The sequence below is a fragment of the Pelecanus crispus genome, chromosome 10, assembly GCF_030463565.1.
Source record: "Pelecanus crispus isolate bPelCri1 chromosome 10, bPelCri1.pri, whole genome shotgun sequence".
Classification (NCBI taxonomy): Eukaryota; Metazoa; Chordata; class Aves; order Pelecaniformes; family Pelecanidae; genus Pelecanus; species Pelecanus crispus.
The window spans coordinates 6,984,893-7,102,847 of NC_134652.1; the positions used below are offsets into that span (position 1 = coordinate 6,984,893).

The following is a 117,955-nucleotide window of genomic DNA, read 5'->3' on the forward strand; positions in this document are numbered from 1 at the left end:
TACATCTGTAGCAGGTATAAATTCACTCTTTAAACTCCATTTGGTTTACAGTTTTTCTTTGTTTTATATAATCATTGGTTACACTGTCATTTTTCCTTTCTTAATGTCTGAACTTCCATTTGCTTCTAAGATGTAAGAATTGCTAGCTACTGCAGTTGCAGTCAAGTCTTTATCTATATAACTAGAACTGATTTTACTGCTGTATTCCCAGAGCAACAACTCTGCTCCAGATGGTCCTCATTCACCTGCGATATTCTCCTGTGCATCCTTCCACTGCAACATAAGTGCCAGCCAGGGTCCCCCATGCAACAACGCTGCTCACACACCCATAAAATTTAACTGTTCCTTGGCGCTGCTGTTCCCTCCCAGGGGGCTGTATCACAGCCCATCAGCCTTACAGTAAAAGAAGTGAACCAGACACCATCAGAGCTATTTAAGCATATTCACCAGATTATTCAGTGTTGCACAGAGTTGGTAAATACAAGTGTATAACCTTCCACTCTCTGATACTTAAGATGAAAATGAGGCCAGTGGTTGTGGGTTTTTTGTTTGGTTTCTCTTTTTTTAATATATTATTTGTATTCTAGCTAACAAAGCAGAATGTAAAGCTTAGAAAATTTGGTCTTCAGAGGTTCATTTACAAAGATACAAATACTTTTGTTTTGGATAAAAAGTTTTCTTTGGTAGACTTGCTTCCCAGAACAAGATGGACTTTGATAAACTAAAGCAAGCCCAGCGGCAAGTCCCAAGATGACTACAGGGTCGCAGCACATGGCATGCAACATGTCAAGAAAAGCGTTCAGTCTTGAGAAGCCAAACAGGAAAATCTTATTGTTGTCCTCAACTATCTAACGTGCGTGTACAAGAGAAGACAGAGAGATTATTCTTCAAGATGCAGAGAGCAAAGGACAAGAGGCAACAAACACCAGCTCCACCTGGGAAATTCTAATTGAATATTAGAAAAAAATTTGCAATCACAGTAGTCAAACATTAGAATAGGGCCCGGAGAGGTGAAGGATCTCCATCCTTGAACAAAGCCCTAAGCCACTCCTGCCTTGAGCAGGGGAGTTGGCCTAAGCAACCTCTCCAGAGGTCCCTTCCAACCTATTTTCTGTGATGAAACACAAAATCTTGCGGTAAAGACCCAGTGGAGGTAAGGTATTTTTAATTCTAATAACCAAAATATATACACAATAACGTGTATTTTACATATAGAAAGAAAAAAAAAAACATACTGCATTTTGAAATTCATTTACTGCAATAAGAGAGGAAAATAGTCAGTAGTAAGGTTAAGTCACTAACATTAAGAAAAGCCACAATTGGCATGTTAGTTGAAGCCAGAGGAAAGCTACAGAAGCTCAGTATTCCGACACACGAATTCAAAGGATTTCATAACACCCAGCTCATCTCAACTTCACCACATGAAAATGGAGTCTGGATTGCAGGTCTGGACCTAGATTGTTATCTAGCACCCATAAGCTTCAGATTCCTCTATTTACATTGACTGTTTTGAGATATTAAACTGCAAGGTCAAGGTAAGTATTTTAGTTCTCACAACTGCAGCCTAGTTTTCACTAAAATTACCTTAATTACCAGACCAAAATGTTATTTTAAATTGTTCTTCATTTCAGGAGATGTGAACACTGAACTAGCTGTAACAAACTTCTAACATTTTCAAAGTCAAAGGTTCATTTTTACTTAAAAAAAAACCCACAATAAAACTCTTAACAGAGGCTTAAAAAGGTCTTTATAAAATAATCTCCGTCACACTTACAATAGTAAGAAAATGATTCTGGTTGCTAGTTTTTAGTAAATATGAACTCGTTTGTGTTATCTATATTAAAGATGGTTATAACTACAGTTCACATTTTATTTTTAAAAGGCGGACCAACAAACGTGTCAAGAAAAGCAGATTATTGCTGTTTCTCAACAAGTCCTTTTTAATAAGGATATGCCGCCTTGATAGGCAAAGCATGTTTGACAGCCAGCTCAGACAGGATAGCTGAAGGAGAGAAGCAATGATTTGCATGCCAAAAAAACCCTTCTTCGACGATCACTTTATACTTGGCATCTGTACAATTAAACTGATTTATGATCAAAATTGTGTCATTCCATCCATCTCCTGAATGACAGTGCTGATCATCTCAAAAATTTAAGTTTGCTTGAAGTGACACAAGAAGGTAGAATCTGAGCAAGTTCTGGACTGGCAGAAAAAAAGTCTGACGCTTATCCTGCCATCTGTAACTATGAAAATACTAGATGTTCTTCAAAGCGTTTTTCACCAGGTCTGTCGGAGCAACAGGTATGGCTGTGCAGAGAAAACAGAACACGTACATATGGGAAATACGAAATATATCAAGTTTTCTATTCCTGCAGTAGTACTAATAAAATTAAATATACCAACATTCAATTGCAAGAGGACTCAAAAAGATCTAAAAATCCATACACACTTTTAATCAATTTTTTAATACAATAAGCTCTTGAAATATACTTCTTGTGGACACAAATTGGCAATTACAATTACAGACAGAAAGAGCTCACAACAACTATTCACAGGATGTCCTTCGCTATACATTTCAATTAGCCACTAGATTCTTTAACTTATGGTAATAAATTATTCTACTCTAAGTAGAGATAGAAATAAAGGTGCGATAGTTTATACATCTGAGCTTTAACATGCTGGTGCATTCTCCTCCCTCACCAGGGCCCTCTCAAAAGAGCTGTAAAAATAAGAATAATTTGTAGAGAGTGTATAGTGACTTAAGCAAATCTTCTAACCAACACAGTGAAAGATACTCCTGTGAGTCTAATAAGAAGAATAAGATGCTAGTGGTGGCTATGCTTTACTAAAGGACAAAATTCTCATCTGCAAGAGTTGTTTAAAGACACCTTAGCATTTTCATTTTCCTTTCAACCAAGTTAACAAAATAAACAAGAAATTTCATTTCCTTTATCTATGTGTTACAAGTTGTCCCAAGCACTTCTTTACATTGTTTACGTGAAACCCTCTATTACTGTTTCACAAAGAACAGCTTCAGGATGATCTAGAAGAGCTAAATCAAGTCACTCATACAAAATAAAAGTAGAAGTCAAGAGGTTTTAATACCATTTGTACTATTTTATCAGTGAGTAGAAGCAAACAGATACTGGTAGCCACTCACCAGTTTTAAGTGCAATGAATTCTTCTCACATGTAATTTTAGCTAAGACAGCTGACACTACTGACTTGGCTTAGGTAAGAGTAAGTTACCAGTAGATGCCAAGAAAAACCTCCCAAGACAGAACACTACACAAGCATGCTATGCCGCAGACGCTGTGCATCAATGACCCTCTTCTTTCCTTTCAAAATTCATCCTCCGTATGATGAAGCACAGCGGCCACCTTAGTCCCTCTCCTGCTTTTAAGGACACTGTTTGGCCAACTCCCTCCATCTCTCCAAGAGAAAACAATCAGCTAATTCAGACCACAGATAAAACCAAGCATCCAGCTCCTCCCTTAGCTTGCCTCTGCTAAATTTTTTATCTGCTCCAAAATTACCACAGTCCCCAAGAAGTTAAAGGGACCTGCGCTGGCCAACAGCACCATAAAGATCACCATTCCTGAGAAGAGGCGAGCAGGCTAGTAGATCCTGCCTCTTTCCCTCTGCTGACAGCAGACACCATGAAGTTAAACTGGACAGCAAGAGGTAGCTCCGCACATCAAAGCAGGGAAGTGGTCAGGTCTCAGCATTCAAATCAATTAACATGAAAAGTATGAAGAGGGAGCCCAGAGCTACTTTTAGCATTTACTCTTTCCCTTAAGCAGCCCACAAATAAAGAGAGGCTGCTTCTTCAGATAATCTACTTCTAGATAGGTAAATGGATGTTGCTGTCATAGGCACTGCTGAATAGTCCATTACCTTCACACTGCCACCCTTCACATTTGAAGGTCTTAAAGAAAGGAAAAAAAGAAAAACCCACATGCCAACCCTACCCGACCACTGTCTAACACTGGGGGAGAATTTTCCTTTTCCCTACTGCGAGACTTACACAATAACATTTTACACAGCGTATGTAGAGACTTTTCTTCTTATGTAAAAAAGATCCTGGTCTTGTAGTGTGCAGCCTTCCCAAGACACCACTTGTCATTAAGTGCACGCAGGTGGGCCCTAACTGCCCTCCCATTTAAGCCTCTGGGATCTGAATCCTAGTCTCAAATGCTGTTCAGTCAAGCAAGCGCTGAGAGAAGTTCTGAGCAGCTCCTAATCACACAGACATCCTTGACTGTGCTTTGTTGCATGACATCCTGCTAAACCGTCCTCCAACTGCGTAGCTCTCAATGAAAAACACAATTATCCCAGTGTCTGCTGAAGCTAAGCAACAAACTCACTTCTAGCTTTGTGGTGATAAATTATCACATCCCAACCCCACCAATGAGACTGAAAGTTATTTCTGTAGCAATAGGCTTCATACGATTTCACTCTAAACATTCATAAAGAAATAAAAGCAGAGAAAAAATTCTGCAACTATGACTTGAGACTCTGCATAAGACATTGGGATAATTGATACACCACTGTCAGAGCTGTGCAGCCAAACAGTGCCTTCTTCCCATTATTTGGCCACGCTTTGAAAAATGCATTTTATCAGCTATGACATTTCATTTAAAAAAAAAAAAAAAGAAAAAAAAAAAGATGCTATCAACTGACCATCAGCAGCATTCTGTTACAAAAGACTACTAAAACCGTATGGTAAGTACTTAAAAGATATCTAGAATATTCCTCTGAAATGTCAAGTATCCCTCTTCATACTGGGTATTTACATACCTTGACATTATCAGTTCTTCTGAAAAATGGAGAAATACATCAGAAACTATCATGTTGTATGATTCCAAAAAGGCAAGGTGCATTTTTCTTCCTCCTTGCCTCTCAAAAAAGAATATAGCCTTTTCTACAACATCCAGTGATGCAAACTGGTACAACACAGGTCCTCAGTTAGGACACACACTTCTTAAAATAAAAATACCTGCAAGTATATTTCAGATCTAAGATACTCATTTACATTGTGTATTTAATTTCTTTTCAAAGTAAACCAACTTCCATGCTATATCATTTCACTTCTCCTACTGAAATTCTTAAGCTATACAAAGATAATAAAATACTGGCATATATAGAGGTCTCATTCAGTAATTTATCACTATCAATGTTCAACACCACCTCAGGAGAGAAGCAAGTTCTTCCCTGACACACACGTGCACAACTGGTCACCAATACTACAACATGCATATTACAACACTGGAACACTGTTGGTGTTCTTTCATCTACTGCACTGTAAATGAAGTTTCATCATATCCAATATCACCAAGTTTTCCTACACTTGAACAGTCACTGAACAATTGAAATGGGGGAGAAGGATGATAAAGAGAGATCATATTTTTTGACATATTCGTACTGGCAATTATTATCCCATACCAAAAGCTGTAACATCAGATATCTTTTGGGAATGAAGAGGGGGAAGAACTTGAAGACTTCCCCTGCATTTAAGTCTAGAAATTGTTTTTGCAATGTGGCTGCCTGCTTCATAATTTAAATTTCAGAGGAAAAAGGGAAAGTAAAGACTTTCAATTGCAGCTGAATTTGAGTACGTAAGTTATACTAGAACAAACTTACAAATTCATGTTTCTATACATCAATGCTGTGGCTGCTCAGGATTGATATTCATAGTCCTGTATATTTCTTTGAGGAACAGCAAGGCAGTGTCTTCAGATCCCCTATGAAGAATTTAAAAAAAAAAAAAAAAAAAGTGTTATTTTGGTATGGTCCATGTTCTAATTCTTGTAAGCCACACTTCATCCCATTCCAGCTCTCTAAAACGTTTGCCCAACTTAGTCTGCACAAAAGTTTGCCCTAGTCCTTATCTGTCAGGAACATGGCCCTACCACTACCAACTTCCTTTGAGCTACAATTCTTCATCAGTTTTGGATTATTTCTGCTATCAGCCGTAGCTTATGCATTTACCTTTTCTACTGCATTTCCCCCTACTCTGTCCTCCCTAACTTACAACGGCTGCAACTTGAAATCCTCTTCTCTATCCACTTCTTTGACGTTACTCATTTGGCTTAAGTCTCCTCAAATAATCTATCACTTTTTGTCTGCGATGGGCTCCTAAAAATGTATTCCACCAAGAATACATTCTACTTGTCAAGGCTTTCTTCCTTTACTTGCTGCACTGCATCTATCAGCCCAATGTCAAAACTCAGCCTTGCCAGTTCTATCAGCAATATTCTAATTCTTCTCTCCTAACTGGCTGGCACTTCCTTGTAAATAGACTATATTAAGTATCCATAGTCTTCCTCTTCCTTACCACTAGAAAGGAAGTTCTCAAATAATTTAAAGATTAATATAATTCAAGTGCCACGTTTCCAAGTTGGTGTTTTCCCTCCCCTTTTCAAAATCAAAGCTTCAGGCCATCTGAATTTAAATTTAACATAAACAGGCTTAATTTTCTTATTTGTCTATAAAGTGTTATTTAAACACACATAAACAATACCAATACAAAGAGTTACAACCACTGTAAAAAATCACAAAGTTGAAGAGGCAAATTTTAACAAAATTCCAAAGCTGCAGGAGTTGTTAGATAAGGGTAGCTTCCCGTGCTTTTTAAAATAAATTACCTAGGGAGACAGTAAAGGAGTTTTAGACAGTCAGAACTGTGATCCTCCAAATGTGAGGAACAGCATTTACAGAGCACCAGGACAGAGTTAAAAGCGCAAGCTAAGGGACTACAGATATTTTCCACAACTGAACAGAGAGACAGTAACCGTATTTCTTGATGGTCTCCGCTATTAAATGAGCAAGCGCACAAGCAAGCAGAAGGATCAACAAGGAAGCTTCATTCTCTCAAACACACAGATCATTTCATTTAAGGCTTTCCACACCACCCCCCTCCAAAAAAGAAAAAAAAAAAAAGAAAAGAAAAGAAAAGAAAACCCCAAACCCACCACGCTCTCATATTTGGGTCATTAATCATTGTACTTATCATCCTTACTTGAATGACAAAAAAAAGCTATGGGTAGCAAGTTTTCAAAAACCTGGCAACGATAGGCTGCTGCCTTGTGGAAAAGAACTCCCCGTTCCTTCAACGCTACCCACGAAACGGCACTGCCACCACTGGGTCACCGACTGCTCGGGGAGCCCTGCCAGAGCTCAGCGCTCAGCAGTGCTGGCACACATCAGCACCGCAGCCTCGATACTCCCTTCTCCAGCAGCTACTGATCTTTAACAATATAAGTGATACTGACTTTAATAAGATCCTTCAGGTAATGCTTTCAATTCCATATTTTAACCTCTGGAAAAATGCCTGCTTCTAAAAATTATTAGCTATTGCAAATCAAAACCTTCAAAAATAGCATAGCGCACTGCTTGTCTGGCACCTGCTGAACTCAAACCAAGAGACCAGCCACTCCTCCCTCACCAACAGCATTTTGCACAGCTCAGCAACTGATGTCCCAGCTTGTCTGTTACATGGAAAGGTGTGCTGTCGTGTTGCCAAATACAGTTTACACATCCTTTGCTCTACCATTCCACATCTGGTGCATTTTCATGTGTGCTTAATTTTATGACAGTAATAAAATGCATACAATGACATACCCAAGAAAGAAAAAAAAAAAAAAAAAAAAAAAAAGAGTAACTCATAAGCGCAAATACAACAGGTCAATAGTTACTGCTATTCCTATAAATGGAATTATATCTTTCTCCATCTGAAACATGTAAGTACTTAAAGTAAATCCAAACCCAGGTAAGGCAACTGTGTACTGCAGCTCTGACTACATGATGACACCAAACTCTGCTTCTTGTTCTGCAAGTTGTTTGTATATGAACAACCACTGTACACAAATGGTCAATCATAACCATCCAAATTTACAGGAAGATCCACTGTACCTTTTTTCTTCCTTTTACTTGTTAATCTTTGATGGAAGAGCATCAATATCCAGCAATTTCATTCCAACATGAAGAGGTAATAGAGTTTTAATACATATTGTAGTCCAATACAATTCCTTCACAAATAGTTTTAGCTGAAAAACTAGAGCTGTCAAAATGGTCCTGGAGCTCTCCTAGTTCTGAAAATGATTGTAGCTAAAGGGGTGTGTTTTGAGTGTCAAAGTTCAAGAGATCAGCATGCAATGTCTTTATTGCAAACAGGGCAATAGGTTTCTTTACTTCTTGCTAACACAGAATTCTATTTTGAAATGAGATTAGCTAATAGTGACATCTAGGTGCAACACCTTGAGACTGACACTCCCTGGACAGTCATATATACTGTTTACCTTAATACTCGAATCCTCTCAATTACGTAACACTTGAGCATCCAGAGCATAACAAATTTATTTTTACAGCATGCCAGTGTGGGAAGGCAACATCTTTCCAAATGAGAGGCCATTTCAGAATTTAAGTGATGAGGACCTCACATCCAACTTTTCCAAACGTTTCAAAGATTACAAAGACCCAGAAAACTTAGGTCTCCTAAGTCATATGCATACACATCAACCAGTGGAACAAATCCTATTCTGGTAGAATTTGTTGGTCCTTTTGCAATGTTTAACTTCTCAAATCAGCAGTAGCCTGAAAAAAATATCTCTCTGTATATAAACACAGTTATTTTTGTGAAAATGTACTTGAAGTGAAACACTAGGCCATGATTTTTGAGAGAGATCATCTAAGTTTTCATTAAAAAACACTCAAAACAGGAAACACGATTCTAGCTGTTATCATATTGGTCACAGGCAAATAACAGACCATAGGAGTAAGATAAATGGTAGGTATGTCATTACAAACATTTAAGTATAGACAGTTATATCAGAAAAGCAGTATTTATAGAATCACAAATATTTCCCCTTACCAGTAGCACAAATGACTCTGTAAAGCAAAAAGGTATTCATTGAAGCTTTCTATTGGTTTTTCTTGTAGAACATAGTCAATACGACGTCCTCCATTTAGCATGCCAACCTTCACTAAAAAGTCTTCATCTTTGGGAGGGTCTGGACTCTCAGTGATCTTTTCAGCTAAAATTAAAGAGGTTAAGATTTAAACTATTTTCAAGCACAGCCTGCCTGACTATAATGAAGAAATATCACCCATTTTCCCTGCTATAATTTCCAAGTGCTTGCAATAAGACAGTAATAACAGCCTCAACTCACTAGCATCCCACTGCATAATTCAGAAAGGTTACTGGAACTACAGACTTATTTCTTTCATAACAGTTTAAACAGAGTATGTTTGAAGAATAGCTCACATAAAGTAGTAGCTGAGCAATTTTAAAAACAAACCCCACTGTTTATACACAGATAGATCCAGTCATTCCATAAGTGAATAACCTGAAATAATATATTTTTACACCCCCCTTGCATAAAGTCAATCACTATCCTCAATTTAAACTAGGAGGAATGTCTTGTCTTTGTAAGTATAGACAAAGCCAACATTACTAAACACCAACAGATAATTCACAACTGGGAGGCCTGCCCTTGGTATCAGTAGGGATAATATTCGTATCCGACTTAAATTTATTTTGCTCAACAGCATTTTTTTCTGTTAGAGTGCATACTTAATGCTTCTTAGCTCATCCCAAAAACTCAGCAGAACACTACTGAAGAGAATAAATCTCACAAATACTTCTTTGTATTAATTTGCCCTGAGAGGAAAGATTTAGAAACCTGCCCTTCCAACAGAAAGTTGAAAGGTTATACAAACTCAAGCCTAAAATATCCTTCAATAAAATCTGTTAATTTTTCCTTTCCTAAAAGACAAAAAAATGCAGCAGTAGATCTTATATTATACATAAGATAATATATATTAAAAAAAATATATATTTTATATATATATATATAATAATATATATTAAATACTCCAAAAGCACAGAGGCCTCCCCTGTTAAGGGTCAGGAAAATCAATAGCAAGCAATCACTAGAATACTCAAGTTTCTACTAATTTGAGATTGGTAACTTATAAGAAAATCAATAATGTGTCCACATACCTTCTACCACTTGCTTTTCTTCTTCCTCTTTAATTTGGTTAGCTACTTTCTCCAGTTCTGCTTGTAGCTGAGTTGAAGACGTATGAGCACGTGCAAATTCATTAAGGGTCTGCCATGCACTCTTCAAAGAGCTAATAAAACCCTGTTTCAAATCAGATCCCATACGAGAGAGAGAGTCTTTCAACTCTAAGAAAAAGGGGAAAAAAAAAAAAAAGAAAAAAAATCACCATAGTAGAAGGATTTAAAATTATAAACTAAAACCATAGTGATTAAAGCCTGTCCAACAAACATTCCAATTATTAGGAGAAACAGGCCTCCCACGTCATGAACGTGTGTTTCTTGCTTCTCTATTCCATTTAAAAAGATGAGGTGAAACGTAATTAACACACAATTGATTTCTCACTGAAAGGGTCGATGACTTAACACCTCCTAGCACAGGAAACAGTCCAACAGCCTCCAAGTGCAGAAGGGTCCACAAAAATAGCTACATCAGCCAATCCCTCAACACCAACACCACCCACAATCACTCCTAACATCCTACATTACAGGAAAATTATAGAGAGACTAGTTTCAAACTGCAGTATAGCAGAAGAGACCAGAAAGGCTGCCAATGTCTCTTGCAGTGGTAGTGAATTTGGAGAAGCACTCCCAGACAACTCTAGCCTGTAATTCTGCTACAGCTCAGTAACTGTGTCACCAGTAACCGAGCTGCTATTCAATACTGGTGGGAAACCTCCTTCTGAATGAAGGAGAGCTCTTCGCAACAACTGGTTAGAACCACATGGGTCCGTTAGATCAGGGCTCACGACTATTCCATGGAACATTCACCTACATCAATGAAAAACCAGTGAAGAGCAACAGACTATATTTTTCTCCTTTATTATACACACTTTTTGAGAGTTGTAACCTAAAACATGCCTTAACAAGCACCTTGTCCAGTCTAGGAAAGCAGACTCATTCTAATGTACCATTCTAAAGTATAGCTGCTGCAGAATTTCTCCATCCAAGTGCCTGAAGACAGGCTTTCAGGAGGACTCTGTGAACGTGTACAATAGTAATATCGTCAACTGTACAGCAAAACTGACTTTCCTTATTAGGTGTGCAAAATTTAAGTATGGCACTTTGATCTGATGTGTACCCGTGAGCAACAAAATCCAGTCTCTGCCCACCAATGGCTATGGAACCACCTTTTTTCTCAATGTTTCCAATAGTCAACAGACACTGGATAAACACGTCATTAGGAACAAGGTAAAATAAACGAGTAAATTTAGTTTCTGTTTCACATCATGTTAGAAATTAAGGTCAACAAGCAACGCACAGCAATTTTAAAATGTTAATCAGAAGCTCAAATCTGGAGGAATTAGAATTATTACATCTGAATGCAGTTGTGAATGCCCAACTTACAGGGCTGGCAGGGATCCTCTCTGATATTTAGGAAAAACATGGAGTTAGATATCCAGCAACATTGATTAGTCTCTTGAAATTTTACAATATTCTAATGCATCAAATGAGTAAATTAGGAGTGAGATCCATATATGAAATAAGTTTTCTTTTTACCCAGGTGAAGTCTTTTCCTGCCTTTATGATGTGGAATAAGAACTGGTTTTAAATCCATGTCTTCAACGATCATTGGTTCTAACCTGTAAGCTACTGGATCAAGCTGTTAAGAAACAATACATTGACATTTAGTTATCTCAGAAATTATTCTAATTATCACATTTCAGTGAAAAAAAAAAATCCCTATTTATGATTACTAGAGAACCATTATCACATTTCAGTGAAAAAAAAAAATCCCTATTTATGATTACTAGAGAACCATTCTTGAAATCTGTTCTATTTCAGCTTACAGAAACTCAGTTCATGACCATTTAGTTTAATCGTATGATTTAGCAGGCTCATTAACTAATTAGGTCTTGTTCTCCTACAGACAGAGAGAAATTCTGAGAGGCAACACAACAGTGAAAGAGCAGCAAAATTTTCTTGCACTCTACCAACATGTCACTTTAATTGTTAAACAAGATGGGACAAAAGAGGACAAATGTACTGCATGCACTGCAAAACCTTTAAGGATTTCTAAATTCCCAGAATCTAAACTGGAAATTCAGAAAAGTCCTGTAAATGGCTCAAATACTTTATAAAAACCTACAAGAGTGCCTTGAAATTAATGGGAAAAAAAAAAAGATTTTTTTAAGCTCTGAAAATGAACAGGGCATATATTATCAAGTCAACCCATACCTAGAATGCTAGGTATGGAACCTATAGCAGCTCTACTTCACTTTTGCAGTAAAAGACCACAAATATTTGGAATATATATTTCAGTTGGGTCATTTTTTAAAAAGGGTGTATTGGGAAATATATGTAGGGGAACAGAAGGTGTAATGCTCAGAGGTTAAAACTTAGTGTTCTGCATTGTTGTCATCTGCATCGACTAAAATCAAATCTCAAAAGTACTGCTTACTCACTGGATGATAGATATTGAAGAATCCCTTGCAGGTAGGAAGCCTGTAGTTCTCATCAATCTTCTCCACACCTCTCACAGTAAGGAACACACCAATAGGAGAACCGAGAGCAAAGAAAATATCCGGTTCAAAGTCCAATGCATTGTAAACCACAGAAACCTACCAGACAGAAATCAGATATAGAATGTGTCAGAACTGCCAGCTAGTTAGTATAATGCTTACCTAGGAGTGAAAAACAAGTTGTGTATTAAATCAACCACATGCTCTTAGTACTTCCAAGAAGCTTCAGCTGCATTGCCCTATTCCATACTAATACCATAGTACTAATATATTTTAATACTGTAATATTAAAATGTTTTTCTTAAAAAAAAATTCAGAAGTACAAAAAAAAAAAAAAAGAAAAATTTAGAACAGGAAGTCTTTAAGGTTTGGTTTTTAAGTTAAGTTTGAGGTAAAACTTAAATATAACAGCATAAATGGATCAATTTAGGCTACCATGTTAAATGCAAAGCCACAGAACCATTCAAAATTAGGCCATTCACACAGTTCTACTTCTGGAACAGAACTGTGTTTACAGCTCACTCACTGCTGAAAGAAAAAATTAATCGTAGGGGCATCCTTGTTATAATAAGTTTTGCTTTTCAATAGTCCAACCCACTTTCCCAGCTCTCCCTCCTGCCAAGGGTAAGTTCTATGTAAACATAACTTTTGTACAACAATCAAGTGAAGTAGCACAAAGTCATCAACGTTAACAAACAAACAAACAGACAGCATTGTTCCAAATGAATCATTTAAATCTATGCAGTCTCACCTGGCCAGTTCCAACTTCAAAATACTCATAGTCAATGTTCACAGAAGAAACGGATGCACCAACTGGAAGCTTCCTCTTTGTGTGCAGCTGACCAGACTCCGAAGAGGAGACAGAAGTAACTGTCTCTTTTGCTTTCTGGGCATCTTCTTGAGTTTGGAGTGTGGCAGCCAGCACTGCTTTCTTTTCTGCTACTGCTTTCTTTTGCTCCTTTGGAGACAAGTTTCAAAACCAGGAAAAAAGTTTATTTCACAGTCGACAAAATTCCTTAAATATATCCATGATGTTAACAAGTGTGTTAAAGAATAGAAGTTACTCCACAGGAAGGAAGTCAGTTACATTTGCTTAACAACTTCTTATTTCATTCCTTAAAAATGTACTTACCTGCTTGGCTGCTCTGTCTTTTACAAAATTAGCTATTTTCTTTCTTGGTCCAAGAGGTATCCCCATTTCCTTCAGGTCATCGACTGTACACATCAGCTAAAAACAACCCCACACACATCAAAGCATACATTATAACTTTTCCAGGAACATGTATAATTTCTTAATCACAATGACTAATGAATTAGATAAGACATTTTATAAAGCTACAGAAATTACAAAAAAAATTAAACAGACATTATACAAAATGCCCTAAAATAACTGGGGGAAAAAAAACACAAGGGGGGAAAAAAAAGTCACATAAGACTTAGTCTTCATGTCAGACATTAATTATCTTACCCCTTTGCAATGCTTTCATGACTCATGGTACACTAAACGAAACATAACAAAAAAAAAAAAAAAAAGAAGAAAAGAACAACCAATCCAAAAAACCCAAAACACAAAAAACCCAAACATAAACCTCCAAACCCTGGCAATTCCCATAAGTCAAGTGAACATTATTGTACCAGAGACTCCATGTCAATTCGCTCCTTTTCGAATGTACTTGCATACTCCGACAAACTAAGCATTTCCAGAGTCTTCTGCAAAGTAGGAACATCATCATCTACTTCAGGCTCACAAAGGTCATCACCAGAGGTAGTAATTGAGGAGCCCAAGGAACTGGTATCTTCAGTCATCTTAAAAAAGCAGCACAGAAACAGAATCACATCATCTAACAGTGAAAAGCCAATATACAGCAAGTAAATACAAGGTTAATTACTTTCTCTTAAAAACATTATTATGTAAGCTTTGTAAATTTATACCCATTTTTAGTAAAGCAGGATACAGATGTTCCACTAATAACAAATCAGCAAAATATATATTTAAAAGTTACTAAGAAAGGCAAAAGGTTTCTTGAGCTTTCCGACACTCAAAAATATTTCCTTCTAAGCATCAAACAACTCATCACTGTTTCTAGCCTGAACACAGATAGATTCTTTCCCTCTTATGCATCTCCCCCACCATTCAGATACTGTTTAGGCCAAGTTACGTGCCCACAAGGGTCAAAGCTGATGTTCACGATCAAATCCCATTACTGGCCTACTTGGAATTTGAGAGATGTGCAAATAGCTTGTCCTGAGAACTGACAATATTTACAAAACTGCACATTTCCATTAACATGTTAAAATGTACTATCAGAACCCACAACTGTGTTTCAGATAATAAATTCTGAAAACTTAAGAAAAAGTTGCTGAAAATATCACACCTATTTGCCTGGAAAGATTAGCATGCAAATTACCTGTTTATCATGAACAGCCGCGTCCTTTACAGTCCCATTAACACCAGAGAATGGTGCAGTACTTACTGATGAAGCCAAGTCCTTCTGGTTAGACAACATGTCAAATAGAATTAAGGAACCTGGAAACGGGAATTATTATTGCCTTGGTAAAAATGTCAGATTTTCCTGTCCCTAAATCCTAAGCAAGATTTATATGCAATAGTAATAGCAACATATAGATTGATCAAAAAAGATGGCTGAAGTAAAACTAAAATACCCACATATTAACTTGCACATGATCATTCTCAGCAAAAAGCAAACTTTCCCCCCCCACCCATTCATGTGAAATAGCTTTATGTAGTTGCCATGATTAACCTATCTTTCCTTAACCATCTTAGACTGCTTGCCAAACTGGAGGCAAAGTACCAGCCCAAACCAGTATGCCATATGTCTTTATAACACTTATTCTATGTTCCAAAAAATCATCTTACTTTTACTAAGTGGGGGTTCTGAGACACAGAAGTCACCCACCTAACAAGACACCAGATAATGTCAACTTTTAAACACAAGTTAAGACATTAAGTCTTCATGAAGGAAACTAAAGGGGGGCGGGGAAGGGGGAAATGCATGCATCCATGAAGGACTAACCTTCTCTCAAAGCTTTATAAACTTAGCTGTTGAGAGGTGTTTGACTTTTAGTCAGCAGTATTCTGAAAGACAGCCACGCCCTATCAGCTAATTTTAGCCTTGTGCTTAATGAAGGTTCCATTTCCCTTAGTGTAGGAATGCTGGTTTTATCCCAAATCAATTCCTTAGATAATTACCTAAACTATGCCCAGCCACAGAGACTCCTCCTTTGAAATCTGGGTTGCGACTCATGAAAAGCGCATACAAACGATTCATTTCCATCCCCACTTTATCCACAATCGTCTGACAGTAGGTGGGGCTGTTGTAAAACAGTATGTCAAGAAGCGTTTCATTGGTGAAGTGGCGCAAGCGTCCAATGCTCGGCAAAGTGATTTTTTTTATGTTCCTAGTAACACAAAATCATTAGAAGCATGAATGTCTTTAAAGAAATGCAGATAAGAACTTTGTTAACTTTTGAAATGACAAGTAGTAGAACTGCAGTGTCAATACTACAGATATGGTCTCTACAGACATTAAAAAAAACCCATATAGCCTTCTGTCCTCATTGTATATTCATACATTAGTGCTATCTGCTGATTGTACATATTTGAGAAAGATACAGCTCCCTTTCCTCTCTCCAGGCTGAAGGGATGCCTGAAGCAATCTCTTCTCTGTTCCAACACTGCTCTCATACAGTAACAGGGAAGTTCTGTGAGCAGATTGGAAGAAGCGGAAGAGCAAAAGAACCTGCATAGAAAAACTGAAGGTGAAATTGAAGTAACAGGCGACATAATACTCTCTTTTTGGAGAAAAAGCTTGGCATCAGCATCTGCTGCCTGGACTTAAGACAGCTGCAATGGAATTGCCAGAGAACTGAGACTGCCTTAGCATTGCCTGATTTGATTAACAGAATGAGGATCTTCATTCCTCATTCAGTGTTCAAATGAGAATAAAAGACTAAGAGTCTAGGAAAGCAGCATGACTTGAGTAAGCTAGAACAGTCTGGAGAACACCAGCGTGTGCTCTAAGAGGTACAGCTTGCTGTCTTTGCAATTTCTACTTCCCCATCTTTGAGCAAGAGAAAACAGCTTGAAATGTCAAGCAACAGCAAAGAGATAGGCACCAAGAAGTGATTTCAAAATAGATTTTAAAATGCTGTAACACTCCTATCCAAATATAGACACTTTGTTTCCAGAATTAAAAAAAAAATAAATAAAAAATCTTAGCTCAACTGCCTAATCATAATGCAGTTACTACTCTAGGACTGGACAGAGGGCTAATTGCCTTCCTTAGAAAGAGGCCATTGACATCTCTTAAGGTCGGACTCAATGAGACTGCAGAAAGGTACAGGGGAGAAAACTCTCCACCCTAAATTGTACATACCTGGACAATACATGTCCATGCTCACCACCTCATACTTAGGATCACTCTCTCTACACGCTCATTCACCATGTATCAATGCATTAGCCACTTTCATGAAAAGGCAGCATTGACAAAGTGTGTGTGTATATGTATCCTGTCACTCAGTGACATGAAAATAAACAAGAGAAAATACTCCACATGCCTTTCCAGCTTTCCCTATACTCCTCATCAAAATGTTAATTAAAAAAAATTACCAATTCTTCTTTGTAACCCAGCCAAACATTTATTCATCTAGTCTAAAGAGCATATTAACTTCTCTTTTAATACACTTTACAAAAACTGTTAAGATGCAGCTCATGTGAAGTTCACATTACACAATATACTCACCTGTCTACACCTGTTGCATCTCCATGCAGAGAACTATGCCAGTGAACTGGGAGGAATTCCACCCTGCTCACCTTACGTTCCTCTAAAGATTTCTTAAAGTGAGTCTGCAACAACTTCAGAGAAACAGTCCTAAAATCATCAACTGCAGAGAAGAGTAATGAAAATGTGATAGTAGCAGTACTCAAGTAACACACAATTACAAATATTCTTTCTCCACTCCCCAGTTTTAGACTGTTTATATATATAAAAATATAAATGTTTTTATGTATAAAAATGTAAAAATATAAATTAAAGAAACTGCAAAGTGGGAAAATCTTTGCAAGGATTACTCCTCTAACTGTAAGAAAATATGTATTTTTTTAAAACAGTGAATTTTCTAGCAAGCTGCTATTTATCTCACAATGAATGCATTTTTACTCCATGACCAGACATGGCCTTCTTCATTTACTCAGTTGTGCTGGATTGTATTTAAAAAAAAACAAAAGAGCAAACAGAAAACCACCCCACACAAACACCACCACAGACACAAGCCACACAAAGCAAACACATACACCCACACAAAAAACCACACCCCCCACACCCCAAAACCCAAACCACTCTGCAAGTTTAATATTGAGGACTAATAATAACAGTTAAAGCTGTAAGTCTGACAAAACACAGATTCTGCTTTTGGAAAATAATCAGGAAAAAAATCCTACCAGAAATTGAACTTCTTAACATCAGAGACTTTTTTTTTTTCTTTTTAAAAGACATGCTTATCTGAATATAAGATATAGAGACCTACATTTAAACAGTTAAGAATATGACTGCTCATTAAACAACCAAAAACTTACCACATTCAACAATGCTTCTAAACCTCAAGTCGCATACAGGACCTATGCCATGAACCATAAATACTAGATGGTCAATTTGGGACATTTCTCCTGTAGAAAAAGAAAATACAAAATTCAGAGTACCAATACGTACTGCAGTGGTGAAGTTTAGAGTGAAGCAATGTTAAGATATACTTGCTTTATAAAGCCTATTACATAACATGGTTCAGGATATAACACAGCCCACCGGACTCCTTTGATTACAAAAACCAAAACCAGGTAATACTAAGGAACAACTTTAATCTTTAGACTCTAGGCACAGACAGTGCATTGCCACTCTACCCACTAGGGTCCAACTTTTGTACAGAAATTAACTGACTGTTCAAGCTGCAGACTGACGTACAGTAATCACATACCATCAGGAATTTCATCATGGTCATCATCAATTCCACGTTTTACTACCCTTGGTCTTGCCTGACCATCTTGAGTGGTTCCCCATTCATCTGGTGTGGCAGCAGGTTGGAACTGAACTATGACCTGAAAAAAATATATTGTCCAATTACAAACACAAAAAACCTTATGACTCATATTGTTAGTCTGAAAGCATTGCATGGTTTAACGCACTTTTTGTTTGATTGCTTTACCTTGCATCCGAGACAACTGTTTTCTTTAATTAGCACATATGCAGAAAAAAGCCTTAGAAAACCCTAGGGCTATTCCTTATGGGAGCGCCAGCTTCACTAAAACTAGATTCCGAAATAAGAGTTAATTCTCATTAGCTTGAAAAGCAACCAGATGACTTAAACAAAAGTAACCACTAGTTGAAGAAGCTGGCCTGCTCAGTGATTCTTAACAATTTTAACACCTGAAACAAGCATTATTCAAGCTCCTCTTTCCTAGACGCCAGTACCTGCTCTTCCTTAGCTGATTAGTGTTTTTGTAAGGAAACTGGACACTACCCCATTGACATTTTTACAATTACTCTATCATGATGGGAAGGGGGGCAGGGGGGAAGAGCAGTGCTTTTCAGGGAAGGACAGCAACATTCAAAGTAGCCCAGAAATCCTACCAAGTGAGAAATTCAGTCATATGGCTGAACTTGACTTACACTGACTCGCAATAGTCTGAACTCATATTTATGACACCAAGTGGTTTAAGCGCTCCTTCTCTAGGTTTTTACTGGACAGAACTCCTTAACCAGCACCATAAGTGCTTAAAGTAAGAGCAACCATGACCCTTTCTGGCTCTTGGACTATTTTATTTATTTATTAATTACCGCATCTGTGATAAGCGAACAGTTAACAGCATTGGTCAATAAGGCTGAAGTCCATGTTTTAATCACTCTGCTAACAGTCTCTTGTATTTAGAATAACTTTTAAAGCTTTTTTTGCTAGACTTTCTCATGGCCTAAAAATAGTTGCATGGCTAAAAATAGTTCTCATGGCTTAGATACACAAACTAATTACCTTACAGTTAGATTAACACTCTGCTCCACGTGAAAGCTCTTAGTTTCAATTACCTTCTATTTGGTCCAGACTGTTTGAGGTTAAACTAATTCAAATTGCCTCCCGCTGGCTGCCAGTTATGCTTAGTCAAAATATTTACTATATAAACCCTTACTTTTCTTAGGTTTCAGAAAGCATTGTCTTTTAATCATGTGACAGCACATTGAAGTGAGCAGGAGTTCAGTGTTCTAAAACTTTATCATCTTTAATGCACACATATTCAAAACAATCAACAAGTACATTTCAAACAAGACTAAGACTGCATTCAATTTCTGCTTCCATCCACCTCCTCATTCACCCCTAGTGAATTCTGTGAGAACCAATCGCCAAAATCTATTGCATTACCTTGGGATTATGCATAACAATTGTCTCCCCATTTGGGAATTCAAGTCGCCGATGCCATTGATTTGTAGTTACAGCCTTTTTATATTCTGCCTGAAACAGTAAACAAGTTACACAAAATCAGTATGCCTTCTTAGACAAAGTATTTTTTGGCCTTGTGCATCATCTGTAATGTTAAGGTTATAATTCACACAACTTTATTTATACAAAAGTGTCAGGTGAAGCACTACACAAGTCGATTTTAGGTCATAGCTGTGCAGGACCTAAACATGAGCAAGGTGGCCTTCTAGCCACTCCCCTTTCCAGGATTTGCTTACTTATGTTCCAGAAAGCGCATTCTGGAAATCATTTTAATGAAACACAAAGAAGTACTTCTAAGGTCATAAATACAAAGAACTGTCAAGTTCTTCGTGAAGTTTATGTAAAGGTCATACTAACCTCTAGCTTATCACTAAAATCCTCAGTGTAAGGAACAAACCGGCTATCCTTGTCTCCCTTATAAAACCACATGCATCGTCTCACTTCAGAAGGCTCTTCTTCCCAGTAAACAGCTTTCCTCATTCTGTCATACAGGTATACATCATAGCGTCCCCCGTCAGTGCTCAGAACCACACTCTCAGGATCAGGCTGGACTACGACACAAAAGTCGCACTCGGTTACAATACTAACACATGCAATCTTTTTTCTCTCTCGCCCCAGCCCCAATCACTTCTATGATGAATATTACGCTATTAAGACAGATGTTTACACTATGGAAAAGAAGCTTCATAATATCAGGCAATCATTGTGCTGCTCCTAAAACGTTTCTGTATGCTCTGTACACAACAAAAAAAAGCTTTGAACAATTCTCAAATATGAATACTTATTTCCAGAGCTGACAGAGTTTAACAAAAAGGCAAACCAGGACACAGATAACTAGTTCTACGTGAAAATGCGATGTGCACTAGGGATGTCCATCTTAACACTGGTGGCACCAAGCAACTCATAATTTAAGTGAATAAATCAAGTGGCACAAAATACATCTTTGAGATATGTATTAGTATTACTTATTATTGCCATATCACTCTTTCCTATGTGAGTGACATTACTCACACATCTTCCTTCTAGTCCTTCTGTTCACCTCCAAATAAGATATGATTAAGATTTTCATAACTTACCAGAATTATAGACTTCCTCTAGTTTCACAGAATCCAGAATGCTGAACGGCATCCATATTGGCTTGTCCTCCACCTCCTTACAGTAGAACCAGTGTGGCTGAACCGGCTCATATTGGTTCTGCAGCAAAACAGGAGGTGCCTGGACCAGTGGACCTGCAGGCCTGGGAGCTCGGGGCTGTGACTGCGGAAACTGAAAATACATATGGGTTCATCACCTCAACCTCACATAGTTTTTACAGAACTGATCTATACTTTGCTATAGAGAACACTCCGAGCGTTTATTTCTAACATTTTATCCCACAAGAACATTAGCTTTCATTCTAAAAAGGTTATAGAGAAGTTGTCCACTTTACCATGTTTTTGAAAACTTACACCTTTTCAAACTGAGAAAGGATGTGAATTTTGTTCCCACAAATGCTGTTAAAAACTGTTACAGTCTAGCACCTTGATTACCTAAGACCAGTAAGGTTTAAAATATTCTCTTAAATTTTCAAAACTCAAGCTGAGCTTATTTCTTACGGCCACCAAATTTGACATTAAAAAAAAAAACAAACCATATTCTTCTCCTTATTCATTTATACATAATTACATTTTTGCATAAAGATTGTCCATTTTAACAAGTGCCACCTCAGTAATAGCTCTCTTCCTGCAAAACGATCAGGACAGGCAGATTTCACTCTAGTGTAGCCTCAGTGACACAAGAAAAATAACTGATTTTGAAAGGGACTATAGACTACATAAAGCTGATTTCATATAAATTGTACAAAGATCCCAGTTAGTACAAATAAAAGCAAGTGATGTCAGCAGTAACAACTGCTTTGGCGGATACATTAAAAAAAAAAAAACAACCAACTAATATACTGTACAAATATAAAATCAAGCAATCAGAAGTTCTGAAATTCTTTAAAACTCCAGATTATTCAGGTTCTACTGCCTTTGCTATGTTTTTTGTCATTATTTGTCATTATTCTATTCTTTATTCACAATAGCAGCAATATAGCAATTGCTCAGGCAAAATAAAAACAATTTATGTTGTTTTCAAGGAAAACTTGTCAGGTTATTACTAATCCATTTACATTATTTTAATAATGTCTTTGTGAAGGTAAAAAAAAATGGAGATCAATGCTGTACATCACACAAAATCCTCAACCTGGCTTCACCAGCAAAGCCAGCTTGGAAAGAGATTTTTAGCCCATATCTTACAAATGGCTGAATGACCTCATTTACAGCAGAGGCGCAAACAATGCAGCAGCACAGCTGAAATGGCAGCAAACTCAGTAGCCGACAGAAAAGAGCAACAGAACTTCACAACTTGTCTTTGTTTCTGATGCCAGAAGCTCATGTAGACACAGCCTCAGGGTACACTCTCTTCAAAGATCAGGGAGTTTTCCTAAAGCAACAGTTCCAGGCTAGTTCTAGTGAAAAGATTTTCCTATTAGAAATGGTTCAAGACTTTTTCAGGGTTTTTTTGGGGGGAAAAGAAAAATCTTGAGAAGCGAAAATATGCAATTCAAAGAGGAAAGTGACTTAAATTGTTTTGTTCTGGTACCAGGACGTCAGGAATTATATATATACCTGTGCCAATGACCCTGGAGGTGTGTGATACATCTGGACGGGTGGTACAGAGGATGGTGGGTGAGCAGGTCCAGGACTCTGTTGCAGCTGCGGTGGAGTAAGGTATGGGTTAGCTCTGCTGCTCAGGGTGGTGTGCCGATAGGGGTTATACCCCTGCTGAGATGTTCCCTGGGGAAGAGTAGACGCATTTGCAGGCGGGGGACAGCTCTGCTGAGGAGTCTGATAAGCCGTGATTCCCACCTGTGAAGTAGGTGGTGTGTTGTAAGAGGACTGTGACTTGGGAACATGCGGTGAAAAGGCATTTTGCCCATCCTGCGCCCCAGACACAAGCGGAAGTGAAGTTGGAGGCCTGGAGAAGGCTGGTGCTGCAACAGGCGGTGCAACAGTTGTTAAGGGTGGCTGCCCAATACTGCCAAATGGATCACTGCTGCTAGGGACTTGAGAGAAATAGTTGAAAGTCTGTGGTGGATTGGGGCTGGCAGAAGTCTGACCCAAGAAGCTGTCCTCTTCACCAACATCTGCAGAATCATCTGCAAAAACAAAAACATCACTAGAGGTATTGTGAGAGGTTCAAACCAGTTAGTGTATTTGGTCAAAATGTTCTATAACATTATCAGCTTTTTCCAAAACTCTGTTGGCCCCCATAAAGCGAAAAGCATTACAAAGCTTACATGTCCTTGATGATTACACCATAAAATGAAACAAAAGATACAAAGTCTTCAAGAACATTTAAAATGGGCCACAAAAGTCACTCAGTGTACACAGATAAAGCAACAAAAATTAAAAATCTGAAATAAGAGACCAAAGTATGACTGAAGTCAGGGCCTTCCCAAGCCACCTTGGCAAAGATCCCTGCTTCCAGGGCACTCAAATCCCTTCCAATTTCCCTTATGCCTACCAAATGCAACAGCAGCCTTGATTCATTTCCTTTCACCATGAAAACAGTTACCAAGCATAGGACTTTATGCTCTAGTTTTCAGAATTCCAAAAACAAATTTAAAAGCAGAGCTTAAGGACATTCTCAAAGAGACCCAACCTATTGGTTAAGCAATCCATTCTCACCTGCTCCTTCAGCAGTGCCCTCGCAAGGTTTCCCATTTGACTTGCAAGGTGGTCACAACTCATTACTCCAAGTCACTTGATGAGCAACACTTACTCCAGTTCTCTCTAAAAATCCTACTCTAGACTGGCACAAGAGCTAAATCTCTGGTGCAGAAAAATAAGTCCTCATTCTATGTAACTGCAGGAGAGGGCTTAAAAAGGTACAAGGCCATGACTGCCCTTTCACATTGAAAAAATACATAAACCAGGTCCTGGTCAATCACAGTTTTCTGCTTTACAGTGATCTAGTAACAAGTGGGAAGAAAAGAGGTTTGACTTTATCATAGGTCTTGCCATAAACTCAGGTAAACCCGGGATGGTCTGAGCATCACTGCCTGCTGAGGGAAGAGCACCGTGCAAGCAGCCAGTGCAATCTGGAGAAGTCATAAGAGTGTTGTCATCTGCTCTGGCAATAAAATAGTCCCCAGGCTGTGGGGAAGAAACCACAGAGCTATCATTGCTTCTCTGCTACTCAGTCCCCAGCCAAAGAGAGAGACCAAGCACCTCTGCAGCTACAAGCAGCCAATAACAAATGTCTTTATCTGCAACCAACATAACTGTAATACAGCGTATCAAGGGAGCACAGGGGAATCCACAGAGAAGTCTCCCTAGGAAGCTGCTGTTCTAATTAATTAATCATAAAGGAATCAGCTGCCATGACTAAAAAGGACTATTTTAACCATCTTTTATTTAGTAGTCTTTTCAGACAGTGTCAGTTTGAGGCAAACATCACCTGCATTTATCAATTTCTCTCACTTTCTCCTATAGCGTTTTATTCCACTTTGAAGAACAAACCCCAAAATGTATGTATGCGAACCATCGTGTGAAGCAAACTAAAACCATTTATAAGCAATGGCCACTATGAAGTCAGGTCAGCTTCTAAACAATAAAATTATTCTTCCTTTCACATTTCATAAACATTGTGGAATAGAGAGAAGCATACTGCATACCACACTGTCAGTTTTCTGCTTTCCAAAATAACTGGTGGCAGAGCAGGCAATTCACCTCACCATGTTGGATCACGATAACCATGTAGCAATGTGCTGAAGAGTTTTCAAGGCCTTTAGCAAATGCCCGTTCACAAAACACCTACTATTCTCCAATTTCAAAAGGTTTCGGAGATTTAGTCTAACTGTATCTTTCCAATCTGTATTGAGTTTGCGTGGCAAGGTTTTGGTAGCAGGGGGGCTACAGGGGTGGCTTCTGTGAGAAGCTGCTAGAAGCTTCCCCTGTGGCCAACAGAGCCAACGCCAGTGGCTCCAACACAAACCCGCCTCTCGCCAAGGCTGAGCTCATCAGCGACACTGGTAGCACCTCTGGGATAACATATTTAAGAAGGGAGAGGGGGGAGGAAAACCCTGTACAATTGCAGCTGAAGAGAGGAGTGAGAATATGTGAGAGGAACAGCCCTGCAGCCCCCAAGGTCAGTGCAGAAGGAGGGGAGGAGGTGCTCCAGGCACGGAGCAGAGATTCCCCTGCAGCCCTGGTGCAGCCCGTGGCGAGGCAGCTGTGCCCTTGTCATGGTTCAGCCCCAGCCAGCAACTCAGCACCACGCAGCCGCTCGCTCACTGCCCCTGCCCCGATGGGATGGGGGAGAGAATCAGAGGAGTGAGAAACACTCCTGGGTTGAGATAAGAACAGTTTAATCATTGAAATAAAGTAAAATAATAATAATAATAATAATAATATACAAAGCAAGTGATGCACAATGCAATTGCTCACCACCTGCCAACCAATACCCAGACAGTTCCTGAGCAGCGATCGCTGCTCCCCGGCCAACCCCCCCAGTTTCTATACTGAGCATGACATCATATGGTATGGAATAGCCCTTTGGGCAGTTTGGATCAACTATTCTGGCTGTGCCCCCTCCAAGCTTCTTGTGTGCCTGGCAGAGCATGGGAAGCTGAAAAGTCCTTGACCAGCATAAGCAGTACTTAAAACCATCAGTGTGTTATCAGCATTCTTCTCCTACTAAATCCAAAACACAGCACTATGCCTGCTACTAGGAAGAAAATGAACTCTATCCCAGCTGAAACCAGGACAGCCTTGCACCCATGGAGGCCCATGGGGGAGCAGAGATCCCCCTGCACCCGGGGAGGAGCCCACGCCAGAGCAGGGGATGTGCCCCAGGGAGGCTGGGACCCCTGGGAAGCCCGCGCTGGAGCAGGCTCCTGGCAGGAGCTGTGGCCCCGTGGGGAGAGGAGCCCAGGCTGGAGCGGGTTTGCTGGCAGGGCTGGGGACCCCGCGGGGGACCCACGCTGGAGCAGGCTGCTCCTGAGGGGCTGCACCCCGGGGAAGGGACCCACGCTGGGGCAGTGCGTGAAGAACTGCAGCCCATGGGAAGAACTTACATTGGAGAAGTTAATGGAGAACTGTACTCTGTGGGAGGGACCCCAGGCTGCAGCAGGGGAAGAGGAGGAAGGAGTGGCAGAGAAAACGTGATGAACTGACCGCAACCCCCATTCCCTGTCCCCCTGCGCCGCTGGCAGGGAGGAGGTGGAGAAATGGGGAGTGAAGTCGAGCCCGGGAAGAAGGGAAGGGTGGGAGGAAAGTGTTTTAAGATTTAATTTTTATTTCTCATTACCCTATATTGATTTGATTGGTAATAAATTAAACTAATTCCCCCAAGTTGAGTCTGTTTTGCCTGTGATAGTAATTGGTGAGTGATGTCTCCCTGCCCTTATCTTGACCCATGAGCCTTCTGTTATATTTCTCTCTCCCCTGTCCAGCTGAGGAGGGGAGTGGTAGAGCAGCTTTGGTGGGCACCTGGCATCCAGCCAGGGTCAACCCACCACACTTGCAAAATGAGGCTGACAAAAGTTCTGCCAAAACAAAAATTATACATATATCTATATATATACACACACGCACACACACAGAGTTTTCCAACACAATACATTATTTTGTACTTTGCCTTTTTCCAATTTTGCAAAAACTACGTTGGAACGTAAGCCCAGACTGGCAGAAAAAGAAGCACTTCATACCAATTAAAAAGTTTCCTATGAGTGCACAGCTTTGACATACAAGGGCAGTATTCTTCCCCTATACAAAACTGTCTTTCTTCGACAGTGACTGTGCGACAACCTCCTGTATATCCCTCCCTATAGAAGGTGGTACCTTGTCACTCACAGATTGTCACCTGACAATCACAAGTGACATTCGTCCACTTCCTCATTGGGAACGCTCCTCTCTATCTACAGTAAGTATATTGGTTAATTCACCCACACCTGAGCCAGAGAATGTATCTGGCAGTTTTTACTCATTCTTGGAGATACAAAATTTATGACTGCCCAGAGCTTCCTAATGTTGGCTGTTAGATGTCAAACAATTCCTGAGATCAATTCTTACTACATTTTACACAGTTGAAACTTCAAACTCAAGAGCTTGTTCTTTCCTGCTTCAAACTATGATTCATGGTGCAAAATGCTCTATGCAGCTAGATCCCTGTGACACCTGGCTGGACAAACTGCGAGCGCAGTGGACCACAGACACAGAACATTTAACTGGCGACAGGGGTTACTTGGACAGACATGGAATGTGGCACAACCTCTGGCACTGAAATTCACTCCAGCTGCAAAATGATAAACCTTCATCCGATCAAGCCTTAAGTGACATGGAGATTATATGATTCATCATATTAATGAAGTCCCATCAGATTTTCTTCCTGACTAGCTTCAAAGTCTTCAGGAAATTGCCACATGACAGTCATCTGTGCAAAGCTACTGACCAGAGCAGCACTTCAAAAATTACTTTTTTTAAAAAATGAAAATGTATACTTGCAAGAAATAAAAACTATAAGGATTGCAAAATGGAAGTAGTAAATTTGTCAGGTACCTAGATACCTCAGGTAAGTAGAAATAATATTCTCATACTTTTATCCCTCCCACACAAAAAACTGTAGTTGATCTAAAAAAATGTTTCAAAGCCATACTTAGCAAATATTTTATTAAATCTACGGCGACGTACTCCACTGATTTTCAGCTATATCAATACCTACTTTAGCTAAGATGCAACAGCACTGAAATCAAGTCTTGGATTTTGGACTCAACATGTACCAATGCAGTAAAATCTAAAATACCTGATTTCTAGATGCATTTCTACTGTTCAGGACTTTAATCTCAGACTGAACGCATTTCCAGAAAAATCCACTTCTTTATCTGAAACTGTTTGAGCATCAGATTTTGAGTTGCACATGCATGTGTCTGGGACACCACTAAGGCTTTAGAAGGAAATGATATTAAAACCACGGTTAAATTAACAAGTAAATTTAAGGTGCCTGCTTAACATGCTATGTTCACGCAGAGTAAATAGAAGATAACATGGAAGAGGAGCTTAAAAAAAGCGGAAACACGAAGCACACCCCTGAACAGAAGTACTGACAACTTCGAAATGCTGAAACAAGTATGCCAATCAATGAACTGAAAACATGATAACCATCCCCTCTCCCTAGACCCAGAACGAAACGCCAAAGTATTAAGCACACGCAAGAAAGCCGAACATCTGCCTCTCAAGCAGCTCGTCCTCCCTGAAGCGTTAACAGCCGGCAGCGACACTCAGATCAGAGCGCCCTGCGGAGAGAAGATTAGGATCGAACCCGCAGGCAGGGGCCCAGGCGCTGGCCAGGCCCGCAGCACCCCTTGCCAGGCCCCGGCTCTGCCCCGCGGGCCCCGCACAGCCCCCGCGCCCGCCCGCTTCCCTCAGGGCGGCCCCTCAGCGCCCCCCGGCCGCCCTCCCTACCGGCTGCCAGGAGAGCGGGGCCCGGCGGCATAGCCGGAGCCTGGCTGACGGGGATGAAAGGCACGGTGAAGTTGAATTCGGTAGCGGAGGAAGAGAAGAGCAAGTTGGTGGTGCTGCCGCCGGTACCGCCAGGCTTCGCCGCCGCCATGGCTGCAGCCCGGCCACGTCCCTTCCCCCGCGGCGCACGGCCCCTTCCGCCCTCACCGCTCTGCCCGCTTCCAAGATGGCGGCGGCGGCGACGCGCCCTGACGGCCTCTCGGCGTACGGGTGAGGAGGAGGTGGCGGGCCCGGCCCTGGCAGAGCCGCCATTGCTGCAGGAAGAGGAAGAGGAAGAGGAGGAGGAGGAGGAGGGCGGAAGCGGGGAGCCCCCGTGCTAGGCTTGCGAGCGGGAGTTGGCGGCTGCAGGGCGCCGGCAGCCCCCTGCCTGCCCTCGTCGCCCGCGGCGAGGCTCGCCCCCGCCATGCCGTGCGTGGCCGACTGGCTCAACAACCCCTTCAGCATCGTGCAGGGCATCTTCGGTGAGCGCCGGCCGGGCGGGGCCGGGATCCTCTCAGCAGCCACCCGGCCGCCGTGAGGGCGCCCGTAACCGCGCGGCGGCCGGACGGGGCTTTCCCTCAGGGGGAAAGGGGGCGGCGGGAGAGCGGCGGGCGAGGCCGGGGGAGGCGGGGAGGGAGAAGCGGCCGGGTGGGCTGGGGACGGGCGGGAGGGCGGGCGGGCGGCCGCTTCATCCTTCCCCGCCGGCGGCGGGCGGGAGCCGCCTTCCCGAGGCCTCCGAGGGGGTGCGCGGCCGCGGCCGGGGGTCCCGTCCCGGTGCCTGACGGCCGGGCAGCGCGCTCTGCCCTGGCTTGGCGGGGCGGGCCGGGCCGGGCGGGCTGGGAGAGAAACCGAAGCGTATTTTGGGGTTCAGAGCAACATGCGCTGGCTACACGGCTTACCGATCGGTGGTCATATTACCTGTGCCATTAGGTGAAGCTGTTTTAGTGCTAGGCTTGCTCTTAACTGAAGGCGTGTTGAAATAAAAATTTCTGCAGCGAACATAAAGCAGAAAGCGGTGCCTCACCTCCTCCACTCTCTAGCTGGGTTTCGCAGCCTTTCCTCGCTTTCAAGAATGGCTGTGTTCGTCTTAGCTTCCCTGAAAAGGTGTAAGACGGGAAGTCAGTGCAATTACAAGAGGCATAAAGCAGTCTAAAATGCAGTCATTTGCCCAGAACAGAAGTAAATGTTTAAATTGTTTACTGCGTTAGGAGAATGCTGAGTAGGAGTCTGTTATGTGATGCTAATATGCACGTAAATGTGTTTTGTTTGTAGCCCAAAATGTTCCAAATTCTGATTGGGAAAAGAAAGTGACCGAATACTTCAAGGAGAAATTAAAAGAAAATAATGCTACTAACTGGGTAAGATTGCTTTATTCTTTGAGTTACGCCATTCTTAAGTTTCATTCTTTTTACCTCTTACGCATTTTTGAGAAGTTCTTCTTTTTCGTGATAAGCGCACTTCCGAATTTCAGGCCTAGACTTTGTGATACGTTATTTACATCTCAGTTGCTTTAATCTGTGTGTAGAGCAAAGATGCAAAATCCTGACTGAAACTGGAGAAGCCAATCCACTTGACTTCAGCGTACTGTTTTGCCCTGGGCCATAACTGCTGAATGCTGCCTATTTGTAGTACAAGCCAGTAGATGGCAGGAGCTGACAAATACTTTCATTTTTGGAAGTGTTAATGCCTGCCCTGTCTGCTCTGAGTCTGCAGTGTGTGTATTTGTACGCCACAAGTTTCTGAACTGCTGTTTATAAACCCCTTCTCTCGTGATCTTTTATTGTGATGCTGCAGACTTTGTGTGGGTTGAAGAAATAGCCACTTGGGCTTTCAGGTTTTAGGAAAAAATACTTTCTGCTAAACCTGTGCCTTATTGGGCTGGATCAGGCCTGGTTTTTGCAGTTTAACAAGGAAGCTATGCTTTAGGTTTACAAATAAAACATGCGCGCTTGGGTTCAAAAGCTAATATTTTTCTAAAAGACTGGCAAAAACGGCATCGTGGAACACTGCTAAGTGGATGAGAAACTTTCATATCAAACCTGTTCTACTTACGGCTAAAAAAACAACTGAAAATGATTGGGTTTTTTTTTTTCTTCCTCTTGTCAGTGAGAGTATTCTGTAATTAGTATTTCAATGACAGTAAATCAAACTGTAGATGGCAAAACTGTGCTAAATTTACAGCATTAGAAGGAACTGTAGGCACATTTTCTTACTCAAGATAAACATGAGGGAATATATGTTTGTTTGTTAAAATGCTGTTTCCTATAGGGCCATTTCTGGTTTTTGTTGTGTTTTAATGTCAGATGTAGGTTTTTTTCAACAAAGAGTTTATCTTCAAAATCAGAAAACTCTATTCTTATTGCAAGTCTCACTATTTCAAGTTATACCACATGTTTAGCCATTGATTTTTTTTTCCTTCTGTTTTTCCATTGTCATGTAAACATAGCTGAAAAAGACTCCCCCAGTGTGGAGTTGGAACATACAGGTTTTCCACAGCCTTTTGTTGTTAGAAATTTTGCATGTGATTGCTGTGGTACCACTGGTACATAATACATGGTAAAAGTGCTGTTAAATGGGAATAAAATAAGTAATAAATGCTATTTAATACTGCAGCTGCAATAATTCCAAGTGTAAGAGTTAGTTTTAAATGTTGTTGTAGAGTTGCCATACTGTTTCAGTGACCAAAATGCATTTCTTTATAGCCCAGTACTGGGACTTAGAAATGAATGGGACTGGTGGCTGTGGAACTGGAAGAATTTGGAAACTGTTAAGTGTCTGATAATCGTAACTATTATCTGTAGCAGTTATTGCAGAAACTTCCAGTGTTGAGATATACACATGTTGTTACTGCTTGGATTAGGGCAGTAGATGTGAGGGAAAAGTACTTGGAAAATATTCAGTATGTTACCTGATGAGGCACTGAATTATCAGAGGCAATTGATTGTATCAACAATAATACAGGGTTTGAGGCAAGTAAGTGAACAGTAGGATATACTGGATGATTAAAGAATAAGTTGGTGACAGATTTTGTGCTAATTTTGGCTTACTGCAGGGCATGTCTTAATACTTATATACCAGTTGTTTAGAATAAGCTCTTTTTTATAGGTTCCTTCACTGAATGATGTTCCTGTACATTACCTAAAGCCCAACAGTTTGGTGAAATTTCGCTGCATGGTTCAAGATATGTTTGATCCTGAGTTTTACATGGGAGTATATGAAACAGTTGACCCAAACACAAATGCACGTGTAAGTGAAATACTGATTTATTATTTTAGTAGATGTTTAGCATTTTCTCCATTCTAGTCTTCTTATTGCCTCTAGTTTCTGAACTAAACCTATGGAGTCTGAGCACTATCTAATAGAGCTCTGTTTATACGGCTCAAATGGCATCGGTAATACATCACTTCTTACATTTCTGTTGAGGAATAAAAATTACTAAAATAATGTTCTTTGAAGAACTTTAGACCACAATGATTTTTATATAAGTAATTCATATTCAGGATGCTGTCAGAAAACATGATTGCATTGCATTTTCCTTCTTGACAGGTTTTGCATTTTGGTAAATACAGAGATGTGGCAGAATGTGGGGTAAGTTATACAAGTTACATGAATTTTGAGATGACATATTAGACAGAAAGATGTGGTTTATAAGTGCAGTATAACTTATTTGGTACTCACCAGTGGATTCCTGGAGATACTGCTCTTAAAATACAAAATTAATCTCAGGTTTGGAAAGCAGAGTATTCGTAACTGCTCATGGGAATTCTAAGTTCAGCAGGCTTCAGGCCATTTCTATTGTATTTAAATCTATTTCGCTTGGAGCGGGGAGGACTCCTGAAACTTTCTGCTGTGGAAAACAATTTACTTTTGGTTGTGCAGTGCTATTAGAATCAAAGTGTTATAGATGCAGACTGTTTGGATTCACTGTTTCATGAGTAGGTGGTCTTGCATGTTTGTTGTAACTTCTGGCTAAGTAACTGAATCTGTGGGATTAGTTCAAAAAAAGAAAACAAACTCTGTAATCAGATTTTTAACAACATTTCTCTTGGTATTCTAGCCTCAGCAGGAAATTGATTTGAACTCCTCACAAACAGTCACCTCGGAGAGACAGACTTTCTACTGCGTTCCAGTGCCTGGCGAATCAGCATGGGTGAAAGAAATATCTTTTTTGACTGAGCTAGTGCTCTGTTATACAAACAGTGATCGCCAACTAATTCATTAGATTTAAGGGGATAAGCTTATTTAAAGGTTTTTTTTCAGTGAATCAGGATAGGTGAGGAGAGGTGGTAGGTGTAGAAAAAGTAAAAAGAATCGGTGTTGTGCTATATGTGCAAAGAGGATGCAAATGAATTGAGGAGCCTTGCTTTTTGATTTAGTAGGGATTTAGGCTGGCTTTTCATGTCTGCTTGGGAGGGTCTTAAAAATTTCTGTTAATTTCTATTTACAAATGTTTAGAAAATGAGGAACTTCAATTGAGCCATGGGCATTCTGTTACCATTTTCTGATTATATTAGGACACTGTTACATAGTGAGAGTCTCCTACAAGAACCTGTAAAAACACCTGAGTTGTACCTGACCACGAGCATGTTCTCTGGGCATAAAGAAAACCCCAGCCTTCTTTAGAGATCGATAGTGGAATAGAGATCAGTGGATTTCTAAAAAAGCCAATGATTGCTGGACAATTCTTAAGCAGGTTTTTTATGTATCTAAAGAGATAATGTCTAGATAAGAACTCGAATCATTATTTTAATGTCTTGCTCAAAATAGGATAATAGCATTTTGTATTTAAAAAAACCCCAAACTTTAACTGAGTCTGTAGTTGTCCTTAATCCTCAATTTTACGCATATATTAGTGCAAGCCAAGCTCGAGTTAGTCCTTCAACGTCCTACACACCAAGTCGCCACAAGAGGAGCTATGAGGAAGATGAGGATATGGATCTACATCCATCTAAACAGAAAGAGCAACATATGGGTAATAGTCATTATTGACAAATAGTTACTGTGATATCTTTCCAGAATTTGCAGAAATTTCATTCTCAGAAAATTGAAATATTTGCAATTGTTTGAATCAGTAGTGTTAATGCAGCCTTCATAACTAATTTGGTGGCTTTTGTTGAAGTCATCAGTGTGGGAGAGCCTACAGTGTTGCATGTTGTATGTATGGTTGGTGCTGACTTTCTAGAATTAATTCCTAAAATAGTATTTTGTACAGCAACACTTGTGTATTGCCTTTTTTATGTAAGAGCACACACACAGTTTACAGCAGCAGGCTGAAATTTAGGAGTTCTTGTTTAATTTCCCACTCTCTCACAGGTTTCATGGTAATCTGGGGAAAATCATGTAATCTTGTCTCTCTCGCACTCCGCATGTGGATGTTACTGTGCATATTGAAGCTGAACTGCATCTCAGTTAGGTGCTGCTTTGCTACAAACAGTAGTATATATCTAAAAAATATCTTCCAGCCTTACCTTTTGCTTCTAACATGAGACAACTTAATCCAGCTTCATAAAGGAATGAGATTAATAGCAGGCACTTGAAACATCCTGGAGAAAGCTATTAAACCTTTTAGGAGGATGGTATTTCAAGCAGTAGCAGTGTTCAGAGAGTGTGCAACTCTTACTTATCTTATAATCAGTTCGTGAACTATTTGTCTTTATGCTCTTCTGTGGACATGCCACTTAAGCTGGCATGGGGTCTTTTCTGGAGATTTTTGGCCTGTCTTCTTTTGAACAAGAGGAAGTGGTTAGTTTAAAATTGTCAGTCCTCTTAAAGAAAAAATTGTAGAAGCTATTGCTTTCTTTTGTTCGGTGTTATATGTCTATCAGGTCATTAGCTGAATTCAAGTTTTTGTATTCTTACGAGTTTGCAAATGTTTTATTAGACAGTTTAGACTGTTTTGTCTTCATACTCAGACCATTCAGTTGTAGAATAGATTTTTATAGCTTTATTATTGCTGAAAATCTACAGAGATTTTTAATGTAAACTATTATTTTGATGCTTACTCTTACCTTTTAAGAACTATCTAGTTTTTTGACCATGAGGTGCAGAAAAATACTACCTTTGCAGTCCTACTGAATTTAGAAAAAATTAATTCACACAGTTTAAGCATTACATTTGGAAAATCAGATTGTTGGCCACGTTTGGGTTTCTAAGATAGATAGATCTTTACCAGTACTCACATTTATGCTTATCTTGATGATAGAAAATACGCATTTGTGAGACTTTCCTGTTCTGAGTAAGAGTATCTTCTGTCAAATATATTGCTTTATTAAATATTTTTGTCTTGGACGTCTTGCTAAATTAGTTTAATTCTGTGTTGCTCATTGAGGAAAGTTGTTCACTTTTGCATTTCTGTTTAAAGAGCCTATGAATCCTTTATTTCCAGGCAGCGGAGGTGATATCCATGGATATGTGGAGCCAAAGAGATTAGAAACGGAGGCTTCTGCAGGTCATCATCTGATTTCTCCCAACTGCTCCCCTCCACTTGACTTAAATTTTCCATTGCCAGGAGAGAAGGGACCAGCATGTCTTGTCAAGGTAACAGAAGTGGAGAGATGATGAGCATGGCTGTGGCCTCAGTGAGGCAGATAGAATCTGAAGTTAGAGTGTAAGTCTTGTATTAGTTTATAGGTACAGAAATTGTCTTTCAAGTCCACAGTGTTTCTACAGATCATCACAATGTTTCTCTTCACTACCCTTGTATGTGAATTGCTGAACTTCAGTTCCTCCAGGCATTTATTAGAGCTTGTGCATTCTCACTACACTTAGCAAAATGCAAAAATCTGTTATTAGATGCTGAAGGGTGTAGCTGATACTGACTCCTGGTATTTTGCTTTTAGGATTTATCCTCTTAAGTTGTAATGGAACAAGCAAAACACTGCACTACACATTTTTGTATTGTATTTGAAATAGTCTTTGATTCACTAGCATGTTAGATTGACTATGAAACTTCCAACACAAAATTTCTATGCTGTTACTGTGTTGAATGCTCTCTTATTCAGCAAATCTTGATAAATCGGATTAGAATACAATTGTTTACATTTGTCTAGCAAAAGAATGCCAATAGGAAAAAGCATGCAATCATAGAAACTCATTTTTCCAATGTAAGCTTACTGACACTGAGGGCTAGGAGAGACCTCTTCACACAGACTATTCTCAGTCTATGGTTGAGCCTCCTGAGATTTTTCCTTTTGTTTGTGTGCAGTCCTGCATCTGGCCAATCTGTATCTTATTATTTTCTCTTTGTGGCAGGTCTATGAGAGCTGGGAGAGCTTCAAAGTCAACGATGTTCTGGAGGTATATGGTATTCTGTCTGTGGATCCGGTGCTGAGCATACTAAACAATGAAGAGAGGTACGGCTTCCCTGATGCGTGATCCTGAAATGAAGGAAATTTTTATTTCAGTGAGGAAAATATTTTGGCTGTCCCCTTGATACAGACAGGGAAACGTGTAAATACATAACAATTATGCTTAAGAAGTGAATTTTGTTGCTTAAAAAAAAGGTTGATGTGAAAGTGTTAGATCCCTGCCATCCTGTAAACTGAAGTCTGTTGTACTCCGGTACGTCCATACCCTTGGATACACGATGTGTCTTTTTTTAGGTTGTTGTACAGTCTCTAAAGCAGAAAGTGCTTCTATAGCTAAATGTTTTGTACTCTTGCATGTCTATTAAACTTCCAGTGAATGAGTGAAGAAAGCTTTCAAATAAGCTTTAAAATTACAAAATCTCCTTTTGAAATGATTTCTAAGTCCGTGAAAGTTGTTACCATAAACAGTTCTGAACAGTATTAAAGTTTGCATGTCTGCATGGAGAGTGAAAGGGACCAAAATGAGTAAAAATTGGGTTGATTTTTTCATTAATTAGGGTATAGCATCACATTATACTGCTGATAGAAACTTCCCATTTCACCTGCTGTTCTGCAATTACTTGCTTGACAAAATACAAACTAACTGAGAAGGATGCAAGAAGTAAATTTTTAAAATCAAACTTGTGACCGATCTAACATATGTACTGCTGATGTCTTGAACATTGCACTTTAAATTATTTCTGTTGGTGATTTTGTTTATCTTTCTGATAAGTACAATATGGAGAGTGCAGTGTGAATCCTTTATAGTGCCAACTTCTTAAAAGTTAACTCAGCCTGGTCAGCTGCTTTTGGTTATCATCTGTCTGACAGCTGATCCCAGACTGACAGCTCAGTTGGTCTGTCCTAGGTTGTTTTTTTCCTGCATGTCATTCTATCACAAATAGACAAAATGGTGGCATTTGGCAACTTTTTGAATGTAAACAAAAGAAGATTCTTTTAATGGAAAGAGTCTGTGGTGGACTGCTGAAGAGGCTTTGAAGTTATAAAACCTTTCAGCTTTTAAAACCGGTACAAGTTGATTAAATTTGTACTAAACTTTGTTATCATCTGATAAAGTCACTTTAGGGATTTTAGTTTCTACATAAAAAATGAAAACCATCTGGAAGGAATTTTATAAGGCATCATCAGGGAGAGCAGTGCTTGTTTATCTGAACTCTTAAATTAAGAGGTAATACCTCCAAGTTCGAGCTGAGGTACCTTAGAATTTATTTACTCATTTTTTTTTTAACTCAGCCAGTGATACAGCTGTTATGTGACTGTCTAGAAGAGCTTGTTGTCAGGCTCCAGAACCTGGAGGAATATGAAAATCCCACACAGACAAATGTAATAAATCATTACCTTATTTTCTCAAAAGATACTGTTTAGACTTCATTCAGTACATGCTGGACAGAACAGTGTGTAACATTTTATTTGAAGCTATGTCTTATTAAATGGTGCAGCAAATAATAAATCTGGTGTTGTTTGGGGTGTTTTGTTTTGTTTTGCGTTTTGGTTCTGGGGGTTTTGTTTGGGTTTGGTTGTGGGGTTTTTTCTTTCAGAAAAGTAAGAATTGATTATTTTCTGAAACTAATAGAATGCAAATTTTTTGGTCAAGCATGCTTTGGCATTTCTGTATCATTATATAATTGTGATTCAGTCTTTATGGTGTTTATAAAAATCGTAAAGAAGGTAGTTTGAATATGGGAGGAGTTACCAGGAGCTGGGAGCGCATGTCGCTTGTTCCGACGTGCTCTGTTCTTGGCCTGGTTCCAGCTGCTCTTAGTCAGATGGAGAGAAATTTGTGCGGAATGTTTCTAAGTCCTGTTGTGCTGTGCTCTTTTGTAGGGACAACTCGGCCCTCGATCCTATGGAGTGTATGGACACGGCAGAAGAACAGAGAGTACACAGTCCTCCAGCCTCATTAGTCCCCAGAATCCATGTGATTTTGGCACACAAATTACAACACATCAACCCATTACTGCCTGCCTGCCTTAATGAAGAGGAGAGTAAAACCTGTGAGTATCTGAACTTGACCTCTGTGTACATGTAAATGTAAGGTTTCCTGGTACGTGTGAACAAACACTACTTTGGTTGGAGACAAATGCATCAATGGCAGGGTTTGAATTTAAATCTTGTTAAATGGAGGAACCATTCGACGCTACAGAATGGGATAAGATGCAAGCGTTTGTGTTTATGTGATGTTTATGTGTTTATTTTTCCGAAATAAATGTGATTTATGTGAAACTTCTTTTGCATTCTATGTGCCCAAGGATTTTAACAGGTTGTTCAGCCATAGGATTTTATTTGTTCTTAAATGGAGTAGTGAATTGCTGGAAAATGAGATTTCCAGTTTAGTATAACTGAAAATAAGAAACGTACCGACAACGTAAAGAATAGTAATACTGTGAAGAGGATAAGGCAATTCTGGTTTTAAGCAACTGTGCTATTCCTCATGGCCTATTTGACTGTTATTTTTTTGCCACTGAATTATTGCATGCAAGCCTCTGAATTATATTTATCTTTGTCTTCCTTGCGTGCCTTTTATTGGTTGTCCTGAGCTGTGCTATATGTAAGGTTCTTTTTTTTTCCTGTCTTTAATATAGTATGGATAGGCTATCGATTTTAGAAATTTGGCTCCAATCTTTACAGCCTTCTGCAAATGCATTACACAATATCTAATGGAAAAAAAGAAAGCATTTCTAAGGAAATGTTGAGTGACTCAAGTTATCCAAAACCAGTAATTACTCAGTCGGAAAACCAATGAACGTTTATTTTTCCTAGACTGCTTTGGAGTAACCATTTTTCTTCATCAAACTGCAATGGAAAGTAAGATTTGTGTAGAGGGAAGAGGGTGAGGAACAGCACATTTTCTGACATTTGTTGTCTTCTGCTTTTTTATCAGTTGTTTCTAATTTCATGTCTGAACTGTCACCGGTGAGAGCAGAGTTGCTTGGGTTCCTCACTCATGCCCTTTTGGGAGACAGTTTGGCTGCTGAATACCTTATATTGCATCTCATCTCTACAGTGTAAGTATTTGAATGTTTGCTGAGAATTTGTATATTCATTTTTTAAGAGAAATCTCCTTTTATGGGGTTCTTCACCACTCTGCAAATACATGGCAGAAATAGCTTCAATAGTACTTACTCCAGTAGTACTTTGTCTAGCTAGAGTTGTCCTGTTGTAATAGACACAGTAAGCAGATTTCATTGTCTGAAATAACAGTAAGTTTTGTTAAAAAGCCAGTTTTGTGGCTTTCCTTTCAGTGTTCCTTTGAGAGCTGGACAAAAATCTCCAAGATACACATTTAAACAGAGGTGTGAAAACATCTTTTTATCTCTAGCTTCTTTTATTGAGTAGGACATGCAACTGACTTCTCAAAGAAGGCATTTACTAGCTAATTATTCTTTAGGTATTAAAAGATACTGAAAGGTACTTTCTGGGAATTTGTTTAATTAAATGTAGACATATGTTTAATGGTAAGTTCAAGTGACCCCCGTTTAGCACGTGATATAAATCTACCACCTGGGCTGATGCTGTAGCTGAATGTGCCTGCATTGGGATCTATCTTCGTGGCTGATTAAAGTGGATTTGCTTAACGTTCTCTTATGTTGGTTTAAACTGTCACTGGATGAAAGAGCAGCATCCTTTGACTCATTAAAATTTCAGGTGTGAAACTTCAGACTTATGTTTTGATTAGATTAAGTATAGTTGTCAGGCTCAAATTTAATTTTAGTCTTTCTTCAAAATGAAAATGGATTCTGTTTTCTAAAAAACAAAAAAAATTCTTGGTAAATAAACCACTTGTTTTATGGTTTTCAAAAATTCCATTCTGCTACAGAGTGACTAGTACAGCACGTATTTGTTTAACAGAAGTGTTTACAGAGCTGTAACTGGACTCAGCATCTTACCTTTCTCATACCTGCAACTGATGTGTAAAAAGCCGTACGATATTTCTCAGCCTCAGCGAGACAGGTGGTATCAAGATAGATCCAACCATAACAGCATAATTATGAGCTGACAAGATTTATGGTGGGTTTGTGTTTACAGTCTGCCCTGAACTCTTGTCTCCCTGTGAATAGAAGTACTTCAATATCAGTATGCATGGTTTGTTGTGTGGTTTTTTTTAATTCTGTGCACACTTCGTTCTTTCTAGTGGGACTGTGAATGCTCTAACACTTAGACTAGAATGTGTTTTCTCTCTTAGCTGATATCACAAAAAAAGTTGAAATTTGTCAAGAATGGGGAGAAGATATACAGTAAGAAGAGGGAGAGGAAAGCTGAGGGCAGGTAAAGGAAATGAACAAGCATGATAAGCAGGGAAATTGAGATTGGGCAATAAGAAAGGAAAAGGAGGAAGGAGTATGTTTGCTGAGTAACAGTAGAGCACAAGGAGAACAGAACGTCTAGAAGGCACATTTCAGGATCTCTGGCACTATAAATGTCCTCCTTTTGTGCAACGCTGCAAAGCCTTCCACAGCAGCCTTCAGCCTAACTTAGCTCCTTGGACACTGGAGAAGGAAGAAAATGTGGCTGCTATTTATGTATGTATGTATTAGTATTGAAATCCTGCTAGCTAGCAGAGATACTGCACAACACACAAACTGATTGACACCTGTATTCACCCTGTTGATCAGATGCTTGCCTAACCTGTGTTATTTTTGGTTTAGTTACGCAAGACGAGATGTGCTTCCTCTGGGAAAATTCACGGTCAACTTGAGCGGATGTCCAAGAAACAGCATCTTCACAGAGCACATATACCGCATTATCCAGCAGCTTGTTCCAGCAGTAAGAATAATGGCATTTTAGTGCTTTAATATTTATCATGGTAGATGTTGGACTAATTGTTCCAACCAAATAAACAATATTTTAGTTAAAGGTAGGCTTCTTAAACAAAGGCTCCTGCTATCCAGGTAGAGAGCAGATAAAAATGGAGCTACAGCTTGCCTGTCAGTTGAGGTCTCTATTTACCTAGTCATCTAGGATGAATATGGAATAAAATCATATCCTCATAGGTATTAAACTGACAGACAGATGCGACATACTTTATTTTGTCTTTCTGGATTGATATGTTTAGACATTTAGGTCATTTAATTATCGTGTTGTTACCATTTATCCCCAAGTTTGTGGATACTGTTCTGCAGAAAAATAGTAATTCAGTTTGGGGTCATAATTGTATTGCTGCAATAAATCATTTGTTGTTGTTTTGCTTATCCTAGATGTGCAATATAGGTGATAGAAGTTTTTAAGAGCCTTATTTTCCTTCGGGAATTTTTTTTTAAGTATTTAGCATTTGGACATTTGGGCTAAAGTGTATTCTACATTGCGGTAACAAGTTTTGGTTTAGTAACTGTGGAGGTTCACAGTTACAGCTCTTGCTAAAGGAAGCAGTATTTACTAGGGAACCTGGAGGAGAGGAAATGTGCTGATGAGTTTCTTTTCTTGTTGCAGTCCTATCGCCTACAAATGACCATTGAAAACATGAACCATTCACGATTCATCCCACACAAAGACTACACAGCTAATCGCTTAGTCACTGGAGTACTGCAGCTTGCCAGCAACACTTCCCTTGTAGTAGATGAGACTCAGCTTGAGCAAGGACAGCTTGACACAACAGGTAGACATTTTTTGTTTGGTTTTTTTTTTTTAAAATTATCTCATCAGGAAGGTTAAAAGTTGATGTATTTTAAGACAGAGATGCTAACTGTGTCACAGTGATAATTTCGATTGCAAAACTGTTTGTGGTTTCCATATCCTCTTTCATTGCTTGAACCCTTAATTGGTTTAGTGGTGGACTTGGTAACGTTAGGTTAGTGGTTGGACTGGATGACCTTAAAGGTCTTTTCCAACCTAAACAATTCTATGATTCTAACTAGCTTCCTGCTAGTCTGCAGCCTTCTCGGGCAACTTACAGCTTGGTCCTTGATCTCCTGGGTTTGTTTTTTTTCCCTCTTTTGCTTTCTGGAAGCTTCTGGTATTTTGCTCAGAAATGCTTGTATTGAGTCAAAATCTCTATCCCAGACCACAAATGAGCAATACTGAAACAAGATGGTTCCTTGTTTAGTATAGCTTTGTTTGCATTGTAGAGAACTCTGGACGGTGTCTTTGACACTTGGTGGAAAAGGCCGCTGATTTGAGTAAGGCTTTAGACCAAAATAACCTCAGATTTATTCAAATGGCCTTTCCATTTCCTGTGATTATGAATGAAGTGGGGGAAGAATACACTGCTGCCCTACGCTGTATACTTTTACTGTATATATGGAAACCATCCCTGAAAACCCAGCTAAAAACTGGAGATTAAAAAAACCCAGCTATTACTGTGTGGAACAGAATGATGATTCTATCTTGTAAGCTGATGTAGTGCAGTCTACTATGCTTTCTACAGAGCTTTAGACAATAATTTAATTATAACCTACATAAAAGCAGTGGGTTGTGGTACCTATTAATCAGTAACTGGAGAATGTGTAGTACAGATATCTGTGGTGGTTCAAGGAAAGATGAATAGCACATCACTAGAAGTGACTTGATTTTAAAATAAAAATTGAGAAACCTGCTAGACTGTGTGATGCTATAACCTTTTGGGTCTATCTGATGAGTGTCAGTACTCTTTCAAGCACTTAGTCTGGCAGAACTAGCAAAGTTCAGATTTCAGGTTGATTCTATTTAGAAACACAATCTTTTTTTTTTTTCCCTTTTAAAATTACTGCTATTAAAAGTTGATCATTGAAATTGTTCAGTTGTTTTTGAGTCTTCAGTATTTTTTTGTCACTTTGCTTTAGTGAAGTTACAAAATTTCACTAAAGAAAATAGTAAAACTAGTAGAAATCTTTGCATTATCTGTTTCAAAAGAAAGTCAAAACAGGAAAAACTCCCGTTTACAGAAAAATCTTGCTGTGCTGCTTTATAGATTTTCTAAGATGTTTGTCCTTAATGTCTGAAAAACTCAACATTTAATAAAAAGTAATACTGTAAGTATTAAAAGTTGCAGATAAAAAAGGCTTGTTAATTTTATTCCATTTCTGTTGGTGTGGTGTTCTTTACTGAATTTAGAATAAAAAAGTAAGAATTTTTGACTTCTTGTAGCAATCTCGGGAACAAAATGTAATCCTAGAGAAGAAGAAGTATCTTTAGATCTAGTAGTTGGTTTGGAACTCTTGGAAGTTACAGCTTAGACATTTCAAAGGGGAAAATGTCCCAGAAGTAAACCATAATATTAAATTTGCCTTTACTTACTAACTTTACCTTTATTTACAGTGTAGTAAATTCATACTAATTCGTTAAAGGCAAAAACATAACAGTAGATGTGCCATTTGATGCAGTAACACTGCTGAAGGGAAATTCGAATTGTCGGGTACATGTCGGTATTTCAAAGGGAGAATTTGTCAATCTTAACTTCTAGATTTTAAATAACGTAGTTCCAGGTAAGGCAGGTGACTTCTATAAAATTTGGCAAAATGATGAGTATGTTTTTCAGTTGTTCTGGTCTTGCCAGCCTGTCTAATGTGTTCTTTATCCAGCAGGATTTTCCCCCAGGCATCCCCCTTAAACTGTTAAATTACACTTTCTGTCAGATAATTGGTAGTGTTTTGTCCTCTTTTCAGGAGAGATTTTTTTTTTTCTCTGTAAATAGTTATCTGGCTTTGTAGGACCGATAAAAACATTAGCTATTAACACATATACTGGGCCAGATAAAATTTAGGCTTGAAATCCTTCAAGAATTCTTAATTTTGGTCTTGGTTGTCTGTATATGGTAGACACCACAGACACAAAAAGAAATGGGATGCTTGCAAGAATTTTTCTACCAGCTGCTCACTAAAAACAGATTGGGGGGGGGGGGAAAATCAGGTCTGACATTTGTTTAGGTCCAGTTGTCAGAGAATTTGTTCTTGCTTTTCTAGGTGTACATAATGTGACAGCACTGGGTAATCTGATAACTTGGCAGAAGGTGGATTATGACTTCAATTACCACCAGATGGAATTCCCATGCAATATTAATGTTCTTATCACTTCAGAGGGCCGATCACTCCTACCGGTATGGCAAGGTCTTCCTGAATTTGGGGAATAATTACAGTCGGTAGCTACTTAGAGCAGGCCGTTCCAGAGACAAGCGAAGACAGGAAAACTGTCTTGTGACCGAGGGTGGGTGTGATACTAGCGTTAGTTCTCACTGGTGGCTGCAGCCAGGCCAAGAGCCTGTTTGAAGGAGAACCAAGAGGTTGACCTTCCCTCCTCCTTGGCTGCACAGTGTCGTGAGGGCAAGGCGGTGACTGAAGTTATTCACCAAGATCCCAGTAGCGGGTAAAGCCTGCAGCTACACGGCTACTCTCAAAGCCTTGCTCTAGTGCAGTAGTTTCTGAGCTGATGGGCACGTGAACAGAGCGCGACAGATCTGGCATCAACCCGAGAAGAACTGAGTAGCCTAAGCTTAGAAATACCTGATCTCTTGCGTTGCAGCTTTACAAACCGCGTGTTTTCTCTCTTGCCTCTAAGTGAAGCTGACTCCTGCTTGAGTAAGGACTTCACGCTGGTTTTCAAAACCGGAACTGTTAAATATTTAAAGAACGAATTGTCTTACCTTAATTCTGGGAAATAGTGACTTCTGTTGCTTTAGAGATTGAATTAGTCTTGGAATAGAAAAAAATAAGATGTGGAAAGAGATGATATGTAATTTTGTTTTTCAGTCAGATTGCCAAGTCCACTTACAACCACAGATAATTCCACCAAACATGGAAGAGTATATGAACAGCCTCCTAACAGCAGTGCTCCCTTCTGTGCTGAACAAATTTCGAATTTATCTAAGTTTATTGCGGCTGTTGGACTATAGTATATCTGATGAAGTGACCAAGGTATGGAAGACTTCACTAAAACGTTTCCAACTGTATATTCAGATGGCAAGCACTGTAATAGAAAGTTACTGTCCTTTCCCTCTGCTCTCCCTGTCAGTGGTTCTCCTTTGGTTTTTAGAAAACTTAACAGCAGCATTTGCTTGTCCTGAATGTGCCTTCAAGGATTTGTACTCTTGAGTATGTCAGTATATACTTTACATGTACCCTGCTTTCTAAAACTCATTTTGAAAACTAATTCTTTTCAAAGATGAGAACTAGCCTGTTTTCACTCAGGCTCGCTTCCCGACAATGATGAGTTTAAACATTTCTTCTGTAATCTAAGGGTCATTATGGTGTTTAGCTCCTTAAAAGCTTATCTGGTAGCAGAGATTGTTTTTTGCCCCTTAATTACATGCTGTATTCTTTACAGGCAGTAGAAGAAGACTTTGTAGAAATGCGCAAGAATGACCCCGAGAGCATAACAGCTGATGATCTGCACAGAACTCTGCTTGTAGCGAGGTGGGCAGCGCTGTTTGTCATAACTGAAGGCTTTAGCAAGCCGGTAACGAGTGAAGTCAGTGCTCAGAGCCTGCACTTTGATTGTAGTTGCATGAGGCTGGCGAGCAATGAAAAGATGGAATCGCCCCTTCCCGTGTTCCTCTTGGCACGGATTCTTAGTTAGGCAAAGTATTTCCGCCCCCCTTTCTTCCCATGCTTTCTAGTTCGTAGGCTACTGAAGGAAAACTGGTTTTGTACTGAATTTGCTTATCAAACCTGGCACATGAGCAAGCTCTGACTGAATCGCTGTTTCTGCTCATCTAGGTTCCTGTCTCTCAGCGCGGGGCAGACAACGCTGTCAAGAGAGCGGTGGCTGAGAGCAAAGCAACTGGAGGCGTTACGTAAAGCCAGACTTCAGCAGCAAAAATGTGTTAATGGGAATGAACTTTAATATTTTGTGGATGTCGCTATGAAAATTTGTCTAATCCTAGATGGAACCCATACTAAGATTGGAATATTGTTTATACCAGTTTTTGTAGATAATTTATACCAAAAAGTTACGGATATTTACCCTTGCAGTCTGAACATGCCTAACTCTGTTCAGCCAGTTAAACATATTTTATGAAATTTTTTTGGAGCCTGTTTTGTAATTGAAAATTGGTAACGATGAGCAAATTGTTTGATATTAAACTTTAATACTGAAGTTGTGTAAACTTATTTCCTTTAATAATAAGAAAAGTCAACTCAGAGCCCTTCATACACAGCAGTGGTAGGCTCTATTCTGGAATAAGTTTGTGATATAATGCTTGAATGGCTGAATGTTGAGGATCAGAGGTTTCAGTGAACCAGCAGCTGCAGCTGAAACAAACATTGACTTGAGTAGCTACAGCTGTGTACTGTTGTTCCCAGCAGCAGCACAACAGTGATTACATTGTGCTGTAAAGAAGTGATTTGATCTTAGCCCTGACAAGGTTCCAGTATGAAATACATCGTTATTGTACTTAGAAAAGACTAACTTCTCAAATCTCTCTAATGAGCTTTATTGTGGCACAACTTTCTAAAAAAAAAAAAAAAACCAAACAAAAAAAACCCAAACCAACATTGACTGGAGAATTGATGATGCTCATGTACTCATACCAAACGTATCTTACTTTCTACATTACCAATACTGCAGTGTGTTTAAATTGTTTCAATAATACCAATTAAGCATTAAGAATGGTCTCTCCCTATCTTATTCATGCTGTACACTTTGAGCTGGTTTTCAGAGGACATACTGCCCCTAATACAACTTGCAGAACTAGTTTAACAAGGGTGCTTTAAGTAGTGAAATGTGAAAACAATACGGAGTTGGAGTAACCCAGGAGGACTATGTTGTTGTAGTAGTAGTAGGGCTGTGCTTGCAGAGCCAGCCTGCAGGAGTCAGTGATGGAGCTAACTCTAGATTTTGCTTTAATTAATCCTTTTCTGAACAAGAAAAAAGGCTCCTGCCAAATTTACATGAAGCCAATAGCACCTTTACTTAGTGCTTTCTCATCATCGAGAGTGTGAGAACAGGAACCCCCCCTTTTACTGCATTTTCTAAACATGACATTGGCAGTGCAGCAAAAAACAATCTGAAACTGCTTCATCTCTGCACACTAACAATAATTGGAGTATTTATTACAGTACATAAAAATTGTTGATCTTAAACTTGAGCCAAGTTTGATGCCCTTTCAAATCACAGCTTTTTTTTTTTTTTTGAGCACTAAAATGAATATTCATGGTTTCATCTGACTTGTGCTACATTAACATGAAGTTAAGCAACTGAACAAATACAGGAAGAAAATGAAGTCTCTCTTCAAAAGGCAGCCTGGGTGGAAAGCAGAGCAGGTTTGCAAGATTTCCTTTCAGTGCTGCTTAGAGGATGGTGTTACGCATAGTGCCATGGATAATTTGCAACTATCTCCCAATATTTCGTAAGTATTGGACAATTCACAAGCTGGCAGCACATGACACTTGGCTCACCAAGCAGAAAGCAATGAACCGATACAGCAGATCGGGAATTGGTTTCTGGGAAGATATGCCCCAGACTGGACTAAGTCACATTATTTTTTTAAATCTAGGAGTGACATCATAGCTGTTAGTACCCTTGCCCTACAAGACTCCTTTAGGCTGCAGAAGTCACTGTGTATCTGTACAGATTGGTTTCTCTTTCTCCTACCAAAATAATGGCAAAGGATTTGGAATTTCCTTTCCCTCCTCCAGAACCTTTGTATGTACCAAGGCTTAGGCAGCTTTTAAGGACTCTGCTCATAAACATCTCTATGACTTTTTTTTTTCCCCCCCTGCCCTGAGGCCAGGGTTGTGGCAGTGCGATGCTAGAAGGATAAAGGACTGGTGTCACCCCTGTGTCCCCTGACTGACAGGGACCTTATTAATGTCTGTAACCACCAGAAGGGAGGCTGCAAAGGGGACAGAGCCAGGCTCTTGCCAGTGGTGCCCAGCCATGGCACAAGGGGCCACGGGCACAGACACAGGAGGTTCCCTCTGAACATCCAGAAGTGCTTTTTTTGCACTGTGATGGCAACTGAGCGCTCGAAGAGGTTGCCCAGAGCAGCAGTGGAGTCTCCCTGCTTGGAGAGACTCAAAAGCCATCTGGACATGGTCCTGGGCCACCAGCTCCAGGTGGCCCTGCTTGAGCAGGGGGCTGGACTCAGCCTCCAGCAGCCCCTTCCAACGTCAACCATTCTGCAACTCTTAAGCCAGAGAAAGTCAAGACAACCCCCCACCTTTGAAACTTAAAACCCCAGAACCCTGGAGCACCACATCCCTCAGCATCCCATGCCAAAAACCATCTTTTGATTCCACTTTTTTTATTAAAATATCTTATGTATATTGTTCACATTAAAATACAGCAGTAGTTTACGTTGAAACATAGCCACAAGTATAGACACTCAAAAAACCCAAACCCACATCACTTTAATAAAACAAATAAATAAATCGGATTTGTTTATCAAAGTTTCAGACCATCGGGGTTAGATGATAATCACTTCAGACACACCAGACGTCCTAAGACACTGTACTACCCTACCCTAGGACACTATTTTCGTTGAACACCACGTGCAGCCTACCTACAGTACATGGACTAGAACACGGAGGCACTGGGTCTGTAATGGCGGTTATTGTTATAAACCACAGCAGAGTACGATCCTGCTTTACAGTAGCTTTTGGATAACGTCCTATACTAGAACAACATAGCAAGGCATTTCTGGGAAAGAGTAGTTTAAATAGATTAAATCTTTGACACACATAGATAAGGGTTTTTTTTTAATCCCATTCCCAGCATGAGTGGATGCTTAGCCTTATCCTGCAGGTATGCAAAGCTTGAGTTGGTAATGAATTTGGTTTTGATTAGGTGCTGACAACTATGCTCTAATGCAACACTGATTTTATGAAACAGTACACCTGCCTTCTGTTTGAGAAGTTATTTGGACTTTTGCACCTGGACAGTTAGAATACAGTTTAAAAAAAAAAAAACCATAGCACAGAGCACAATGCCTGAAGGTCAGGGGTCTGGCTTGTTTTGCTTTACACAGAGACAAAAAAATTACAGCAAATTGCTAGTGTTTGGAATTCAGAAAAAAAGGAAACAGGAATAGCTTTAGCATGGGCAAGACAATTAGAAGACATTTGCTCCATTTCTCCTCACCTCAAAACAAGTGAGGGGAAAAAAAAAAAAGAAAATCTACAAACTAAATTTGCACTGCAGGATCGTGGATATTTCAGATTGGATCCATACACTTTATCTTTACTGAAAGTGTCCCAGGATGTGTGGAAAGAAACAGACAGCAAAAAGAAATCAACTTCTGGTTAACATAATTAAATTCAACAAAACCGCATCAACTCCCATTGTAGAGGCACAATTCATAGAAAGCTGCATCTAAAACTTCAATTGAAACAAGTAAAAATACTAGTCCAAAAATAAATAAAATGTAATTTACTGGTAAGTTATTTTGCTGGTGCAGTGCAAGGTAAGTAAGGTCATAGAAGTGCAGTATCACCTTTTAGTATAAATACTTTCTACATAAGTCAGAAGAGCTACAAAAATCAGTCTCCAAAAATAACTGTGCAACACATTTAAGATAGAGAGCATGCTTATTAAATCCCAGTGTCTAAGCTACCTGTTTAAATACGGTTTACCATTCTTTTGTCTCAGCTGCCTGAGGGAATTCTGAAGCTTGGTCAGAACCAAATTCATTTGCATCTCTCACTTCCTGTAAACAGTTTACCAATATTATTGATCCCAGTATTCAGTAGCAGTTCATGCCACAACAAGTCCTGATGTCATTTTCTTTTAGTATTGTATTCAAAGCCACAACTAGAAGAACACTTCCTAAATTAGCAACTAGATTTGAATTATTCGTGTCTGGCATTGCGTAAACATTTCTTTCAGTTCTTTTTGTTTGATTTCGTTTATAGCTTCTGGTTCTGCAGGGCTCTTCTGGACCTTTGCCACGGCAAAATTAATCCCTTGAGTCAGTCCTGCTTGCGTGATGTTAGCGACCTGGACCATGGAACTGCGGATTTTAGCAAAAGGAGACACAGCTCTGCTGCTGCTACTGTCAGCTGGAGAAGGAGTCATGTGGAGTCCTGTCTCAAGGTTACCAGATACAGATCCCGGGCTTTTATGAGATTTAGTGAAGTCAGTCCCACCAACAGCTAAGAGCTGAAGATTTGGCTCAGAAGACTGCACATCCAGCTTAGATGGCCTGGAAGGAACGTCTCCCATAGCTTCCGCCTTGGTTTCTCCCTTCTTAGACATATTATTGCTGGTTTGATTTGTTATGTGATGGGGCTCTTGAGAACCAGCCTCAGCCTCCAAAGTATCTGACATCTTATTTTGAGCATCGTGCACAAACCTCTGGCAGTACACATCAATAGGTTTAGCAAATTCCATCTCCGCATTGTCAGCGGAAGGCATGGGTATGTCTTCGCAGTCAGACCGGCTAGCCTGAGAGGCATGGATCTCCGGCGGAACGTGAATGCTGATGTTCATGTCAGTGCTGCTTATAGACTGGGACCGACTGCCCAGCCGCGGAGCCGAGGCAATGATACCACAGCTAGGCAGCACGTAGTCCGTCTGCCCTATGTTCTCTAGAGAGGCCGTTAGCTGGTTGTCCTCATCCGATTTGGAATTAGTCAGGAAGTCATCTGAGTGGAACGAATCATTATCTGATACTTCTGTGTCAGATTCAATATGGACTTTAGTATCTACCACTGGATTCTCTAAAGTTTCGAGGCTACTATCTGATTTCCAAAGATTCACTTTCAAATTTGGTTTTAAAAAATTGACTTTCACTTCAGGTTTGGTAAAGCTGCCTAACTTCCGAAGATTGCTAATGTTTACATTGGATTTGGTTTGTTTCACTTTTTGATTGAGAGATGAGAACTTGCTCAGTAAATAATTCTTGCCTTGGGCCAGGGACCCTCTGTTCTGAGACCGAATGCCAATGATGTCTTCATGAGGCTTACTGCTCTTCCTGGAAGAAAAAGAAAAAAAAAATATCTCTAACATACAACCAAGGCAGTCTCATTTATAAACATCAAGTATTTACCATCTTCCAGTCTATTTCCATAATACATATGGACGTTTAGTAACTACATTATCCTTTCCTTACATAATTGTACCCATATAAACTAATCAAATTCAAAACAACAAAAACAAAGGAGGGTTGCTACAGAACGGTAGCCAAACAAGGGGAAAAGCAAGCTTCTGCAGGCATTTTTAGTTTTAGATGAAACTGGATTTGAATTCTCTATATTTGTAACTCTGACTTCATGTATGCTGCACTCAATAGCCAGATTTAGCAAATATTCAGTCTTCAGTACCTGTGAAAATAAGATGTCCTTGCTACACTTTCTACTCAGCTGGGAAAAGAAGCTGAAATAATAATAGCCCAATAGCCCAATAATCAAATGCAGAAGAAAGTTATTGAAATATGTGCCCTAATAGTTTTCACTTGACAACTTACAATTGTGCTACACACCACATTTTCTAGTAGTTCATACAGCTTGAATTGGAAGGGTCGCAAAATAATGCAACAGATCGCACTTGAACTGGTAAAACATGCTAAACTTCAGCTAGCCATCCTCTCTTATTTCTACTCCACTGTCCTTTGTAAATGATTTCCTCACTGTTAACGCCCCACCAGTATTTCTAGATAATGGTTACTTCTGTTTAATTGTAGACAATTGACTTAGAGAAAACCATCTAAAAATTCTATGCAAGTACTTTTAATTACCAACTATGCTTTCATGTGCCCTTTTCTCTTAATGGGCTCACAAAATGAGAACTTCTGTGCCATTCTGACTAACCCTTAGGAGTTCAGAAGTTTAATTTCAGCCATTTCTTCACACAAGACCTGTAATGTTATTTGGATTTGTTAATTGCAGCGGAATCCAAGCCAGATTTACACTTCACAGGTTGTCTTCTTACTACAGAAGCAGACATTAAGTTCAGATCGCAAAAATTAAATTTAACAAACTAATCATGAACCATCTGGCATGCAGTATGTTATTTACATCTGGTAGCGTGTATTGTCTCTAGGCACACACATATATAAAATAGTATTTTTTTCTTGTACTTTTAGATAAGCACCTGCAGACAGTTATTATTGGAAGCAGCATACAGACAAATTAACTCCTAGCACAGTAGCTAGATATAGATGTTTCTTTTAGGCATCATATATATGACTGTTACCACGTACTGTTAGCCACTGAGAAGAGAGCAAAAAAGCAGGACACAGAAGGTTCACATCGTTTAAGTACTCACCTCTCTAGCTTTTTCTCAATAATGGGCACATCTAATCCCATTGCTTGCTTTGTGATTCTCAGCATTTCTGCAATGCACTGAAGAGTGTCTGAAATCCAATTAGCAGCCTGTCAGACCCTTAAAAAAACACCCCTTAAAATCCCATATTCCAAAAATCTAAAATTAGACTTATTTTTGTAACATAATTAAGTTAGTTTGGTTTTTTTTCTTGGGTGGGTTTTTTTTTTTTTGCTTTCACCTTACAGAATAGTGGCACTCTACAAGTCGCAATTCTGACTGAAAGCTTACAAAATAAGCTTAACAAATAGACTATCCTTAAGCCCTAAATACTGGATGTAAATGAATCGCTGCTACGATTCATCATTTGTGAAAGAAAGAGAAGCAATTATGTTTATTCTAATTGTTATTGACAAAACTCAGTGCTGCACATAAATAGTGCTATTTTTCCCTTATTAGTGTTCATTTAATTTAGTTAAACAACAAGCAAGACCATTTCTAGACATTGATTTCACTAAATAAACCAATTTCTTCCCCTCTTTAGGAGATTATTTTAAGTTCATTTTATCGGTTTTTGGAGCAGTAAAGATCTGGACATGGAAACGTTTCAATTCTAGAGAGACATGTTGCTTTAAAGCCATATCTGAAACTTATTTTTCTTTGTATTGAAACAGTAACATTCTAGTGTTCACACAGGAAGCCTCAGACAGGGCTTTTTTGTTGGTTCCCCGCCCCACATAACTGATTTATATTAAAATTTATCCTTCTTCAGAAGTTATTCTAAAAGCAATGGAAAAAGTGTTTCCTAGAGAAAAATTGGTACACTGAATGTATGTATGAAACAATTTATGTATGAAACAAACCTTTTCCATCTTCTTCTGGGTTGCGTACCACAGCTCTAAGAGTGTGAAAATACCCACTCATTTCTTTGTATTTGTAATGCAGCCTCATGCAAGAGAACTTGGGTTTGCCAAAGAGAGTAGGCTCAGGCCCTGAGAAATAAACCAGGAGATCAGAAATCTTCTTTAACCAAACACCGAAAGAGATGTCACAAAGACTGTACCTAAACATATCTAAGAGTTGACAGTCTTTTTCAACATAAAAAGCTTCATGTTTTCTTTAGAGTAGGATAGACATTTTAAATGAAAGATTTTCATGATAACTAAACAATCACTTATAAAAAACAATTAGACTCTCTGTGTATGTCTCTTACAATCCAGCCTGATTGTTTATTACAGATCACCCCTTCAAATAGAAGAAAGAAAATTCTATACCTATTACATCCTGTGTTTTAGGGTGTGCTCCTGCAAGGATTAAAGGGAAAGCCAATATATTTTTACCAAGTGGAAGCAGTGTAAGTTTCAAGATTTAGACCAAGTTCTTCAATGCACTGCATCGTATCTATATCATTAAACAGAGGGGTTTTTTGGTTTTATAAGGTATTTGGTCTAGATGTTTCAACTATATTCTGTACATCAGGATGTACTACAATTCTCCACGATACAGAAGCGTGAGAGACTTTTCCACTGAACTCTTGAAAATTGCACATAGACAGTGAAAGTTGCAGTAAGGAGATGATGAAATCGCTATGCATTGTGTAATGGAGGATTAAGCTCAGGGCGGGGACAACACAACACATGGGACACAAAAATTCCCCGCCCTTCTCTTCAACTGGAACACCTTTTTCCATCTGTAAAGTCAAAGATATCACATCTTCAACACTTTCAGCTGAAAGTGCTGGATTTAGCCTGCAGATGTTACATTCTTCAGTCAATAAATAAGTTAATCAGCATAACAAGGTGATTTCATAACAGCATGTTTCGTATCAGGCCTTGAGAAGGAAGAGTTTTAAAAAAAGCTACGAAGCCAACCTAAAGTACAGTTCAGAACCAGCTGCTGTACTTGGATCCAAGGAATGCACAAACCTGTGATTCATTATAGAAATTGATCAAATTGTTACTGCCAATTGATAAACAATGAAATTTGTTTTGATGAATCCATGGGGTTTTTTTTTAAGAGTCTGAAAGAGGGAAAATTTTAGAACCCTAACAGTGATCAAAGCTCCCATTTCAAGCAGTAGCAAGAGACAGGACTGAGAAAACACAGACTCAACTCTGGCATCCGTTATCAGCAAAAAAGCACATTTCATAGCTATGGTGGACTACACAGGATATATACAATACATTGAGGCTTGCTGTTTCAGTATATTTGCAGGATGCTTTGATAAATGCTCAAACTATTGCTAAGAGCATTCAAGAAAGATATATGGTGACTACATTCTTACCTATTTCTATTTTTTCCAGAGCTTCAAGACTTAACCTTTGGTACTGATTCACCTTGTCGATTTCATCATCATAACTAGAAAAAAAGAAAGAATCAGAATTTAATGGTTCCTACTTATCTAAAACAAAGCTACTAGAAATAAACTACACACAGTAAGAGACAGTTGTAACTTACTAGGCCACGTAGTAGGCAGAATTAGAAAGTAACAGCAGAACATCCACGTCCTTATGAGTGGCATCAATGAGACTAAGGAAGGGGAAGAAGAATGAATACAGGGGAGAAAGTTATTTGCACAGCTGTAACCCATCCCCAGTGTGTTTTAGGGACACTTTTACAGTTGAAGGCACATTACAACAAGTGGTTTCAATTATGGTATGTTCTCTTGTGTGCTGCTGCTACCTCTTCACAGCCACTGAAAAACCAAGTTAGGCGAGGCACTTCACAAGCCAAAACGAGATGTGTCATTAGACTTACCATACAATAAGCGGATCCACGTAAGCAGCGCGCTCTCTCAAACCTGGAGTTACCTAATAGCTCAAATAGGTCAGCAGCAGGTCCAAAAATAAACAGAAAACCCATAAGCTATTAAAAATGCTAGCAGAGAAATGGAAGTTATTAATCTCAGTTAAGGTGATAAGTCTGTGCTTTGAAGAGCTATCATAAGATCCTGCTTTGCTATTTTTAGATGCTGAAGTTTAACCTGCAAAAAGATCTCACCACTATTTTTCTTTCACAAGTTAGTGAACTCTGAACTTGATAAGGAGACTTATCAGTGAAGTTAGAGTTTATGCTCACTAGTGTTCATGAAGGGAAATCTAGACTTTCCTACTACTCACTCATTACACAAGAATTTAATCTGATCAGATACAACTTTGAAGTCAAGTTACACCCTCCCTATAAAGCAATAAGGAACAACAGCTCCTCAAACAGCTCCTTCTAGAACTAAGGGTGGTTAGAAGTTCTCTTCATGGTGCCTACCACATTTTGGCAACATTAACTGAATGCACACACTTCCAGGTGACATCTCAAAGGTAACTAAAGCATACACCATTTTTACGGCACTTTGGGAAAAGTGCATGTTTAGAGGACCTTTCCTTTTATAATTACAAGTATTCAATGCCTTCAAGGACTCTTGTCATTCTACAAAACCGTCCACTTGTATTCTGTTAACACATCAGCGATCAAAATCATTTAACATCAGTGGTAATTAACAGAGGTGTCATAGTAGCAGCTGGTCAATTATGACTTTTTTCAACAAACCTTGGATCACAGTCAATAAGTGCCCATCCTCCATGGAATTTTTCATCATCTGGTAAGAGCAGTTTCATGTAGCTCTGCAACAGCTGGCTGATCAATTCCTGATGGCTTCTCAGGTTCTCCTTGTGCAGGGCTTCATGTTCTTTCTCTTTGGTAAATATGGAGTAAAGATCCTCTGTTACAGGGATACCCTGCATCAAATCTAAATAAAACACACAAAATATCAAACAAGGAACCCACAGTTAATAGTGTTATACAGCAACAGTCTGTTGATTACTTTGTAAATTCCTTCCAAGTATTTCATATTTGAAGATACTCTAGAAAAATGGTTAGTTACTCTTTCTGAATAGAATGTTGCCTGAAACTGAAAACTCGGTAGCTATAACACTATTTTCTCTCAGTGAAAAGCAAGAATTAACTCACCATTTTAAGAAACACTTGACACATAAGTTTAACTTTGTCTAATAGAGATGTTACAAGACAGTTAATGGTAAAATGAAGTTAGGAGTAAATTCTACAATGATTTCTTCATGTAATCCCTGTGAATTGAATGTTGTTTAATCTCCAAATGGAGAATATGGTGTCTGCTACATAGATATGAACATTATATACACTCAAGGTGCTTTCAAGCTTCAGGAAAAAAAAAAGAATCAGTCAAAAAGATAAAGCCAAGATGATTTCAATAAACTTGTCTAAACAGTTTTTCTAAATACCATATTTTCTAAATACCATAGTTCAGCTTAGTTGAAATTGTATTCTTACCTATGACTGCTTGCCTATAAGCATCCCTGAAACGATTCAAGTAGTATCTGTTTGCAGAATTAACTCCATCCTTCATTACCCCTGCCAGTTTTCTTTCACCGGTCCTTGTGAAGTCACCCTGTTACACAGAACATGCAAATGATGCACATATGCAACTTTGCAGTAGCAGTCTCAGCTCAAAAGTTTTGGCATGCTGAAGCTTGGAACTGAATAGATGACAACTCAGAAATTATGTTCAAGTGACTATTTCATATAGAAGTTGAAAATACTGATTTTCAAAGAGCATCTACTTCTCATGACACCGTTTGACTCTGCAGAGGGTCTTATGCTTTTGACAGACCTATCATTCTACAGAAAGTCCTAATGGAAAACAATAACCTGGACATATATGCCAGCTAACATTAAAGCAGAACTTTCAAGACATCAGTTGCTGGGATGCTTGAATACCTCAGAAACCCCTTATTTTTTGGCCTTTAATGTAAAATGAACACTATTGGAACAATGGAGAAGACTGGAGCTTACTGAAAAATGTTTTTCATCTTCTCTGCTTCTGCTACCAAAGCAAGCCAAGCATAACATACTGAAGGAAGACAGTACATATTCTCACAGGCTCAGAAACAAAAGAAAGTTTCTAGGCCACAGAAGGCTTAGAATTTGAATAAAAAGCAGTTTTGGTAGTTACACTTCATTAGAGGATTCTACTTGCAGAGACACTCAGAACATTGGCGCAGAGCAGTTCTAAAAGCCACACCAACTACTACAAAGAACATTTCAAGCACGTTTCACTTTCAAATTAAAAGAAATACCACAATTTAACTGCAAATAAATTTAATCCATGAACCTCAATAGCGAGCAGAGAAACCTTCAAGCAGCATGGCTGAAAATTTAGGTCTATAAATTGAGTTCTGTGCTTCAGATTTAAAGTTAAATATTCACAACCAAGACAAGTGTGTCACACTGGTTTTTATTATTTTTTGAAAAAGATTAATGTAATAGACTAACCAAAGTTCAGTAGAGAGATTTAAAAATTGTTCCACCAGTGACTACGCACACAGAAAGTAGCTCAAATTCTACGACTTTTCAAAGCAGCAGGAGTAAACAGTAAGGAGTTTCACGCCTGATTTCTGATCTTGGTAGACAGACTGCATTTCTAAAGACTTTTCTTAATTATTTGTAAATAGGACTAGTTAATATCACCCTACCACCTACATATCCTGATCTTCAGTCCTTCAGAGTATTTTTCTGAAGTACTGTAATTGCTTAAAAGTACTATAACTGTGCTTAAATTTAAATAGAAGTAATGCTTGAGTTCTCCATTGGATATAAAACCTGTAACATAACACAGTACTCAAACAGATAACACTCTTCACTCTTTACCTTTAAGGCTGCTGTGCCAGCATACTGCCGGCTTATGGCATCTCCATTGTTCGCCCATATTATCTGGTAGATCCTATTGCATTTTACTGGCAAAGGCTGTTCTGGTGGCATCACACCCAGTTTTTTGAGCTGGAAGTTGACATACAAATTAATATAAGATAGTTCAAGATAAAAATAATTCCCAATATCAGAACCTGATAAAGAAAATGGGACCACTTGCCAAGCATTTAATTGTTAAATTTTATATGATCTGAAAAAGGAACCCATTCTGCTAATTTGTCAGATTAAAGTAATTGTTAGCAATGAATCACTAATTCATTGTTAAACATCATATCACTGGACACAGAAGTAATATATTAGTTATGGATGGAGGAGTCAATCTTCAAAAAAATTAGCTGAAGGAAAACAAGTTATTCAAGATATATGAAATGTTTCTATTTTCTATAGAGAACTATCAAAAGAACAGACATCACAAAACTTCAACATGGACAAACAATTTAATGTCTTCTATTGCAAAGGCGTTCGTGACCTCAAAGATCTGAAAATAAAGAAATGGAATCTCTTTCCAGTTACAAGAAAAAGAATGCCAAATTCTTAATCTTTTGCTTCTAGACACTAAAGCAAATGTAGTGGCTCCATCTTCAAACTTACTCCTCCCCCAAAACAAAACCTTAAAACAACTTCATGTGTTGTGTTTATTGTTAATGCTTGTGCATTTTGGACAGTCACTGTTTAACACTGATACTGAAAATAAGATATCTTACTCTTCAGAACAACCAGTACTTAAGTCTTCCCAAGGTAAGTCTCAGGTACAATGTAAACTTTAGTCTTTTTACACAAACTAAATTGGTAAAGCAGCACATACATAACAGCAGTGTAGTCGACTAAGTGTTTGGCCAACTGCAGGGATAATTTGGACTAAATGACAGGCAAACCTCAATTTATAACCAATAAAAAAAAGCTCAAGCACTCTTTACAAGTTAGGTAAAAATTGATACAAGTCTGTTCGTTGACTTTGAAAGCCCCATCAAGTTTCCAGCTGAGAAAAAACAAGCCCTATGGTTCCAAGGGAGTGCAAAAGTAAGGTACATGTAACTCTCAATCTTCTACTTTATGTCAATCACCTTCCAATGCTTAGGGCATTTCTCAGTTATGAATTGATTCTGAAGTACTTCAGCTATACTACGAGAATGACACAGCACATCACAAGCTAATACTATAACAACGATTACTGAAGTCCTCTTCACAACAATCTATGTAACTCTTGATTTTGAAAGACTGCCTTTGAACTCACAGAGTTAACATATATAGAAATCCTATTCTAAAATAAAGACTGTGGCATTGCTGGTCCCACCGCTCATCCCCAATTGTCGTCTTATGTCAGGAGTTCATAAAAGCAGATGACAAACAGGAACTGCCAGATACAATGGTTAGAGCCATTCATTCTTCATCCTAACGAAGGACCCACTTCATCCTTTATCCTTCACTCTAAGCATAGTCAAGGTTTGTTCGTTTTGGGCTGGGCTGTAACTTAAGCTTCAAAGTTTCACTTACAGTACTATTAAGTCTTCACAAGGGAAGACAATCATCACTGAGCTTCTCTATCAAAAAGCAAATGGGGGACAGGGCAAAGAGGAGGAAGACTAGAGGAAGGACTCTCAGTCTGCTTGGAAATGCCTTCTCCATACAGGGAGAATTATTCCAGAGCATAGTAGTCAGCCATCTGGCATACTTACGTCATGAGTTAATTATTCCTCTACATGCAGAAGAGACAACTGATTTCCCTACCTGCTGCACCACAGTATTTCACTTCAAAGCAGCTAAAATAGCATCCAACTTTAGTTAGATATTTGTTCTTTAACTTCCCATTTGGGAGAGAGTGATTTGTTTTCAAACTTTGTACTGCTGTGTAACTTTAATTGAAATGACTAAATCAAAACAAGATGTGGACAGACAGTCATTTCCTCTCTGAAGGAGGACACTAGGCATCACTGTCCTAGCATGATTTCAAGTTATTTTAGTTGTACATATTACTTTCAGCTTCATAGCTCTCCAAGTAGTTTGCAAAGATCATTTTCAGTCAAGGTTTGTTTAGCATTTTTCAAACACACAAATTTCCCTGTGAATAACAGTTAAGTTGTGTGGTACTCAGTACTTGAAAAAGTACATTAGTTACACATGCCTGCTGTTCCATGACCACTCTTGCAATAGCAGCCTGCACAACATTGGTACGATCCAGGCAGTCCATGCAGTTAACTCGAAAAATTCCTTCCTGTTTACAGATCACACCAGCTTGGTCAACCCTTTCAACAGAAAAGCAGAACAAAAGCATACTGAGACACTTAAATTACAGTGTAATTTATCAGTTTCTACAAACAGTAAAAAACGTTACACATGGAGTACTATTTATAGTTGCACTCCCGACCCCAGCAACTACCCTTGTTCCCACCCATCCTCCTCTTTAGGCTAGATATCCAACATTCCTCCTATTGGGGCCATGAACTTGATACACAATCAGATGCTGAATTCAATTCACACATATAGAATACGAGCTTTCAAGAGAAAAGGCATTTATTTAATTTCAAAACCATAGAAGCCAACAATAATGACAGCAACATCTCACTCACAAAATACATTGAACAATATACAGTAATTGATTGAAGCCTGCAGCCATACTCATTACCAAAATGCATGAACTTCAATCAGTACAAGCTAAAGGTCAACAGTAAGGTTGGCATTCTAGGGTTTGTGGGTCAAATATGAAGTGTTTCATTTTAAATATAAGAAACCCTAAAAGTGTTAAATGCAGTAAGCCTCAAACAGAAAATAGCATCTGAGAATTTTTGCTGTTATGTGTGCAGAACACTTGATACTTCGGAACACAAAAATTCTGATGCACAAGCTGGGCACCAAGAAAGGAATATAAAGAAAGGAAGGAATATATAGACACCAGTTATGACAAAAATCAATGCCTCTGAATATGTACTGGTTTATTTTTTCTACAAATATTTCATACTAGTCTAAAAACAGTTAAGTACCTACCAGCACCACTTCATGTCAAGAATAATATCATGAATGGCATCAGTCAGTGTTTGTACATTTTCAAACTTCATTCCTCGGCTAAAATACAGAATTTCACAGAAGTTAGTTTGAAATAGAATAGTGATTTTTCTTTACTTAATTATTTTATATTATTTGTAATGTTAACAAAGATAGTGTTTTGGCTAAGTGGGCAGAACAGACATTCTCTCCTGCAATAAACTTTAAAATAGTTCTGAATATCGGCTGCTATTTAAAGTGCAGTTCAATACCTAAATCCAAGGCAAGAGATTCAGATCTTTAAATTCTAAAGAATTTACATTCTTGAATGCTGCTTCCATGAGAAGGAACAGGCATACAGCTATTCAGGCACGTGCAACATTCTGTTCTTGTTTTAGGCACAGCCTCAACAAAAGTAACCACTATACATTTGAAATTGGGATGGCCTGCCCTGCCTTACCAGTGATTCTATAGAAAAAACACCTACAGACACATCAACCCCTCCGCCTCCCACCCCACCAGGTTATTTTCAGTATTGTTCTCTATTCACTCATGCTCACAGTGCAAAAAGAAACAGTCCTGGTCATTACAGCAGTTCTTAGGAGAAAAGCAAAAATGAAAGCTCATTTAAACAAAAGAGTAAACATCAAATCAATTCAGGATGTCAGTCCTACAGAGAAGAAGTCTCAAAGGCCACTACTATTTTGAGCTGTTTCTCCCTCTTCCCTCCCCCTCTCAGACAATATCTACTAATGACATACTTAGTCAGTCAGTAATGCTTTCCCAGGCCAGATGCAATCCCTAGATTAAAGTTAGGAAATGAAGATTAAAACAGTTTTTAGACCCCAGATTTGTACGCAAATGTGATCTGCTTGAAGGAAGCATGAGAAATAGATGCCTGCGTGACAGATCACATGCTTGGGCATGTGAACACTGCACTAGACCATGCCAACATCAGAGCAGAGTCATGAAAACAGCAACTATTTACATTGATTAAAAGAAAATCCAGTGTATTTTATAATGGAAAACAGCATCAGGGTCCTGAAAGGCCCATCGTATATTTACAGAAACAAGCAAGAAAAACAGAAGAATGGCTTGTAGTAAAGAATTAAGAGCACAATGCTACACAGTTTGAAAAGGTCAGCCACAGCTTTACATTCATAGCAAGTTTAAGGAAACTCTTTTGCTTGAAATGCATAACAACTTCTAAGATTTGCCTAATAAATAACTGCATATTTAACAGGTCAGGGACACAAGGTCAAACAGCAGTGCTCAGTTACCCAAACTTGAACCTTCATAGTGCTTTAGTTTACAAAATGTATTCTTCCTATTTAAAGTAAGTGTTCCATGCAGAAGCAGAAATAATAATGGCTTTTCTCCTCCCTTCTACTCTCCTGTCACGCTAATGAAAAAAGATGCAAAGTGACATTTTTAAAAGGTTTCTTACCAGTGCTCATGGAAGTCAAATGAAACATAAGTCAGATTTGCATTGTTGTACAGAAGAACTTGTTTAAGGTAAGCATCTCCAATAATCTTCTCTCTGCCTGTCTGATCCACCAAATTAATAATAACCTGTGCAAAAGTTTAATTATTTAACACTTGTCATCTACTACATGGCTTGCTTAGATACATACCATGGAATAACAAATAGCTCAAGAGTTAAAAGATTTGTAGGCAATCTTGAAGTTACAATCTTTGCTAGATTGCACCCAAGATCAAATAAGCTCCAACAGTTACCTGAATTTTAATACAGAGAAGCCATGAATTCACATGACAGGTACACAGAAGTGGGACTTACACATTTCTGTAAGTTATTGTCATGTTTTAGAGGTTACTTACAAGGATACTTGAAAAACTCAGATTCTATTTATGTACCACCCTTCCAATTGTCAACGGGCTTCTAAAAACCACAACCCGTATCACCAACAAGAAAAACTAAAATCATTAACGTTCAATCCCTTGCATTTTTGTGAGAGGACTATTTTATCATGTAGCACTCACCTGCTTTTTGTAATTTTTCAGCTGTTCTTCAAAATGTGCACGAAAGCAGGACACTGTTTCATTTTCACCTACAAGGCAGAGGCAGTGTTAGACAGAAACAGCCTGTTCAGCAGCAAGTCCTGATTGAAGCATTAAATCATGCCCAAATCTATACACTAAAAAACCAAGGTAGCCTCACTTAAAGTACTTAGACACACAACATAACACATTATACAGAATTAAAGGTCTTTCAATTTGCTCAACTTCAACATTGTTATTCTACTACTACAGCGTACAGGAAACACCATTCTTAAATTTTGCTTTATTTTGCTTTTTCTGCAGAACAGATTGGGCAACAGTTTAACTTTTAATAAGCCTGTTTAATCCTTCCACATATGCACCATACACCCACATAAACATCTCTCCCAAAAGAAGAGTGCTTATATTTGTTTTGCCTCTTGAAAAAGCACACTGAAGTACAAAAGGTTTGCAAATCGCAAAGGTGGACATGCAGGACAGGAGATTATATTGAAAGTGTTATCCAGTTCTCCCAGAGGACAAAACTACTTGTAACTAAAAACAAAAAACATTATCCAGTTGATTCAAGGCACCACCGATTCCTCAAAGTCTCAATTCCTACCTGTAAATCTATCAAATTAAATGCAATTCCTCAATACTTTTTTGAAACTAATCCGGGGGTGGGGGGGGGGGAGAAGAGAGATGAACAAAAAAAGAACTGCTCAGCTCTATAAACAGCTGTTACAGCACAAGCGTGCAGTTGGAACTAATCAAGTGTTACTTCCAAATAGCTAGGGGGGAATTAGGAGGTGGTTTATTTTTATTTTCCTCACTTTATGAGGAAAATAATGTGAGGAAAATGAATGTGGCACATTCATTTCCATTATGTGGCAACAAGTCATCCCTCTCCAGCAATCTCCACGTTATTTGGTATAAAATCACAAGGAACCCAAATCTGTTGATGCATCTTCCTTAAGTTTGCGATGATAGTAACTGCTTGTCAACTTAAAATTATGTGCTTTGCCCAAGTTCCTAAGCAAGCTCAAAGGTCCATTTTACTAGGTCTTACTCAAGACACAGGGAAAAGCAGTCCTTTAACTTTCCAACATCACAGCCCCCTCTCAAAGAGCAGGTTTTTTTATTATTATTATTTTCAGCCCTAAAAATAGTCTTCAGTGGCAGAAGACCAGACCTGCTAATGCTAGAAGAGAATGTGAATCCAACACACAAGCTGGACTTGTAGAAATACATACTTATTATCTAGGATGCCAGTCAACCCAATCCAGTGGGAGTCTGATTATACAATATAATGAACAAACTAGCTTCCTTCCAAGAAAAGTGTCTCCTTTACAAAGCTAAATCTAGAGAAGATTTTGTTGACCTCTATCTTTTAAGAAAGTTCAGGTTATGAATACCTAGTTAATACAAGCATCCAGATTTGCCACAGTCTTGTCAATATTCTTACATGTTTTGGCTTTTGCATTATCTTGCAGTCAAAAGGGAAGCAATTTAGATCTGACAAAGCCCACCAGATTGTACTTCATTTCAGAGAGGACAAAAGCACGCTACAAAACTGGTGTTTTCCCACACTGAAATAGCTGCTCTTAATGCAGAAGGAACCTCAGCGTAAGTTAACTTTGTGGACAAAGATATTTGTAAGACATCAATGTCTAAGCAGGTTCTCAAGAGAAAGCCAAATTGTCTCCCTTCCCAGCCCAGAAAACACTGCAACAAATAAGAATAGACATAAAACCGGTACTTCATTAAGTATTGAAATTCAAGACCTATTGGAATTTACAACGGACAAGAAGTCAGACCTCTGCATCGTTCAATTGGAGTAGGAGTTAACTGGAGTCAAGTCATTACTGTTATTCCCAGCTTCTAGAACGTGTCACTGAAAGACTAGTGGTAAAGCAACACTCAATTAACTTATTTCTAAGGGAACTCTGATCTTTAGGCATTCTACTCAAATACTCACTCTTGTCCAGTCGGGGTCGTGGGTTATATCTATATCCAACTTGGCTCCAGAAAACAGGCACAGAGCCTCTTGTTTGTATAAATGAAAGAGTATGATTATGAACATGAATCAGTTGCTCTGTCTCAACATAATTTGCCACATTTCCATTTTTATCAACACCTCTTCGCTTATACCGCATTCCTAGGAAGAATAAGAACAATCAATTCATATTGAAGTATTGGTCTTTAATAACTTTTGTTACCATTTTTGGCAACAGTAACACAAGAAAGGAGTTCTAGCCAAAATCCATGATCAATGGTAAAAGTAACTCCTATCCTAGTCTAATCCCCAAAAGTTATACTGGCTATATGGATAAAGTTTATTTACCAATATACTACAAGCAGCAGAAAGTAAGTTGACTGAGCAAGGCAGTCTGCTGGCACTATAAAGTCATATACATCCAGTCCACCCTAAAGGATACGTTACTTCCTGTTCTGTCAAGTTTAGCAGAGTTTTACTTCAGTGCTCGGTATTTTCCATGAACCTAAAGGTCACTTTTACTGACAGATGCTCCACTTCTTACAATAAGAGATCCCACAAGCAGTCCAAGAAGATTTGCATGTTCCACAGAAGACTCCTCCCGCCTTGTTTTAACCTGTATAACTAATTCCACACATTAAGGAACAGATACTGCTCTTCTGGCTACACAGTTTTTGCATAGCCACCTCTGATGTGATCATTAAAAAGAACAGATAAGTGTTTGCATATGGAGGTTTGCACACCCTTTACTCAAAGGAGAGTACATCACTATTTCAGAACGGATGCAGGTGGCAGCAATGGATGGGGAAGGAATAAATAAAAAGGGTGGGAGAAAGATTCGAGGCCATGGTTTATAGCATGGAAATTCAGTTCCACAGAACTGGAACAATTCTGTTCCAAGTCCTGAAGTAGCACTGGATCAAACCTTTGAACTGAACCCCAACAGCCCTAGCTAAGGACTATGGGAGAGAAGGGAAGAGGTTAGAAACAGGGAAGTGAAGGGAATGTAAAATACCTCATAGGGACCTTTATAGGGTCACAAAATGTCAAAGCAGTTTTACAGCATTTATTCAGAAGGGGGCTTTTAGACTAAAGCATCAGACACCCTTTACTTCTGCCCTGCCACCAACAGTGGCTGCTACACCAAAACCTGAACTAAATCATTGCACAGGAAACTTCAGCTCCCTTTAGAGATACCAACTTTTGCAGACACTAGGCTTTTGCTCTCTTAAGCTTAAGGGCAGCTGTCTTCCTTTATCTCATGATACCTCTCATTAAGGTCTTGGGTATGTTGATAATTTAGTGCAGTAATCTTTTTTTTCTAAGTCACAAACAAGCTGCCTGACAAATAAAGAATCGGTGTATTTAACATAGAATTATCTCAGACTTTCAAATCAGCATTTCCTCTTTTTTGGGGTGCATTTGGGTTTTTGGTTTTGGTCTTTTTTTGGTTTTGTTTTTTTTTTTTAACTACAGTATTTCAGAAATGAAAACACTTTGAACTCTTGGCTAAAATTATGTATTACAGAATGAATTAAACACACAACTTAATCCTATAATTATTCAAAACATTCAATCAACTTACTGAAACAATCTTTTTGTGTCAAGGGAGAAAGTTCTACACAGTTTATGCTCTGGACTAGCAATCAGATGAGCATAGTGTCATGAATAGTAAGAGGAAATCAATAAGCAATTTGCCCTCTGTGATTCAGTTTCTGTATCTGTAAAACAATTTAGTATAAATAAGGCATACTGCAAACTAGACACTACCATGAAACCCTCAAATATTTACTCTGAATTGTTCTGACAAATAATTTTCCTGGGAACTGAATTAAATGCATTGAAGTGAGCTGTGGTACAAAGGCCAGTCTCATATCAGGGTAAGCTCACCAGGTTTTTTTCTTGTTTTGACATGTTAAAAACCTAACTGTGTAGGAAAGGAGTTGGACACAGTGGAGTATCTTACAAAAAATGTGACAGACTGAAAAGGCTTAGAGTTGAACAGGACCTACTAAAGTGTGAAGTGATTTGGTCTTTCTTTCTGTGCTAAGGACATGGGATAACTTTTGTTTGCCTTGCTGCTATTAGCATAAGTCAAGTAAGGTGCAAGACCAAAGCATGGTTCTTATTTCACACCTTAGCCCTACATAAACACCTCTTGGGACACAGGCATGCACACACACACACCTTTTCAAGTCTCTATTCGGCTGCTGTCAAGCCTTCAAAAGGAAGGCCTTTGAAAATTTAACTCCCACCCAGGCCTGTATCAGGACAGAGCTGTATGCAAGGTCCCAATCAAGGTGTCCTTTGCAAAGATGGAACTTTATCTCAGAACTGATACACAGATACACCCAGTGCCCCAGGAGGAGACCAGTGAAACTCACTTAGTAACCACTCTAAGTAACAGCTGTGTAGTGCTGTATGCACTACAGCCTTTTCTTTTCCTCCTATAAGCAGGAAAGGCTGTAGCACGTACTTTGACAAGAGCTGACCATCTGCTGAACAACACAGCACTCTTCCAAGTTTTATCTTCTGCATCCCTCTCCAGTGTTCAGGAACAATCCCAATACCTTAACTATATTTGCCTACCAGCTCTGTGCCGACTCCGGCGTGAAATAAGTGCCACCAGAAATGTTGGATGAATATCATCTACACAAGTTGATTCCTGAGGAGGAGTTTCAGGACTGCTCTTATCATCATCAGAAGATTCATTATAGTTTACTACAAGCTCTTCAATTTGCACAAATCCTTGTATGATGGGTATAATCCAGAAGTCCACTTCAGCATTCTGAAGGTTACAAAAAACATTTACATTCTGGTTGGTTCTACATTACCTACAATTATTTCTGCTGTTTCTCATGTTTATAAATGCTTGCTTCGCATGCTTTTCATGTTTTAAGAATTGTTTGCCATATCCTTGTCTTATTTCTGTAAGAGGTACCGGCATTTTAACTCCATTAGTCGTAGGGCTTTTAAGTCAGGAGGAAGAAAGAGAAAGCAACTTAAAATTTTTCTGTGGAGATGAAGAAAGCTGAATCGAGGCAAGGCAAAAAGCCCTCCTCTACTCCCAGCTACCTAGGGATAGAAGAGAACTCTGCAATATTTAAAAGCTTCTTTTCCCCTTTCCCTAAAAAGAATTTTCATACAATGTTACATCTGATGTTTAATACACGTTAAAACCTTAAAGTAGTAACTTCTTTCATGTCAAAGACAAAGATAGTCAATTCACACAGAGCAGCAGACATTGGTAATTTATTATCTAGTTTCTGCTTTAAGGTAGTTTTACAACCGCTGTGTGGACATACAGCATATTGCATTTGTATAGGTAGATAAATAAAAATTTAAAAGTGTAATGTTGTTAGCCTGTTTGCAGCAAAAAACATATTAGCATAAGCTTTACATGAGCCAACGTAGTACCCAAGCCAACTGGTTCAGAGCTCTGCACATTAGTGCTTTGTCACCCTAAAACCTCAATTTCTTAAACAGAATTTAGATTCGAGCTAATTCGGGGTTACCCATTTATATCTTATACATGAAAAATACAACTAGTTAAAACTCCTGCATTATATACCACCTTTCACAGAGCATCTGGGTTTACCCTGCTCTGACTCCGTAAGTAGCAGAGTATATAAAATTATTAATGAGAGAGACACAGCAGGGCATAAGGTAAGATGTCCACTGTCATCTTTAAAAGAACCTAAGATTCGACCTAAACTGGCATAGAGTAGTTAGTCACTTGGTCCTTTATCTAGGAGGTTAATTTAAAATGAAGTGAGATTATATATTGAAGAGTGGTTGTTCTATGTTTGTTTCTTTGCGCCCATTAGCTAGGAAAATGCTTTATCTACTATTCTGATTAGCTGTTCAGAGTAACTTGTTCTACACTACTGTTACATTGATCCGCTACTCTCTTCAAGGAGAAAAACAGAATTCTCCACTTAGGAAGACAAAAATCTTGTCTTAAGAAAGTTTTGGAATTCAGAGTTTCTTTCTTTTCTGGCTCCTCCTCCTTATCAAATAATCATCTCCGTCCAGGGATAATCCATTTCACAGATAAACACATCTTAAGTTTACCTTCAGAAATCAGCACAAACATATCACACATCAAGGTATTCTGCATTGCTTTATTGTAATAAAGTTTTAAATTCAGTTGATGTGCATTCATTAGCAAGATCACAGAAGGCTACTGGAAGGCCAGCTGGGGGAAGAAGCTAATGCCAGCTGCTCGGCTTCAGAAGGCACAGCCCTGATCCTGACCTGTCTGCCAAGCAGGTTTTTAGGTAAACTTCTATGAGGCCTTAAGTAAACATTTCAACTAAAACTAAAGAATGATTCTCATAATACACGTTATTGTTAGAAATAAGACTCACATCAATGCTGATGAGATCTTCAATCATGTGCTTGTTCCAAAAGAATCTGTCATCAACCTGTTTAAAACAAAAAGGGCAGGTTTTGCAATACTTTAAGTCAGGTTTGGCAATATCTTTGGTAAAGACAAGTGTTAGACACATGCAAGTCCAGTGTTCACTACTTTTGAATATAACAGCTCAGTTCAAGACACGCTGCTGGAGATTTTTGTTTCGTTTCCCTGCACTGAAACTGGTTATAGAGCAAGATCTTCAGCTGCTGTAGATTATACCAGCAGAGAATGTGACCAGCCAAGTTTGGACCACATGCATTACTGAACAGCCCATCTCCCAAAAGGGAAAAAAACCCACCAACCCCCAAAAAACCCACCACACCCCACCAAAAACCACAAACACACACACTTACTTTTCGCCACAGTGGTAAGTTAGTTTTCTCACATGCACTCTGCCTCTGCACAGAATTTGTTAGGTCATAGGTCAGGCTGTAGTAAAAGGAGTCTGAATCCATGAACATTTTGAACAACTCCTCCAATAATCTCTTCTCCAGCTTCTCTTTTTCTTTGCTTTCTTTAATCTGAAAAAGTAATGGCTTTCTTATGCCTTTCTCTTTGATTGAAAAAGACTCCAGACATATTTGCTAAATGCCATTTCTAACCTTGTAGGACAATGATTTTTCTCATTGAGGAGCAGGATCTTAAAATTCCTAGCAGAGATAAACACAAGGGCCAGCATCTTCAGAAGTATCATGCTATTACTTTCAGCCGTAAGGGCATTCAGAGCAGTCAGACCCTGAAACATACTACTTGAATATAAGCTCCAGAAGTTTCAGTCTCAAGAGTTTCTGTGAAATACTGCATCTACCTGTTCTAATTTTAATACTGTTTGGACTTTCAAATCCAAGTCATTATTGTGTACAAAGCATTCTGATAAGATTGCGTGGTGGTCTCTGAGGAACTGTGCACCAAATTTTGTCTCCAGTTCTATATGGTAAGAGATGATTATGCAGAGGAATTTGTAGAAGCTTAAAATCCCACTAGAAGCAAATCCTGATAAGAAGGCATTCTAAGTAATTCTGCCAAAACTATATAGTTACAAAGTGAAAAGTCATAGAAGAGCAACAGTTAATTAATCAAAAATTAAATTGAACTTCAAGACAGAGTAGTTGCACATTCTGCAGTTTTCCACTAGTTCTCTTTTTAGGTCTTAGTACTCCATTAGATCATCTACCACAACCTCTGAATTATCAACTAGGCAATTTGAAAAAACAAGAAAACAGTAGAAAGCTTTACCTTCTTTTTATTTGGAGCAGACACATTTGATTTAATTTGAGTAAGAGTCTTCAGCAGAAATTTTGTGTCATCTGGGGACTGCGTAATCTTCTCTGGCTTGTTTATCCCAAAATGGTGCTTTTTACAAAGCTAAATAATGATATTGAATTAAAGCCAATACTTAATTAAAATTTCCTTGAACTTGTTAAAGAGTATTTAAAGTCTACAAAAGCAAGACTGCAATGTCCACAAGCCTAGGAGAGACACTCTGAAATACAGGGGAAACATGCAAGTTTCTATCTATAGCATATTTTTCCCTCTTTTTTATAAAAGGCATTTTCTCCTGTGATTGTGGCAATGTCTGCCTCAGTTTGATGTGACTTGAGTATCCAGACACACCTCAGTTTCCCACCCAAATTATAGCGTAAATTAGTATTACTCACTTGTATCATTTTTCCTTTATCCATTCTCTTTAGAAAAAATTTTGCAACATTTAAAGTAAGGGTTTCCCCTTGAAGCCAAGTTATAGAATTAAGATTCCAAAACAGGATGGAAGCAAGAGCATCCCTTAAAACAAAAATATACTCTCTCCTGATTCAGAGGGCAAAGATACAACAGCTTTTTCCCCCAAAAAACACACATGTGAAGCCCTATCTTAGAGATATTGGGGGATAACCTCAGGAGTAAGCAAGCTGAAGTACTTGGGAAAGGGCACTGCAAATCTGAGTTTTTGTACAGGTTCCTAGGCACAGAAGCACCTAGCAGATGTGGTATGTTCTTGCCTACACGACTAGGAACAGGAAGGTATTACATCTAGATTTCAAGTCATATTCTTGTATCTCAGACCCTGGGAGGTACTAATGCCCAGACTCTGAAGCAGTGCTTCAGCAGCTCTTCATGCTCCCAGAGTTCCACCAAAGCTTTGGAGATTCCATGTTACTTTTTTCCTCTTCAGGGAAAGATTCTGATGCTGTCATACAGGCACCACAGAAACTATCACAAGTCATCCCATCCCCCCATCATCATCCTCCCCACCACACACACTCAAGAAAGAAGGCTGATGACAGAACTGTTGTCCCAACAGTCTACTAACCACAGTGTGCATCATCTCAGAGTACTAGGATTTACTGAGAGTCTTACCATCCTAGTTATAAGAGGTAATCAGGGGAGCTTTTCTTTTTTAAAGCAAAAAAACAAGGTTCCTGTCATAGACTACAGCTTTGTCCCTTTAGATGATTCCAGTGGATTCAGTTCTGTTCTCAAATGATCTGTTGCTCAATTACACTAATAAAATTTTGTTCTTGTGTGGTACTTTCAAGGGTCTTTATGAAATTTGGGTATAATTTTATTGTAGTTTCCCTCCCTAGCAGAACTTGTGATTTCTACTTAAAAAATAAAAACTTTCAGTCAAAAAATGGTATTTTAAAAGCACAAAATGTTCAATATATTTGCATACACCAGGAAAAAGAGATGAGGCATGTGTTTATTATATTTCACATTTAAATTTACTGAAGCAGAAGGGGGAAAGTCAGAATTCATTGAAGATAGTCATACCTCTAATTCCAGATCCTGAGGTTCTGTTTCAGAAAGTGGAATCACTGCAATCTTTGTTATTTTGCAAACCTCATGGTCTCCTGGAAGTTTGCCAATCAAAGCTTTCTGACGAATTAAAAGTAGCCACCACGGTAAATCTGGAAAAAAGATTAGTAGGTGCTCTCATTTGTCTGTCAGGCATTTACTTCGATTAGTCTGCCAGAAGCTTCTCCCCAGTGTAAAACCCCTGCCAAGGAACCATTTGACTATAAGACTGCAGTGAATGATGATTCACTATTGCTATATTTTGTTATTATGTGTTGCAATAAAAAAACCCCACCACTCTAAAAAAACAATACTTATTCAGTCTCTAATATAATAAGGAAATTAACTATTTCGTAGACTTGCCCATTACAGGTAAAGTTACCACTGCTTCATCTGTAGCAATTAGGCAGTCCCTAGGATGATGCACATTCCCAATGTTACTAATGGCAGTAAAATTTGAAAAGAATAGCTGGAGCTCAGACAGCAAGCTAAGACTTTCCCTTTGTACCTTCTGTTGTGTATAAAACAGCAAGACAGACACAGGTAACATCTAAGAAATCTGGTGAGCAAACACGGACTGCATCATAAAGCAGCTCATGTATGTTTAAAGCTTCACAACATCATTCCTGAAGTACGTGCATCTAAGTGGCGTAGAAATTAATTGGCCAAATATTAATGAAGGCATTGGTAACAGGTGCATTCCATACACACATTCAGTCTACAACATTTGCAGTTACAGCTTGAACACTCTGAAGAGACAGGGAAACAGAACAACAAACATTCCCACTGACTGCTGAACAGTGCCTGGACATTAGCTTCCTAGATTTTAATCCCTTGGTTAGATCAGTAGCATGCTAGCAGTGTGCTGGGCTTTTATGAGTCAAAAGTGAAAGTTGTGTTAAGAGAGATGGAAAAGGCACAGAAAGTCTTAGACACACACGTATACACTATTTCTCCCAAGAAGCAACCAACTGAGTTTAACTGAAGAGGTCATATATAGTCAATAAGAGCCTACTGTGGTAGACTTAAATATGTTTCCACACTTGTGACAGTAGATTGTGTCATGTATTATGCCTTTGGATACAATATACAGCCTTTGAAAAAAATCTATTTAGAGGCTTTATAGCAAATACAAAGTCCATCTTCCTTGATCAGTAAATTCCAAACAGTATTTTATCCTCTGAGTGCTTAAGAAAAACCCAGGATAACACGTTTAAAGTCACAGGACACCCAGAATTATCCTCTCTCTCCCAGATTTTCCAGTATACTTCCAGCATAGAATTAAATCTCTATCAAAGTTGTGAGCATCTGTCCAATAACTGCAATTAAAAAAAAAAGCATTGAACACTTCAACCCAAATCTGAGAAGAAACTGCTGCTTATGCATATCTTGTATCTAAAGAAAAGGAAAAATCATTGTAAATATACTACTGTGCATTATGACACTCCACTCCTTACTCTGATTCTATATTACTGTCTTTAGAAAAGAGATGGGCTTATGTTGGGTACTAAGAAGCCTTTAAAAATTACAGATCCTCATAACTACAAATGCACTGTGAGAACCAGAGGTCACCACCCAAAAAGAGAGGAGGGGAAGGGGAATGAAGACATGCACCACTTATTTAATGTATGTGATCTTCTAAAGGGAGTCCTGCACTAATTCCTGAAAACAGGATCAGAATCATAATCTCTGTAGGATCACAGAGACAAGTCAGATTGGACAGGATCTCAGGATGTCACCCTGCTCAAGCAGGGTCAGCTCTGAGGTTGGACCAGTTTACTCAGAGCCATGACATAAGCATAGTCTCCTAAAAACTGGTCAAAGGATAACAAATAAGGTCAAAAGAGTGACAGCAAATGCCAGCAAAACAGTTATCCTCACTGAGAGCAGGTGCTGAAACAGCTTTTCTGTACACATACAGGCAACATGACTTGGAGACCACCTGCCTTTGCCTCCAGCATTCCACCTAGCAACCACGGGGGTAAGCTGGAAATAAGGGAAGCTGAGGAAAACAGGACAGATTCTATGCAACAGTAAGAAGACCAATGAATACATAAGAAAATCCTTTTAAAAAGAGGAAACTGAAATGCTGCCAAAACCACCAGCAACAGATAAAGATGTCTAAGCTTCATCTAAAAAGAAGGTCTACCATCTTCCATATTGCTTTCCAGTAGACAAAACCAATACAGTCTCTGGAAACCCATGGCAATCCAAGCTTAACAGAAGGGTAGTACAACAGGGCATCCAGGCAGATATTCCTGTTGGCCAGTCCTATAATCTCATCTATTCCCTCCTACAGAAGGTTAGCCATACAACTTACACTGGTGATCTCCTCTTAGGAGTACGTCAACAGACAAAACAGATACTTTTAAGAAAGCATACCATCTAGAGCTCCAGTGAAATAATCAATATGATTCCATTGGAAAAAAGTATAATGTAAAGGCATTCCGAAGCAGATACACCTTAGTGAAAACTGGAAAAAAAACCATCTCTGGCTACTCTTCCTTTTACCTCATTAACAAACCCTGGTAGCAGTAAACAAGAATCTAATACAGCCAAGTGAGTTCTATATCCTTTGAGTGCATTTTTAAAAATGGTAAAAGTCATCTTGGTATACATTTCAAAACTCTATTTGTATTATGATCAGAGCCACAGAAAATTGAAAGAAAACAGGAAATCCCCAGCAAATCAAGTGAAAACAGTCAGGAAGTAATTATACAGATAAAGTATGCCCTAAAGTAAAAGCTTCAAGAATAGTCATAGAAGACCCATATTATAGCTGCCAGCAATATTTAATAACTGAATTCCTAAATACAGAATGTGCTTCTGCAGTTAAAAAAGTTGTTCCATAGAACACTTGTTAAAAAAAAAAGATTAGTTATTGTCTACTCAATGTGGAAGGTATGGTATGTACACAACACTACAGCTGTATGTCATTCCTGACTAGTGCATGTTTTAAATCATCTCTTAAGATCTAATGTTCATTTTTAGTGTTTTATGAACTATGGCAGAGCAGATGGCAACAACTAATTTAAAGTACTATATCTAAAGTAAGCTACTACCTCCCATTCTTCACTAAAACAGGAATTTAGTTCCTCTTTCACTTCAACACTGTCAGCACACCACTGCTGTTTATTTTCTCTAACACTTCCCAAACAATCTAGCATTTAGTTTCCCCAAATGCTTTTGCAGTAGCTTTTCTTAAACTGTGCATAAGTTTACTATAAATGCTGCTTTTAGCAAGTATTTTCACTTTAGTCAAGAAATTCCATGCTACCATTTCCTTATTTTTTGTTACTTGAATAACTTAAAAATTAGTTGCATGCAAAAAGAACGTTTTAAGCTGTTGATTGGATGACTTAGAAATGGCAGCAGTTACATCTCATTGAAGATATTTCAGATGCTGAACCACTCATTGCTTCTATCAAGATTCAGAGGCATGCTAACCAAAAAAGCTTTCCTTTCCTGAGGATAGGGAAGGAGGAACTCCCCTTCTGTTTACTGAGTCTACGGAACCTTGCCAGCAGCATTTAATTTGGGTCTTAGTTAAGCAGCACTGGAAGAGCACACCAAATTGATACAAGTACAGACATTACACTGCATAGGAGTGTGTTTTGATCAAGAAACAGAAAAATGCATGGTGGCAATGAGTGAGTTAAGTGGAAGTTGCTGGAACTCATTAAGAAATCTAGCTGTGGTTACAGTTAGATATACAGCATTAACTCTGAGCACATTCTAGCACTACAACGTTTGATCAACTTGCTAAGCAGTCTCTGATCAAAAGTGATTCAGTTTCAGGCTACCATTACCATTTTAGTGGATTAAAGTATTTACTTTTTATTCAAACAAAAAATAACTCAACCTCTTTCTAGTTCTGTATTGGGATTTTGACAAAAGGAAATTGAGTGGCTACACTTATATTTTGTATGTATGCACACTTAACTGGACCACAAAACAAAATTAATATTCTATAAAAGAAACACTGTTTATGCAGGAGATGTGCGTGCCTCTGTATGGGAATATCGTGCAGAGACAGTTTTAATTATACATCTGTACCAAGAAAACGTGCAATGTTCTATTTCAGTAACTTATCTCCACAACACATCCTAAAATCCTTTTACTTCTATTCCCATTTTTACTCCACATTTTCTTACAAGTCATCTTGGGATGGGCCAGAAAAAGGTAAGAGATCATAGCCTTGCCTTCTGATATTCAATTAAGGTTTTGTTGTTTGGAGTTTGGTTTTTTACCACCAAGAAGCATCTTGATGTTTAAGAAAATTCAGTATTGGGGAAGAACCAAGTGATACTTTAAGTAGACTTTCATCTCCAGTGTGAGTGTACAGTTATGTCCAGATGTACAACTGACCCTCTCATGGCAACAATTCTTTGAAGAATTAAGAAATAAACCATGTAATATCAGCTAGCTGGTTTCTACAAGACTGCTTCCCTGCCACAGAAGCTTTTCTACAAATTCTCCTGTACTAGGCCAGAAATAAAGCCAGCAAGATTAAGAATGAATTAAATCCCATTCCTAGTTACAGCAATTTGGCAAGGGTGTTTCAATGCTAAATTAAGGACAGCCCAAGACTGACTACAGGGATGCTTCAAGGTCATCTTAGGACTACTCCAGCATTCTTACATTAAACCTCTCAAGAACATATAAAGATATATGTCCAAGGCATTAAAGTGCATATTTGCTTAGCGACAGCTTTCAAGTGCACTGGTAGCAACTTCAATGCTTAAAAAGGTATTTAAAGTTTCCAGTATTAGTCAGTATGTGCTAAGCATTTTAAAAACACACCAGTACTTCTTTGCAACAATAGCTAATAACAAGGGTCTGAGCAGGAGTCCCATATAGGACTCAATTTGAAGCTCTTTTGGCTAACTAAAGTTTTCTGACCCTTATAGTCTGGGGGCAGGCAAGAAGAAATCAGAGCAACAAGTCCTCCTGTTCCAGATCAGCTCTGGGAGAAAAGCATTTTGCCCAGCTTCCACAGCACAGTACACTTACTAACTCTGGGGATAATGGTCCAGCAATGTTAATTATTTATACAACTTCTGCTGATAAAGTTTCCAGGTGACAAAGATTGATACAAGAATAAGTAATGAAGACAGGTTCCCATTACAGAGTGCTAGAAGATTCAGCTAAAGGATTACATAAAACTACACTTGAATATGATCAATTGAGGGTTCATTGACAATAATAGGTTTCAAGAGACCTTTACATACTGACATCTCAGCCAGCCCTCCCGTTTTGACTGCAGCCCGATGGAGGACACTCATCAGCAACTGTCAGCAGACTCAAGGAAGCAGCAGTTCTCAGCAGAAGAGTAAGGATAAATAGCTGGAGATGGTATCTTTCTTCAGACATTTAAAGGTAGAAGATAAATGTCTGTTTACAGGACAGTTGCATCACTAAATACCAGAATATTGACAACAAGAAGGAGAGTTTATGAACAGTTTGTGACGGTGTCATCTGAACAAGGCAGAAAGGAAACAAAATGCTTCCACTGGCCTAAGCAGCAACTGGATGGAGCACCTGGATGAGCATAATTGATTCAGTAGCTCTACAGGACACACAGAAAGAAGACCAGATATCAGGCTTATTACCTGACAGTCTTAATTTACTTGACAACAGCAAGCTGGCAGCTGTTGAAGCGTCACATGCTGGGGTTCCAACTCAGCTTTTATAAGCAGAAGTGCCTCGCAATGAACACACATGCAAGGAAATTCAGGTGCTATAATGTACTAGACCTTCCAGGAAGGATTTGACTAGGTCTTCCCCCTTCAAAGGCTTTTATACTAGACTCCCTAGAGAAGCGGGGGGAAGACCTTTGTGGACTTAAGTGCTTGGTTTAAAGAAAGAAAAAAAAAGAGAGAGAGAAAACAACCAACAATAACGTACAAAAAAAACCCCCATGCTAAAAACAATCACTGAGCATTTTCCCACAGCAGGAAGAGGTCATTACTGGAGCTTAGCCATCATTCATCATGATCAGCACATGCTGAACAGCACAGACAACCTGAATGAGAAGAGAAAGTGAGATGGCAGAGTCTGAACCACTTCATATCATCAGATCTGAAAAAGGATGGCTGAATAGATCTGTAGAATGAGCACAGGCAAAAATATCAGGTGAAATTCAAAGAAGATGATGTGATGCCATTGAAAAGAGGACATGATCATAAATTTCACGGAGAGATGGGCTCTGAACTATTACCCTCAGAAACAAGACCCAGGGGTTACAGTAACTATGGAGCCAAGCATTTCCCAGAACTAGATCTGTCATACTCTCATGTGGTAGCGTACCAGTCCCTGTTTTCCTTCCTCCCCTACTGCTAGCATGCCACTGCCATCTTGGCTAATCTGTTCCTATTCAACGGACCACGAACATCTGATCCATTTCAGCCCTTAATCCATCCTGCTACCCCGGAACACACTTGAAACTTTACCTGTGTTGATCATATTGCCAGGCATTACTTTAAATGCAGGGGCTAAGCATTCACAAAAAGAATAGCACACAGTAAGTGAAGCAGAGTTTTTGGCTAGCTCTCCTACCTGTCAGTAAATAGATATACAGAGCTCTACTGGCAGAAGAATCTTTCTAGACAAAGCTGGTAGACATCAAAATAAATATTTATTATGGCTCCAGGAATTTGCAGCTCAATGCTCTTTTAGCTTAACAGGAAAAAGTTACTAGAATCAGTTAGAGACAGGCTTAACATTAAATCACAATGCATTCTACACCTGCTTTCATTTTATAGCTATGTCTTACATTTAACTATAAATAAGTTTAAGTATTACTTTTACTTTCAAATAGCAATCTACCAAGGTAGTAATTATTCTTTAGGTTTTCATATAGCATTGAGAATTCAAGCCTTATATTTTTGTGAAAACTTCCATCATTACTTTTTGCACAGTACTATAGCAGAAGAACAAAAACTGCTTGAAAGGATTATTCGCACAGGTGCAAGAATTTTATGCATCTCACATGGAGCCTCAGATAGAACTTCAAACACAAATTTCTATGTTTTGTGAATGCAGTTCTTCATTTTTACAAGACAGTGACAAACCAAAATACATACACTGGAAAGTATAGGGAATTTGCAACTGCAGCTATAACATAATCACTTTGACAAGTTCACATAGTTGGGGAGCACTCCTCCGTTGCAAAGAACACTACATAATTCCATTTGAACTACACAGTATTATTTGTAGTATCACTGACTTTAAAACAAAGTGCATTAGCAGGGGGGGGGGAAAAAAAAAAAAAAAACAAAACAACCACACAACCACATACCTGTATGAAGCTGAACTTTACCAATGACTCCCTCTACCAGGCCCAGACAAATGGGATTCCAAGCCAAAAGAAGATCAGTGGCTGCAAAAAAAGAACAAAGCTCTTGTTTTTTTAAAGTAAACTGAACAGGACAATTAATCCAGTGATGGTCATTCTCTCCACTTTCCCCACCTTAGAGGGTAGAAAATACACCATGATTCCTGTAATAAGATACATATACAGTTCAATTTTTGCTTGGTACCTAGTAGCTATGACCAAATTATTAAGTTTCCAATTTAAAACCCCAACCTAGATATTTCAGAAGAAAATACCTAATTATTTTGGGCTACGGTAACTCAGTTTAATGGAGGCTTAATACTTCTAATATCCATTAGAATTTGTAACTTCACTGAAATTTTGCATGGCTATAGTGAAATTGAATACAGGTCATTAAGTTAATAATGTAGGTTCAAAAACCTAGCAAATGTTAACTTTCAGCCCCAGCTCTCTCCCATACCTATCCAATTACAATGAGTTTAAAATCTGCTTTCTACATACATGCACATACACTTCCTCTTTTGTTAAAACACACAGCAACTACGTGGAATACCAAAGTACACAATTAATTTTAGGTTTCTATTTCTCCTACTGTTAAAAAATTCCAGCAAACCACAGAGGAAGTAGAACAGAAAACAGGAAGGCAACACTATCAACTTTCTAATCTGTGAAGGGCACTGCTCCCAACACGCATTCAAGCCATCACTTGATGCAAACCAGTAATATACTGTAAGCATGAAGAGTATCCTGTGGTCACACAGACACATGTTGTTGATACTCAGGAACAGTTTCTAATAACGGTGTAGTACCTGTTCAAGAGTTCAAGACTGTGGGAAAGAATACATTTTGTGAATAAGTGAAAACACATCCTTAAGAGCAATTAATATCTGTGTAGGAGAGAACAAACACGCAAAGGAGAAGGGAAGGTTTTGCTATGCCAAGAAGGACAAGCAGCTTGTTATTATCTACCAAAACTCACTTGTTCCAAGGTGGAAGAGTTTCTCCAGTTTTAATATCCCAACAAATTAACTATCTTGGCTGCAGGTCTAAGTAGAAGAACATTTGAAGGAAACTCACACGATATTTTAAGATACAGAAGAATACAATCATCCACCTACACACACCTTATTTACAAGACCTTAGTTTCTTCTTGGAAGTCTGAGATCTGCAGGTGACAACTGATAGTCAGTTTGATACTTTTTACGTACTTATTTTCAAACACTGTATCCTCCCTGGAAACATCTGTAATTGAGACTTTACTAAACACACATTTAGTCCTAGCTTTCAGCATAACATTTAACAGTAAACCAGACTCAGCTAATTTCATCATTAAATACAAGCATTTACATGAGATACAGTAGCAATGGTTTAAGTCTGGATAGATCTAAATTGAATTCATTAAAATTCATTTAAATTTATATCACATGTGCTTGTACGCAGACAAGCAAGAACCAAAAGCACATGGTAGCAGAATTTAAAGCTATGTTTGCAGGAGGCAGCAGAGCTACAATTAACATGTGTAACCAGGCGCTACCATTTAATGGGCTGTATCTGCAGAGAAACTCCTGGTTCTTCCTGTTTCACTGTAAGAGTGCTACAGACAGTCACTTGGTCTGTACATAACCCGGTATGAATCATGCCATAATTAAATGAAGTTCTTAAGCATACAGATAACGAGCACCTGAATACAGAGAGATGAGCACCAGGAAATAAGTGACAATGGCTATGACAGTGTGAGCAGTTTGATTTACCCTCAAACCTTGCTGAAGTACCTAAACTCATCTTGTACCTGTATGCCAAAGACTTGTGCTCATGCAAAACAAGCTCTAGGACAGCCTAAGCTCAGAGTTTCAGTCCAAACAACATGCAAGAGCATCTGTACGCTGAGTGGAAAGTCTGCACTACCAAGCTTACAGGAAAGAGGAACACAGGCAGCTTTCCTCACTCCCCAATCTTCTACCTTCTTTCCCAGTTCACCCACACAATCCCAGAGCCTTGTCTTCACCCCTGGGAATTTTCTAGAGCTGTACTGTCTCAGACTTCATCTACTTTTTGCTGTCTTTGGAATTGACTTCCACATTCATATGCCACTGTGAGAGCTAGAAACCAGCTAGATACATCAGGCAGCCAAAAAATCTGCAAGGCACAGGAGGAATTTAAAGAACCAAACCACTGAAGGTTTACCATAGCTACTACAAAACTAGTAATCTAGAACACCATATAAGTCTTTTTAAACCACTGTTTTCCTGCTACGACAAGAGATATTAGTAGGAAAGCTCTGGATAATAAGTGAGGTTTTCTTCTAGTAGCTTACAAGAGATTAAAAAAGAGAAAATAAGATTTTGTTTTACTTACAGATACAAGGAAATGATAGTTTAGACTTGCCTGCAAAAGGACATAAAGGAAACTTGTATCAGGGACTGTAGGACAAGTGGGTCTTATGTAGCTGTGCTAGTAGTTTTGTGGGTTACTCTGACATGTGTAGCCCTAGACATAATCTCACATAGTGTACAAGACTTCTATAGAATACTTCTCCCTAGTAGTACAGAGGCACAATGAGAACTAGCTCTAGACTCTCATGCATTCACCTAACATATAGACAAGCTTTAGAAAAAAGAGAATGCATTTGAAAAAAGAGAATGCATTTGGAGTTAAATGCATATTATACTTTAACAGTTTAAAGAGAGCAAACACAGATCCACCAGCTCTTGAGATAAGTGTGATTATCAAGCTATTAACAGTGAAGGCTGACTGCTTCAAGAAAATTTTCCATGGGGAAGGCAGGGCATAGGAAAAAAACCCAACACATATTTAGCAACATTTGGGAAGATTAACATGTTTTTTCAGTGTCCAAGAAAACCTGGATGCAAAGAAGTCTTACATGAGAAATGCCTATAGGCTGTGAAAAAAACACCAATTGTGGATCACACTGACTTTTTGGTGACAGTATTACGAGATTTTTTTTTTCTTGTACTATTTCTAGAGAACCTTCGATAGGAAAGTATGTGTGACAGCACAGAATCAAGCAACCTGTTTTAACTAAATAAAACACATCTGGTTCTGACCTTCTGATTAGAACTTTGTTACTGGTTACAGCTCAATTTCCTGTGCAACAGCCATATCCCGACTCAGAGCCAACACCCAATCATGCTGAATAAATATCACTACAGTAAATACAGATATGAACCTCTTGTTCTTGAAGAGTACACTCTGGAAATGTAAGATGGATGAACCAAATTAAAAGGTTTAACTATCATTCCCCCACCCACCCCCAAAGAATATGGGCTTTCATGTTGCATGCAGTCCTATTTACTCCATTTTGGAAGAAGCTGTCTCCAACTTTTGTCTAAGACCGTAAAATTGTTTAAGACTGTTTGCTTGCAGTCATGTAGCTGCTGCCAGAATTGCCAGACAGACTATCTTCAGCCACCATCTTGTATCTTTGAAAATTATAACCATTTAATCTTTGCTTATGTAACAATTTTAAATATACAGAGATCCAAGAAAGTTAAAGAATAATCTCCTACAGGCTTGCAGTTAACTGTAAAATATAGCAGAATTTAAGAGGCAGCATAAGTTGGTAGACAGTGATACAGGTTACAGAAGGTATTTACACCTTTTTAAAGCAAAGGGGGAAAGTAACCATACAAAACAAAACTGAAAATCCTCAGTCAAAAGTTTTCAGAGAGCCTACATAAGAGACAGGTGGCCACAATTCTGACTGCTGAAACAACACATGGCAATTTTGAATTTTTTTTTTTTTTAAAGTGCTTTATCAGTAAGAATTAACTACCACAATGCTCTGTCAAAGGAAACACTGGATTTTCCTCTACACCCAAAACAGACTGAATGCTTTGAGATATAACGTGAAATACAATTTATCAACAGTTACTCTGGTTTCCCCACACAAACTTATCTTCCTATAGGTGTCATCTAGTGACCTCTTGAAACTCAGCCAGCCAGGAATAAAGACTTATCAACCTGAAACTGCAACACAATGTTGTTGAAACAGACTTCTTACATTATTGTGCTGGTGATAATGAGCACTGCCAAAATAGTCATTGTCCTTCAAAGCAGACAGTAGGAAGCTGTGTACAGAAAGAGTTACTATGAGCAGGGAGCCAAGCCCCATGGAAGATCTTCCCTGACTCGGGGAGTTCTCTGGTGTCCTCAGTATGTTTTAATTTGAGACAACTGCCAGGGTTTGATAGGCCTTAACACGTGTCCTTAATACTTTGAGGTATGTACTTGCTTACCAAGTTTCCATCCTAAAGTACAAAATTGCTCATTCCTTCCCTTATCCCGCTAACTGAATTCAAGCTATTGAAATAAGCGTTGCCTCTTTTTGCTGATTCCTGTCAGATTAACAATCACTGAGATATGTTTACCATTCACAGCGATTGTATCAGCATTGTAGTTGCAGCACAATAGAACTTCCGTCACAAATTCAGAACAAAACCAGCTTTGATGTGATTACTTCCACCACCACCCCTCAGAGCTTACCAGCAGCAATGCAGGGCCACACGATGCCAGGTGAAGCTTCTTTAATTCTTTGTGTTTACACAAATGTACCACTGAAAACAGTGAAACAAAAGTAACTTGGAAGAGCATCAAAAGCCAAAACTGCTTTCTAGCTCTTTCTCCAGTCGTACCACCAGCAGAGTTGATCTGAGGTCAGGCACAAATTCTGGTAAGAAACCAGACTGCTGCTTTGGGATAAGCCACTTGCTCAACACTGAATGGCTCCAGGCAAGTCTGAAGAGTTTAAGGAGGCAGGCTATCAGCCTCCTTTGGGGAGAAGGCAGGAAGGAAAAAAAAAAAAATTCATTTATTATCACTTGAATCCAGCCCTTACTACTGAGCCACTGCCTGGTTCAATCCATCAAATAGCTTTAACTACTTATCTTCCATCTTGTTGTAGTTCAAGGAGTATACTCCTCTTATCTTCCTCAAACTTTGCTGGCTTTCAGGAATGTACCTCAGCTAGAAAGTGTTTCCTGTCAGTGTACTCAGTATAAACACATACAGAACTTCACTGAACTTCAAGCTCAGTTTATATGTAAGTGTATAAACACACAGAAATGCATGCTATTTCTCAAAAATTCTCATAGCCTGAGAGAGTAGCAATTCTCACAATCACTCTCACCATTCAACACAGGCAATAGACATTTACATATAAAAAGTAAAAGCTGAGTAACTAACTGTAAATAGCCAAAGTAAATCTTTCAGCTCTACTAATGTAACATTTGACACCTGAAGTGTTAATTTTTAGGAAAAAACTTCAATACTATTTTTAATAGATTTGAGATTTTTTTCTTTAAATTGTGTCTGCTTTAGATCAAAGACAACTACAAGACTTTATTAGCACTATTTGACCCTTACGACCTCTTGTGGCTTTGCAAAACAAAGTCCGCTTCCAAGTTCCAGTTCTTCTTTGAATAGTGTTCTGAAATATTAGCAAGGATTAAGAGATTACAAGTTAACTGGGAAGACTTAAGAGTATAAACTTGAACTTCTTTCTCTTGTAGGAAACAAAGTACTAACACAAACAAACTTAGACTAATTAAGTTTTCCTTTCAGCAGAGATTTCTAATTTTATATTTAGGCTACTATAATTGCAGAAAGATGGAGGAGTATTAAGACATTTAGTACTACAAGTACAAGCTCTTAACTGTCATGAAGCGTTAACTTTCTTTACTTGCATATTCTCCACCAACCTTTAAACAAATTATTCCTTCAGCTAATCACCTGTTTCATTTAATTTGTCATTTATACAGCTGGCACTGTCTGTAAGTGTTATTGATTGAGAGAATTTAAATGCTTTGCTTTATAAGAGAAATGAAATCACCACTACTCCCCAGTCGCCCACACACACACCCCCCCACCTTAAGAAGCCTACAGCTGGGCTACACTAGGAGGATTTCAGAAAAATCCCAGTTAGTCTTCTCATTGCTACTGCACCTTACAGCCTTGCTAGAAAGCCTGCTTATCCTCCAGTCTCCAGTGAGGAGAACCATGTTTTCCAAGCAGTAATTCAATGCAAGTTTCTTACTTACAGAGTGCCTGTCTCAACTGTAGAAGTACAGCACATTACAAAGTACACATCTACCTGCTTGTGTCTATGAAAATGAAACAGTGATTTAGTTTATTTGGACACTTCAGTATCTCAAAGTTAGACCAGATGAACAGGAACAGTTCAAGTACAATTCAGGTTGCATAGTGACAGATTTAAAGCAGTGGGGATTGGAGTATACAAGTTTGTATTATTGCTGCAAAAGAGAAAGTACCTAACAAAATGAATCCCTGCTACTCATTTTGAAAAAGAACACTTCTTTGTATTCTCTTGCAGTTATAAAATTCCCTGAGTCACCAGGCATTGCTCAGGAAGCTTAAAAACACACGAAAAATGTTCAGTTGTCTGGAGAGTATCCAGTATTACAAGTAATTGCACAAAGAACTCCTGTACCCCTTGTTGTTACCACATGAAACGTTTTCCCTCCAAACAGAATCTGACCCCATAGATCAGTGGTCTCCAAACATTTTTGATCACGTATGACATCAGTAAAAAAAACTTTAGCATGCACCCCAAATATATGTATATTTATTTATAAATTATATGCATGGTCTACTGTACTCATACTACATATATTATAAAACATACACAAAAACAGAAGTTAAATGGAGGAGACAAAATAATTTTTAAATAGTGTTTATCTTTATTAATGGTACAAAATATTTTATTCCCACACCCCAATGGATTGTCTTGTGCACCCCACTTCAGAGACCACTGCTGTAGGTGGCTAAATGTGTGCAACAAGCCGTTAGATGCATTTCAACTGCTTGAAATTAGAATTGCCTCCACAAACCTGGAAACACCATTCAGATAAGTGACCAGCAGTGACTCTCCTGAAATGTGAATAGGCACTAAGCCACTGAAGCTCAGTGGTTTGGTTTTTTTTTTTCTTTACTTTAGAATTTCCCTTTATTCTTCTACACTGCTGAACTCTGCTAGTAAACACATACTTTCTCAGAAGTGATACAAATAAGGAAATAATATTTTTATCCTTCCAAAAGGAACAACACTGTACTGATTAATATTATATACAGGCCAATACACACTCCCATCTTCAGCTGGTATTTCAACAAAGCTCAAGCTGTTTATGGATATATCCTTAAAGCTTGCAAAGCAGTAGGTTGTCTGCAATTTTTTTTTAATCCTATTTACTTTGTAAGAGGGAAATTATCAGAAAGGCAGGAGCAAGATTTCATTCAAACCTACTTACAAAACTGACAGTTTAAACACTATGTTCACTCATTCTGAAGATATGTTGGTTTAAAAAGTTTGCTCAACAGTTACAGCTATACTCAAAAGAAAATGCAAAAGAAACCTATCCCATCCTCAAAAGATTTAAATATAAGCCTTGAGCAGAAGGATTTCATGATTATGAAAAACAGTTTATTTTATTTATCACTGAACTGACTTATGTTATGTTTCTTAAGAGCCATAAGAGAAATACTGGTATAGTTGTGGTGAGCCAAGTCTAAGCAAAGTAAGGCTTTCCCTCACTGTCACCTTTTCTTCTCCCTCCATAATTAACTTTCCTCTCAAACCGCCCAACTAATCAAACTCAAAGCAGAAAAAGAATTATGGATTGGGAACAACCATTTTAAACACTAAATAAGGAAGTTATACAAAAACTTGGCACATGTGTTTCAGGAACAGAAAGTAAAGAATTTCATGCCACACACACCACATATACCCCCTCTTTTTTTTTTTTTTTAAAAACTGTTGGGGATAAATTGACCATTTAATCAAATGACAACAAGCAATATATCATTTAAACATTACTGGAAGGCATTTCAGTATAGGGAAAAACTTCAGCAACCTTCCCACATATGGCCAATGCTTGTTTTCCTAAACTGAGAAACGGACAAAGAAAAACCAAACTGAAAGTTAACAATTAATGACAGAGCAGCACATTTGCCATTTACATTTTGCAACTACCTCTTGGACAAGGTCATATACTTCTAAATTTGGCTCAGAATTCTGTTTTGCACAATGCTGTCATCTTATGTGATTTACTTCAGCATCTCAGTATGATCTTGCCTACTATCCCCTACCATGCTATCAGAGATAAAGACTTACTACATTACTCAAAATAGAGCATAAGTTTTCAAGCTCAAAGCATGTTCAAGTGGCTTGTTTTCAGTTTTTCAAAGACACAGTGAACACTGTTTCAGGGCTTTTATTCAACTAAGATTTCCTTCTTAAAAGGAAGAACCTAAGTGTTCAAGTGGAATTCTATTCGTATTGGTTCAAGCTTTTTAGGAAAAAAGTCCTCTCCCAGTTTTTATTAGAGGAGGAATTAGAGGTGTTTGGAACCAGAATTTGTAACTGATCACTGAGTGCTAATATTCCTGTTTACTAAAGCAGAGCTTTAATAAAAAAGGTCTTTGCACTATTTCCAAATTTCTCCTTCAGAAATCAATCCAACAATTTCTTCTCTTCTCAATACTCGTTCCTATTACTTTGTTTCCTATGAAGACATGTGAAATGCAATGATTTTAACTAATAAGCATACTGTTAGAACATGATCAGCTGATAGAACTAATGACCATCAGCTGGAAGTGTTAACTCCACAGCCAGGAATTAGAGCACTTCACAAAAAGTTCAAACAGTTGGAGGGAGAAGAAAAACCTGCACATACCCATAGGCACACCCCTCCTCAGTGGGCTCTGTTTTCATATTCCATCTTACAACAAGTGTTATTTCCTGGTTAAGATTTTTGCCAACAATACTTGCAAAAGTAAGTGACATGGCTAAATCACAACTGAAAATAAACTGGGAAAAGTTTTTTGTTGTTTGTTTAAATAAAGAGTTAAATCATCCTAGATCAAGTTAGATTACCATAGCATGATAGTGAGTTTTCAAGAAATACAGATTTAGTTGCACATGCAAATTTCTCAACTAGAATAACCACATGCATTTTTGTAACAAATACAGAACATTCAATGAACAGAACTAGTTTTTAAATCACAAGTTTATAGCAAGTTTAACACAATGAGAAGCATTCTCTAAAAACCCCTATGTATATTAAAGATTCACGTTCTTTATAACATTAAACATGAATCATGAAACCTCTAAACATTGACAAAAAAAGCTTTTGCCAGTAGTCTCAAATCTTTGAGACACCCGAGAGGGAAAAAAAAAAAGTACAGTCTGCCAAACTCTGGGTCCTGAGCCTCAATGCACAACCCTAACAGAATGAGTTTCTGAAACACACATTCAATATTTAATTAAGCTATATTTGAGACGTGTTTGACATTGCACTGAAGAATTTGCTTCTAAAAGAAAATTCTAAACCACCACCCGAGAAGTCTCACAGTTCAAGGGAAGTATTTAGTGGAAATTATTGCAGTCCCTTGACATCTCGGGGCTCCTGTTGCAGCTGCCATGCAACACAGCAGTTTGGAAGAGAAGCAGGAGCAAGTGTTTTCTTGTTGTCAGCCTCACTCTTTCCTTACCAGCAAATGCCCCGCTGCCCACCAAATCACTTCCTGAAGTCACCCAAAGCCCCCAGGAAAAATATTAGAAAACCTCTCAGCTTAAGAAGCTACAGCATGAATCATTCTTTGTGGGGCATAGCTTCAGCAACATAAGGTCTCTCCTGTATGCTTAATAGTATCAATTAAAGAACATTAAAAAACAAAAATCACATTCCAGTCTACCATAGTTGTTTTGAAAGAACAAAAGTGGCATATCAAATAAATGGTCACCTTTTACTACAGTTCAGACTGTTTAAAACACAAGTACTCCAAGTTTTAATGTTTCCTTACACATGCAGCTGAAATATCACCCACACTGTTAAACTGTGAAAGAACCTAATAAGAACAGTATTCACAGATGGAAAAACCGCAAGCCTTTGATACAGATGCAGACCCTTCTTAATTGAAAGGCTGCTACCTGTCAGTGCCTTCTGTTCTAAATATTTTAGTTGCAGTTAGTCTGCAATTTCCCATTCACTATTTAGTTAATACTAACACATGAGATCAAAGATGAGTCTAACCTCTGCTGGCAAAATACAAGTCACAAAAATCCACCTGAATTACAGTTTCATTTGAATTCTGGCAAAAACCACCCAACCTTTTTTTCTTCACAAAGCAAGCAATTTTCAGATCACCCCCAAAAAACCCCACCCAACAGCATATCAAGCTTAGGAGCTTTTTCATGTATTTCTTTAAAACCTAAAGTCATTTCAGTGTGGGCAGAAATTCCAAGACACCTATGCACCTGAGTTGGGACAAGTTTGGCATTTCCAGACCTCTTCATACAAGGAAAAGGGGAAGAAAGAGACAGGAACACTCTTGTTTTATTAAACTTGTCATCTGCTACTAAAACTCAACAGGAAACTAAACAAGAAACATATCAACTCAAGATTTATTTCTCACCAGGTTAGGATGAGCATACTATCAACACATTTAAGTCTCACGTTTAGGCTTACTATGCTCCATAAAAAGAATCATGGATGGAATTACAAAGTAGACCTTATTTAATGAAAGCAGAAAATAATTTATCTCTGGTAAATATGTTTGAAGGTCTTGCCTCACAGTCAAAAGCTACAAAATTGACTAGTGTATGTAATATTCAATCAGATGAAGGATATACAGCAGCCCACCCCTCTCCCCTAGTCCTCTCTGTTCTCTTTTGCAAGAAGGAGCAAGCAGCAACAGGGAACTAACTGCTCAAGATTTTTTAAGCATACATTCTTGCTGGGTTGCAGCTAATACCAATCAGTTTTGACATCTGGTTTGTCACACACGCCACAAGTATGTTGTGCTGACAAGTAAGGGTATGGAAAAGAGAACAGAATGAACACGCAAGGGTGAGAAACAGTTCAGCAACCACTGCAGCTAAAGAAGTGTCAAAAAACAGCTTGACATTTCTTATGAAGTAACTTGAAATATGAAGAGAATTTTTCTAAAGCTACAACTACCTCCTCTGAAATTCATTTTCCAGAACAGATAGGCAGTTTCCAAGACATACTACTGAAATTCAGGAAGTCAGTTTTGTATGAAATTCTTAATTCAGTAGCACGAGTTAACGCTCAGGCCATCATCATCCCTCAGAGCCATGCTTCGGACTGTTCTGCAGCCTTAAGCCTACTGATACATCTCATGGTATCCGTGGCGTTGCTCCTTACACTGTTCGCTAGCTCAAGGCCTTCACCTAAACATTTACAGGCATTAGACTTCAAAGGAACAACTCTTCTCCTCCAGTCTACAATCATGAAGAACAACTCAGGAATTCTGCAAGTAATTTCTACATGACTCCTGTAATGTCTTTGAGGAGCACGGCAAGCACACATAGCTAGAATATTAGATGGCCTTACAATTTGTGATTCAGAGATTTCACACTATCAGACTAAGAAACCTAACCTGAAATCTGTCCCCTGACACTCTGAAAATACTCTTTGATAAATATTTTTCTTTTAAGGAGAGACATGTTAAGAGGCACTGCTTCAGTTGCTGGTTCACAACCATTTTCAACAGACGAAAATCAGTACTGTAACACTAATCTCCTAAAGCGTTTAAAACAAACAAATGCTCATTTGCCTCCTGTTATAGCGCCAGAGGCAAGACACATCTTAACACCACCATACCCTTACGGACGGAAGCGATGGAGTCTTTGAGTACCAAGTCCCCAGAATTTGTGCTAGAATAATTCCAATCCGTGTATCCCTCAAAATATCTCATAGTTTTTCTTCTCTGGGGTGGTGGGAACTAGCATTACTACTAGTAATAGTTTTAGTAGCAACTATTCCCAATCTTATTTAGTCTGGCATTACTGCCCAAAGTATTATCAAGGCCAACACAATGATAATAGAAGTTTTCAGCACACAGTCTCATTCTTTTTTCTGCTGATAAGAAAATGGTGAGAAGAATTCAGTGTCTTCAATACTTTTGCCCTTTTCTATATGTGTATACACGTGCATATATAAATATATAATTTATACCACCAACACCAATAAAACAACATTTGTAAACTGTGTAAAACTACCAGTCAGGAGCAGTGAAGCAGAGCGTAAACAGGATAAACCAAGAGTGAAATCCTGATCGAGGCCTGATGCAAGGCATTTAAAGCATGGGTGAAAAACACATGTTTTTTCACTACACTGGAGTACACTGTAGACAGCTAAATTCCTAACAAAATCTATGATGCCAAAGTGATTCATGGATTTCCTGCAGGTGACTCATTAGTGCTTTCACTTCTGAGAAAAAAACCACCAGAAACATCTTGTAACCATAGGCAGGCATCCTTCAAACTAGGGCCAACCTCAGAATTTGCTTATAGCAAATATTTACCACGATTTTTTTTGCCTTTTTTAATTCAAGCTGTTCTCTCCATGATTCAAAGAGGTCAGAAATACAGCTTTTGAGATTAGCACATTTCTGAACATGCCTTTATAGTTGAGGGAGGGGAGTATTATAAAGCTTAGCATCAGCTCTTTAGATTCAGACATATATAAGGCAATGTTTTGCAAGGTTTGCCAGCATTATCTATTTCAATCCATGAATGTAAAAAGATTAATTCAGAGCAGCCTCTGTGGGACAGAATAAAACCAAGGCCTCCAAAACACGTAAAGACACATAGTTAGATTGTACCCTTTTGACAGACTATTCAACCTGTCAATGAACACAAGTTATGACTTTGTTGTTTTTTTTTTTAATATGGCAGTGACTCATCACACAGAAATCCATTTACTCATTTCCGGTCAGTAGCCTTGATTATAAATGGTCAAATGTAACAAAATTGTGAATTTGACGCTATCGAGCTTTGTCTTAATACAAGCAAGAGCTATTGATCCAAGAAACACTTCTTGGGAGAGAACTGTTTCTTTCTTGGGCTTACTTTCAACATCCTGATGTATTTCATTTCACAGCCCCAGAGCCCCGTTTCAATAAGATGATCGCAGACAGGGCTGGAAAAACAAAACTACAAACGCATTGAAATGGGAAAGCGTGACTAACAATCAAGAGTTTCAAGCAGACAAAGAGATTTCAGTATCATATTAACTTTCATTAATCTGCAGGTCACACACAATAGGGGTCACGTGTATCCTAGCTGAATATTTAAAGGTAGGCTAAGGACACAATGCTGCTGAACAGCATGCAGACAAACTGCTGGGCACTGGCAAAGCTTCTGTGAAGTTAATGGACTTCAAGGGGAAGAGAAAAAACAATCACAGCAATGGCTGCATGAAAACAAGTGACTGATACTTTTAAAATTAAAGCTTTCAAACACCCATCTCCAGAACTACAGTTCATCAGTTTGTGCTTTTATTACTCTGGGCCAAGTAAGAGCTTTTATGCTTATGCAGATGATTATAACTACAGCAGATCTAAAACTGAGCTGCGCCCCCCCCCCCCCCCATGAAAACATGCATTTCACTGACTACCAGTATTGTCTGCTAGCTTAACGTCAAGTATTTTGTAAGGTGATTTATAAATCAAAGTATTACTGGATTTTCCACCATAAGTAAAGCTGCTGGACAAGAATAAGTCATGTTAACTTGAGACAGACAGTAGTTTTATCTGAGATGCAAACAAATTGCACTGACAAAACATGACTCAAGTACGAAAACATAACACAAGGAAGACCAGCATGAAAACCAGTTCTTTGGATAAACATGGATAACAATGGTATTTCATGTTTACATACAAAGTTTTTCCAGCCTTTTAAAAAAAGCTCGTGGAGTGCTCTGTACTCAGCCAGCCAACCTGGTCATATGCGTGCTTCACTGGCTTTTTCGGCATAACATGGATCCCAATTTTAGAAAGCTGTAACATCTGTGTAACCTGCCACATATTTGGTGAAATGTCCAGCTACTTAGAGTATTTTTTAACTTATAAGCAGGTACACAACGGTCCTTTACACCTGAGCTACGTATATTACTCAAAGCAAGCTCATTTCCAAGGACGGTATTTTATTTTATAGACAGCTTACCAACTAACCTCCCAGAGAGGATATTATATTTACCATTGGTTCAAGATTTCCGTTAACACAACTCACTCGGTCTACAATTTTTATTCCCATTGCCTTCTTTACAGCCTGACATTAGCACACACGGCCCCCCTTTGTAGTTGTCACTCATACTGCCTACAGTCCCTAAAATAATTTGAGAGCAACTTGCAAGCGCAGACGCCTCTTCCCAGTTCTCCTAAGAGGCGGAGCCCACGGGATACATTTGCTCCAAGAGGCAATCGCCGTTTAGCAGCAACAGCGGCGAGCATCGCTTCGATGTCAGGCGGACAGCAACCCAAGCCGGCCCTCCGGCCCTGGCGACGCCCCGGCGCGGGTGCCGGGTGCCGGGTGCCTTCCACACCGCAAAGCCGGCGGGTTCAGGGCGGGGAGCGGGGCAGCAGGGCCCCAGCCCGCCGCAGGCAGGGCTCCCGCCGGGCCGCGCTCCGCACCGGCGCCAAGGGCGCTGGCAGCCGCCTCCCGCGGCGCCCACCGCGGCCCGGGCCGCCCCCGAGAGCCAGCGCCGGGGCAGGCGGGAGCGCCCGCCGCGCAGGCCCGACCCGCGGCCGGACCCTCGGCGTGCCAGCCCCGCCGCCCTCGCCCGGGGCTCGGCACCGCGACCGGCCGCCCTCGGGCGGTCGCCTCCGGGGGGGGGGTGGGGTGGGGGCAGCTCCGCCACCGCCCTTCCCCTCAGCGACCCCCTCCCCGGCCGCTGTCAGCCGCCGCCCGCCCCGGCGAGGCCACCCCGGGGCGGCTGGGTCCCGGCCCGCCCTTCCCCACACAGGAAACGGGCCGTGAGGCGCGCCCCGGCCCCGCGGGGCCTCACCGGCTCTCAGCCGCAGGCTGCCGTCCCGCCGGCTGCACCACAGCGCCCGCTCCCCGCTCTGCAGGATGTAGTGGTCCTTGGCTTGGAACAGCTCCATCCTCGCACGCCGACGCCGCCGGGATGGAGGGCGGCAGGCGCGCTCCCGCCGCTCCCGCGCGCGCACGCCGGGCGGAAGGGGGCGGGCCGCGAGCGGGGCGCGCTCCCGAGCCGGGCGCGGGGGCGCGCGCGCGCGCAGGCTGCCCGGCCGGTGCCGGCGCTGCAGGCTGCGGCGCGAGGCGCCTCCTCGGCCGGCCCGGCGCGAGCTGCGGGGCTCCGGCCGCCGCCTGCACGTGACCGCGGCGCGTCAGCTCCCTGGCCGCGCGCTTAAAGGAGCGGCGCGGCGCTGGGCGGGGCTTGCGGAGCGCGAGGGGCGGGGCTCCCGCTCCCGCCCGGCCCCCTCAGCCCGGCCCCTCGGCCTCTCGGTCCCTTCCCACCGGCCCCCTCGGCCTCCTCGGCCAGGTCCCCTCGACCCCTCAGCCCGGCCCCTCAGGCCGGTCCCTCGGCCCCCCCAGTCCCCTCAGCCCGGCCCCTCGGCCCTCTCGGTCCCTTCAGACCGGCCCCCTCAGCCCGGCCTCCTCGGCCCAGTCCCCTCGACCCTTCAGCCCGGCCCCTCAGCCCAGTCCCCTCAGCCCGGTCCCTCGGCCCCCCCAGTCCCCTGAGACCGGCCCCCTCGGCCCAGCCCCTCGGCCCCCTTAGCCCCCTCAGCCCGGTCCCGTTGGTCCCCTCAGCCCGGCCCTCTCAGCCCCCTCAGCCCGGTCCCGTCGGTCCCCTCAGCCCGGCCCTCTCAGCCCCCTCAGCCCGGTCCCCTCGGCCTCCTCGGCCCCCTCAGCCCGGTCCCCTCCGTCGCCTCGGCCCCCTCGGCCCTGTCCTCTCGGTCCCCTCAGACTGGCCCCCTCAGCCCCCTCAGCCCGGTCCCCTCGGCCCTGTCCCCTCGATCTCCTCAGCCCGGCCCCCTCGGCCCCCTCAGCCCTGTCCCCTCAGCCCGGTCCCCCCGACCACCCGCCGGGGAAGGAGACAGCCCGAGGCACGGTGAGGCGCGGGGAGGGGACCGGGCTGAGGGGCCGCGGCGGGAGAGGCCCGGCGGGCAGCGGGACGCTTCGCCCTCGGCGGCGGGGAGAAGCGGCGATGACCCCCGGGGGCGGCGGGGGCTGCGGGAGGGGCAGCGCGCCCGCCCCTCAGCGCCGGCGCTGCCCCGCCTCGACGCTCTCGCGGCGGGGACGAGGGTGGCCCGGCCTGGCTCCCGGGCGGCCCCGGCTCTCCTCGGGCCGCGCTCGCCGGCTCTGGGTGCCTGGAGGAGTGCCGGGCCCCCGCAGGGCATGGAAGCCTTCGGCAGCACAAGCCCCAAAGCCGCAGGAAGTTGCTAGCCACCGCAGACGAAGTGATAACAACCAAGCCTGTTTCCCCCCACGCTTTTTCAGCTTTTCCCAAGAGGGAGCAGCTTTAATAGTTGGTGGAAACAAGCAGGAGTTGATAGATCAGCTAGCGGTGAAAGTAAATCTCAACACCGTAGCACAGGACTCGTTATGTTTTTAAATATTTATACAGAAAGGAGCACCTCCCGCTACAAGGGTAATTAAACCGTCTCTCTCCTCTCCAGGCAACACTGGAAAATGTACCAGCAAACTCGTCACCGCTACAGACCCTTCCCAGCCTTAGCGGCCGCTTGTCCACAAGTTTCCAGAGCTTTTGTTTGCAGAAGCTGAAGTCCCACTCCCTATAAAATTGAAGTAGAAATGGACGTAGACAAAAAGCATCCCATCGTGCATACAGCCATTTGGGAGCAGCTTGGTTTGTTGAAAGAACACCTTCAGTAGATCTTAAAAATTAATGGTGCATGCAAGTAAGTAGTTTTATGTAGTACTGGAAAACCAATTTTCTCATCTTTTTATTTATTTGCATCTACGCTTCTTTCTTAAAAGGAATAATTATTTTAAATGTCTCTAGACAGGCTTTATATTATTTTGAATGCCGTTTAAGATTTTTCTTTCAAATATAAGGTCTGACCTCTGATGTTGTTGCTTTTTTAAGTACACTTAAATAGTATAGGAACGATACGAATGGAACTGAACTCTATTTGATTTGACGATAGATGCTAGTATCTCTTCACATTTTCCCCAGGGCAGTTATGCAAAAGGATGCACTATTCTTTCTTGGCCACAGATCCCAATTTTGAAAATGCTGTGCCTTGTGAATGCCCTACAGCCTCCAGTCTAGCACTGTCCTGCCTAATTCTTCTATGCAGCAGTCAATGCCATTGGCAGAATGCTAGTAATGCTGGTAATTCAGATCACTCCTGCAGGTACTGGGCAACAGAAAAGTTTAATTGGCTTCTCAGCATTTTAATAAATATCTCCCTTTTGAATTACTTTCTTCTTGATTTTCCCATAAGCACAATGTCACATATTTGCAGAGGCATATCAAACATACACAGAAATGCAGTACAGGGATGGATTCGTCCACGGCTTGTTTCCTAGCAGAACAACGTAGTGCTGTTTTCTCACTTGTAAATGAAGTATATTTATAGTGCCATAAAATGAAGCCTAGCCCAAGTAGAGAAGGCATTGTGAAATTTCAGGTAAAATGAATGGACCGCAGAGCTGTGATTGCAATGGAACGTATTCTGTGTCTCTAACTGAAAGCTCCCGGTGTGCAAAGCAAGCTGTGTCTTTCTTTCAGTTTTAGCTGCCTAAAGGGAAGGGTGAGGAGCAGCAAGAGCCTCAGGTTTTTAAAATGCTCAGCTCAGTAAAATCCTTGCTGCAGCTTCTGGGGAGAAGTCACTCTGTGACCCTGCAAGGAAGCTGGCAACTGACAGCTAGAAGAGATTCTTGAGTTTTGCTCTTCTCCTCTGTCTCTTCCCTGCCTTGCGCTTTGAGCAGGGCAGAGGGACAGTAGTTTAGTTAATGAGTCACAGGCAGCAGGCATCTTAGTGGCAGTAGCTGCAGCATTCCCCTTTTCACAGAGAAATCTGTGAAACCTTAAGGAAAAAAGAAATCTGAGAAGTATTTGGGGCCGAGATTTGCGAAGATGGGAGGTGAGGCAGATTTTTGAGAAGTTAACTCTCCTTCGGTAGAAAAATCTCTTTTAGCTGTCAGTCGTGCACGCCTGCCTGCCTGAAATATTTTGTCATTGTTTTCTGGACAGTGCAAATAAACACCTTGTTCCGTGGTACCATTCCTTCATTTCACTGTGTAAATGTAAGCATTTGACTTTTACATATACACTGAATTAGTTGTCTGAGAAGCCCATAAGACTTTAACTATTGTCTTGTAAGAATAAATGATGATCAATATGAAAATGACAGTAAGAAAGATGTCCTGCCCCCTGCTATGGATTCCACCCGCTCAGTTAGCGTGGCTCCGTGAACAGTTGACTTGGCATTTGTCACACAACAGAGGAGTGGGAATCTCCAGCTGGGGCATGGGAACTAGCAGCTGAGGGCAGAGATTTCCAGAATGTGTCTGTTCTGTCAGTGGCAGATCCATTTTAGGAATTTCCCTCCCCTGCCAGAGGTTTCAGCTTCCCTTTGTCATGCCAAATTAAGAGTTCTTTTGGACACGCTCTAGCTGGGAGCACTGAAGCCTCTGCTGACAGAGAGGGGTGGACTACTGGGGAGGTTAGGCTCTTCAACTCGCAAATAAAAAGAATTACCGATTATTATTAAACTACCTACCATTGAACGGCACTACTTTCAAATCATTCTTTGAAAAGATTGGTTTCTCTCTCATACAATGTTTCTCCATTAGTGTATTACTCATATATTTAGTTATGCTACAAAATGTGTAACTAAAGGACATTAAGAAATTATAAATCTCCTTGTTAAATGTTAACATTCAAGACCCAGGCAAGAGCTTGAGTTTGGAAGGTACTGAGCATCCAGTCCAGAAAAGCATTTAAGTGTCAGCATGACTTTAGATGTATAAATTAAATGTTTGATCGGACATTAACATCTTTTAAGATGAGTGTGTGCTTCAGAACTTTTCTGGTTTAAGCCTGGGAACTGAACATCTTAGTGGGTCAAAACATAACCCTTTATTTTTGCTCCCATCTCTTGCCTCTGTTTCTGGGCAGTCTGCACTATCATTTGCTAAATATTTATCATTGCCACTTGCAATATCATCTCTATTCTGCAAGCATTTCCCAAATAGTTCAGTGTTGTAGTGCAATGTGTAGGGTTGCTATTAAAATAATTCAGAGCTCCTTCCAGGGATTTCAAGGACAGACTTTGTTTCACCTGTGTTCACCCTTTGATCAGGGTTTTTTCCCCTTGGGTAGTTTTCTGTTTACATTCAGTGTGTTTTCCGTAGATTCACAGCTGGGCAGTGTTTTCATGAGCCTGTCAGCTTTAGTTAGCATAGGAAAAAACATTGGAAAAGGAATTTTGCATTTTTGCTATTCGTTGTCAATAGCTAATGGTCAGGAGATGCGCAGGCTGACAATTAGTCATGCACTCTCACTCAATATTACCTGATTGCCCGACAGCTTGATTTCAAGTTTAAATGTTGATTAATGGGAAGTGGGGTGATTTAGCAACACTCCATACTTAGAAGCACAATTGACTGTATAGATTGGACAAATACACAACTCTTCCTGGGATGAATGATACCAGTTTTGGAAATGACACTGTAGAGAGGGTGAGGATCTTTGTTTCTAAATGTCTGTGATTAAGAAGTCATGGGAAGTTTTTTTGTTTGTTTGGCTTTCATGCTCCTGGTAGCTTCCAGAGGAACATCAGAAAAATCTTCTTTGGCAGTGAATGTACCTCTGGCGCATTTGAAGCACTCCTGTTTGCCTGCACACTATTGCTATAGTCAGCTCATTCCTCTTTGGCTATTAGAGATACCCGTTCATAGGTGTGGTTGCTGGCAATTTTATAGCATGGACATTTGCTGCTTTGCTTTCGACTGACAGGTTGAGCCATCACTTACTTAGCTATCCGACAACGAGTGGAAATATTTTTTGCCACCTTATTATTTATTCCAGGTATATTCAGTCTAGTTGTTTACGGGATTGACAAGAGCTGTGATAAAGATAATAAAAAGCAGTCTTGCAGTGACATCAGCCAGCTCCCTCAGCACTTCTGGATGCCTCCCATCAGGTCCCATGGACTTTTCGTATGTCAGCTTATTTAAATAGTCCCTAACTTGGTCTTCTACCACTGGTAGGACGTCTGTACCCCAACTTTGCTATTAGACACAGAGGCACCGGCGGCCTGAAAGCAGATCTTCCAGTAAAATCTGAGGCAAAAAGGGCCTCGGCCTTTTCTATGTCCTTCATCACAGGGTTGCCCACCCCACTCAGCAGCAGGCTTAAGTTTTCTTTGGTCATCTTTTTGATGCCAAAGTAACTATAGAAGCCTTTCTTGATACTCTTCATACCCGTTGCCAGTTTTTAATCCAGCTGCACTTTGTCCTTCCTATTTCCATCCCTGTGTGCCCAGGCAATGCATCTGGATTCCTCCTTGGTATTCCCTACCCACTTACACCTTCCATATGCTTCCTTTTTGCATTTGAGCTTAGTTAGGTTTTCCCCATTCAGTCAGGCTGGCCTCCTGTTATGCCAGATGGGTTTCCTGCAAGCTGTTTTTTGGCAGACAAGACAAACTGGTTTGCCTCTCTCTGTAACTCAGATGGTTCTAATGTGTTCCTACTAATACAGGAATATGATAATAAATCTGTGATGCTATCTATACCCTTACTGTCTTAAATCACATCCATGGATCAGGGCTTCTACAATATTCCAATCAGATTCTTTAATTTACCTAATCCTTCATCACATATTTACTAACCTGATAGCTCCCCAACTGTGGGAGATGGTTAGTAAACTATGATGCAAGAAGGGCCCTTGAGTTACTTTCCTTTTCTGAAATATTTTTTTGAAAAGGCTTTTGTGTGCTTTTTAGAGAGGTTATATTATGCATTAAACAGACACTCTGAAAAGCCTGCTTTGAGAAGGAACCCCCTCAGAACAAAAATAACACAATAGGATCTTCTGATTGGAAATATAGCAGATAAAAAGAGATTTGTTTGTGACAGCCAACTGCTGCAACCAGAACACTTTGTAAGTACCTGTAAATGTACTTTCAATATCAAATACTCTGAAAGATACTTGTATGTTGTGTTTTATAACAGAAAAATACAAAACCACTGGCATGAACGTTAGCTTCTGGCAACAAAACAAAAACTTTCTCAAAAACAGGGAAAGCATAAGAAGTTTTGCCTGTGTTTATTTTTAACTTGCTTTCCACTGAAATAACTTTTTCATATGGCAGCTGTAGTTGTTATCTCTAAAGGAGAGGGACTGTGGTATTTCCTCCTTCCCCATGAAAACTTCTTACTTGCCAATGGGAATGTTTCCATTGACTTCACCGAGCTTCACTGAGCACACAGGAAAACAACAACATTCTCCCTCCAAAGCAATGTGTATGTGGTTAACATCTGCGATATAGTATATGGCTTATGGGTAACGTATTGATTTCCTTCTGTTGCACTTACTGTTAAGATCAAATGAGACCATTTGCAAAAATAAATGAGAATGTTTTGACTGCCTATGATTCTTTTATTCTACAATTACAAATTTCATTTTGCAGACTACCAAGCTAGTGAAATCACACATGAAAAGATTCCTTACTGTGGTGTTGGTCTGCTTTCATCAGTTAAAATGCTATTTGTAGCATACCAAGGCCACATTTAATTCATACTTTCTCCAAGGTAAATGACAAGCTGCTCTTCATGGCCATTGTCATAAAATTCACAGCTAATTTAAAACAGATTCTACTTGCTTTCCCTCATCTGATCACCTAGGCATGCTGCTTTTCCAGTGGTTTTGTAAGTGTACAGAGTAGAGCAGTTCAGACACAGGAACTCCTTCGCTAGGTAGATTGTATTTTTTGCTCCACAGCCCCATTTCAGTCTTTTCATTGATTAAGGGCTGATTAAGCATTAATCCCATTTGCCAGAAAGCATCGAGGCAATCTACACAACAGAGTAATTTTTCCCAAGTGTGGGCTTTTGCACATTTGCCTTACAAGAGACTTTCCTTTCTAGACCCACGTTTGATCAAAGAAAGTTTCAGTGTAGGTATTTCAGGCTTCCTCACAACCATACGTGTCTTTATTAGGGTGGCAAGAGGTCACCATTTGGGCTTCTGTGGAAATGTTTCAAAGACAACTTTGTCTTGGTGGTGGTTCTAGCTACAAAACAGTATTTAACTCCATGTCTTGGGAGTGGAGCAGAATAAACTTAATAAAAAATGGGATGGAAATCCATTAGCAACTGATTGAAGATATATTCTGCAAAATAAGATTTAAAAACAGTCTGAGCAAGTTAATGGTTTTATTACCCTTTGAAGAGCTTACCTCCCTTTCTTTACTTTTAATTTAGGTTGGGATTTTTAAGAGCGAAATAGTTCACTTTTCAAAAAAACCCAAGACTTTTGCTTTCAGAAAGGATGAAAAGAAAAATTTTAGAATCACTGGAATTTAATATGTCTTTTAGAAAAAAAATTTTTTAAAAGTCTATTTTTTTCTGATACCATTTAGCCAATTTGAATCAATTGTGTAAGTAGCTTTCTTGGAAGTTGCTTTTTTTTCTATTTTAATATTATAGAAACAAAAAACATGCAGTTACCTTTGTAATGTTATTAGGGTTCACTGAATCTAGCTTTCTCCTCGAGATTTATCATACTTTCTGTCTCTATTTATGAATATGACTTCTCAGTTTCTTAGTATTGTGGCAATTTGATAGTAAAATAGCAAAACCAGCAAAATATATGTAGTCCGTTCTTTGCATAACTAACTTTATGTGTTGTGAGTACTGTTGAGGCTGAGCATCAGATAACGCCTGAAGAATAGCAATAGTTGCCAAGTACTGAAGCGTTACACATTTCTTTTTGTCACTTTTCGCCCTGGTTTTGGCTATCCTGTGAAAAAGAAATGTATTGGTTATTCAGTGCAAAAATCTGTCAGTTGAATGTGATGGAAATAAATGCAGGAAAAGTCTAACCTTCCCTGGGTTTTTTTAAAATCACTTTCTTCTTGCTCCCCTTTCTCATGGCACTTATTATTTTATACAATATTTATTAATTTTTATGCATTGTTTACATTACTCTCATGCCCGGGAACTCTAGTTACGGATAGGGACCCCCACTGTGCTAGGTACTGTACAAAGCCAGAGCCTAACGTCTGTTCACATTCCAGAGATTTAGAACCCTTACGAAAGACAAGGAACAATAACAGAGATGTTTAAGGGATGGAACGTAAGATAATGAGACGCTATTGATCAGCCTGGAAGCCAGTGGTCTCAGCACTCCAGGATTTCAGCATTACCAAGTTGTGATGTAAAACATACTTTAGTAGTCCATTCAATTATTCAATTTTTAATACAAAATATTTATATTCTATCACTCTAGTTGACTTCATTTTCTGTATTGTGACTAACATGCTTTTAAAATAGCATATGTACTTGTATAGTTGCAGCAAAAGCCTATACAATAAGTTAATTTGGGGTCAAGTTCTCCTTTCCTTACCCTAGAAGATGTTCCAGAGGGAACTTTTCAGAGTAAGGTTTGACATGCTGTGACATTCAGCAACAATACTGCTAAAGCCAGCTTAAATAATCATTTCCTCCTTCCCAGCTGTGTGTTTCTATTCCTGTACCATGCCTGCACTGTATAGCCACAAGCATTTGTGCAGTGTACTGTGAACTGAATTCAGGGAACTAATGCAAGTGCAGAATAACCTACTAAAATACTGTTTATGAAACTGGACTCCAAATAACAGTAACCAGAGTAACAGTAAACCTACCTGGCCCCTATTGAACAGAAGCAGCCTAATTTTTTAGGGTCAGGATTTACCTTAGTGGCACTCATTTGGCAATTCATTCTGAGTTGCCAAGCAATGCAGAATCAGATCATGCCTGTATTACGAATGTGCTAATGCCAACCGTGTCTATGTTAGCAAGCGGTGCAGTACAACAGGAAAGGATTTGGAGAACAAAACAGCTGGCACTGAGGATCCAGCTTCTGCACTATGCACATTCCAGGAGCTTTATTTAAGATTAGATCTAGTTTTGTCCTACAGACCCCTCAGCAACTGGAGCACTTCAGATGCAGTCCTGGAGCGCATCTTCTGGTTTTGTTTCAGCTGTAGGGAATCCAATTCATGTGCTCATCCATACTTAGAGCAGCCAAGCCCTGTGATGAGACACAGAGGGTGCCATCCGAAGGAGCTTTTCCAGACACCGTTACATCACCTTCCCAAATTACATGAGCTGGAACAGTAAGAGTGGTCTTCTGTAAGCCTTGCTGTATCTCAGCCAGATTTGCCAGCACAGATATGCTGGCTGAAGAGGTGATTATTAACACTGCTAGTTAAGTTATCCTAGCAGACATATAGAGCCATGATAAAACCTTATTGACGTACATATCCACCGCTCTCTAAGAGAATTCATGTTTACAGAACCTCAACCTCTACGTAAAGCTGCATTTATACTGCAGATAAACACATCAGTATTTAAGAGAAGAGTAGGGATGTATGAAGTTCTAAGAGTGACACTGAATCTTTTTTGCCCGAGAGCAGAATCTCTAGCTGCTAGGCAATAATTTAGGTCAAAAAACACTATCAGCTTTTCCTTCATCTGCGGCTTGTGGATAAAAAAGTCATGTATAGAATTTGCAGTCCTCAAACTCTTGATGTGCAGTTAAGTACTGTACCGGTAATTAGAATTTTTATGACTCTCAAAGGGCTAAACCAGAAGATTAAAAGAACTTTATCGTCCTGTGAGATTTTATGTTCTATACTTGAATAGCTAGCATGGATGATCTTTGCTATATGCAGGCTAAAAGTATTTATTGCTGGCTTTGCATTTCTTGTGCAATCACATGTAGGTCATTGTAAAACCTAGGGAAATCAGAGGTGAAAATCAGAGCCACATGTAACACTTGGCAATTACTAACATGCTTTTCACTTTGTTTCACATTTTAATTATGTTACTTTCTCTATATATATATATTTGAGCAATATATGTACTGCATATCTACAATAGCTTTATACCCTATATCTCTGACTACGTGTGATAAATCAGAGAGCTATAACACTATGACTGATATGTAGCTACACAGATGACTCAGCTTTACCAGAAGATGTTTCTGAGAAAAGGTCAAAGCCATTCCTGAACAAAATTTTAAAATGTCCTAGAAACTACTTATAAATAGTCAATTACCTTTTTGGAGGAAAAGGCACACAGAATTGCAAGGCACCATTTCATTTATTAAGGCACCATAGGCCTGCCATATACACCATTACACCATACAGAATGTAGGAGGAAACAGATCTATCTCTGAGTAATTATTGAAGGGAAAAATTACAAGCATGTGTTGCTGTTGCAGGAGTCTATGCTATGTCATTGATCCAGTAGGACCAGCTGGAGACATGATAACCTTGGAGAAGTACATACTGATCTTTGAAAATTAACAGAGGATGAGCAAGGCCCCAGAAAGCAGGAGAAGTATTTGGGCTTCTAATTTGCTATTGTTTCCCAACGTCTGCGAAATCCGTGGGAGGTTATAGCTTTATATATATTGATGAATCTGTGCCACTATCCTGAGCCTTAAAAAAGGAAAAGAAGGAAGACTCAGGGAATTTTAGATCAGTCAGACCCTGATCTATAATGCAAACCCTGAAATGAAAAAAGAATAGAAAAACATAATCAAAGGATGTACTTTCAAGTACCTGCAAGACAACAAAGTGTTAAGAAACAGTTAACGTAATAAATTTAAGATTGAATCAATACCCTTTTTCTTATAACAGTCTAGCAGTCCTGGGTGATAGGGTATATTGGCACTTAATATGACCTTTGATCCTGTCTCTTGTGATTTTCCTATAACTATCTAAGGAAATACGGTCCAGTTAGGACACCTCCACAGTCCCTAATAGTTGGGAAGTTTCTCTTGTAGAGTGGTTACTAATGGTTAACTCACGAGTTTAGTACTGTCCTGTATCTTTACTGAAGGCCCAAATAATGGAATAACAAGTGTACTTAGTAAATTATCGAGCTAGGAGGGCCTGAAAGCCCACTGGGTATCAGGATTCCATTATGAGATTATTGTGGCAAGTTGAATAAATTATCTGAAATGAATGAAATGACCTGCAAGAGAAAAATTTCTGGGAGGAATGATCATCTGTATAAATACAAGCTCAGGAACAGCTGGTTAATTGGGAGTTCTGGGGTAATCCTAGATCATAAATTGATCAGCCAACCAGTAACAAAATAGTAAACTAAAGTCCAGTTACACTAAAATGAATACACAGGTGTATTGTACATAAGACCTGTGCAGTAATCCTTTTACTCTGAGTAAGACCTCAGTGGGAATACTATATTCAGTTTGATACAACCACTTCAAGAATTATCAACTGAAAATGAGCCACAGGAAATCAGGGATATTCTATATTTTAGAAGCTGTGATCTATGATTTGAAGAATTGGGATTCTCTAGACTAGTTTCTCATGGGAAACAGGAAAACAGTCTTGAAAGACACAAAAAATGCTGGAAAGAGGACAAGAATACCTGGTTTCTTTGTTCACTGTCACTGAATCATAGAACAGTTGAGGTTGAAAGGTACCTGTGGTCCAACCCCTCTGCTCGCAGCAGGGTCAGCTAGAGCAGGTTGCCCAGGACCATGTCCAGTGGGGTTTTGAGTATCTCCCAAGATGGCGACTCCACAGCTGCTCTGGGCAACTTGTGCCAGTGTTTGACCACCCTCACAATGAAAAAGTTTTTTCTTATCTTTAAGTGGAATTTCCTGTATTTCACTTTCTGCCCATTTCCTCTTGTCCTGTCACTGGGATACTACTGAGAAGAGTCTGGCCCCATCTTCTTTTCTTCTTCCCATGAGGCATTTATACACATTGATAAGATCCCCCCTGAGCCTTTTCTTTTTGAAGCTAAACAGTCCTAGGTCTTATCCCAGATAAGGCAAGAAGTAGTGAGCATAATTGCAGGAAGGATGAGTTAGAAACAAAGAATTTGGATAAATAAGCATGGGAATAGACTGCTCACTGAAATTAGCTGGGCACTATCCACCCTAGCGTTTTTTAAGAACAGGTTGGGCAAGACAGCAATGAGGTAATGTGATCTCTTCCTATTCACAACCTATGGTGATCTGTTGCAACCTTATTTTTTTGAATCTCAGTCTCTTTGCCCATCTCCACATTCCTTCACCTTCTTTTCACCCATCCCATTCTGTCTTTCTTCTCCTGTGCATACGTCTATCAAGTAGTAGCAGAAGCTCCTGTTGAGGTGTAGCAACACAAAACTGCAAATACTTGCTAGCTAACCAGAAATTGCAACGTTCGTCCTACCTGACCCTCTTTGCTTGCTGCGTTTCTTCTGGTTGCGTTCTGACCTTCAGAATGATGGCCTTAGTGTCATGTCCTATGTTCAGGTCTTGTGAGGTTATTTAATTTAAACCTGCCTGATTATAAATAATGTGCAAATTGAACTTAAGTATCCAGAGCCACCTGAGAAACGGTAGGATTTTAAAATTTCAGGCCAATAGATTCTAGCACTTCCTTAAGGCTGTAGATACTGTGGCAGAAAGTTTGAGCCATAGCCTCCCCATTTATTGTTTTAATTAAGAAAAAATGCCTCCTTCACAAGAGTTTTTTTTCTTTCTGTGCTGCTTAGTGATGCTTTCTTTCTAGGCATCTGTTGTCCAAACGTACTTTAAAACTTGAGGGAGATTTTTTCAATGTTTTCCAAAAAAGCAATGAATAAGCAACGTAAAGAAAAAGGTTCACCCAGAGAACAGAAAAAAAAAAGAGAAAAAAGGCTGGCATTCCATTTTTCCCCACTCAGCCATGCTTACTTCTTTACAGAAGCAGTAGCTCTGAATGTGCCAAAAAAACCCCTGAACCCCCCAAAAAGAGAAAACAAACATGAGCATGTCCCCAAATAACTTTCCTGCGCAACTAAAAGGGTTTGAAACAAGGTTTCTGAGACCAGCTAGTGCATTATGCATGCAATTGTTCTGTTTGGATGATTTGATTTGCCTCAAGCCTCAATGTTAATTGTAGTGAAAAAGATAAATACAGACTCTATTTAAATTTGACAACAATCTTAAAAATAGATGCTACTACCCTAATCTTAATCAAACACAGCATCCACAGGCAAATGCAATTTAACGCTAACAAAACCAACTGTGGTCACAGATTTGATTCTCAGTTGGAGTACGTCATTTTAAGTAGCCACGAATCCTTCAGTTTTGTTCAATGTATTTGGATTCAGCTCATGGAAGGTAAAGTAAAAAATTATGTCCTGCCACAGCCATATAGTGCCTATGGGAAAAGCATTCAGGAAGGACTGGAAATCAACACTGCTGGGTTATACTACCAATACTGCAAATAACTTACCATGCCACTTGGAAATCGAATAATAGGCCTATGACCTATTCCCATGGATTGTTTTATGACTGGAAAGCACTTTGGAATCATATAATTAAAATATGTACTAGATGAGTACACGTAAGAGCATGCAAAGTTCCCTGAGATGGAATTTAGTGAAAAATAATCCCCAAACATTGTGATAGTAGGATGAATTTACGTGGACAGTACTCCATTATGCAAAGAGCAATTTTTGCTCTATGCTTTTCATGTCCTCTTCTTACAGTCCAATTTATTCAAGAGAAGGCTGCATCAGCTACCATATCAAAAAGTTGGGAGCAACCCTTAAGAGTCAGATGGTTGTGACTTCTTGGCAGCTTTTATTGCTGACGTAAGTCACTTTAAAATAGGATATGCAATCACTCTACCTCAGGGAAAAAGTGGCGTATATGAATTCTGGCCTGGCCTGGCTTTGAGAAACAGCACCCTCAACAACAGAAAGGTTTACTGAATAACTGATTGTGGGGTTAATGTCTTGCTCTTTTAAAATCAGTCTTTCAGAAATCAAAGTGTAGATGTACCAATGTTGGTCGGAAGGGACCTCTGAAGATCGTTAGTGCAGCCTTCCACTCGAAGCAGCACTTTATTAAAAAGCAGAGCTGAAATTTCCTATTTTGCTAGTGCTCAGAAGCCTCACGGGACAGCTCCCCAGTGCCTTATAAGGAAAAATCACTCTGATACAAAGGACTGGAACTACTTAACTCCCGCTCCTATTTTGTAGGTTTGAGGTTTGGAGTGTTTCAGCCATCTCTCGCTAGCCTACGCTCATAAGAGCACCACCTGTACTGAGCTGAAAATGCTGCTTACGTGCCGGAAGGCTGATGCAAGCACTACCTGCTCTGGCACACCAGTGCCTACCTCAGTGACCGGCCCTGTTCCTTGTCCTCGTCTCAGGTGGGATTTTTTTATATCATATTCATATATTCATCGAAAATTGCCAAGTTAGAACAAGAACCTGCATTCCTCAGTGCCGTAGCGGACGTGAATAAAATCAAGGCAATTCAGGAGATTCGTTTCTTTCATATAATTTTTTTCTATATTGACAGTAGGTATTGTTAAAAAAAGACAAACAAACAAAAAACCCCAAACCAGTCAAACCTGGCAGTGCTGGTGGCTTTCTGCAGCGCGAGCTGTGAGCTGCGGTGGCCCAAGTCGGCCGTGTCACCTTCTCTGCGCTCGCCGTTCCCCAGTGCCAATTCAGTGTATTTCACAGCGGCTGCTTCAGAAGGAGCCGCCGCGCCCCCGGGCTCCGGCCGGGGCTCCGCTGCCCTCTGCTGGTGCCGGGGGAGCCTTCGCTCCCGGCTGTGACGTCACGATGCTGGTGACGCCATACGGTGGAGCGAAGCAGGGCGTAGAGCGGCCGCAGTGGGCCGGAATGAACAAATGGGCCGTGCTTTCCACCCGCAGTAATGCAACGGCATGAGGTGGCCCCGAGCGAGATCATTTTGTCCTGGTGTGAGGCTACGCGGTACATGCTGGGTTTAATAACAACAACGTGGTAATGGCCCGCTTTCTTACGTAGCTGTTGGCTCTGTGCTGAGTGCTACATTACCATTTACTGGCATCATTAGTTTCTTCCACCCGTGGGATTTTGCCATTATCAGAGCACCACACAGCAAATAAACTTAGTTAGAAACATGTTTTGGCTCAAGCCCAAGTGACTTTAGGGTTTTTTTTAGATTTTAAATTTGGAAGATTCTCAGAGCTTGGTTTTGCCAAGACATGCCTTCTGCACGTGACCTGCTTGAATCACACCTGAAACCTCTGTATGAACTAATATAAAAATCGGTCTTTTCTTCCTCCGTCATTTACATAAATGTACTCAGACTCTGTTCCAACTTCTGGCAGCAAAGGAAGCTTCAGCGATGCAATCCTTGAGACAGAAAATCTGCCGAGGACAACAGGGAAAATCATAAGCGCAAAAAGCTCCCCGACTTTCCTGCCCCTGTGCGAGAGGAGTTTACAGGAAAGGCTGCATCAGGAGTGGATTACGCTGATGGATCAGGTTCTGTCAACAACTACTGGGAGTCATGCAGAGTTCCTAATGGAAAACTTGTGGACAAAAAGCAAAGATATCACCATGTGACACTGGGAGAATTTCACCCTCTAGATGAAGGAGCTTGGATGGTAGAAAATCTGAATCAATTATAAAAATAAACGTTTAAGTCTCCCTGTAAAAATCTGAGAACACATGTTTTATTTTAATGGAATTAAGACAATCTAGAGTAACTTGCTTGGTCTGGTGATCATAAGGAACTCTCTAAGCACTCTCTAAGCAACCAGAACAAACGTCATGAGGTCTTCTTCCATCGCCCTCCTCTGCGTGCCACTTACATACAGATCCTCTGCTAAACGGGTGTCACTGAGTCTTCCCAAGCAGCGTGTCCTGAAGCTAACGAACCACAAGCACAAAAGGGGCAGTTTGTACCTCTCAGCTGCTGCCCCAGCTGAGCCAGGCGTCTGAAAACACCTCTGGAAGTTACGCACTAGTGCGTTTTTCAAGAACTGACAAACCCAGGAAATGGTAAAGAAATAAAGTACTGGTTTGTCAGAAGAAAGCTCAATATGCATTCACAAATAATAAAGATGTGACTAAATTCCACGTTCCTCATTCAACAAAAGCACAAATTTGAGTGAATGAGTAAAAGCTGTAAATCTTTTCTTGATGAACAGTTATATAGGGCCTGATTTTGTAACGGGCTCATTCATTCCCTCCTATTGAAAAGCCAAGGCTACCGTATAAACGCAAACCTGTTAAATAATCTCAAAAGTAGGTGTCACTGAGAATAAGGTATTTGAAACTACACCTTTGCTCAGTGTTTTTCCACTTTAATTTACTATCCTTTCCCTCAGCTAGGTTGTGCTCAGTTTCAAGCCAGCAGGAAATTAAGAACTGCTGCTAGTGTTCAGTCTGGAAGTGCTGCTCGAAAAATTCAAGGCTTGTTCTGCCCGAGTCTGCATGCTTGTATTTCTTTTGAGGCAGGTAGAGATTGATGGATTAAGATTGTTGGTAGAGTTAAGCTTTGGAGTGAGGATTAGAGTTGTTACGGAATAAAGAGGTGCAGAAATGAGCCAATGGCTTGCTTCCTGGTTTATAAACTGTAAACCAAACTCTAATCCCTCTGCTAGGGGATTACTGTCTTCATGTAGATCCCAGACTGGAAACAGTTATTGGTTTTTATGTGAAGCTTGAGAGTGTCATGTGCAAGTGGGGTTCTCCAAAACCCAGTTTGGAAGCCAAATCTGAAAGTATCCCAGCCTTCAAAATGCTGGATATGTCAATGTTGTTTGTTATAACTTGAACTGCAGGAACCCAAGGCCTCCAACACCCTGCAAACCTGCGTTAACCTGACACCTTTTATAAGCTTTAAAAAAAATAGTAGGAATGTAGGCATCTACTAGAGCCTGCCACCACAGCATGTAAGCATCCTGCCAACATGTTTATTCACTGCTGTAATGAACACATGCAGGATTAGAAAGTTTGTTTAACTATTACTGGAAACCATTTTCCATCACAGTCCTTTCAGCTGTTTTACAAATACTGCAGGAGGAAATTCTGCCTTTGGGCTCATACGCTTGGAATGCGTAATGGTGGTGCAGGGAGACTTAGCAGTGCCGAGCTGTAACCCCGGGGAGCTCCTCATGCAAGTGCACCGTAGGTCACCATGAGAGTAACATACAGGAGCATTAAGTGTCATGAGCAACGTCAAGGGAAGTAAGACTCACAGTTTATCCTGGTTCTTTTGTCAAATGACGTCATGTAACGTGCTTCAGATTACGTTTGCCTGTGCTGTGGCACAACTACGTTATAGTTGCCAGCACCAAAATAGGAATGTGTGGACATAGGTGAGTTGGTATGGTCACACCGTAAATCAGAGGCAGAGGAGGAACTAGAACTCAGTGATGCAAACAGCCAGTTTCTCAGCTCTATCAAATACGTATCCTGTCATTTTGTAGCCATATATTGTTTCTTAGTGTAGTCAAGCATAAACTATTCAAGGCAGGGATTCCCTATGCATGTAATTGTAACATTGTAATTATGTAACAAGAGTGATGTGTCTAATTGTTACTGAAAAAAACCCCGCATAATAATGATGATTGCTATGATTTCTGCCTTCCCCAGTAGTGCATATTTTCCTTGAAGTCATCAGGGACTTGTTGCTAGGTAGTTAATATTTAAGGTACCTTAAATATTTTAATGTGTCTATGCCTGCTGTTTCTAGGCAGCAATATTTGTTTATGATATTGTTATACAACCCTTTCTACCTTATATCCTTTATTCAATGTAATCTAATATATCCATAGTTAAATTTCAGTCCTGATTATTTTTTTTTTCCCACAGAGTAGCATATTGAAGTAACTACTGTTGAGAATGATAAAATATCTCTGATGTAGAAGATTTATTCTTTGTCAGGATGCACTGCTAACATTTTTTTTTTCTTTGTACAATCTTCAAAACTGAATAAAATACTTAAATAAGGCCATTTAAGCATTGATAGTGCTTCTGTGCACTTTCAGCACCTATTGCAGATGCTTACATGTTTCAAAAGTACAAAATTCCAAAGTTTTAAAGTAAATCATATGATTTCAGTATTTTGGGTGGAGAGAAGCCCAATTTGGATTGAATTACAGTTACCTTCATCTTTGTCCTCATGCTTCCAGGCACATTCTGTCTTAAGAGTTGGCTTTATATCTGGTATGCAGGCATGCAGAAATTTTGATGAACATTTGAATTTAATGGCTGAGGATGAAGATCACCTTTAATTGGAGAGATAAATTAGAGTTGGGCTCCCAACTTTTTTTGACCAAGCTCTCTAAAGTGTTAAGAGAAATCTTCATGTGCAAATCTGCTCTATCTCACTCTTTCCTAAGAGATAATAGGCCAAGAGAAAGAAAGAGGTTTCATGGTAGCTGGAAAAAGCAGTTGAGGAGAGCGGGAATGGAGATGAGACAAGAGCTCATCAGAAATGATGACACTGAGGGAAGGTCCTGGGGACCAAGTAGTCACCAACACCTACTGAAATGCTTAGCTAGGGGTATGTGTTATCATTAAACCTTTGGAAGTGAAAAATCTCCATATTTTTGGCTGCTGGGCAACACTGCTTTAGGTTTTTCTTGGTTTAATCTCAATTTTATTTAAATAAAATAGAAAAACTTGCACTGGCTTAAATGTTACAGCTCTTACTAACAGATTTTACACTCTGAGCTGTGCACTTGGAGAGGCAAGAGAGACTTACTGAGTCCACCTATTGTTTGCCACAGATCTATATGGGCTGCAGAAAACATACGTCATCTGCCTGCCAACCGCTGTGGGAAACGCACGAGAGAATTATTCCAGACATTGCTCATTTCTGCAAATGGAAGGAGCTGAGCTTTCCTGACAAGACAGAAATGGATGGGAACTCAAAGTTCACCAAATGATGAAAAGCAATAAAACAGGGCTTCAACTAATCCATGTAGGCGATTTTGCAAATCTCATCTGTTCGTTGTCAGGTGCTGCAGAGATACAGTAAAGCCAGGCAAAGTTCCACACCCCTTTGTGGCTAAATTCAGTTTGTTTCTTTTACTGTTTTAAAACTAAGACAACCCCCATTTTTTAAAATCAATTTTGTGTTTGTGAAGGCAGCTGAATGGCCCTGCAGACAGATCCTCCAGCCACTGAGTAGATACAATAGAAGTAGTAACACTTCAGAGTTCATTACATTTTTCTTGCCTTGCTCACTTCATTACTAGAAAAGGTACCACGTCTCATTAGAAGATACTTATTTTTGTCTGTTCAGTCTCCAGCCTTTTGACCACCACTTCCAACAATGTTATCAATTAGTGCAAATTCTAACAGTGCTTTCTGTATTTGTTGTGGAACATGGCACAGAATACTGCGCAGTCCTTGTATAGATGTCAAATGTAAAGGACCAGAGATGAACTCCATATCCCGTGTTTAACTCTGAAACGTGAAGCATGTCTTTACAGATCGATGCCCTTTGGCATTCTTTTCTGAAATAAGCGTGGCAAATGCACTTTTCTTCTTATAATCTGAAATTTAACCTGTGACCCTCTACTTCTGTTTGCCCTACAGTTTGCTAGTGCAGGGGCATATGGATACTGAAGGCTGGATCTCTTCCTTCCTTTCGTGCAGATTCCCAGCTTCTGAAGACGGCAGTGAAAATCCTGGTAGGCAACAACTGAACTATCCTCCAGTTTTTACCCTCTTTATTTTTTAAAGTTGCCTATTTATAAATTCTGGAAAGGTATTTGACTGAGAATTGGTACATTCCACTGCTTTGTAACCAGCTTCTTGCCTCTCTTAAAATAACTCTTGCTTTGGATTACATTGGCTAGCATATGATTACATTTGTATCTAGTATTACAAAAACTGGACAGACCGTTCACATTCACACAGTGGTTCACGGGAGTGTAGACTGATACCCTATACAATACTATGAATGCATTGTTTGTGTAGAGCTAGGAAATCCGAATTATCCAGTATAAAAGGCCCTTTCTTTGTGCAGCAAGGCTAACGTATCTTAGTGTCATCCATTTGTCTTTTAAGCAAAAGCTTTGCTTCAAGAGAAAAATAGTTTAAACAGACTAGTTCATTTGGCTCTCCTGTGTACCATTATGAGATACTCCTACCCACATAAATACAAGGTGAAAGTGCCAATAGGATCATTGCATCTATTGCTAAAATGCTTGTCTTCATATTTCATTAACGACAATATTATATATCTGAGAAATTTGGATTTTGAGTCTTAATATTTACATTAAGGTTCCAGGAAATCATACTTTGTATGGTTAACTTGTGGCTTCAACCTGCATTCTACAGCCAGCACTACTGAGCTCAGATTAGCTTCTTCTAAAGGCGTCCTACACCCAAGTGGCCCCAAGAGGGCTGGATTTGTTTCGGTCAGAAAAGCTGTTACTGATCAATGCTAGGTTTTGTAACAAAACCAAAGATTGATCCCATATTAAATGTTTACAGCTAATGATTTAGATTTTAGTTTCCTAAGACACCTGCATTTCATTACTTGGACACAAGAGGACCAAAAGCACAGAAGTTACTGCCTATAACTAGTCCTTTAGTCTAAGCCCATTTTACTCTCATGTTTGTGTACATCTTATTTAAGTTCATGATGCAGTAGCGTCTTTTATTTGGTTACCTTCATATTTAAAAAGATCAATACATGCACATCTAAGGAGGGAGACTGAAAACCTAGCAAATTAAAATCTTCTCATAAGCATACCTTGATTAACTTTCATCCTCTTCAGCAGCTATATGCCAGCCACCAGAAGCTTTTTGTATTATTATTTCGAAAAAAGTGCCACGTGATGTCCTCGCTGAGAATACCGATACTGAGACTGGGGCTTCCCTAGGCTGGCTTACATTGCTGCCAGTGCAGGGGGATGACTTGCCTCTGCAAACCGTGCTGTGTTGCCTTCCTGCCTTCTGGGTGGAGTTTCGCTTGGACTCCGTTCCTTCCCCAACTTGTCTGCAAGCACAGCTGAGCTAACACGAAGTTGGAAGTAACACATCCCAGATAAAGGGCTTGTACCTCCCACCGGAGGAGGAGCTGGACAGCAGAGAGTGCCACAGTTCTGTCTTAGCATGCTCTCGGGGGCAATGTCACCATAGAATCATAGAATGCTTTGGGTTGGAATCTGCTGCCCCTTCCTCGTGCTACGGTATGATTTGGCCATGTGTAAAGAGTCAAAATGCGGTACTTATAGGAAACACAATGCCTCGCTGCTGTGATAGTTTAAATATAGAGAACAGGCCACTACTGGCATTTAAAATATCACTAGCTGGACAAGATAGTGCAATCAGAAAATAGCCTAAGCTTTTACTGTGGTTCTGTGGACAGGCTTTTCATATCCCTCTTGCTACTTTTAAATGAGTTGAAAACAGTGTCTTTCACTAACTTAGGGATTATTTACTTCTTGAATAAATTAAATGTTTGCCATTGACTCAAAATGAATACAGGCAGCTTTATTTGAAAATCTTTGGGGTATTTTCATTTTTTAAAATGGCTACTGCAACTGCAGTGTGTGTCTATTTGAACACCTTGTATTCCACAGCACATTTGCTGTTTGTTGCACATCTGTTTTTGAGAAGCGGGGCGATGTCGTGTCATTCTTATTGCTAGTATTAAAACCTTAATTACTTTCTGCCGGAGTTTCAAAGCAAAGTTTCCACAGTTAGTTACCCAGGGTCAAGCCACAGGCCAGCTAGTACTGTGCTGCAGAAATGGAAGTTAATGAAGGATCTTTTTCCTCTCCTCTGCCAGCTACCCCTATATCATTGGTACCAACACAAGCAAGCAGGCTCTGCGGAGAGTAGGTCAGAAGCTTAGAGGGAACAGGTGGAAATCTTCATCTGCTTCCTCTGCTACTCCCTCCTCCCAGCCCATATGCAGAATTTGTAGCCATGCCGATGTGTCAAGACATATATGCTGGACTGGGTGTAGTTTAATCTTGAGCAACACAGGAAACAAAGAGAGACTATGACTCAGAGCAACAGTCTTCCAGCTAAGCAGCTCCAGGGCAGCCAAATGTACCTTCCCTTATTAGGCCAGATCATGAAACCTTGCTTCATTTTGAGTGGTACCTAATTCTGCAGTAGTATCACTGACTTTTATAATCAACTTTTAAAGCACCACTTAGCAAAATTTAACTCTACCTCCAGCTTTGCTTCTTTAAAAAAAAAAAATTGTAATTAAATTCGACTCCACCTACTCTGACCAACACTGCATAGTATAACATGAATCAGGCTCCATTAGCAGCAGATGACATGTTTTAAAAGGATAGCACCTGTTTAACTTCCTGTAAATGGTATGTTTTTATGACTGTAATCTGAATTTCCATGTTACCATCTCAGCTAATGAGGTGTTTTTGATACGAGTTACTTTAGTGGGCTACAAAGAGAAACCAAAAAGAGATAGGGCCTCACACCTCCCACAGACCTTGCTTATAGCTTAAGAACCCATAGTAAGATTTTCCTCAATTTAAGTATTTTTGTTGCATGTCAGAGATGTGTGTCCTCAACTGAAATGTCATCCTGCAGGAGGAATGTGTCACTGAAGTGAGTTCATAAAAGAATTATGCAGGCAGATGAACTTTCACACCTCTTCTGCTGGAATGCCTACAATGCTGCTCCAAAAAGCTAGAGTAGCCAAATGGTTGCAAGACATTGTGTATTCTTACATGGTGTTGTTGACTATCAAAATGAAACTAAAAGCAGCATCAACCTTCTACCTACAACTAAGCAGACAGTTCACAATCCAATTTTTATTTCAAAACACTTTTTTCTTATCTCATGATTCAGAGTATAATTCAAGAATTCATCAATTGCCTTGAGCAGCTATATTAAAGTTTTCCGCATGTACTGTAATCAGGTAAAAAAAAGATTTATTCATTTTACAACTGCAAGTCAAACGTAACTTCTGGAGTTTGGTTAGGACTCCTCGCACTTGTTCTGCACTGGTCTGACTGCTGCTTTCATTTTACATGGATGTAGCTGAAGTATGTTTTATGTCCCTTGCTTAAGTGTAAGTTGCTAATCACTTAGAACAACCACGAAGTATTGCTTGAACTGTTCACAAAATGAGAGGACTACCTCTTAATCATGTTTGCTCTATGAATACAAAGTGTGTTTGGCTGGAAATTCAGAAGTAGTTGTTAATAAAAGGCTAATGACTTTGCAGAACAAGTTAAGATACTGTAAATTTCTGTAAGACAACAGCAGCAGATAGGTATTTCTCACCGTTATAAACATTTCTGTTAAATGGTGACTCCCAGGGCAGAAGGATAAAAAAAAAAAAAAGGAAATGCTAAGCCAAATTCTTTCCTCAATCCACATACGTGACATAGCAATGACGTTAAAAGGGAGCAAGTAAATGGAGAAAGGCACATTTTGGTCTTCATGAGAAAGCAGCTGTCAGCCTTCAACTACAATGGTGTACTAAAAGAAATCTCTATGTTTAGAACAGTGTATTCAAAACAGATTACTGCCCTTGCATTTCCAGCTTATAAAATCACAAGACTAAATCAGGCTTCTATATTATTTTATTTCCCTCTTAAAATATAGCATCGAAGTCCTGCACACATATAAATATCCCTACAGTTTCTTACACACTTTCTATCCATCATTACTTAAAGTGCCCAACTGTGAACATTAAAAATAAAAACATAACTGTTAAGAGTGGCTACACTTATAGAAGGACCAGTATTCCAACAATGCAGGCCATTGATTTTACAAAAATCACCTGCAAAAGAATACACCCTAAACAACACGCATCAATATTAACCCTGAAGTTAATTTGGGTTGGGGTTTTTTTTCCACTCAGCTGATCTAAA

The 117,955-nt window shown here is 39.6% G+C and overlaps 3 protein-coding genes across 14 annotated transcripts; 1 reads left to right on the top strand and 2 right to left on the bottom strand.

Moving 5' to 3' along the window:
* Positions 1-1,226: 1,226 nt before the first annotated feature.
* Positions 1,227-28,677, bottom strand: SEC23IP (SEC23 interacting protein). 2 transcript variants are annotated; one of them, XM_075717495.1, is made up of 19 exons: positions 28,515-28,677; positions 22,677-23,206; positions 21,102-21,291; positions 20,383-20,576; positions 19,948-20,037; positions 18,514-18,634; positions 18,119-18,208; positions 17,286-17,427; positions 15,734-15,942; positions 14,931-15,049; positions 14,158-14,328; positions 13,655-13,750; positions 13,274-13,480; positions 12,466-12,621; positions 11,561-11,663; positions 10,004-10,189; positions 8,873-9,035; positions 5,644-5,744; positions 1,227-2,308 (listed from the first exon to the last, which is right to left on the bottom strand). In XM_075717495.1, the coding sequence occupies exons 1-18, from the start codon at positions 28,660-28,662 to the stop codon at positions 5,663-5,665; spliced, it is 2,997 nt and encodes a 998-aa protein (XP_075573610.1). In that variant the 5' UTR covers positions 28,663-28,677; the 3' UTR covers positions 1,227-2,308; positions 5,644-5,662. The 2 variants fall into 2 exon arrangements, with proteins under 2 accessions (XP_075573610.1, XP_075573611.1); XM_075717496.1 differs by lacking the exon at positions 13,655-13,750 and having other exon boundaries at positions 28,515-28,581.
* A 291-nt stretch (positions 28,678-28,968) lies between these two features.
* On the top strand, positions 28,969-46,209 carry MCMBP (minichromosome maintenance complex binding protein). Of its 3 annotated transcripts, none has more exons than XM_075717499.1 (16): positions 28,969-29,050; positions 29,838-29,908; positions 31,656-31,796; positions 32,097-32,138; positions 32,608-32,709; positions 33,393-33,486; positions 34,930-35,087; positions 35,802-35,902; positions 37,742-37,911; positions 38,799-38,922; positions 40,564-40,681; positions 41,345-41,510; positions 43,792-43,925; positions 44,575-44,739; positions 45,149-45,237; positions 45,541-46,209. In XM_075717499.1, exons 1-16 carry the CDS (start codon positions 28,975-28,977, stop codon positions 45,665-45,667), a joined length of 1,878 nt encoding a protein of 625 aa, XP_075573614.1. In that variant the 5' UTR covers positions 28,969-28,974; the 3' UTR covers positions 45,668-46,209. The 3 variants fall into 3 exon arrangements, with proteins under 3 accessions (XP_075573614.1, XP_075573613.1, XP_075573612.1); XM_075717498.1 differs by having other exon boundaries at positions 28,969-29,032; positions 29,823-29,908; positions 33,393-33,528; positions 34,936-35,087; XM_075717497.1 differs by having other exon boundaries at positions 28,969-29,032; positions 29,823-29,908; positions 33,393-33,522; positions 34,936-35,087.
* Positions 46,210-49,600: 3,391 nt separating this feature from the next.
* On the bottom strand, positions 49,601-94,228 carry INPP5F (inositol polyphosphate-5-phosphatase F). Of its 9 annotated transcripts, none has more exons than XM_075717467.1 (20): positions 94,132-94,228; positions 79,250-79,330; positions 71,926-72,062; positions 70,393-70,521; positions 69,510-69,677; positions 69,107-69,163; positions 67,326-67,524; positions 64,719-64,898; positions 62,744-62,811; positions 62,190-62,314; positions 60,746-60,823; positions 59,886-60,006; positions 57,704-57,832; positions 56,327-56,444; positions 55,568-55,766; positions 54,482-54,553; positions 54,309-54,382; positions 52,888-53,016; positions 52,028-52,115; positions 49,601-50,735 (listed from the first exon to the last, which is right to left on the bottom strand). In XM_075717467.1, exons 1-20 carry the CDS (start codon positions 94,226-94,228, stop codon positions 49,601-49,603), a joined length of 3,384 nt encoding a protein of 1,127 aa, XP_075573582.1. The 9 variants fall into 9 exon arrangements, with proteins under 9 accessions (XP_075573582.1, XP_075573581.1, XP_075573585.1 ...); XM_075717466.1 differs by having other exon boundaries at positions 56,294-56,444; XM_075717470.1 differs by lacking the exon at positions 79,250-79,330.
* Positions 94,229-117,955: the final 23,727 nt, after the last annotated feature.

Coding starts and splice junctions, on each gene's coding strand:
- SEC23IP (XM_075717495.1), bottom strand. CDS start 28,662: ATGGCGGCGGCGAAGCCTGGCGGTACCGGCGGCAGCACCACCAACTTG. Junction 20,577..21,101: donor AGAGGAAGTCTATAATTCTG/GTAAGTTATGAA, acceptor TTTGTGTCGTAG/TCCAGCCTGATCCTGAGAGT. Junction 14,329..14,930: donor CGGCTGTTCATGATAAACAG/GTAATTTGCATG, acceptor TGCTTTTTTAAG/ATGACTGAAGATACCAGTTC.
- INPP5F (XM_075717466.1), bottom strand. CDS start 94,228: ATGGAGCTGTTCCAAGCCAAGGACCACTACATCCTGCAGAGCGGGGAG. Junction 56,445..57,703: donor CTGGCACAGCAGCCTTAAAG/GTAAAGAGTGAA, acceptor TCTGTGTAACAG/GGTGACTTCACAAGGACCGG. Junction 54,554..55,567: donor CTTATTGACTGTGATCCAAG/GTTTGTTGAAAA, acceptor CCCCTTCCTTAG/TCTCATTGATGCCACTCATA.
- MCMBP (XM_075717498.1), top strand. CDS start 28,975: ATGCCGTGCGTGGCCGACTGGCTCAACAACCCCTTCAGCATCGTGCAG. Junction 38,923..40,563: donor TTGCATCTCATCTCTACAGT/GTAAGTATTTGA, acceptor TTTTTGGTTTAG/TTACGCAAGACGAGATGTGC. Junction 41,511..43,791: donor AGGACAGCTTGACACAACAG/GTAGACATTTTT, acceptor TTGCTTTTCTAG/GTGTACATAATGTGACAGCA.